The sequence below is a fragment of the Xenopus laevis genome, chromosome 2L, assembly GCF_017654675.1.
Source record: "Xenopus laevis strain J_2021 chromosome 2L, Xenopus_laevis_v10.1, whole genome shotgun sequence".
Classification (NCBI taxonomy): Eukaryota; Metazoa; Chordata; class Amphibia; order Anura; family Pipidae; genus Xenopus; species Xenopus laevis.
Genome location: NC_054373.1, coordinates 15,015,126 through 15,159,304, shown reverse-complemented (window position 1 = coordinate 15,159,304; position 144,179 = coordinate 15,015,126). Strand labels below are relative to the sequence as shown.

General features: G+C 39.8%; 2 protein-coding genes and 1 long non-coding RNA gene across 5 annotated transcripts; 1 reads left to right on the top strand and 2 right to left on the bottom strand.

Moving 5' to 3' along the window:
• Window positions 1-35,581: 35,581 nt before the first annotated feature.
• sod1.L (superoxide dismutase 1 L homeolog) lies at window positions 35,582-41,526 on the top strand. Its single transcript, NM_001372113.1, has 5 exons — window positions 35,582-35,798; window positions 39,623-39,716; window positions 39,886-39,955; window positions 40,332-40,446; window positions 41,285-41,526. The coding sequence occupies exons 1-5, from the start codon at window positions 35,730-35,732 to the stop codon at window positions 41,390-41,392; spliced, it is 456 nt and encodes a 151-aa protein (NP_001359042.1). The 5' UTR covers window positions 35,582-35,729; the 3' UTR covers window positions 41,393-41,526.
• A 6,726-nt stretch (window positions 41,527-48,252) lies between these two features.
• scaf4.L (SR-related CTD associated factor 4 L homeolog) lies at window positions 48,253-135,242 on the bottom strand. 3 transcript variants are annotated; one of them, XM_018245944.2, is made up of 20 exons: window positions 134,819-135,242; window positions 113,369-113,452; window positions 112,545-112,589; window positions 112,241-112,402; window positions 110,362-110,497; window positions 107,969-108,114; window positions 107,673-107,819; window positions 106,825-106,940; window positions 104,495-104,618; window positions 99,647-99,811; window positions 98,866-98,945; window positions 97,906-98,096; window positions 97,597-97,697; window positions 97,063-97,176; window positions 94,147-94,303; window positions 93,900-94,045; window positions 91,211-91,559; window positions 88,103-88,189; window positions 85,066-85,248; window positions 48,253-50,034 (listed from the first exon to the last, which is right to left on the bottom strand). In XM_018245944.2, the coding sequence occupies exons 1-20, from the start codon at window positions 134,846-134,848 to the stop codon at window positions 48,560-48,562; spliced, it is 4,038 nt and encodes a 1,345-aa protein (XP_018101433.1). In that variant the 5' UTR covers window positions 134,849-135,242; the 3' UTR covers window positions 48,253-48,559. The 3 variants fall into 3 exon arrangements, with proteins under 3 accessions (XP_018101433.1, XP_018101431.1, XP_018101432.1); XM_018245942.2 differs by having other exon boundaries at window positions 99,647-99,814; window positions 134,819-135,241; XM_018245943.2 differs by having other exon boundaries at window positions 91,211-91,556; window positions 99,647-99,814; window positions 134,819-135,239.
• On the bottom strand, window positions 125,809-127,060 carry LOC121399817. Its single transcript, XR_005965285.1, has 2 exons — window positions 126,796-127,060; window positions 125,809-126,673 (listed from the first exon to the last, which is right to left on the bottom strand). It is a non-coding gene; the product is annotated as an uncharacterized LOC121399817 (long non-coding RNA).
• Window positions 135,243-144,179: the final 8,937 nt, after the last annotated feature.

Below are 144,179 nucleotides of genomic sequence, written 5' to 3'. Positions count from 1 at the left end.
GACTTGCGTCTATTCCTGCGCTCCCCTGCGGCTGAACGCCAAAAAACGGAACGCAGCGGAGCGCAGGTCAGAACGCTCATGTGTAAGAGCCCTTAGTGTGTATGGATCCCATATGCACACTGCTATCTGAGAGAAAACAAAAAATTCAGAGTATCAGCTTCTTTGTCTCACTGTTGAATTTGTGCTCCAACCTTCCGTGTTCCATGTGCTCTCCGTTCCACCATAACATAATAATTAGGGACACACTTGAACTCTCCATATCCGTGATTAGCACGTGCAATCCAGGTGCACCACTCAGCAGCTGCCTTTAGTTACAGTGAATGAGGTTATTTAGCTAATGGCGGCCCCTGTAATTATCCATCAGTGTTTGGGGCAAGATGCCAGCGAGCATTACAGCAGTTTCTGCCGAGCCATTTGTTTAAGTGGGGCCGACATGTTTTAATTCCGCTGGATGGTTGTGACAAACCTCAGAGTGGCACCGCACAGACGGATCATGAGTCTCTCCTCAAAACTCAAAGCCTTGCTGTAGCCAGAGTTATATTTAGAGCAGGTAGTTGTAATGCATTTTAGCATTCGTCAGCACTTCTCAATATCTGGTTGCATGTTGGACTGGGGAGATGTAACTGTATCACAACTGAGGTTCCCATTCACTTACCACCAAGTCGGCCTTAAAAGAGACCTTTGAGACAATTTGCATTTGGTTTTTATTTTCTATAATTATGTGGTTTTTGAGTTATTTAGCTTTTGATTCAGCAGCTCTCCAGTTTGCAGTTTTAGCAATCTTGTTGCTAGGGTCCAAATTCCCCTAGCAACTCTAATGCACTGATTTGAATAAGAGACTGGAATATGAATAGGAGAGGGACTGAAGAGAAAAAGGATCCACCAAAAGTAGCAGTAATTATAAATTTGTAGCCTTACAGAGCATTTTTTTTTTAAAGGGGTCAGTGACCCCATCTTCTTCAGAAGAAGTAAAACGATCAAAAAAAGAAATAATGAAGACCAACCGAAAAGTTGCTTAGAATTGGCATTCTATAATATAATATACTAGAAGTTAACTTTAAAGGGCCATTTTACTTATCACAGACACAGCAGTGATTTGCGGGTTGAGAAAAGCTCGACCTGCACCCAACCTGAACCCATGCCCACCCACAACCTGCTCCCTCCTCCTTTTATAGACCGACACTGACCTACCCTGCCGATGACATCACAAAAGGGGCAGGCAGATGTATGCCTATAAGACCAGAACTTGGAGAGCCCAGGGATTCCGCAGGCTGGTCCGGACTGAGGATTAAAATAGGCCATGGCATTTCAGGTACACAGAGGCCCAATCAGCCCACACAGAGGCCCAAACAGCCCCCACCAGCCCACTAAATACTGACTTTCTATGACGCCTCATAGCAGCCCCTCAAGCATTTGCCAGAACCCACAGATTGCCAGTCTGGGCCTGTCCGCAGGTATCGGGCCGGCCCTCACATCACTAAGACACAGCATTAAATACAAGTTTCATCATAGCCTGTATTGAGAAATACTACATTTTGGTTGGACTGGGCCTCCTGTTATTCTGCTGGAACAGCTCCATAAGTTTGCTTATAGCTTAAGTAAGACAAACCATAAAACTTAGGCATCCCTTGTACTAAGAGCAAGAAAATAAACCTCTAACTTTACTCGCAGTCTATAAAGAGAAAATAACTGAGGCTCAAGCTAAGAGTTTTATGCCGTTAGTGGCACCGAACAGACAGAAAAAGAAACAAAGTTTCTATCTTTATTGGCTTTTGGCAGAGAGCCCAGAACAGCCACAGCAGAAGATAAGATATTTTTGTAACAATTTCTAGATAAGCAAATAAGTAATTGTAACAATATAAGATAGTTGACAGCTCTGCAGTCTGTTAGAACTTCTGGCACCCAGAGGGGCACGGGGGGACAGTCATCCTGGGACCGGCAAAATTTAAGCTTAAAGGGGGGGCCTGGCTATACTGCACTTTCGAATAAGCCAGGTCCCCTTAAGAGTATGCAAGGCAATCCCCGAAACAACGAAGAGGCGAAGACCCTGAAGCGACGAAGATACGAATGGAGCCGAAAGCCACCGATTAGACCCAAAGAAGAGGAGAAGCTGCCGAAAGTTGGCAAATAGACCGGAAGAAGAGAAGATTGAAGACGACCATTAAAGGTAAGTTCCACTGAACACCAATGTTCTTTTTTTAATTGTTATTTCTTTTTTTTAAAATCCTGGCCACCGATGGTCTTTTTTTAACTTTTATGGGGGACTCTGGCCGCCAAGTGTTTTTTTTTTACTTATAGGGAGGTCTTGACCGCCAATAATTTTTTTTTAAATTGTGGGGGGGACCTGACCACCAATGGCTTTTAATAACTTGTGTGTTAACTGTTTTTAGCGTTGATGTCTGTGTGGCCTTTTTACTTTTTAGGGGTCCCAGAAAATTTTGTTGTACGGAGCTCTGTGATTTCTGATGGCGCCCAGCTGGCACCCCAAACATATCAGTGATTGACAGTTGGTACTGATCACCCAAATACATTTTATACAGTGAGAGTCATGTGGGTACAGGCACCACAAGTACACACACACACATATATATATATATATATATATATATATATATATATATATATATTTATATATATATGTATATATATATATATATATATATATATACATATATATACACATACATATATCGAACACAACCGAAACATCGATGTAAACCAGATGTTTTAAAATGTAATTTAATAAATTTTGGAAGAAAAGACGATTGGAGTGCGTGCTATACCAGGTTTTATATATATATCTATATATCTATATATATATATATATATATATATATATATATATATATATATATATATATATATATATTTATAGGGGGGCAAATGGGGGTTGAGGCTGGGGAGGCCTATGATACCATGTAACAATAAAAATTAATTTTTTTCACTAAAAGGGAGTGCTGGTTTGGAAACTATTGGTGTATGCTAAAATTACCGTGCACCCCTCCTTATCCTATATTGCCTCGGAGTGCGGATACTCATTGGAGAATATATTTATATATATATATATAGTGTCAATTTAGACACAGTGCACACGGACAACCAAAGAGCAATGCCTGTGTGCTGGTTATATATATATATATCAATAGTAATAAGCATAAAGAAAAACCGAACCAACAGGTCTTTATACATAAATAGAAAAACTTTTATTGATCTTAAAAAATAAAAAATTTTCTATTTTGTATAAAGACCTGTTGGTGCGGTTTTTCTTTATGCTTATATATATATTTATATATATATATATATATATATATATATATATATATATATATATATATATATACACATATATACATATATATACATATATATATGCAATGAAAAATGTTCAACACTTGACCTTTGGCTGAACTTACATTCTACCATGTAGCAGGGGCAATATGCCCTCCTTACTTGGATTGCTGGGCTCCCTTGATGGACATTTTTAAGACTTTATGCCTGCACTGGATCTAAATATGACTTTGTTACTAGCTGGGAATGCAGCCAGGTTAATATTGTAATGTAACTATGAAAATATCCCTGCCCTTTGAGAAACAAAGTTTTTTTCACTTTTTTTTCTTCTCGTTTTTTGAATTTTTTGTTTTTTTGCATTTTGTTCAGTATCATCATTCTTTATTCTTTTTGCTATTTGGTTTTTTGCCCATGGTTTTCATAGTCAGGAACTATTCAGGTTCCTTAACGATATTCCAAGAACGGTCTTACTATTTTTGTATCCTACAGCGTGTAGCTAAGAGTGATAGATTGCAACATGTATAATTAAATTTAGCCACAAAGACAAGTTTATCAAAAGTCAGTTATTTTGTTACTTTATTTTTAAGTACTTAGAGACTGATACATTTTCATTAATATGTTTCCTTTTTCTTCCGTTGCCTTAGGATATCTTCTGTCTCCGCTGGGAGGTCCAGTTCAGCTATGAAGGATAACGGGCCCCACACAGGGTTTCGGATTACGTGCAGCAGTACCTACTAACATAACATATGAAGGTAAATTATTGATGCATTGTTAGAGCAGTTACACACAGCTATCAGCAGCATAGTGCCTCGTAGTGTCCCAAGATCCATATACTATTTTGTTATACCCTGGTGCCTAAAACCAATATATATTCCACTTTTACATTCTACCAAGTAGCACCCCTCAGAGGGGGGTACAGCTCGAAGTTGTTACTCGCCTTTACTCGCTGTTTGACAGTAAGTATGGCTGGGTGCACGAGCCACTATCCCAGCGGTTGGGTCAGTAGATACGGTGTTACCGTCAAGTGAGCCTGGAGTTGACGCCAGTTTGATAGGCATCTAGTGTACTGAGTGGTTTTGGTTTGTGCTAATAGGGCACTACCTATAGATCGGTCGTGAGTAGCAGGCACTAAGGAGGCTGTGTGAGTGACGAGCGGATGCGCTCGCGTTGATTGGGCCGTTCTTACGGCATTTGCTGCCACAGGAAGGGGTGTAACGAGCTCTGTAACGACATTAGCAGTAGTGGGATCTGTTCATCCATACGTATATTCCGTACCTGCGATACTGCACACATCGCATTTGCTGTTGGACTCTCCTGGCGGATTCGTGAGATCTTTCACACCGTACCCATAGTGTGAGGCTACGGGTATGTTTTTAATCTTTTTAAATGATCACTATATACTGACATGAGTCCCTGTCAGATCACCATCACTTTCACAAGTATATTGGACATTTTATTGTTGTGGGATTGGATTTCCTTCACAGTGAGATCAACACTGATGACGTCATTGTCTACACTCCCACTTTCCACGTCATTTGATCCCTTTGGTGCCCTTTTTCCAATGTTTTAGGTGTATAAATATGTGTGTTTGGTTTCTGGTTTTGTTCTTCCTGAGGACGACTCACGTTTAGGAGCCGAAACACTAAGGGGTATATTTATCAAAGAGTGAAGTTAATAGTGAAGTTCCGCCACTAGAGTGAAATGCCGCCACTCCCCATTCATTTCTATGGGATTTTTAAAGGCGTATTCATCAAAGGGTGAACTTTCACCCATTGATAAATACGCCTTTCAAAATCCCATAGAAATGAATTGAGAGCTGCAGAATTTCACTAGTGACGGAACTTCACTCTTTGATAAATTTACCCCTAAGTAATTTTTTGCTTTTCTACCCAAGACCCATGAGTGCGGACTTTTTCTTTAATTGATTATATATATATATATATATATATATATATATATATATATATATATATATATATATATATATATATATATTCCACCAGGGTGTCGGCACTCACGAAAAGGATGTTAGTATGCCTGGGTGCAGAAACAATAACTTCATCCATAACGCTCCAAAGGAATCCGCACTCACAGGTCTTATATTAAATTAAAATTATTTATTTAGAACAAATGACTAACGTTTCGGCCTCTCCGAGGCCTTTCTCAAAGTGATCATTTTACAATAAACATGCCTTATATACACACAATCTGGCGGGAAACAATAGTAGCTATGACGTCTAATGCTCGTCAAAAACAGAGCGACTCCCTTCTGATAGAAACCACAGAATCATTTGTATTTCATTATAAGATATGCATTACACTTAAATCTAACAGTATATTTTTACCTAAAAACAAGTTAAAAACAAGTTAAAATCAATATATCAAGACACTTTTTGTTTGTATCAATATTTTAACCATATAACGGCTACTTAAGCTCAAATTTGTAACTCTGTTTCTAGTGTCATTGATTTAACATACTTTGAGGATGTCAAAAAGGTCCTGACTTAAACGCTACCTGCTACAACACTTACTACTAACCTACCATACGTAATCCTCAATAATAGTTCCTCCCACTAGCTCTACTATATATTTTAAACTCCATCATTCTGGTTGTGTTAACATTAACCTCATGAGTGCTGCTCAATCTAGCTGTCCACTGAGGTGCACTACTCATATAAATCATGCTTATTATGTCCCATATGTATCCCCTCACGTGACAGTACTCAAGTGTACCCTTATATAAACACTCATATTTAGTAAAAAATAAAACATATATAAATAAATAAAAACACATCGTGTTAGCTGTCATCCCCCAAAATTAGTTACTTTGTGTCATTAATCACCTCCCCTCTCATGGCTCTAAATAACTTCCCTTGTTATCAACAGAAGGCTATTTCATTTAATAATGAACAGCACAATTCTGCGGTGTGAAAAAAAATAAAGATCCAAAAAAAGAAAAACAAAATACAAAAAACAAAACCCCACCCAGTGTTCAAGTCCGTGTAATAAAGTCAATCAGCGTTTATCCAGACCTATTTTCGGTATGTATACCAACAGCGGAGCAGTTATATACACATTGGATTTATTGAGGCTTCCACAGCATCTATAAAGGTGGTTATCAATGTCGGATCCCAACACCAAGACAACCCATTCAATGGTAACGTAGCTGCCAGTGAGTCAATGATCGCCTATGTTTGGTGCTCGTCAATTGTAGTGATTAGCGATCATAAGGTATCGCTGCACCACCAACCCACACGGCAGAGAACCCGCTTCCAATGAGTTACAGGTGGCCCCTTCTCGGCACTCACCGTGGCAGGCGTCACTTTCTCCTCAGATAGCCGGGTCGGGTAGGGCACTCACACAGCCATCATGGTGCTCAGCAGAGCAGTTCATTACAGCCCCGGTTCCAAACGCCAAATGGCCAGGGAATTTCTCTGCACGAGAACATCACTGCGTCCCGAGTTCAAATAGCCGGTAAACCACCATCGCCCTTCACTCACCGAATGCGGTATCACGCACGTCTTTGTGGCACCCACGATAACTTAACTTCAGTCGTTCAGGTGGTCCATTAGTGTAGCAGCTACTAGTGGTTGAACAAGGGTATGTCTTCAGTGCATATAAGTAAGCAGGCAAGCGTCAGTACGAGCTGTTGCTTCCATCGCTAGTAGTGGTAAAAAGCATTTAAATTAAATGTCCTTAAATAATCAAAAAACACGGGTGCCCGGCACAAATTTTGTCCAATACATTCCACCAGGGTGTCGGCACTCACGAAAAAGGATGTTAGTATGCCTGGGTGCAGAAACAATAACTTCATCCATAACGCTCCAAAGGAATCCGCACTCACAGGTCTTATATTAAATTAAAATTATTTATTTAGAACAAATGACTAACGTTTCGGCCTCTCCGAGGCCTTTCTCAAAGTGATCATTTTACAATAAACATGCCTTATATACACACAATCTGGCGGGAAACAATAGTAGCTATGACGTCTAATGCTCGTCAAAAACAGAGCGACTCCCTTCTGATAGAAACCACAGAATCATTTGTATTTCATTATAAGATATGCATTACACTTAAATCTAACAGTATATTTTTACCTAAAAACAAGTTAAAAACAAGTTGGCAGCTACGTTACCATTGAATGGGTTGTCTTGGTGTTGGGATCCGACATTGATAACCACCTTTATAGATGCTGTGGAAGCCTCAATAAATCCAATGTGTATATAACTGCTCCGCTGTTGGTATACATACCGAAAATAGGTCTGGATAAACGCTGATTGACTTTATTACACGGACTTGAACACTGGGTGGGGTTTTGTTTTTTGTATTTTGTTTTTCTTTTTTTGGATCTTTATTTTTTTTCACACCGCAGAATTGTGCTGTTCATTATTAAATGAAATAGCCTTCTGTTGATAACAAGGGAAGTTATTTAGAGCCATGAGAGGGGAGGTGATTAATGACACAAAGTAACTAATTTTGGGGGATGACAGCTAACACGATGTGTTTTTATTTATTTATATATGTTTTATTTTTTACTAAATATGAGTGTTTATATAAGGGTACACTTGAGTACTGTCACGTGAGGGGATACATATGGGACATAATAAGCATGATTTATATGAGTAGTGCACCTCAGTGGACAGCTAGATTGAGCAGCACTCATGAGGTTAATGTTAACACAACCAGAATGATGGAGTTTAAAATATATAGTAGAGCTAGTGGGAGGAACTATTATTGAGGATTACGTATGGTAGGTTAGTAGTAAGTGTTGTAGCAGGTAGCGTTTAAGTCAGGACCTTTTTGACATCCTCAAAGTATGTTAAATCAATGACACTAGAAACAGAGTTACAAATTTGAGCTTAAGTAGCCGTTATATGGTTAAAATATTGATACAAACAAAAAGTGTCTTGATATATTGATTTTAACTTGTTTTTAACTTGTTTTTAGGTAAAAATATACTGTTAGATTTAAGTGTAATGCATATCTTATAATGAAATACAAATGATTCTGTGGTTTCTATCAGAAGGGAGTCGCTCTGTTTTTGACGAGCATTAGACGTCATAGCTACTATTGTTTCCCGCCAGATTGTGTGTATATAAGGCATGTTTATTGTAAAATGATCACTTTGAGAAAGGCCTCGGAGAGGCCGAAACGTTAGTCATTTGTTCTAAATAAATAATTTTAATTTAATATAAGACCTGTGAGTGCGGATTCCTTTGGAGCGGTATATATATATATTGGTTGTTATATATATATATATATATATATTTTTTTTTTTTATATTGGTTTAATCCAATTGCACTAGTGACCTTTCCCTAGGAAGACATGCAGATATCCACAAGCCAAGTTCTTCATGGGTTTCAACGCAAGAATAATAGTAATTTGATACACAAAAGCCTGTCGAAAAGCATACTCAATCTTCCGCCACCAAAACATCATTTAGCAAAATCATTTTGGAGGCGATCGATGGTTTAGTGTTTCTAAATCCATTTATATCTCACGGACAACATGTCAGTTGAAGAAGCTATTTAAGAAGGTATTGATTGGCCCACAAGTTAGCTATGCCATTCCTGCCATCATTCACATACGGCTTGTCTCCAGTGAAGAACGGAAATAGATGCGTCTTCCAGGGAGTTCTGTTGACTCAAGTCTGTCAGTGGCAAATGCTTCTACAAGAAAGCCGCAAGCCGTAATGATTTCATGGTGACTGGCAGGCGGGCAATGTTCATCTGGCAGAAGCATTACTGAGTAAAAGACTGGGCCCCCGAATGATTTGTTATTTCTACACAACAGAGGACATTGTTGTAAACACTGTAGCTCCTGCAGAACCTCTTGGGACCCACAGCCTTTGCCTCTATGACTAATGGAACTTGATAACGTGAGACACTTTCTAACAACACAGGCTGTACATTTTAAGGGTTTCAGTCTTTGCGGGGGGCCAGGTTTTATATAACACAAAGTGTAAGAGTTATTTCTAGCCCAACAGTTTCTCAGCACTGACTTCCTTCTTGTTCAGGTCACTTGGGAGAAGATAAACATGCAGGGAAAAGCTTCCAGAGTGATATACAGGTCTGGACTGAGAAATCAAAATAGGCCCTGGTATTTCAGGAACACAGAGGCCCAAACAGCCCCCCTCCCCGACCCAGTGGTGTAACTATAGAGGAAGCAGACCCCGCAGTCACAGGGGGGCCGGGGAACAGGGGTTTGCTTCCTCTATAGCTAATTAGAAAAAATCCTCCTCGCCAGCCGATCTCTTACCGGCGAGGAAAGGGGCGCAATTTGGGGTGGGTCATGGATGGAGTCAGGGTGGGGATGTCACTAACACCCACTACCAAAAGACTATTGCTCTTTAAGACTACAATACTATTGTTATTGTTACTTTTAAAATTACTTAAGGACAAGGAAAGGCAAAAAAATCCCCAAAAAAATCCCATTTTTACTTTCTTTAAAAAAAAAAGAAACCTATCTCCAGAAACCTGACTGTATGCAGTGAAATTCTCCCTTCATTTACTGCTGTGGATAGGAATTGTCAGACGGTCCCTAACTGCTCTGCAGGGAAACAATCATATTTATGAACAGCAGGGGGAGCCTGAGGAAGCTGATACAGCGAAACGCGTTAGGCGAATCAAAGGTCCAAGGAAGGGTCACAGTACTCCACAAGGGTGGACGGACTACAACACACACCATCCAAACGGACTTATGCGATGATTTTAACATGTGAAATGTGAGTGTAATTGCTTTTTATTAAATAGTCATTTTTAAACAGTATTACACTATTTTGCGTTTTCCTACCCTTATAATCAAGCATCTGGAGGGACACGCAAGGCTGGAGAGTAATTTGTGGGGAATCCATTTTTAAGGCGCTATACACCAGGTTGTCTGTGAGTAGGCCCTCTGGCCATTTAAGGATAATTTTCATTCGGTGAATGGGAAGTAAAAGTATTTAAATTCACTAACGGAGAATCCACATAAGGTGTATTTGGGGAAGTGAAAAGTGAAGATTTCGCTAAAGTTACAAGATGGTGACCCCCTGTGGCCAACTTTGAAAGCCTAAATCATTTGTTTGATTAGGCTTGTAGTGCAGTAAGTTCATGTTTATGTTTAGTATACAAAATACACCATTTCTAGCCTTATTCTATTTTAGACTTTCCTTGTCCTTTAAGAGGATCTCACATAAAAACAATTTTAATAACCCCAGGAAGATGTTCTGTTTGGTAGTTATGGGCCTCTCTGAGATCTTTATATTCCTGGGACTCACAGTAGTTTCAGTGTATACTTTACTCCTATTCACATCACCTTCTGGCATTTAAAGACCTGCTTGTTTGCTAGGGTAACTGGGGCCCTTGCAACTAGATAGCAGCTGAAATGGCAAACTGGAGAACCGCTGAACAAAAAACAAAATACTTCCTAAAACCATGAAACGTAAAAAATGAAGACCAGTTGCAAATTGTCTCAGAATATCACTGTCTACACCATACTAAAAGTTCATTTAAACGGTGAACTAACCCTTTAACCTGTTAAATTGATGTATCTTAAAAGGTGGCTTAGAATGTTCTTTCATTATGCAATAAAATATTTAAAGGATAAATATTATTTTATTTATTAATTAGATTTTTTTTATGGAGGAACTTGATTTCCTCCTGTGGAAGCAGCCGTACATATAATGAGTACAGTGCATATTGTCAGACTCCGGCAGGCTTGTTATGCAGAATATAGCTGATAAATAAGTTTTATAAGCCAAGAGACCCAAGTAAAAGAAACTGGAATTAATTATTAGATCAATGTGGGAGCACGCTAGTATTCCAGCCGGCTGCCTCACCAAACATAATTACCATGGAGCAAATCTCTGTGGAAGCACAATCTGACTTAGCCATCAATCCCATTAAAGATACACTAACTCCTCATTTTTCTCACAGTACCAACAACACACACACATATAGACACATATCCCAGCTCAGCACCTTAAAAAACCCTAAGGGCAGAGACACACACAAAGATTCGGGGAGATTTACAAATCGTTTCATCTTCGGGCAACTAATGTCCCCGAACTGCCTTCCCGCTGGCTAGAATCTAAATTGCCTCCGGGATGGTACTCAGAGCACTTTATTTTCCGAAGTCGGCTGTAGTTGCCTCACAAGGAAACTTCGGGGAAGGCTTTTTGGGGAGATTAGTCGCCCAGAGAAAAGGCGATTTGTCGTCGGGTGACTAAATCTCCCTGAATCTTCACGTGTGTCTCTGCCCTAAATATGCTGTTTCTCCTTTGCAACAATGCTCTGCTGAGAAATTCCCCAATATTATCAGATGGTGCAATATGATTGATCAGATTGTCATATGTGTGAGACAGAATGAAAACCCCCTCGGTACTAGTGATGTGCGGGCCGGCCCGTGGGTCGGGCAGATTCGGGACTGCTTCCACGCAAAGTCTTCAGGCTGCAAAAATTTTTTTTTTTTAGTCGACATTGACTTTAAGCACCATTAAAAGGAGAGAGATCTTTGCAGTGAGATCTTGTTTACAAGCCAGTAAATGGCACAGATCAAACACACTGCCACCGGCACTTAAAGAGTTAAATAATATTAAAAACCTTTTGCAGCAATATTTGTATGACCACAGTCCCCTACATCCTCTTGAAATATATCATATGAATTAGGTGTTATGTGAGAACCTCCCAAACCCCACCGATAAAATAACAGTTTATTATGGCAGAACCCAGCTCAGCCTGTCTGATTCAATTAGCAGCTTTTTTTCGAAGGACGCAGGTGCAGGAGAGAATTCCACTTAAATGGGGGGGAAGGAACCTTCATTATCAAATATAGCCATGTCCCACTGGGCTTCACCCAACCCCCCACCCATTAAATTATTTTAGTATTGAAATAAGAAAAATAAATTAATGATATAAACATACATATAACTATATATATATATATATATATATATATATATATATATATATACCCCTATATATATATATATATATATATATATATATATATATATATATATATATATAAAACTTTGAACCTGGTTAACTACAATAATCTTGGATTTGGAATGTGGAATATGAATATGAAGCCATCTGCTGAACAGAACAGTTAATACTGAAAGTGATTAATGGCTGGTGTAATAATGTGTTGGGTTGCCCTGATTGCTTATTACAATAACAACATGTAAGCGGTGAGAATATTTCATCCTGGTGTCGGACGCCCCAAACCCCCATTGTGCTCGTTAGGAACAAGCGTGCGAGGGTGCAAGTGCTGTTAATCAGCCGGCTTTTATCTTCAGCCTCCAATAGGAGATCACTCATTTGATAACTATTGATCTATAATGACATCTAAATTGCCTGCCGTTATCTTTTTATTTTCACTGCTGTGTATATTACAGCTTATTAATTAACGCTAGAATGACAAATTGAATCCAAATTGCAATAATCAGGGGCTGTGAAAAAGAAAATAGCAGCGTCACTTTTAAAAGGACCTGGTCTTCTAGGCATAAGGGCTTAGAGGGATCACCCCAATATCTGCCACCCTATAAGCCAGTACCTAATACATTCATTATATCAGAGGGGGCCCCAAGTATCACATTTATACTGGGCCCTAGAGAATAAGTGTAGGCTTGTACCCACCTGCAAGCCATTATCATTGTGCTAACCTATAACTTGCTGGAACTACAGTATATAAATGATGATTCAAGTTTAATGGAAATTACTTAATATAGGCATTTCATACCTCCACACCTCTAGATGTTGGGCTTTGCAACTGACTACCCTAAAATGCAGACCAATGTGACAAAATGCTCTGTTATACAGATAGCTAGAATCTCAGCCATAAAGCAGGGCAGGACTGCTGCTTACAATGGGGATCAGATAAGATCTGTGCAGCCACTGGGACAGAATGCTCTGTTATACAGATAGCTAGAATCTCAGCTGCCATAAAGCAGGACAGGACTGCTGCTTATAATGGGGATCAGATAAGATCTGTGCAGCCACTGGGACAGAATGCTCTGTTATACAGATAGCTAGAATTTCACTCATAAAGCAGAACAGGACTGTTGCTTACAATGGGGATCAGATAAGATCTGTGCAGCCAGTGGGACAGAATGCTCTGTTATACAGATAATGGAAATTACTTAATATAGGCATTTCATACCTCCACACCTCTAGATGTTGGGCTTTGCAACTGACTACCCTAAAATGCAGACCAATGTGACAAAATACTCTGTTATACAGATAGCTAGAATCTCAGCCATAAAGCAGGACAGGACTGCTGCTTACAATGGGGATCAGACAGGATATGTGCAGTCACTGGGACAGAATGCTCTGTTATACAGATAGCTAGAATCTCAGCCATAAAGCAGGGCAGGACTGCTGCTTTGTGAGAGAAACTTACTTTTTTCTATAAAAGCACAAAAGTCATACCAGACACAAGCAAAAAACGACTTTTTTAGTCTCTTTAACTATGTGTTATAATATTATGCATATTTGAGGTTCTCAGACCTATCAACTACCCTGTATTTGCCAGGAGTCTTCCTGATTTAAGCCCCTTTCCCTGCATCCAAAAAACGAATTGACGTGCTCCTTTTGAATACTTGGAGTCCGCCAATATTGACATAAGAATCTTCACATGTTGTCAGCAGACCAACAGACACTTTCCTCCAGGGAAGATAATCCTTGGTCTGCGGCTGGGAATACTTGCCCAGATGTTTGGGCTTTATGATCGAATTCTGGGCATTTACAGCTGGTTTAAGGCATTGTGATATTTATGTGAACTTTGCTTGATAGATGAAGCCCAGTGGCCAATATATTAACATAACCAAATATCAAACAAAGGCAAATCAAAGCTTTGATCCAGTAACTGCACTACTATGCCATAAAGCAGGGAGCCCAGCTGGAGAGCAGAGGAAAGAGGAAGTCATTAAGGAGATGCCATTGTTCCTCTGATTTCACTCATTGCTTTTCTGCTAATAGAAACTGCTCTGCTTCTCTCTTTCTCCTGCTGTATTTGCACAAAGGGAAAGCACTTCCCACATCTGTCTCTAAAGGTGGCCATACACGGGCCGATAAAAGCTGCTTATTGGCCCGTGTATGGGGCCCCCCGATGGGCTTCACCGATCGAGATCTGGCCGAAAGGGGGGCAACCATATTCAATAAACACATACACTGTAATATAAATACACCCAGAGATACTAAGGTGGTTGTTGTGAAAATGCAGTTCAATCAGATATAGACATTGAAGCGATAAAACATTCTGTTAAATCCATCCCCACTACTTTTATATGGAAACATTTGTTTCTTCTGCTCTGGATCCATGGAAAGTGAAGGGCCGAGCTGAACCAGAACTGATGGGCTTTCAGATTTATTTTGGGGGGGTTTCATGCGTGTTTCCCAAAGTTTCCCATTCCCCATGTGACATGTATAAACCCTGCGCTGTCAGAGCTGCATTCCTGTGTGTGTCTCATGCATGTTGCTAATCAATCACCCCCCCCCCCCAGGGATATCCTTGAAGATATTTGAACTTGTAACAAGAGCCGGTGCACCTGTGCGCTGCAGTATAGAGTGACACCGAGCATGTCCAGCCAAAGCCCTGCACTTCAGCACTGACTTAAAGGGAATTCTTACTGGGTGATTTATTACTTACATCGGTTTTACAAGTAGGAACTGCCTTGAGAAAATACAGTTTGCATTGGTACCTATGACTACTGCATTGAGTTAAAGGGCAACTACACTGCTGCACACACAGCAGAGTGAGATATATTAGGCAGCACTGGTGTAACTCAAGTTACCGGACCCCACAGCAAAATCATTTTAGGGCACAATGTTCCTGAAACTATTTACCAGTCAGTGCCGCTATAACTCCTGGGTTCTCCATTACTTACAAGGTCTGTTTCCTTTATAGTTACACCCATTTCAGTTAGCGCCACATTTGGTGCCTATGTGGCCAAAACAAAGCATACTGTAATTAAAGGAGACATGTAGGATAAATGAAAAAAAACTAATTTTGTAGGCAATTATGAGTTATATATGGGGTTGCTTTTACATGGTGCTAAAAATGTATATTATATTTAATATTAGCCCCTTTATTGGAGCTCCATATAGATGTTCACTGGTTCCTGTTTCAAATGAGGAGTGGGGGTGTCCTAACAGTCCCTGCCAGAAGCACAGTAGGAAGGGAAAGGCCAATCACAGCCTTGGAGTCTCACAAGCACAGACAGGCTTCAGTTCCCTATCAGGTCCTGCTAGCTGCTGATTGGTTCCTGTCCTACACTGCAGTGAGCTGAGAGCTGCTGGTGCCCCTGCACAGCCTGGGAATTTAGGGAGCAGGAAGTGGAAGAGAAGGTCGGGATTATTAGGGTTTTTGCAGAAATATTCACTAAATCAGTCTCAAACACTACTTTTTTCTAAGAACAATTCTTCTAAATCTTAATGGTTATAATGGACTAATATATCCTTATTTTTACACAGAATGTCTCTGGCCCCCTAGTGGTGTGTTGGCTTAGAGCAGAAGATGCGGGGGCCCAGCAGGAGTATGGTGAGCGTAGGATGCTCCTGAACTACAATATGGTGCCTATCAGGGGCCGCCGTCAGAAATCCAGGAATCCCACCCCTAGGAAGCCATAGTAATTAGTCGACTACCTCTGCCATGGACCCTGCCAACTAAGTAGAATGAGGTGCCAATAAATAACTGAAAACTAAATTCTACACCTGACCACACCCATTTATGACCTGAACATGTCCATGATCCACCCAAACCAATCCCACTCCTCCATAAGCCCTGCCCCCTTTACAGCCCACAAATTCAGCCTTTATGTCTCTTGCCCCCCCCCCCCCTGTATCTAGGGTTGCTACCTGTCCGGTTTTGACTGGAAAGCCCGTTTTTTTTTAAGGACTGTCCGGATCAAAACTGTCTGCTCAGTTTTCTTAATTTGGGCAAGATTTCCTATGATTGACGTGGCCATCAGCATCATAGCTCCACCCCTGACATCATGGCTGCCTCATTACATAGAGGCTCTGCCCCCCTGCCCGGAGTTCAACGGGACAGAAGGTGGCACCCCCCTGTATCTGAGGAGACCTGATTGGTCTCTCTGTACCTAATTGGTCTTCCTCTGTATCTGATTGGTCTCCCTCTGTACCTAATTGGTCTCCCTCTGTACCTGATTGGTCTCCCCCTGTACCCGATTGGTCTCCCTCTGTACCAGATTGGTCTCCCTCTGTACCTGATTGGTCTCCCTCTGTACCTAATTGGTCTCCCTCTATACCTGATTGGTCCCCCTCTGTACCTGATTGGTCTCCATCTGTACCTGATTGGTCTCCCTCTGTACCTGATTGGTCTCCCTCTGTATCTGATTGGTCTACCTCTGTATCTGATTGGTCTTCCTCTGTACCTGATTGGTCTCCCTCTGTATCTGATTGGTCTCCCTCTGTACCTAATTGGTCTCCCTCTATACCTGATTGGTCCCCCTCTGTACCTGATTGGTCTCCCTCTGTATCTGATTGGTCTTCCTCTGTATCTGATTGGTCTTCCTCTGTACCTGATTGGTCTCCCTCTGTATCTGATTGGTCTCCCTCTGTATCTGATTGGTCTCCCTCTGTATCTGATTGGTCTTCCTCTGTATCTGATTGGTCTTCCTCTGTACCCCCCTGATGGCAGCCTTGGTGGTTATGATGATAAAGTTTCATATAGGTGGAGTCTTTCTATGCACAAAGGGGGTCTAAACACATGCATCTTCAAAAAATACCCCATGTGATTCCCTTAGCCAATAAAAGCAGCTCTGACCACTAAGCTTTGATCTATGAACCACAGGACCTGAAGATTGTCTGTGTGATTTGAAAGAAATCGATCACATGGATGTTTCCTGCATAATGGATGCAATTGTAATTCTAAGCAACCTTGCAATACTCAGTAATTAAACATTTTTCATGCTTTTAAAGTTTCTTTTTATATGTAATTACTATTGAAAGGAGTGTTTGTTTCTCCCTTTCTATTCTCTGGTTGTGACGATTGAAACACTGCAGCAGAAGTCAATATCTATTTATCAGCTGACTTTTAATCCATTGTTTCAGAAGCCACAACCAGAAGTGCGTAGAGTGCAAACAGTCAGACAGGTAGTGATTCCAATAGTTTCAATATATACAGGAGTAGGATCAACTATCCAGAAACCTCTTACCTAGAAAGCTCAAAATTACAGGAAGATCATCTCCCAGAGACTCAATTTTAATGAAATAATTCACATTCTTAAAAATGATCTCCTTTTGCAATGTATTATAAAACAGTAGCTTGTACTAGATCCCAACTAAGATATAATTAATTATATAAGTATATAATTAATCCTTATTGGAAGCAAAACCAGCCTAGTTTATTTCATGTTAAAAATATTTTCTAGTAGACAAGGTATAAATATCCAAATTACAGAAAGATCCATTATCTGGAAAACCCCAGGTCCCGAACATTGTGGATAACAGGTCCCATACCTGTAAACCCTTTAAACCATCATCCTCCCCTAGATTTTGGTGACAGCACAGCCCAAAAATGTTGCATCTTCTAGTTCTGCAACTGCCTACAGGGCTAATTTATTGGCTTGACCACACCACAACCCGAGATACCCACGGTGTGTATTTAAGGCATTAACTTGATAATTAAGCCCAAGCTCCAGGTCCTTGTTGTTGAGTTGGAAGTGTGAAGTTAGCTTGCAGCTATTGGAATGGATCTGCAGCAGACTAACTCTAACAGCAGCAGGAGCGCAGCATGGAGCAACTTTTATGCAGTCACAATATAAACAAATGAGCAGAACAATAAATGCTGGGAGGTATTTACTACGAGGCTTAAATGCAGCTTTGGGTGAATGTGTTTTATCAGTGCTGGTGTATGGGGGGGTCTGTATCTGAACTCATGTGTCAAACACATTTATACAGTGAATAAAGTACCCCCTATTATGAAATATATAGTGAATAAAGTACCCCCTCTTGTAAAATATAAGGATATTATAAGTTACAGAGGAGTTTCATGTCCATATAAAAACACGAGGCCGAGTGTTTTTATACAGGTCATGAAACTCCGAGGTGACTTCTAATATCCTCATATTTTGCAACTGGGGGTACTTTATTTATTATAATACATAGGTTTCAGTGAGTCATGTGACAGAAATAACATCAGAACTCACTGTTTATAAGGATATATTTTAACCCTTTAAGTGCCACAGAACGTAGAATCTACGTTCTGTGGATCAAAGGACCAAAGTGCCACAGATCGTAGATTCTACGTTCTGCAGCACTTCCGGGTTTGCGAGCGGAGGAGCGGCTGTTAGAGCCGCTCGCTCCACTCCTTCACGATCCCCTGCCCCTACTGTGCAATATCTTTTGTATGTTATTTCGGTGATTATATTGCAATTCTGGGTATTTTGGTGCATTTTTAGCCATTTTAGTGAATTTTTAGCCATTTTATTGCATTTTCAGCTCTGCGTATGTTGTGTTCACTTGTTTCTAGCCGTATAACCTGTTTGGCCCAGCTAAAATATTCAAACTGTGATTCTGACGGCCGTTAACACTAGTCTGGAAAAAAAAACATTGATTTTTGTGGTTTTATTGGATTTTTTTGCATTTCACTCTTTACTGCCTTATTTTGTTTTGCCTTGTAAATTTTATTTACTATATATCCATTTTGGGGTCTCTGTGCGCCACATAGTTTGGTATATCTATGCATATTGGGCATCAAAGTGTTCAGTAGACCCCTGGCGTTCATATTTAGGATGTTTTATGCTGATAAGTTACGAAATGTGTGGCATATAATGGGGTAAAATTCAAGCTTTGTGACGATTTTCCGAAATTTGATAAAAACCGTTACGTTCAGCATTGCTTTGCAGTTTGGCAGTTTGCAGTAGAAACACTTATTTACCCATATTGGATTCGTCAGAATGTGTACTTTCTGAAAATATATGGTTTTCTGGGGTCTCTGTACTGTTAGGGGGGTCTAATGTCGCATAATACACACACCGGGTGGTTATATTGCTGCAGCCAGCGTGTCAGCCGTGAAAATGTATATACACTATTGTCATTTGGGGGTCTCTGTGCGCCACAAAGTTTGGTATATCTATGCACATTGGGCATCAAACTGTTTAGTAGACCCATATGTTTATATTTAGGATGCTTTATTCTGGTAATGATACATGGACAATACGATGCTGGAAAGTTGAAGCTTTGAGGCAATTTCCAGATATTTCACCAAAACCGCCAAATTTGGGAAAGCCTTGCGACTCAGTAGTTTGGAGCAGAAAGGCATGGGTACCCATTTTAGATTCTGTAGAATGTGTACTTTCCAAAAATATATGGGGTTGGGGGGTAAACATATATTTCTGTGTTTTTACCCCACAAAAATGCAGTCAATGTGTTGATTTTTCATTAGATGAAGTTACCCACAGGAGAATTTGTATGCGCTAACTTCATTTTGGGGCCTCTAAATGCCAGATATTTTGGTAAACTTATGAACAATGGCCACCAAAATGTTCAGAGGAACCCTGGCAATCATATTTAGGGTGCTTTTTCTTAGTATGTAATGACACATGGGTGATATGGTGCTGGGAAGTTGAAGCTTTGAGGCAATTTTCAGATATTTCACCAAAACCGACAACTTTGGGAAAGCCTTGCGACTCAGTAGTTTGGAGCAATAAGGCATGGGTACCCATTTTAGATTCAGTAGAATGTGTACTTTCCAAAAATGTATGGGTTTGGGGGGTCAACATATATTTCTGTGTTTTTACCCCACAAAAATGCAGTCAATGTGTTGATTTTTCATTAGCTGAAGTTACCCACGGGACTGTTTGTATGCGCTAACTTCATTTTGGGGCCTCTAAATGCCAGATACTTTGGTAAACCTATGAACAATGGCCACCAAACTGTTCGGAGGAACCCTTGCAATCATATTTAGGGTGCTTTTTCTTGGTGCATAACGATACATGGGTGATATGGTGCTGGGAATTTGAAGGTTTGAGGCAATTTTCAGATATTTCACCAAAACCGACAATTGTGGGAAAGCCTTGCGACTCAGTAGTTTGGAGCAGAAAGGCATGGGTACCCATTTTAGATTCTGTAGAATGTGTACTTTCCAAAAATATATGGGTTTGGGGGGTAAACATATATTTCTGTGTTTTTACCCCACAAAAAATGCAGTCAATGTGTTGATTTCTCAGTAGCTGAAGTAAAGTCCTGATCAATTTGGATGTGCTAACTTCATATTGGTGTCTCTAAATGCCAGATACTTTGGTAAACCTATGCATAATGGGTATCAAACTGTTCAGTGGACCCCTGGCAATCATATTTCAGGTGCTTTTTCTTGGTACCTAATATAGTTTGGGATATGCGGAGCAGCAAAATAAAACCTTTGAAATGATTTTTCAGAATTTTGAAATTTTTTTTGAAAAACCGCTATGTTCAGACAAGCTTTTATGTTTGGTAGTTGGGAGTAGAGAGACATAGTTACCCATTTTGTAATCAGCAGAATGTGTACTTTTCAAAAATGTATGGTTTTCTGGGGTAAACCTACGGTTTCAGGATTTTTTGCCTTGGAATCTAAAGTATGCAGTTTTCTGCCTTAGTGCTTTCAAAATTCGGTAATATACTGCCGGGAGTTTTTGCTGTACAGAAATCCTAAATCTCCCTAAAACTATACATATCTGGTATTGGCACGTTCGAGAGACATAAGGCTTTCCAAATCAGTTGGATTTTCATCCGTAAAATGAAATATTTTTCTGGTATAAATTGATATACGATGAAAAATGGTAATTTTTCATTTTTTTTTGGTATTTAGCACTATAAATTTTTTTGCACAGGTGGAAATACATGAAAACTCAGGCAGATTTAGAAAGCTCAGTTTCTACCGAAAAAAACAATGTATAGTTTTCCTAGGTAAACTATAGGTTTCCCCTCAGAAAATGCCCCTAAAGTGAGAGAGCACAAAATGTTTCAAAAACGGCTGGCATTTCGCGTAACCAAAATGTGAAATTCTGCTGGCATTTAAAGGGTTAAAAGATATTCATTGCTTTTGTGTATTATTATATATATATATATATATTGATATCGGTGAGCACCTCTCACCAAAACCAGCACCAAGGGTCTTGAAGTGAAAAAACTTGTATTATAATAATAATATGTATAAATGACGTTTCACTACCCATTGGGACCTTTTCAAGGTACAAATACATCTAAAATTGCCAATTAAATAACTTCCACCCACATCACGTGACGGTATATATATATAAAATGCCTATCATTAAGAACTGATATTATCCACCCCCTCCAGTTCTTACAGCAGCAGCTGAAACCACTGTTAAGTCCCTGCACAACCTCTCGTGCCATTGTCGAACTAAGACTCTCAGCCTTCTAAGGGGCCCAGGGAGGGAGACTCTCAGCATTCATGGATTTATGGATTGGCATGTCAGCAAAGGTTTAATAGGGTCCTCTTACAGGTCCAACTTGGATGTGCTACCCAGCACCACATTTATAGTTGCCAAAGCCATAGGCACGTCCACCCACTCTTTCCTTCTACCAGGGCTGGAAGTAGGGGAGAGCAGACACATGCCTAGGGCACACATCGGTGGTGAAGGGGCCCCTCCACTCTATGCACATGCCACTGCTGCCTTTTCTAACTGCCAAGTATTGACTGTCAGATGCCCTTGCCTAGGGCACAATTCCCACTTGGTCCCACTCTGCCCTTCACTAACCAATAGTTACATCCAACATTCAGAGCGCATGTGCCAGTCATATCTCTGATCTCTGCCTTTGGAGCAAGTATCCAGTGGCAGGTTGGAGGCTTTCCAAAAATGTGAGAGGAAAATGTTTTTCCTATATAGGCCTCCCCTATAAAGCTTTTGTCCGAACATGGGCTCTGGGGAACCGATTTCAGGCCTTGGCAACGATGTTCCCTTTAATTCCATATTGGCTCTGTGCACAAATATTCTTTTTAAACTTGTGTAATCCTGGATTTCGGTGCATCCCTAATTTCTTTATCTTTTACCGTTTTTCCAACATCTAAGTTGAATGTTCCTGTCTCTGGTGTTTGAGTCTGGCCGCTCAGTAATTCAGATGCAGATTCTAAACTGTTACAATTGTGAAACATTTAGAGATTCTGCTCAGCAGGGACAAAGATAAAAAATGTATCAACTAAATGTATCGATTTAGAAGAGTTTACAGGGTCAGCTTCAGACGGTAAAAAAAGACAGTTTACACTTCAATATTAGAAAAACTGTCACTCCTAGAAAATAGAAAGTAATTGGAAAAAGTCTTTATTTCTGGTGATCTATCTGAAACCAACTGAACTGAAAAAAGTGTTGGAAGGTGAACAACTCCTTTAAAACCTCAGGTCAGAACTAATACAAAATTTTGTGTTTTCACATCAAATTCTGTGCGCTGGCCTCAAAGGGAACATTGCTGCATTTCAACTCCCTGCACCTATCCAGAGAGCCTGATTGCTTTAAAGGGGCACAGTCCTTATCTGGCTAAACTATGAGGGTGTACAGTATGTCTCATCCCCTCCTGTAGGTGAATAAGGACTGGATGTTGTAATGATTCATTTTCCTGTGATATACACAGCTCGGGGTCAGCAGGTTTAGGAGAAGCAGGGAAATCATTTCTCAGTAGGTTTCCGGGTGACCCGGCTGCTTGGTTTCCTATCCTGAGTACTGGGAGCCTGCGGCTGATGCACATTGATAAGACAACTAGGGAAATGGCAACGGCACAGGCCCCAGAGACTATTCTGCTAATAAAGCTCAGGAAACATGAAAAGATGAAAAGAGAAACAACAGACAAAGAGGAAATATGACATATTGGAGGCAGTGAGAAGGATAATGTGATGGGCCATAAATCCATCAGTAACTTTACTGCTTTTTCCATAGAGCGGCATTAGAGCAGCGCCGCCGTCTGGTTTGAATTGCTGATAAAACATTGATGGTTCGAAAGGAACTGTTTCAAAATGCTAACTATTAATGCACACTTTCCTTTAATTATGCATAAGAAACAGAATATGCCCCTTTAAGTGCCTCAAGGGTGTCTGGGTTCAAGTCTGGTGATTTCCAGTTTGGCAGGGTGGGGGCCAAACACTCAAAATCATCCTATGTGCCATTGCCCTTATACACGTCATCTCATCTCCATAGGCTTCAGTCATCAGCCTGCCTTAGAATTAGGGAAAAATGCTGCTTCATACATAAAATGTGACAAATTGCACTGATTTAACTTTGTCCCCGAAAGCAAATGAGGTCCATCTACATTCCCCTCTGTATCGCATTCAGCAAGGAGACTGCTAAGGGCTCTTACACACGGGCGGTTTTTACTACGCTCCCCTGCCTTCCACTTTCTTCTGTTCAGCCGCAGGGGAGCGCAGGAGTAGACGTAGTCAATTATTATGAAGGGGGTTGTACTCACACAAACGCATGTAAGCGCCAAATACAGGTGGGACGCAGCATGTTGCATTTCACCTGCATTCGGCGCATACATGCATCTGTGTGAGTACAGCCCCCTTCACAATAATTGACTGTGTCTACTGCTGCGCTCCCTTACGGCTGAACGGAAGAAAGCGCAACACAGGGAAGCGCAGTAAAAACCGCCCGTGTGTAGGAGCCCTAAGGGTGTACAAGTATTCTGCTTCGTTTTCATATCTCTGAGGCTCTGATCAAAACACGGGATGGGGAGTAAATGGTATGGCCCTTCTCAGGTATAAAGGGAATTAGCAGCCCAGATAGGTCAGTAGTACATTGGATATGGATATAATTCTGCTGCATGCTTGTTCCTTGTTAGTGCCTTACTGCTGCTCATTTACTTTATGTAACAGCGCCCTCTACTGGGACATAGGGAACAGGGAATGCTTAAAGCAGTGATCCCCAAACAGTAGCTCGCAAGCAACATGTTGCTCTCCAACCCCTTGGATGTTGCTCCCAGTGGCCTCAAAGCAGGAGTTTATTTTTGAATTCCAGGCTTGGAGGCAAGTTTTGGTTGTATAAAAACCAGATGCACTACCAAACTGAGCCTCAATATAGGTTGACAATCCATATAGGGGTTACCAAATGACCAATCACACCACTTATATGGCACCCCAAAAACATTTTTCATGCTAGTGTTGCTCCCCAAATCCTTTTACTTCTGAATGTTGCTCACGGGTTCAAAAGGTTGGGGATCCCTGGCTTAAAGAGATACAAAGCTCATTTACACCACCTTGTTTATAGCATTTTTCTCAGAATGCCGGCATAATAATAAGCACTAAACTGTGTTGGCTGCAACTTGTACAAAATGCACTTCCCCCTTGCATTTTTGTTGTAAGGCTCTTACACAGGAGCGTTTTTTGCTGCGATCCCCTGCGTTACGCTTTCTTCCGTTCATACATGCATACATTTTGCATGCATTGCTGTTTAGTAAGGCACTTGCATCTATACATGCGATCTGCAAACTGTGGTGAACGTTAATGCACCCCTCAGCCTGCTCAGCAGAAGATATTCAGATTTTGAACATTGGGTGCTGCCATTGGGGCTTTTACACACAGCGTTTTTTCTTTGCTGCAATCCCTGCATTTTGCTTTCTTCCGTTCAGCCGCAGGGGAGAGCAGGAGTAAATGCACTTAATTATTGTCAAGGGGGCTGTACTCACACAGACACATGTATACGCCGAACGCAGGTGAAATGCAACATACCGCGTCCCACCTGCACTTGGCACTTACATGCATCTGTGTGAGTACAGGCCCCTTGACAATAATTGAGTGCGTTTACTCCTGCGCTCCCCTGCGGCTGAACGAAAGAAAGCAAAATGCAGGGGACCGCAGCAAAAAAACGCTGTGTGTAAAAGCCCTAATGGCAGCACTCAAGGCACCCAATGTTCAAAATCTGAATATCTTCTGCTGAGCAGGCTGAGGGGTGCATTAATGTTCACCACAGTTTGTAGATCGCATGTATAGATGCAAGTGCCTTACTTAACAGCAATGCATGCAAAATGTATCATCCAAAATTTACAAGGTTACTGGCTTTATTCTACTACATCATAGGGCTCATTTACTATGGGCAAGTTGCAAAGTACAAAAAACAGCCAGTACATAGGAATATTGTTTTAGGTTTCTGGAATGAGCAGAATTATATTCATGAAGGCGGGGAGACATTTAAGCATCATCCCTTCTGCCCCCTACCTGGCCTGGGTTGTTCACCTTTACATTAACTTTTAGTATGATGTAGAGAGTGATATTCTGAGACAATTTGCATTTTTTATTATTTGTGGGGTTTGTTGGGTTATTTAGCTTGTTATTCAGCAGCTCTTCAGTTTGTAATTTCATCAATCTGGTTACTAGGGACCATTTTACCCATGGTTACTAGGATCCATGCATACAGCCATACATTGATTTGAATAAGAGACTAGAATATAAATAGGAGAGGCCCCGTATAGAAAGATGAGGAATAAAAAGTAGCAATAACAATACATTTGTAGCCTTACAGAGCATTTGTTTTTTAGATGAGGTCAGTGACCCACATTTGAAAGCTGGAAAGAGTCAGAAGAAGAAGGCAAATAATAAAAAAACTATTGCTTAGAATTACTTAAAGGCGAACCACCCCTTTAAATTTCCCCAGCTTCTACCCATAATCACCCACTGCCCACCATGAAATGCTTTCTATTGACATTAGGAGAAAGTCTGGGGGTGCCTTGGATTATGAAGGTGACGGGGTGCATCTGGGCAATAATGGTGAGACATGAACAACCTGCACTTGATTCCAAGGGGATCAAATAATTCAAAAACTATTACATTATAAATAATGAAGACCAATTGAAAAATTGCTTAGAATTAGCCATTCTATAACATACTAAAAGTTAACTTAAAGGTAATAAGAAAACATAATTCTAAGCAACTTTGCAATATACATTCATTACAATATTTCTCTGTTTTTTGGAGTTATTTGCATATGTAATGCAATTAAAGGAGAAGTAAGCCATAAAAGTGAATAGACCTAAAAATGCCATATTTTATAAACTGAACTTATTGCACCAGCCTAAAGTTTCAGCTTGTCAATAGCAGCAATGATCCAGGACTTCAAACTTGTCACAGGGGGTCACCATCTTGGAAAGTGTCTGTGACACTCACATGCTCAGTGGGCTCTGATTGGCTGTTGAGAAGCTAAGCTTAGGGCTCGTCACTAATTATCCAGCAGAAAATGAGGTTGGTCTGTAATATAAACTGATGCTACAGGGCTAATTATTAAATTCTGATGCTAATTGCACTGGTTTCTGTGCTGCCATGTAGTAATTATCTGTATTAATTACGAATCAGTCTTATATTGTGACATTTCTATTCTATGTGTACTGTATATTGTGAGTGGGTCCCTAAGCTCAGTAAGTGACAGCAGCACAGAGCATGTGCAGTGAATCAGCAGAAAAGAAGATGGGGAGCTACTGGGGCATCTTTGGAGACACAGATCTTTATTGCTAAAGGGCTGTCGTTGCCTTGGGCTGGTACAGAAGCACAAAACATAATGTACAACATTTCTAGCTACTTCTTTAGTTTAACTTTCCTTGTCTTTTAAAAGCAGTATTTGTCCCTTTCTATTCTCTGTCCTGATGGTTCAGACTTTTGATACAATGTAAGACAAGGCAGCTAATTAAGGGGAAAAGAGGGGCCTGGACTGAGGGGTCTGCTTCCTCTATAGCATACTAGAAACCCCTTCCCCAGCCACTGTCTTACCTGCAGCAGGGAAGCAGAACGCATCAGCACGAGGCGGATAGTGGGCGGGATCTGGGTAGGGAGCAGGTGGGGAAGTGGGCGGGGTCTGAGCAGGGAGCAGGAGGAGTCTGTGCAGGGAGTGGGTGGGAAGTGGCTAAAAATGCTAAATGGGAGGGAGGATGGGGGGATCAGAGTGCACTGGGACCCTCTGAAGATTTTTTTGCAGGGGGCCTGGCGCACTCTACACACTGTTAAAGCCTGCGGCAAAGTACAAAATAAGTGAAAATTCCATTTTATTCCATTTGTAGCAAAACACTTGCATCCATTTGTAGGGACCCTGAGATTTGGGTTAAATTATGCAGGCAGTTCCCCTTTAGTATTTGGACACCTAAGGGTCCTTTAGTTAACTTAGGCAGCTATGTCCCTGGCTGGGTCCACACTAGTTCATGGGGATTGTCCACTAGACGGCACTGTTTGATAATATAAAGGGGTTTAGCACCATGCGGTCTGGGTCTGTACTGGGACTTTGCCTCACTGAGAGGTACTACAGGTCCAGGTCTGCCGGTAAAGTTAGTGAAGCGTGAGATAGGGATAGTAATACAGTAATAGTCACTCTAGGAGTGAGAGTCAGCACAGGGTAGCTAGAGAGCAGATGTGGCTCCACCGAGGAGAAGTAGTGGGGTTAGGAACCCGTGGTATGTGAACCACTAGAGCAGGGACTACAGTGGGTAAGTTGAGGACCAGATAGGGTACCAAGACCCCAGGCTGAATAAAGTGGGTGAGGTGAGGACCAAATCCGGTGCCAAGATACAAGACCCCAGGCTGAGAAACCTATGCCTTAGTGCTTCACCAGAGGGATAGTGCCAGTGAGAGTGGTAACTATTCCCCAAGTCTATTGTTGCTGATTTATATTGCATTCTACTCCTGTTGTATCTTGTACCCCCTGGAGGGAATATTGCTGTTTGAAGCTATTCTATGATTGCTGTGAACATCAAAGTGCTTGTGAACTACTACCTAGCCACTGTTCTCTGTAAATAAACCAGTTATAGTTTACTGCAAAGAAACTGTCTGGCTGAATATCCTGCTGCATTTATCCACACCAGGTACCGGGAGTTGCAGGGAGTTGCACGGGTACACTGGGGGTCTGGTCACACTACAAGCAATTTTAGCCTGGTCACACATCGCCTTAATACACAGCAAAAGTACACTCAAGGGTGCGCTACACAGTATTAAATGGCATTGTTGTACATGTGACTTTTTTCAATTTAGTGCAGTTCCATGCATGGGGGTATTGTCTAACTCTCTTCCCTAGACAGGTGCCTTCCCTCAGGACTCCAGTGCAGCTGCGCAGGATACACAGATGTTATTGCCGCCCATCATTCTGCATCATTAATAAATCCAGCACACGGGTGAGACATGGACGTCATGCAGTTTGTGTGTTATTATTATAATGGGGGCCTGCAACCCTCCTGATGTTACAATTGTACTTGCTATGATCCCCTTGTAACCAAGTGCAGGTTGTTCATGTCTCACAATTATTGCCCAGATGCACCCGTCACCTTCATAATCCAAGGCACCCCCAGACTTTCTACTAATGTCAATAGAAAGCATTTCATAGTGGGTGATTTTGGAAGCTGGAGTCGTTTAAAGGGGTGGTTCATGTTTTTTTAACTTTTAGTAGGTTATGGAATGGCTAATACCAAACAACTTTTCAATTGGTCTTCATTTTTTCTTTGTTACAGTTTTTTAATGATTTGCCTTCCTCCTCTGACTTCTTCCAGCTTTCAAATGGGGGTCACTGACCCCATCTAAAAAAATAAATGCTCTGCAAGACTACACATTTATTGTTATTGCTTCTTTTTATTACTCATCTTTCTATTCAGACCTCTCCTATTCATATTCCAGTCTCTTATTCAAATCAATGCATGGTTGCTAGTAGGCTTGCACCAAATCCACTATTTTGGATTTGACCGAACCCTTTGTGAAAGATTCGGCCGAATACCGAACCGAATCTGAATTTGCATATGCAAATTAGTGGTGGGAAGGGGAAAACATTTTTTACTTCCTTGTTTTGTGACAAAAACAAGGAAGCAATTTCCCTCCTCGCGCCCCTAATTTGCATATGCAAATTCGGATTCAGTTCGGCCAGGCACATGGATTCGGCCAAATCCGAATCCTGCTGGAAAAGGCTGAATCCCAAACCGAATCCTGGATTCGGTGCATCCCTAGTTGCTAGGGTAATTTGGATCCTGCCCATCAGATGGCTGAAATTGCAAACTGGAGAGCTGCTGAATAAGAAAAACGAAATAACTAAAAAAACAATATAATAAAAAATCAATAGAAAACCAATTGCAAATTGTCTCAGAATATCACTTTCTACGTCCTAATAAAAGTTAACTGGAAGGTGAACAATCCCTTTAAGTTAACTTTAAGGGGCCGATTCACTAAGCTCGAGTGAAGGATTCGAATGAAAAAAATTCGAATTTCGAAGTATTTTTTTGGTACTTCGACCATCGAAATTGGTTAAATTCGTTCGAATACGAACGAAATCGAACGAAAAATCGTTCGACTATTCGACCATTCGATAGTCGAAGTACTTTCCCTTTAAAAAAAACTTCGACCCCCTACTTCGGCAGATAAAACCTACCGAAGTCAATGTTAGCCTATGGGGAAGGTCCCCATAGGTTTGCTAACCTTTTTTTGATCGAAGGATTTTCCTTCGATCGTTGGATTAAAATCCTTCGAATCGTTCGATTCGAAGGATTTAATCGTTCGATCGAACGAAAAATCCTTCGATCGAACGAACTTTTAGCGCTAAATCCTTCGACTTCGATATTCGAAGTCGAAGGATTTCAATTCGAGGGTCGAATTTCTAAGTATTTATTACTTCGAAATTCGACCCTTAGTGAATCTGCCCCCAAGTATGTTGTAGAATGGTCAGTTCTAAGCAACTTTTCAATTGGTTGTCATTAAATGATTTGCCTTGTTCTGCCAACTCTTTCCAGCTTTCAAATGGGGGTCACTGACCCCATATAAAAACAAATGCTCTGTAAGGCTACGCTTGCCCCGAGGAGATAACATAGCCCTGATGCGAGTCCATCTAATTCTTACTTCAGCCACCAGGTGGCTCTGTGTGTCTTTGGTGGTATATAGTACAATATAGTGATTTATATGTATAAACACTTGTGAGTGCATGGGCTACAGCTGGAGGGGAAATTGTATTGTAAGTTCCACTGGGGCAAAGAGAAGACCTTTAAAGGGATACTGTCATGGGAAAACACAATTTTCAAAATGAATCAGTTAATAGTGCTGCTCCAGCAGAATTCTGCACTGAAATCCATTTCTCAAAAGAGCAAACAGATTTTTTTATATTCAATTTTGAAATCTGACATGGGGCTAGACATTTTGTCAATTTCCCAGCTGCCCCCAGTCATGTGACTTGTGCTCTGATAAACTTCAATCACTCTTTACTGCTGTAATGCAAGTTGGAGTGATATCACCCCCTCTCTTTTCCCCCCCAGCAGCCAAACAAAAGAACAATGGGAAGGTTACAAGATAACAGCTCCCTAACACAAGATAACAGCTGCCTGGTAGATCTAAGAACAACACTCAATAGTAAAATCCAGGTCCCACTGAGACTCCTTTAGTTACATTGAGAAGGAAAAACAGCAGCCTGCCAGAAAGCATTTCTCTCCTAAAGTGCAGGCACAAGTCACATGACCAGGGGCAGCTGGGCAGACAGGATCCCTTTTTACATTCGGCAAAACCAACACCCACACTCTCCATCGTAACCATTATTGCCCTCAACAGAATCCTTTCCTTGCCTATAGAAAAAACATCATCATAACTGATTTACCCCCCACACTGGGGCACATTCTCCCAAAGTCTGTAATACATTTCTGCCCATTTCTGCACAGTGAAAACTTAAAGGAGTGCTTCACTTTTATTTTAACTTTTAGTATGTTAAAGAGCTGCCAAAGCTGCCAAAACTTTTCAATTGCTCTTCAGTATTCATTTTTTTTTATAGTTTTTTAATTATTCGCCTTCCTCCTGTGACTCCTTCCGGATTTCCAATGGGGGTCACTGACCCCATCTAAAAAAAAAATGAATGCTCTGTAAGGCTACACATTTAGGGGCAGATATATCAAGGGTCGAATTTCAAAGTAATGGGATATTTTTCTGAACTCCCACAACTTCAAAATTCGAATTAAAAAAGACCAAACTAAATTTATTAAAAATTTCGACGTTTCTGCGGGTGAATAGGCTGTATTCGTTCAAAATTGAAGTAACATCGTATTCGATCGAATTTGATTCGAATCGTAGAAATTTTCAAAGTCCACTAATTGACTCCAAATAGGTTCTAGGAGGTCCCCCATAGGCTAAAACAGCAATTCGGCAGGTTCTAGATGGTGAATGGTCGAAGTCAAAGTTTTAAAGAGACAGTACGTTATACATTTCAAATTTTGGAATTTTTTTTGAAATTTGAATCGAATTTAGACTATTCCCTAGTTGAAGTACACAAAAAATAGCTCGAAATTCAAATTTTCACTTCGACCCTTGATAAATCTGCCCCTTATTGTTATTGCTACTTTTTATTGCCCATCTTTCTATTCAGGCCTCTACTATTCATATTTCAGTCTCTGGATACACTGAATCCACTATTTTGCATTCGGCCGAACCCCAGAATCCTTTACGAAAGATTCTGCCGAATACCGAACCAGATACAAATCCTAATTTGCATATGTAAATTAAGGGTGGGAATGGGAAAACATTTTTTCGTTGTTTTGTGACACAGTCACGTGATTTCCCTCCCCGCCCCTAATTTGCATATGCCGGATTCGGTTCGACCAGACAGAAGGATTTGGCCGAATCGAAATCCTGCTGAAAAAGGCTGAATCCTGGATTCGGTGCATCCCTACATATCAGTGCATGGTTGCTAGGGTAATTTAGAGGTCAAAGTAGAATATGTATGCACTCCCTGGCCTTTCCGTATTCAATAATCTGGTGCTCAGTCCTCTAGGGAGACGGCACTCCCCTGGGTTCACAGGAAACGAAAAATTGAGGAAACGGCACACAGAATTGAATGCAAAAGGGGATATACCCCTATGGATATATTGTGTCAAACAGCACAACGTTTCGGGGGCAGGCCCCTTCGTCAGGTGATATGGCAAGCTAATACAAACAGTCCGTAAATAGCCTATCAGCCCTCCCACCAACAGAAAAAAAACTTCAAAAAACTTTACTCAAAAAAACATTTTTTTTGTTCTTACAAAAAAGAAAAAATGTTTTGCTCAAAAAACATTATTTGAAACAATTGTCCATTTAGAACCATAAATCCAATCCAAATAATAATCCAAAAATGGTAAATTAATAAAAGGGCAAAACGAAATTCAAAAAAGTGAAACGAACAAATCAAGGTATAAGGCACACAAAGAGATTATCCTTTCCCTACTGGAGTATTACCTTTCCCTTGGAGAATAATCCTGCACAGAAGTTTATCTGAAAGGTAAAGAGATACAAAGTCAGTTATCAATCTCCTGCCAAACTGAAACATTTATAACCAACATAGCGGTTTGTTACATAAGTTTAAGGTGATGAAACTGGAGCATTCTAAACAAACATAGTGGAATGTTGCAAAATGAAAAAGTAGCGGAAATGGTTGTCAAAGTTATAAGTAGCAGGATAAATTGAACTCTTCAGTTAGTCCCCTTGGCATTTGTGTTTGTTACAAAGACTAGGTGGGTGAAAGCTGGTGGGGTTAAGTAAATTGTTGCGATCTGTGGTTTTAGTGTATAGAGAGGTAACAAATCCTGTGTCACTATATTGTATATTCACATCCAGAAAGTGAATCATAGAGTGGTGTGATTCTAACGTAAATTTTATGGATGAATGTACGTTGTTGAGATAATAACTGCCATGATTGAAGGGATAATAACTGATGATATTTATGAATTGCTATTGAGCAAGGAAGCTAAAATTCCGTACATTTATTTTCTTCCCAAAATTCATAAATCCCTTACAGACCCCCCGGGACGTCCTATTGTATCTAATGTAGGCTCATTATTACAACCATTAGCGATTTTTGTTGATGTGGCCCTGCAGGATATTCTCCCCACCTTGAAACCCTGTTTTAGGGATACCACTGATTTCCTTACAAGGCTTAGTTCAATCCCCTCTCCACCTCCAAAGGGTATTCTATGTTCTCTTGATGTACGTGACCTCTATACCTCAATACCACACGAGGAAAGTGTTAAATGTGTACGTACTTACCTTGGACGTACATCTCTACCCACATATAAAATTAATTTTTTATGCACTTTGTTAGAATTTGTTCTTACTAAAAATGTCTTCTCTTTTGAAAAAAGGTACTATTTACAAATACAAGGCTGTGCCATGGGGGCAAACATGGCACCGGCATACGCCAACATTTTTATGGACTATTTCGAACAAACATTTGTATTTTGTAACACGGAATTCTCTTGCCATATTCATTCCTACATAAGATTTGTCAACGACACATTTTTTATTTGGACTGGCACACAGATTTAACTTGATAATTTTTTTAATTATCTCAACAACGTACATTCATCCATAAAATTTACGTTAGAATCACACCACTCTATGATTCACTTTCTGGATGTGAATATACAATATAGTGACACAGGATTTGTTACCTCTCTATACACTAAAACCACAGATCGCAACAATTTACTTAACCCCACCAGCTTTCACCCACCTAGTCTTTTTAAGGGTTTACCAAGAAGCCAAATGCTACGTGTAAGGAGAATCACTTCGACTGACGCACTATATGCGCAAGAGTCCACAGTAATGGCCAATAAATTCCTTAAAAAAGGTTATGATCAATCAGGAATGGAAAAAATCAAAAATGAAATAGGTGTAATACCGAGGGAAGAGTTATTAAAACAAACGAAAAAATCTAATAATAAGTCTGACCGGGTACCATTTGTTTCTACTTATGACACCAATTCTGTAGCCATTAAAAATATCATCCTCAAAAATTGGATGATCTTAAAAAATGACCCCAAATTTGGTAAATTATTCTCTGTTCCTCCAATTTTTTCCTACAGGAGGGGGAGAAACATAGGGGACATGGTTAAGAATAAAAAAACCTTGACTCGTTCTGACAAGATACCCCCTGGTACCTACCCGTGTCATAACTGTGGGCATTGTAACAGCATAATAAGGGGTGACTGTGTTACACACCCTTGTAAAGGCACACAACATCGTACAATGGGATTCCACACTTGTAATTCCTTGAATGTCATTTATTATATTAAATGTCCATGTGGATTAGCATATATTGGCCAAACAAGCAGACCAATTAAAATACGACTCAATGAGCACAAATCAGCTATACGAAACTTTCAACCTGCAATAGAGGATAAAAATAAATTGACTAAATACACTAAACACGAAACTACACTGGCTAAGCATTTTTTTTTGAAAAACAACATGGAGTTTCACAACTACGTTGGCAGATCTTGGAAGAGGTGGAGGTGAGCAGTGGGCAAAATTTAAAACAAAAGCTGTTACAACGTGAAAGTTATTGGATTTGGTTGTTACAAACACAAATGCCAAGGGGACTAAATGAAGAGTTCAATTTATCCTGCTACTTATAACTTTGACAACCATTTCCGCTACTTTTTCATTTTGCAACATTCCACTATGTTTGTTTAGAATGCTCCAGTTTCATCACCGAAAACTTATGTAACAAACCGCTATGTTGGTTATAAATGTTTCAGTTTGGCAGGAGATTGATAACTGACTTTGTATCTCTTTACCTTTCAGATAAACTTCTGTGCAGGATTATTCTCCAAGGGAAAGGTAATACTCCAGTAGGGAAAGTATAATCTCTTTGTGTGCCTTATACCTTGATTTGTTCGTTTCACTTTTTTGAATTTCGTTTTGCCCCTTTATTAATTTACCATTTTTGGATTATTATTTGGATTCGAGTTATGGTTCTAAATGGACAATTGTTTCAAATAATGTAAGAACAAAAAAAATGTTTTTTTGAGTAAAGTTTTTTAAAGTTTTTTTTCTGTTGGTGGGAGGGCTGATTTAAAGGGCTATTTAAGGGCTTAGCTTGCCATATCACCTGACGAAGGGGCCTGTCCCCGAAACGTTGTGCTGTTTGACACAATAAATCCATAGGGGTATATCCCCTTTTGCATTCAATTCTGTGTGCCGTTTCCTCAATTTTTCGTTTAGGGTAATTTGGACCCTAGCAACCAGATTGCTGAAATTGCAAACTTGAGAGCTGCTGAATAAATAACAAATAATAAAAATCAAATGCAAAGTGTGCACTATGTCATACTAGCAGTTAATTTAAAGGTGAACAACCCCTTTAACCCTCCATTTTTGTAGGGATGAAGAACCTGGCCCAAAAGCAGTGCATTCTGGGAGATTCGCCCTCACCATGGGGGAAAGGACAACATACACATATTATAGAGAGATGGATGAATGAATACATACGGGAACGTTCATGAGAATTACATTTAAAAAAAAAAAAACAGTTTTGGGTGGAGTTTCGCTTTAAGATCTTCTGTACACGCTCCGGGCAGAGGAGCGAGCCAGCGGGTCACGTGGTCCTGAACGCACGCTCATTCGTCAGCTGTGAGGGCGGTGTCCTAAAAGCGCTGCTTTAATTGGCTGGAGGAATCACATGGGGACAGTTGTGTCACGCATTATCTCGCAAACTGTGCGGCTGCTGCTCTAGAACTCTCCAGTGTCTGTCTGTCAGTAGTTGTGCTGCAACCATGGTGAAGGCAGTGTGTGTGCTGGCGGGAAGCGGCGATGTGAAGGGAGTGGTGCACTTCGAGCAACAGGCGAGTATTGTAGCGGGGGCGCTCGTACTGCCGTGCCCTTTCCTTGTGGGCCTGTCATGTCCATTGAGCTGCTTGTTACGCAGCCTGCTCCTCGGCGTCGTGCCTGCAACGCTAACCAGTGTCCCAACAAGCTGTGCACGGTTTGACTGACAGAGCAGTGCATTCTGGGAGGAGGAGGGAGACTAGACTGACCGTGCATTCTGGGAGGAGGAGGCAGACTAGACTGGCAGTGCATTCTGGGAGGAGGAGGCAGACTAGACTGGCAGTGCATTCTGGGAGGAGGAGGCAGACTAGACTGGCAGTGCATTCTGGGTGGAGGCAGTGGAAGGGGTTATTTCTGTATTACCTGTATTTGTTTATTATAACACGACTGATCCAGACAATTAATCCAATTGATCCAAAAGTGTTAACAAATCATTTGTATATTTTGAAATTTAAACTGTAGCCCCTGTAGTGCAGTCAGTGAGGGGCCCCTCCATGTTGTCCTTTTATATTCACTTTATATCAACTGCTGTCAGTATAGGAGTAAGGGAGCCGCACACTCGAGGGCCCAGGCTTCTGCCACTGCCCATAGTAACCAGTTTAGCTCCAGTGTCGGTTGCTATTGGGGTTGCCACCTTTTCTGGGGAAAATACCGGCCTTCCTATATATTTTATCTTTTTCCCCTGTTAATAACATTGGGATCCACCGTCATTTTTACCGGCCAGGTGGCAACCCTAGTTGCTATGAGCACACGGGGTATTTATAGGCAGAACAAGGAACCCCAGGAGAATCATTAGGTTTCCTTTTGTTCAGTGCCCCACTGAGTATAAACTCCAGAGCAGGTGGTTGTGGGAGTTGTAGTTCTGTGTTGACTGTAGCCTGTCATTATGAATCGTCCCTTCCCCCAGGACTGGAGCCTTTCCTGTATGTACCGTATATACTCGAGTATAAGTCGAGTTTTTCAGCCCCCAAGATATGCTGAAAAACTCTACCTCGGCTTATACTCAGGTCAAGCGCCAAAACGGTCGCTGGCGTCCAAGAATATTCGCCAGCGTCCAAGAATGGTCGCCGGCATCCAAAAACGAGACGCCGGCACCTCCAATGGGAGCAGAGACCCTTAATTTTTTGATTGAAACTTACCAGAAGTTGCTGCATTTCTCACCCTAGGCTTATACTCGAGTCAATAAGCTTTCCCAGTTTTTGGATGTAGAATTAGGTACCTTGGCTTATACTCGGGACGGCTTATACTTGAGTATATACGGTAGTATATCCAGCACCAGTCTCCTACTCGCTCCTAGTGCAGAGCTTCATGTGTATAAGAGCTTTGCGTATTAGAAATTCATATATAAGACATAGGAAAGGGTTCAACTTTCTCATGCTGCAAAGAATGCTTGGGAGTTGTAGTTCAGTTATACCGAGTTACAGGTTGTTGCTGGACTTTGACACACTTTCTGGCCTTGGATTCCTGCCCTTTGTGCCACAGAGCCCGTGTTGTGGTTGTTGAGTCACGTGTCGCCCTTTCATCCCAGAGTTTGTTGAGATGAAGCCTCTGCTGTGTGACAGGTAAGTGCCGGCCTATTCCTGTGGCTTCATCGCTGCATCTGTGCGCTGCTCCCGGGAAGCCACATCAGCCGTCTGTCCTGCTGTGAGGGACGGGGTCACTGTACTTCATGTGACTTATACAGGGCGGCAAAGCTACTCCTGATCATCTCCACTTATTAACCTGATGTGGTTCCACATTGCGACTGTGCAGTTAATGTCGCTTCCCAGGCAGGAGCGCAGATCCCTGATGCACCACAAAACCTCCCTGTTTATTGCACACAGCACAAGCTTGCAATTAGGCACAGTCTGTGAATGACTACAGGAGCTTATGTCTCTGCAGTGGGCTCTTTACACCAGCAAGGGGCAAATGAACTCCTCTAGATGCTGTTAAACTACAACTCCCTGTGTCTGGGCTCCTTTAAGAAGCAGATGCCAGTGCAGCAGAATCTCAGCCTGATAATCAGGCAGTTGCTGTGTAAGTGTGACTCAGCACTTTTGGGTTGAAAAGACAGTTTTTGTTTTGCAACGACAAATATTTGCTCCTACGTCTCATTGGCCAGAGAAGTGACGGCTGTAGCTTTCAACACAGGGAGGTTGAACTACAACTCTCAGTATCCCACAGGTCTATTGTCTGTTGATATCTGCTTGTGGGGGGGGGGGGAGCCTGAAAATTAACCCAAGCAAGGGAATATTCTCTGTGGCACTGATTAGTTTCTAATGCTGTAAATGGTTTTATATTAACCCATTGAGTGCTGACACCTTTTGCTGTGTGGGTGGCCAGTAAACCCAGGTTGTGGCACCGATAAAAAGGCCACTGAGAATCTATAATACAATGGTACCTTTCCTCTGCTTTCAATCCTTAGGCACTAAAAAAATATTAAAGGGGTTGTTCACTTTTGAATGAACTGTTAGTATGATGTAGAGAGTGATATTCTGAGACAATTTGCAATTGGTTTTCATTTTTTATTATTTGTGGTTTTTGAGTTATTTAGCTTTTTATTCAGCAGCTCTCCAGTTTGCAATATGGCGGCTAGGGTCCAAATTACCCTAGCAACCATGCATTGATTTGAATAAGAGACTGGAATATGAATAGGAAAGGGACTGAATAGAAAGAGGAGTAATAAAAAGTAGCAATAACAATAAATGTGTAGCCTTACAGAGCATTTTTTTTTTCTAGAAAAGGTCAGCGACACCCATTTCAAAGTTGCTTCAAAAGAAAAAGGACTAACTATAAAACTCTAAAAAAAAAAAATTAAAAGATAATGATCAATTGAAAAGTTGCTTATAATTGGCCATTCTATAACGCAATAAATGTTAACTTAAAGGTGAACCACCCCTTTAAAAGGGAAGTAGTGTAAAAGAGAATAAGGCTAGAAATACTGTATTTTGTATACTAAATATAAACATGAACTTACTGCACCACAAGCCTAATCAAACAAATGATTTATGCTTTCAAAGTTGGCCACAGGGGGTCACCATCTTGTAACTTTGTTATACATCTTTGCAAGACCAAGACTGTGCACATGCTCAGTGTGGTCTGGGCTGCTTAGGGATCGTCATAAATGATCAAAACAGCTGCCAGAAGCCGATACAGCAAGACTGATTAATAATCAGAATATACAGACTGCACTGGGTCCTGTGTTGTCATGTAATCTAATGTGGATTTTATAGTTTTTGTATTGTTTAATACAAACTTTCTCTAACTCTGCAGAACCAGTGGCTGCAGCAAAATAATCCTCCAAATAGAATCCCAGTTTATCTGTTTAAATCTGGCTCCATGATCTTTGTCCCTGCAGCTGGAGTTGGAAACAGTAAAGGGAATTTAAATGCAAAAATAAAATCCAATACAAATCTCTACACAGTCGCCGACTGCTCTACAGGGAAACAAACAAAGCTGCTTGAGTTCTGCATGGCTGGGAAGTAAGGGGGGGCTCCCCCTGCTGTACATAAGTATGATTGTTTCCCTGCAGAGCAGTTAGGGACCGTCTGACAATTTACTATCCACAGCAGTAAATGAAGGGAGAATTTCACTGCATACAGTCGGGTTTCTTATAAAAACGGTACACATTTAATTAAAGTACATTGGAGATAGGATTCTTTTTCATTAAAGAAAGTAAAAATCGGAATTTATTTATTTTTTTTTCGCACCATTTAGTAGTTGAAAAGTCACATGACTGTAAGGGTACGGATAAAGTTCGGCTGAATCAAAATGCTGTTAAAAGTGCTGAGATTGGACAAAAGTGTAGAAATGTACAGTTAAATCCCCAGTGTCCCTTAATAAAGTCCCTGTGTCTGTACAGGATGAAGGAGCAGTGAGTGTGGAAGGGAAGATCGAGGGACTGACTGACGGACTGCACGGCTTCCATATTCATGTGTTTGGGGACAACACTAATGGTAAGTATAATGGGACTCGTGGGCTCTGACATGTACAACCCTGTGATTGGAGGAGGTCACGTTACCTATAGGGTCTTGTGCAACTACACAAAGATACTGTATTTAGCCAGTCATTTCAGTGTAATGATACTTTATTAGTTTTATTGTGACATCTCTCTGCTTATTCCAGGCTGCATGAGCGCTGGATCTCATTTCAACCCCGAGAACAAGAATCACGGAGCCCCGGGAGATACAGACAGGTGATTGTCTCTATGTCCTTCCTGTACACTAACCTCTCCTCAAACTTCTGCATAACGAAAAGCTAAATTACTGACAAACCACAAATAATTAAAAATTAAAATCAATTGCAAATAGAATCAGAATATCTGTCCCTTTAAGCAGCCCATGTACATATTGTTTATCTGTCCGTCATTCAGTCCCCAATGAGGGAGGCCCCAGCTCTTATGAAAAGTTATGATCAAGTCAAGGGTAGAAAACCACAATGTGTGTGTTCTGATTGGCTGCCATGTAAGGTCTGTACCAAGTCACTCTCTGATTCGTCACTTATTCAATCCACAGAGATGTAGTTCTCATGCGGATCAATGTCTGTCTGTAACGGCTCTACTTTCCCCGCAGGCACGTGGGAGACCTGGGCAATGTGACGGCTGAAGGTGGAGTCGCTCAGTTCAAAATCACAGATTCTCTGATCTCCCTGAAAGGCCCAAACTCCATCATTGGCCGCACTGCTGTGGTAAGAACATTATTCCCTGGCCAACATGAGCCTAAACCTGCATCTGGCTCACTAATAGAGATTTAATGTGGGATGTACCATGTACTGCAAGATCTTTCTGTTTAGTGACGGCACCAAATAAGCAGATCTACCCCTCCCCCACCCAATTAAGCTTCCAATACCTCTGATCAAATTTGGATTTGATTCAACAAATCCGTCATAAATGGGGCAGACCCATAAAAGAGGGGGATACATAAATGGGGCTGACACCTAAATGGACACATAAATGGGGCAGACATATAAATGGACCCATAATTGGGGCAGATATGTATCTGGCTAAAGGTGGCCATACATGGGCCGATAAAAGCTGCCGACAGACCGAGTCAGCAGCTTATTGGCCCGTGTATGGGGCCCCCCGACGGGCTTCTCCGATCGAGACGAAAAAATCCCGTCTGATCGCAGCTGCATCTGTTCATTGATGCGTCCCGAGATCCGACCGCCCGTTACTATTCGTTAGGATCCAATCGTTGGGCCCATGATCGGATCAGCCCAATATTGCCCACCTCAAGGTGGGCATATCAGGGGAGAGATCCAAACGAGCGGATCTCTCCGTGTATGGCCCCCTTAATTCTTAACTAGATATCAGGAGGGCCCCATACAGTTTCCTGCTGAGTCCGAGTGAACCCAAATGCAGACACTGTTGCGCTTTCCTATTGTCCTTGACCTGGAGCTGAGCTAATTCACCTGGCATGGGAAGGGTTAAAGGCTATTAATATACAGAGGGGGGAGGGGTATATAATATGGGTTACATCTCCATTGATTTGGTTCTTGATTTACATCTTCTCTTTCCCCAAATCAGGTCCATGAGAAGGCAGACGACTTGGGCAAAGGTGGAAATGATGAGAGTCTGAAAACGGGCAATGCTGGGGGTCGTCTGGCTTGTGGTGTGATCGGTTATAGTCCGTGATCGACTCCCCCGAAGCATTTAGTCTCCTCGTTGTGTCTCATCGGCACTCGTTCTCCTTCTCTCCGCACTCAGTTACCGCTCTCCATTCTTCTTGTGTTTATCTGATTGAATAAAGGACACACCTTTGTCATCAATCCAACTTGTTCCTGAATTTTATATAAACTTATTAGAACTGATTCCTCTGTGTGATGTTCAGTCTGATGACTTGATTATTATTATTATTGTTATTACAGTGGAACACGAGTTACTTATCTAGTAAATAAGGGTGATGTGAATTTATTATTCCCTCAGACTGACATTTGCTCCCCGCCGAAATAAACTCGAATGTCAGGAAGGCTGCAAACATCACCAAATTGATCCCAGGACGTCTCCCATTGACTTAAACAGTAATTCGGCAGGTTTTAGGTGGCTAATTGTCGAATTTGAGTTCTTCAAGGGCCAGAATATGATAAATCTCAAAATTCGAATTAAAACTCGAATACAGTTTGAATAATTCAGAGTTTGAAGTTTGAGAGTTTTGAGCAATAAAAATTCGAATTTTCACTTTAACCCTTAAAGGAGAACTAAACCCTAAAAATTAACATGGTTAAAAATGCTTGTCAATAGCGGCAATGATCCAGGACTTCAAACTTGTCACAGGGGGTCACCATCTTGGAAAGTGTCTGTGACACTCACATGCTCAGTGGGCTCTGATTGGCTGTTGAGAAGCTAAGCTTAGGGCTCGTCACTAATTATCCAGCAGAAAATGAGCTTCCCTGGCTGTAATATAAGCTGATGCTACAGGTTTGCTGATTATTAAATTCTGATGCTATTTGCACTGGTTTCTGTGCTGCCATGTAGTAATTATCTGTATTAATTACTAATCAGCCTTATATTGTGACATTTCTATTCTATGTGTACTGTATATTGTGAGTGGGTCCCTAAGCTCAGTAAGTGACAGCAGCACAGAACATGTGCAGTGAATCAGCAGAAAAGAAGATGGGGAGCTACTGGGGCATCTTTGGAGACACAGATCTTTACTGCTAAAGGGCTGTGGTTGCCTTGGGCTGGTACAGAAGCTCAAAACATAATGTACAGCATTTCTACCTACTTCTTTGGTTAAGTTTTAGTTCTCCTTTAATAAATCTGCCCCTCAGTGAATGAGACACATCCGTCAGATGAATGTGTGGAGATGTCCTGGTGTATAGATGGAGGCACATCATTCTAGGCTTGTGTTTCCCCCTCTTTGCAGTCCACAGCTTGGTGGCTTAGTGCTTCTCTCCCCCCACACTTTACAAGTAACACTCCAATGAGTATTGGCATGTGGCTCCTCTAAATCCAAAGCAACAAAACCTCTGACTAATCCTCACAAACTGAACTTTAATACAGTTGGAGCTTTTCTGGTAACACAAGCCCAGGTGTTGGCTGCAGATACACAACTAAACTATTTCACTGTGAGGCTGATGCTCAAGCTCTGGCGGCTACAAGTAACTGCTCTTTACAAATATAAAAGGAAACCCTTGTACAAAATAAACTGCAGCTGAAGTTCCTTTTTGTTCATCTTTAAAGGGCATGTAAAATCCCATTTTTACTTTCTTTAATGAAAAAGAAACCTATCTCCAATATACTTTAATTAAACAATGTGTAGTGTTTTTATAAGAAACCTGACTGTATGCAGTGAAATTCTCCCTTCATTTACTGCTGTGGATAGGAATTGTCAGACGGTCCCTAACTGCTCTGCAGGGAAACAATCATACTTATGAACAGCAGGGGGAGCCCCCGCCTTATTTCCCAGCCATGCAGAACTCAAGCAGCTTTGTTTGTTTCCCTGTAGAGCAGTCGGCGACTGTGTAGAAATTTGTTTTGGATTTTATTTTTGCCTTTACATCCCCTTTACTGTTTCCAACTCCAGCTGCAGGGACAAAGATCATGGAGCCAGATTTAAACAGATAAACTGGGATTCTATTTGGAAGATTATTTTGCTGCAGCCACTGGTTCTGCAGAGTTGGAGAAAGTTTGTATTAAACAATACAAAAACTATAAAATCCACATTAGATTACATGACAACACAGGAGCTAGTGCAGTCTGTATATTCTGATTATTAATCAGTCTTGCTGTATCGGCTTCTGTCAGATATTGTTTGACTTGTGCTGTTTTGATAATTTATGACGATCCCTAAGCAGCCCAGACCACACTGAGCATGTTAAAGCAGCAAAGGGAGGAGCAACATCTTACTAATGCCCTTGGGTTGGGAATGTGATGTTGGACAGGTGTCTGGATACTTATGAGCATATGGTGTCATTACAGATACTACATAATCCTCTTGAGGATCATCCCTACAACTGCCATATTGCTGTTATTTAGCATTGAGAAACTACTGTGCAATTTGGGAGCATACAAGAGTTGTACTCCAGATTACACTGCTTTGTCAGGTTTATGTCCCCTTTAAGCAATTATGGAAATGCCACGTACCCAAAATACCCCAGTTCTCATGCATTCTAGATAAGATTCCAAACTTGAGTAATTGCACAACATGCACTTTTAGCCTGGTCAGAGTAGCCTTTATCTCACTGTAGGTTTGACCTATGGAATAAAATAGGCCCCATATGAAGTTGGCAGTGTCCTACTGGGACACCAGGGACCCACTCTCAGTAATATTATTCTTCCTCTCCTCTTTTTTCATAGTCTCTTTTCTTTACATACTATAATCTATTATTCCATCTATTTAGCCTCTTTGTTCTCATAGAAATAGGGAACGGCCATGAAATAGGCCAAATGTTTAGCAGCATGAGGGAGTTTTCCTGGTATCCCTGTTGGCCAGTCCGACAGTGCCAGTTGGGATGAGTACTTATTTGTGCCCTGGGTACCCCTGGAACTATAGCAGGGTGACTGTTACCCCAATGTTTCTATATATCTGTAACCTTGTTATGGGCTAAGGGGGCCCAGCCTGAAGGCCAGTTAGGGGGAGATTTGGGGTGAGTGTTTATTTATACCCTGGGTACCCCTGGAACTATAGCAGGGGGAATGTTACCCCAATGTTTCTATATATCTGTAACCTTGTCATGAGCTAAGGGGTCCAGTCTGAAGGCCAGTTAGAGTGAGATTTGGGGTGAGTGCTTATTTGTGCCCTGGGTACCCCTGGAATTATAGCAGGGTGACTGTTACCCCAATGTTTCTATATATCTGTAACCTTGTCATGAGCTAAGGGGTCCAGTCTGAAGGCCAGTTAGAGTGAGATTTGGGGTGAGTGCTTATTTGTACCCTGGGTACCCCTGGAACTATAGCAGGGTGACTGTTACCCCAATGTTTCTATATATCTGTAACTTTGTTATGAGCTAAGGGGGCCCAGCCTGAGGGTCAGTTAGGGGGAGATTTGGGGTGAGTGCTTATTTGTACCCTGGGTACCCCTGGAACTATAGCAGGGTGACTGTTACCCCAATGTTTCTATAAATCTGTATCTTGTTATGAGCTAAGGGGGCCCAGTCCGAAGACAGGTCAAAACAAGAAACAATACAACAGTTCAGGATCAACAATAGGCAGGAAAATAACCAAGTTTACTTCCGTTGGCATCTATGTAAGGGGACAGTTTTGGCGCCAAACGTCAGGGCACAACGTGATGACGCTGTGCATCAAACGTAGTGCGTCTGCACCTGACGTGGCATGCATGTTGTCCGAAGAAACGGACAAGCGAATGGGCGTGAAGACGTGAACACAGGCAGCAAACGCCGAGAATGCACAGTAGTCTGCACACCCCTGCGTCTGTGCACAGGCGAAGACGCTGACACGTCCAATGGCACCTTACACCTGGGTACCTGTCCGTGGAGGGTGCGTTCATTTCTTAAGACTGGGCACCTGTGGAACGATAGTAGGATGACCACTACAAAGATGTTGGGGTGCTGAGTCTTCATGAATTCATGGAATCTAAAAAAAATGTATCTAGTGGCAGAACTGGTTCATGGAAGTGTTTTTTTCTCCTGCTGCATTTTTGAGTCATTTTGTATCTTTTGTCAGCCCTTTGTCTGTACAGACCCGAAGAAGCATTTACCTTTGTGTTAGAAACAAATTACTACATCAGTCCCCTGGAGTTTGGGGCAACTGAATCCGAAGAATTAATTGAACCATCACTATGATGGGCTTAGTATCAGAAGACAATGTGAATAGAGAAGAATTTATAAAGTATCCCCCAGGGAGCACTTTTCATCAAGGTTGTCTTGAAGAATCTGATCTTGTAGGACGTTCCATGTGACCTACATTTAATTTTTCTACCTTACCTGTGTCATCCATACAGCAAGAGCAGAGAACTCTTTTTTAACCTTGGCTCCCAAGATGTTGGTGGACTACAACTCAGAGAAGACTTCAACATATCATCAAAGGCTAAAGTATGCTGGGGGATAAAGTTCTGATCACCAAACATCAATGACTACTCTCTTATGTAGAATGGAAGCAAATCCCACTGACAATGGTCCATCATCTAGTGAAGGTTCTGTGTGTAGATGAACCGCACCCTTTCCACGATGCTTCCTGCCCTGGTGGTGCAGATTTCTCTAGACGATCGGCACTCGTCAGTACAATGTAGAAGATTTAAGAGAATAGCACAACACCATGTATGTTGCAGGTGGGGAGCTTACCCCTTTTATTTAAAGTGACCACCTTTAAATCCTGACGAAGGGAGGGTTAATCCCCCCAAAACGTTGATGCACAGGTGGTCACTTTAATTAAAAGGGGTAAGCTCCCCACCTGCAACATACATGGTGTTGTGCTATTCTCTTAAATCTTCTCCATCATCTAGTGAAGCCTTCCCAGAAGATTACAGATTTATAGCAGCAAAGAAAGGACCAACTTCATATCAATCCCCTTGGATTTGGAATGAGACGTTGGACAGGCAGGTGTCCACATACTTGTGCCTATATAATGTCAACACATACATAACAACATACAAACATACATGCACACACCTCATACCACGAAGCTCTCCTATTCTTGGGGCAACGCGGTTTCAGCAACAATGTGAAATGTTTTTGGATATGTTATCTACTATTCACCAAAACATTGAGTCCATGAATGGTGCACAATATTTCCAGTTCCTAAAATGACTACACACAAAATGGCACGTCCTTCATTTTTTATATTTTTATTCTTTTATCTTTGGGTTGTTTTTTTTGAAATAGGAATCATTTTGGTAAAGCTAAAAATGTAACATCTTCTGCTTCTCCCAAACACAAGAGTATAAAATCACAAACGAATCATGAATACCAAGGGTAATACTGCTTTACCTCATTGCAGGCGTGCCTTTATCAAATAAAAATCAAACTCACAATTTATTAAGGTGCGTACTTTGGTTGAAAATTGTTAGTCATTTGGTCACAGTTGGGGAGACTCTTAATAATCAATGTTCCAACCCCTTCCAAAATCCAGTGGACCTTACTTTTCCCTACTGATATTTAAAAATATCTCTTCTATTTAAAAACAAGGTTTCTGTTGACAGTGTTTAACCACTACAACATCAGACGTGAACTAAAGGTCCACTTATTCCTAGTAAGGAAGGGGGCCTTCAGCATTGCTCCTCATACATTATTGTCCTGTTCTTAAGTATCCGGCTAAACCTACAAGTCCAATGGAGCTCTTCATGCCATCGTCCTATCAACTTTTAGGCTTAAGAATTTAATACAAAATGATGACACCAAATAGTGAAAATTCTCAGCACAATGACACTTGGAATACAAATGAACACACTGGCAGATGAATAAAGACTGTAGACTTTCAAGGGAGCAATCTACACTTATGTTCAAAGAGCAGGGTTTGGGCTTCTATGTCCATGTGCAGGTTCCCAGGCGTTTAATCGGCAGAAGGAGCACGTCCACTGGAATCTGAACGGACCTTGCCTTCGAATACGTATGTTTTGTGTCTGCAATCAATGCCCGAAAAACTGGACGCTGGATATGACATGGCGGCCACCAACCCTGCTGCTCTACTTTGTTCTCCTTGTTCTAGACAATGAAACTGAAGACACATCTTAAGAACTTGACCACCTCTTTGGTTCCTATGACCAACTGGAGTAGGATAAGTTGTTTAATTATATTCTCCCTTCCAGTTAAACTATCAATAAGATCAACTTAAGAGTTTACAAAAAAATTAAGGTGGAAAAAACTTTTTTTTAAATAGGCGAAAATAAAAGCCATGTTTCACTGGTGTTTTTGGCTCCTTTTAGCCCATCTCACCCTAACCAGGTTTGGTTCTTATCATTGGTGACATATTGTCCCTTTCTCTCTGTATTCTGAGAGATGAGAGAATAAATCTGGCTAGAAAAAAAGAATATTGGTGAAACTAAAGGGATATGGTAGATTTATCAAGCGTTGAATTTTCAAATTCAAGAGTGTCAAAATTCACAGATTCGTATTTTAATTCCCCTATTTGAATGTAAATTCGAACGTGAGATTTATCACACTCGACCATGGAAACGGTTCTAATTCAAACCATCATCACCTAAAACCTGCCGAGTTCATGTACAAGTCAATGGCAGAGGTCTGTTGAGCCATTTTGAGACGTTAATAGCCTTTCTGACATTCAAGTTTTTTTTTTCGATAGAAAAACTCGATTTGTATGAATCGAATACGATTCGAATTTTCTAGTAGGAACCATTCGTTTGAATATTAGACATTCAAATCGAATAGTGGGTATATTCTAATTAAAAAAATTCACATGAATTCAAAATTAGACCTTTGATAAATGGGCCTCTTAATGAAGCCCGTTTCACTATAAAACCATTTGTACACTAAAAGTAGGGAGGGGGGTAATATGTACTGTAAAATTTAGACCTGACTACCTGACTAGCATCCTGTTGGGTTTTTTTTCACGCAGGAGTGGAAGGATCTCACACAAAATTTGTTACGAAAATAGAGTTTATTAAAAACACAAACCTATTTTTCTGAGGACCTTAATGTTTTGGGGATTTTTTTTCCTCAAAAAAACAAAAAGAATTCTGCCTTGTAAACGTGAGTGTGCATTTAGAAGGTTACAGAAGACAAGTAATCTTTGCAATTAGATGGAACCATTTCAAACAGAAGGAAACCCAGATAATTTGCAATTACCCAAAAATCAGCAAGGGAGGGGGGTTGAAGAGAAGCAAATATTTTACAGCATAATTTACACTTCCCAAGCTCTCAGCACAGTAATGTTTCTTAGAACTATTTAAGGCTTTGCTGGATTTGATCCAACATCCCTTTCTGCTTCTTCAGATGATTTAGCCGTTTGAGGCTGTTCTTCAGTGGGGGTTTTCGCAACAGGTTCTGCTTTACTCTCGTTCCTTTCAGTAACTGTTTCTGCATTTCGCATTCTACTACTTAAAGGTTTGTGGTCTTCATCAAGCTCTGCATCAGATTTTCTATTTTCGAGGAACTCTCCCCTTCCTCTAGGGTGACTCCTCTCTCTCTCATGTCCCATTGACCATCTATTTCTTTCCTCAGAGTCTCTTTGTCTTTCACGGCTAGGACTTCCTCTACCCCAGCTGCTCCGCCCACGATTAGGTGGTCGCTCATGATCAGGGTCATCAAAGCGCCTACCAAATCGTTCTCTGTCATCTTCATTTCGACTTCCAAATGAACGCCTTCCAAACCTTTCTGCTTCTCTGCCAGGAGGAAAGCCTTGCCTTTCACCTCTGAATTGTCTACCATCCCGCTCTTCAGGTCCTCCATGACCTTCTGGTCCTCTCTGTCTGGGAAAGTGGCCTTGTGGACGTAAAGGGCCCCTCATCCCATGAGGTGGCATACCAAAACCACCCTGCCCTGGAGGAGGGCCTCTGTTCATCATATGAGGGGGGGCAGGCCTTTGAGACATTGGAAAGCGTTGCATGTTTGAAGATGGAACTCCAGGAGGCCTCTGCAGTGGTATTAAACCAGGTCTTGCACCTAAAAGACCAGTAGAAGGAGGGCCAGGGTGTGGACTGGAACTGGGTCCTTGTGAGGGGCCATGAAGAGGTCCTTGAGGTGGGCCATGATGGGGTCCCTGGGGAGGGCCATGATGAGGCCCCTGGGGAGGGCCATGATGGGGTACCTGGGGAGGACCATGATGGGGTCCCTGGGGAGGGCCATGATGGGGCCCTTGTGGGGGGCCATGATGGGGTCCTTGATAATGACCTTGCAGGGGTCCATGGAAAGGACCCTGTGGAGGTCCATGATAAGGACCCTGTGGTGGGCCATGAAATGGACCTTCTGGTGGTCCATGATAAGGCCCCTCTGGTGGTCCATGATAAAGCCCCTCTGGTGGTCCATGGAACTGGCTTTCTGGTGGCCCATGATTAGGACCTTCTTGAGGACCATGATGGGAACCTTCTGGCAGACCGTGATGTGCACCCTCTGGTGGGCCTGAACGGGGACCTTCTTGTGGGCCTAGATGAGGACCTTCTGATGGGTTATGATGAGGACCCTCAGGTGGGCCATGATGGGAGATTTCTGAAGGACCATGATGAGGATTTTCTGGTAGAGTGTAATGATGACCTTCTGGAGGGCTGTGATCAGTACCATCTGGCAGGCCTTGGTGGGAACCTTCATGGGCACCTTCAGTTGTGCCATGACGGGGACCCTGTGGTTGGCCTGTAAAAGGTCCTTGTGGTGGACCTGGATGGGCACCCTGTGCTTGTCCTTGTTCTGGGCCCTCTTGGGGATCACCTGAAAGGAAGAGAAAATCGACAATATAAATATACATATAATTTAAGTTTGTATTCTATAATGTTTAAAAACAAAGCTGATTTTGGCTCTTGGCGACTGCATGTGTGAAGCAATACCATATGAAAACAATTAGGCTTCAGATTACGACGGCTGCATGATTACTTATACCCTTTTTATAAACCATCAACCAAGTGACCGTTATAAGGCTGTTTATAGAATCAAAATCCCAGAAACAACTGTTACACCTCTCATTTCTGTTCGATAACTGACACAGGTGTATCAGGCACCCCAATCTTATTTATTGCAGGTGCAGTGTCACCGCTGTAGTTCTGCATAAACAAATAAAAAGGAAGGAAACAGACAGCAATGAGGACGTTTAACACTAGAGTCCAAGTCTACAGGGCTTGTTCATGCAAAGATCAGGTAATGGTTCTTCAGCTACTCTGGGAAGACGGACACAATACAAATGATGATCATAGCAGAACTGTGGACATTCCGACTCATTATGATTGGCTGCACGAGCAACACATCTATATTCCCAACAGCTCAGAGAAGTTTAAAAGGAATTAGTTAAAATTTTAATATTTATGCAAATTATTAGTATAAAATATACATTGAAAAGAAATATATTAATTTTTTCACACGGAAATGTATGCATAGGCAACAAATTCCTAGAGGTTTCCTGTAATGGATTTCACGCACCTAGAAACTTTTCCCTACAATCTCCGTTTATTTTCTGTTTCAGAAAAAAATCAGGCTTCTAGTTTTATTCCAAACACCGAACCCGAAAAGTAGTGATGCATCAATCCACAATTTCAGAATGAAGCAAAACACCGAACCCAATGCAAAAGGTTTGGCTGAATTCCAAACAAATCTGAACCCTACTCTGCAAATACCAAATGGCATTTTGCCAAATTCTGCAGAAAAAAAACAAAATACCCCAAAAAAATAACAGGCTTGGATTTGGCCAAATCCAAGATTTGGTGCATTCCTCTACAATCACAAATAATGACATTTCTCAAATTACAATTTAAGGCTTAATGGATTTATAATTTAAGATGCACCACAAGCCTAATGAAACAAAGGTTTTATGCTTTCAAAGTTGGCCACAGGGGGTCACCATCTTGTAACTTTGTTAAACATCTTTGCAAGACCAAGACTGTGCACATGCTCAGTGTGGTCTGGGCTGCTTAGGGATCATCATAAATTCTCAAAACAGGGAAACAAACAAAGCTGCTTGAGTTCTGCATAGCTGGGAAGTAAGGCGGGGGCTCCCCCTGCTGTTCATAAGTATGGTTGTTTCCCTGCAGAGCAGTTAGGGGCCGTCTGACAATTCCTATCCACAGCAGTAAATGAAGGGAGAATTTCACTGCATACAGTCAGGTTCCTTATAAAAAGGGTACACATTTTTTTAATCAAAGTATATTGGAAATAGGTTTCATTTTCATTAAAGAAAGTAAAAAGGGGATTTTATTTTTTTTGCCTTTACATGCCCTTTAAGTTAATATCACATGTAATAACTACAATTATCTTTACAATCTTGTGATTATCCATTTCCTTCCTGGAAGCAAACCAATCGTTCCAGCAGTCCGTTCCTGCTTTATGGCAATGCCAGTTGTGCTGCAACAAGGTTCTACAGCTGAAACATGTGGCACCTAGAAATGATCCTCTAAGACCTAAGTCATTGGAATCAGGAAATCCTGGACTTTCGAATGCAAAGTGATGAGAGATTTTACGCGTTTCGTGCCTGATTACCTTTGGCTACTGCTTTACTGCTGGATGACCTCTTACTACATCTGAATGCTTTGTATTTTCCCAAAAATTTGGCAAACCCTTGGAGTGAGGATTACCCTGGTAAGAGAACATCTATCAAAAAAAATTATGTTTTTTTGATTTTGTACCACTATTCATTTTCTTAATTTTTTATTTTTGACTTCTGTCAAAAAAATGGAGCCATACACCAATACTTATATGGCTTTATGATGAGAGATCTACCAAATATTCTATGGACCAAGGTACCAATATCATGATCTCTGATACAAGCATTCTAAATCCACTTGACTTATAATGAAGACAACCCCATTGATATTCCTGTTGCAGGGCATTCCCCAGTAGGGATGCACCGAATCCACTATTTTGGATTCGGCCGAACCCCTGAATCCTAAACAAAAGATTCGGCCGAATACCGAGCCAAATCCTAATTTGCATATTCAAATTAGGGGTTGGAAGGGGAAAAAATTGTTACTTCCTTGTTTTGTGACAAAAAGTGACGTGATTTTCCTCGGTGCCCCTAATTTGCATATGTAAATTAGGATTCAGATTTGGCTGAATCTGAAACCTGCTAAATCCTAGCCGAATCCCAAACCGAATCCTGGATTCGGTGCATCCCTATTCCCCATCCTCTCTGTGAAAGATTAAGTTAAAATACACCTCTTATATAAACAGAGTTTGGTATTTTGCTTTCATTTTACTTTACCAGCAGGGTATCCTATTGCAAGAAGTGGGCCAGAAATTGTGACCTTAAAGGGGAACTATCGAGAAATAAAAATTAATTAGAATATTTTTGAAAAATTTCCACGACACAAAGCTTGTATTAAATATAATAATTTTTGCTATATTTCCCCTTTAACAAGGCACCCAGGACTTATTATTTCCTCTTAGTCGGAGCTTAGTGATAATTTGTGTCACAATAATCACAAACTTCTGTATGATATAAAGAATATATGTTGAAAAAAGCAACCATTTACACCTTGGCGTTCCATGACTGGTATGACTCAGTCTTAAGCCTTGTGCTTTTAGTCATGGGACACCTTGGTGACTTATCACAGCCTTATAATTTCCAATACATTATTCCATATATTATTATACCACTTTCCTGTCTAGTTTATGTTTAAGGCATAAGCACCAGCATCAAGCCCTGTGCTGATTGTATTGGTTCCAGTGCTTGGTTCACAATTCGGTCAAATCAGAAACCTTTTAAAAGTGCTGGGATCTGGCTGATCTCTGACCCTAATCCTGGAAACTCGTCTGCTGAACTGAATCAGAGGCCTTAAAGTCACATGACTTTACATCTCTGGACAATCAAGTGTGGCAAACGTTTATTTTGTTTTAATTTTGAATATGGAAATGAAGTTTTAATTTGATTCGGTATTCGGTTAAATCCAATATACACGGGTACACCACTTGGCATTTTTGCAGCACATAAATGTTTAATCACAATAATTTCTATATATATTGACCAACATTTAATAATTTCAGTGATAATTCTCCATATTACCCACCTGCCAGGAGATGTGGACCTGTAACAACCCTACAGACTTATGAACAAGGCCTCAATCATGGTGCTCATGCCGCCTGGTTTGCCAACTGATCAGTGTGCCTGTAAATGTTGGAAGTGCCCCCTCCCCAATGACATTGTACTGGAATCAAGTTGTGATAGAGGAAATGTTCCAAGTCCATTGGCTAACACTGGCACATTTATCACTGTAAGGGCAATGATATATGTGTAGTTACATACACTGAAGCACATGGAAAAGTGTTTGTGTTACATACATGTAAGATCTCCATTGATGACTTTCAGTTCTACAGTTCTTCATACTCAACCAACATCACATTGCTTTATAGTAATCCCTGGATCACTCACAAGGCCTTTATATGTCTTACCTTCAAAGATCTTCCCTCAACCTTGATCTCTTGATAGGATTCTGGATGTTTCATCTCAAGCAAATTCCCTATTCAACCTCCTCCTACTGCTCTTCCCCTTCTGATTACTCCAAACCTATCCGACCCTCTCCAGTCTGGCCAATCTTTGTGCCTATGAATCCTCCAATGAAGCTCTGCAGGAACTTGGTGCAACCCAGGGGCGTAACTATAGAGGAAGCAGACCCTGCGGTTGCAGGGGGACCCAGGAGTATAGGGGGCCCAGTGAGACCCTATTTAATTAGCAATTTTAATATATCTTGGTGATATAGGCCAACTTGTAAATATTTTGGGGTCCTCAATTGAATTTTGCATACAGTGTTGGACTGGGGGGCCCGGGGCCTCCCACCACCCCCCTGGGCCCCCCACCCCAGATGCAAAGTATAATCTGGTCCCCCAGATTATACTGTACTACAGTTGTACTACAGTTGTACTACAGTTTTTATCAACCCTTTCATCTTTTTCCATGTAAACTGAGCTTGTCATGGCAGGGCCCTCACTCCTACTGACCTTAACACCGTGGGCATCAGCACCATGACCTGAATTTGCCAATAACTTACCTGATCCGGTCATCAATAAGACTTTATTATTTCTTCAAGAACATTCCCAAGCAAAGTGCTCAAAGGAAGTTTATTCAGACCCATAATATATTTCCAGAACTTAAATTTACTAATGCAGGCTCTACTTTTAGTTATGCTGTCCCATTATGATCTCCATCCATAATATCACTGTTCCATGAAAAATGTACTTATAAATTCTCTTTTAAATCCATATATTTATTTCTATATTTAAAAAACAACTATTTCTTATGTAACCTTAACAGAATAAATTTCTGAATGAAAGAATAAAACAGGAGGGTGATTTAGACAAGCTGTTTGTTGAGTCTTGAGATCTACTGATCACCAACTAAAGGTCTACTGGTAGATCCAGATCTAGCTTTTACACCCCGGAATTAAAATCTGTATAAATGAGCCAAACCTGCCCTACAGCCTTATAGTTGTGTAAAGTCTAATGAGCTGGATATAATACTTAGCCACGCCCATAATCTATGTGTAGGAGGGGCGGTGCTACAATAGTGCTGGTGGGGCTTAAGATACAACATGCACCTTGTTATAATTACAGTGATAAGACACACCCACCTCTCCTCACTGATTCAGATTATGATGAGACCAATAATATCAAAATTAAATATTCCCTAATGCTTTAACATATAATTCACTTATTCTGCATTATTTTTAGAATGTAAGAAACGTAGTCCTATATGATTAGCAGTCGGCTCATGATTAAGCCACTCCTCTTCACTTCCGGCCATTCTTCTGGCCAAGTAGACGCAGATCATACATGGTCAGTGGAGTATGGCCGCCTTACGGCTTTACTGCACACAATGGACTGGGTGGGGCTTTGTTAAGACAATAGAAAAGATGGCTGCATTGCAATGGAAAAAATGTATTTCAAAGTAAACATATTTAGGGCACTGGCACATCCGCAGTGTTTTGCCACCAAACATTGCCTGGAACTGGTCATCTACTCATCCAGTTTTTTGCCCACCTGCTGCAGCGCTATTAAATGACCGAAAGTATTGAATCAACCAATGTCAATTAAAATGACTACTCTTCAATGGATACTGCTGCTTCTTTAATGGCCTTGATATTGGCCAATATGGGTGTAGGAAGGGTTGTGGCTATTTCGGCCAAGTCAGGTGCATCACAGCAACATAAAAACAGATTTGTGCATGAGAGTTTGGTCTGTGCCCAAGTTCTGAAATCAAGCTGTTCCGCAGGCCACACTTTTTTTAATGTAATACCTAATTTCCCTTTACCAATGTCAAACTTATGTCTGCATTCCGATGTTGTTGAAATCATTTTTTGCTGGCCTACACATACAAGAGAAATGCTCGGGGCTTAGGTTGTGCCATAAAGCGTTTCTATGTGGTCATAGCTGTAGTTTGCTCTATTAACGGAATAGACAGAGACTGAAGGTATATTCTACTGCTCTGCAACAGGTATTGTTCCGCTGAGAATTGTTTCATTTCACTCCCTAACTGTGGAGCGAACCTTCTTCACATTCCCAGATAATGGGTTTATTATGAATACTCAGAGACGGGTAAAAACCCAGAGCTACACAGGGTTATGTATGGAAGACATGGATAGAAGCTGCTTCACTGCTCCTTCTTCTTTGGCTTTCACTTCTCCTGGTCACAAGCAAGAAACCAACTCTCATTGTGCCTAGTTAAATGATCAGCATAACAATTACAAACCTGCCAAGACTCATGTTGAACTGGGTTCTGCATTGACATATATACAAGAGCTAAAGCATATTAGGGATGCAACAAATCCGTACATTTTGCCATGTATTCACTTCTTTTAAATATGAGCTCATAGGGGGGCAGAAGATGAACCTAAAGAGGAACATATGTGTATACTGACCATGTAGATATAGATTCCCTATAAATAAGCCCCCACCACAATTAGATTGTAAAATAATAATACAGCCTTGATGTCCTTATCAACAAAAAATAAAACAAACTAGAATTCCACAAGTAGGATCTGCTATAGGTGAGGACTTAAATATATAAATATTGGTACAGAGCTCATGTGAAATCACAACAGATTCATCCAAATATCAAACTGGTCCTAATAATTCACCTAAAACTAAATCATGGGAAAAATGTCACAATATACAATGTTACCCAAGTATATTTGGATCTATTAATCTCTAGATTGCTTTACTTTTCTGAAATGCCCCTTTGCAATCAATATCTGCCATTAGAGTTCCTTGTAGCAAATAAGACAGATGCAAGCAGTGTATAAAAATACCAAAAAATGAAAGTGATTGAAAGGAATGACAATATAATGCAGGGTTGCTCTGCACTTGTAAAACTGGTGTCTTATCTTCAGAAACACTAAGGGGCTGATTCACTAAGGGTCGAATATCGAGGGTTAATTAACCCTCGATATTCGACTAGGAATTAAAATCCTTCGACTTCGAAGGATTTAGCGCAGATAGTTTGATCGAACGATCAAAGGATAATGCCTCCGATCGAACGATTAAATCCTTCGAAACGAACGATTCGAAGGATTTAAATCCAACGATCGAAGGAATATCCTTCGATCAAAAAAAGTTAGCCAAGCCTATGGGGACCTTCCCCATAGGCTAACATTGACTTCGGTAGCTTTTAGATGGCGAAGTAGGGGGTCGAAGTTTTTTTTAAAGAGACAGTACTTCGACTATCGAATGGTCGAACGATTTTTACTTGGAATCCTTCGATTCGAAGTCGTAGTCGAAGTAGCCCGTTCGATGGTCGAAGTAGCCAAAAACAAACTTCGAAATTCGAAGTATTTTAACTTCGAATCCTTCACTCGAAGTTAGTGAATCGGCCCCCTAACAGTCAACTGTTGTGAAACACAGTGCTACTTGTTATGAAACGCTGGCTTTGCTGCTGCAAAAAAACAAACAAACAATTGAACAGCCAAAAAACAAGTGTTTTAATGGAATGACATTATAGTGTACAGTTGCCCTGCACTGGTAAAACTGGTTTGTTTGCTTTAGAAACTCTACTATAGTTTATATAAAGAAGCTGCTGTGTAGTCATGGTGGCAGCCATTTAAAGCTGGAAAAGAGAAAAGCCACAGAATATACAGCAAAGAACAGATACAGTCATATGGAAAAAGTTTGGGAACCCCTCTTTATTCTTTGGAGTTTTGTTTATCATTGGCTGAGCTTTCAAAGTAGCTTTTTTTTGCAGCAGCAAGGCCAGAGCTTTCATAACAAAGTAGCACTGTGTTTCCCAACAGTTGATTGTTAGACTGAGAGTGACTGCCCCGAGCAACTGCCAGTGCAAGTTCTGGCAGTTTACTGTAGATCAGCACCACAGTGAGGCTCCAGCTCATTAGCAACAAGTCCTTACCCTGGAGTTCACATGTGAAACATGTCTAATGGGACTGTGTATGGCCAGTATTTGTTTCAGTGATACAAAATATACACAGCATATTGCTTGATCTGAACAAGACACTACTGTTCTACTAATTTAATCCTCACAATTCCATACATTTTACTATTCCTCTACAGTTACTAGACAATGTTGTGATTTTAGCCCAGGGACAATCTTACAGTCTGACTAGATAATTACTGCCCAGTAAGTGTGAAAAAAAGTTCTGAAATCAAGCTGGCCACACTTTTTTTTTATGTAATACGTAATTTCCCTTTACCAATGTCAAACTTATGTCTGCATTCCGATGTTGTTGGAATAATTTTTTGCTGGCCTACACCTTCAAGAGAAATGCTCGGGGCTTAGGTTGTGCCATAAAGCGTTTCTATGTAGTTTGCTCTAATAACAGAATAGACAGAGACTGAAGGTATATTCTACTGCTCTGCAACTGGTATTGTTCCGCTGAGAATTGTTTCATTTCACTCCGTAACTGTGGAGCGAACCTTCTTCACATTCCCAGATAATGGGTTTATTATGAATAATCAGAGACGGGTAAAAACCCAGAGCTACACAGGGTTATGTATGGAAGACATGGATAGAAGCTGCTTCACTGCTCCTTCTTCTTTGGCTTTCATTTCTCCCGGTCACAAGCAAGAAACCAACTCTCATTGCGGCAAATTCACTAAAGCGCGAAGTGGCTAACGCTAGCGCAAATTCGCCAGCGTGACGTCATTTCGTTACTTCGCCGATTTACTAACGGGTGATGGTGTAAATTCGCTAGTGAAGTGGACCTACTCTAGCGCTACTTCACACCCTTACGCCAGGCGAAGTTGCGCTATGGCGAAGGGACGTAACTACGCTAATTCACTAACTTGCGGATTTTCATGAACGTTAACTTGCGCCAGACTTGCCTTCGCCAACTGAGACCTGGCGAAGTGCAATAGAGTAGATAGGAATTGCTTCAAAAAAAGTTGAAATTTTTTCTAAGTCCCAAAAAACGCTGGCGTCTTTTCCTTTTTTAAGGGTGATAGGCTGAAAAAGATCGTACATTTTTTTGGTGGTACCCTCCTTCCCCCCTACATTTCCTAACATATGGCACCTAAACTATACAGTGGGCTCATGTGTAGGGCAATAAAACAACTCTAATTTATTTTATGAAGCTTTCCCAGACTTGTGTAGTGTAATGTATTTGCTGCTACATATACGTCCATTGAACTGTAACTTGGCGCCGTATGCAAATTAGGCATCGCTAGCGTAACTTCGCTTTGCTTGACGAATTAACGCTAGCGCAAATTCGCTACTGTTCGCCTCCCTGATCGCAACTTCGGATTTTAGTGAATTAGCGGTGCCCTGGAGAAGTGCGGCGAAGGCGTCGCTAGTGCATTTTCGCTGCTTAGTGAATTTGCACCATTGTGCGTATTTAAATGATCAGCATAACAATTACAAACCTGCCAAGACTCATGTTGAACTGGGTTCTGCATAGACATATATACAAGAGCTAAAGCATATTAGGGATGCAACAAATCCGTACATTTTGCCATGTATTCACTTCTTTTAAATATGAGCTCATAGGGGGGCAGAAGATGAACCTAAAGAGGAACATATGTGTATACTGACCATGAAGATATAGATTCCCTATAAATAAGCCCCCACCACAATTAGATTGTAAAATAATAATACAGCCTTCATCTCCTTATCCACAAAAAATAAAGCAAACTAGAATTCCACAAGCAGGATCTGCTATAGGTGAGGACTTAAATATATAAATTAAAAAAGAAAGAAAAAAGTACCCCACTTGCTTCAAGTCTCTATTTAGTTTACAGCTGCCTAATTATTATAATCTCAATTGCGTGCCAAATTACTAATTACTTTGTATAATCGTATGAATTCAAGAAAGTGCTTGTGCTATAATTTAACCGGTTAAAATCCCAATTGATTATAATTTAATTAAATAAATGTGATACAATTCATTCTGTTATATATAAAGGGGTTAAAAAACCCTTAGCTATAATCAATTCTATTTCACAATAGTTTATATCCTTTTGCAACAAGGTGTATTAGTCTAAAAGTTAATAATAACCCCCTCCAATCACTTTGAGTTAAAAAAAACTTTAAAGTGCAAGTGCTGAAACAACTAATGAAGACTGGTAATCAACATAAATTCATCCGGACTTAACAATAATTCATAGAATTTAAAGTGCTTTGCAATAAATTATAATTGAGGTAATTAATTAAATAGAGACCGCAATAAATAGGATAAATATTAAAAAAACACACAATGCTCTGGTTCAGGAATTAAGTCAGAAATGGAAAAGAAGAGGAGGTGGAGTTGTCCCAAATCTACTACCTAGTTTTTTTCTATCCCTGGGACACCACAAAGACAAAGAAGGCAGAGTACCCGGGACTGTGGACTCGATTATTAATCTAGTCCTAGACTTGAAAAGAGCTATATAGGCCTAAAAAACCACAAACCCACGGGCTCTTGTGAGCTTTAGTATCAGAGAGAATAGCGAAGAACCGAGCACTGGTTGAGGTTTAAAACCCCCCCACCCCTTCCACTACTTTGAAAACCCAATTGACTTTAAATCTTAAAAAGTTAAGGTTAAAAGGACTCAGAAACTGGTAAAACTGGTGTCTTGGCTTCAGAAACACTAAGGGGCCGATTCATCAAGAGTCGAATATCGAGGGTTAATTAACCCTCGATATTCGACTAGGAACTAAAATCCTTCGACTTCGAATATCGAAGTCGAAGGATTTAGCGCAAATGCTGCGATCATACGATCGAAGGATTATTCCTTCGATCGAACGATTAAATCCTTCGAATCGAACGATTCGAAGGATTTAAATCCAACGATCGAAGAAATATCCTTCGATCAAAAAAACTTAGGCAAGCCTATGGGGACCTTCCCCATAGGCTAACATTGACTTCGGGAGCTTTTATCTGCCGAAGTAGGGGGTCGAAGTTTTTTTTAAAGAGACAGTACTTCGACTATCGAATGGTCGAATAGTCAAACGATTTTTAGTTCGAATCCTTCGATTCGTAGTCGTAGTCGAAGGTCGAAGTAGCCCATTCGATGGTCGAAGTAGCCCAAAAAATGCTTCGAAATTCGAAGTTTTTTTACTTCGAATCCTTCACTCGAATTTAGTGAATCGGCCCCTATGAGTCAACTGTTATGAAACACAGTGCTACTTGTTATGAAACGCTGGCTTTGCTGCTGCAAAAAAACAAACAATTGAACAGCCAAAAAACAAGTGTTTTAATGGAATGACATTATAGTGTACAGTTGCCCTGCACTGGTAAAACTGGTTTGTTTGCTTTAGAAACTCTACTATAGTTTAGATAAAGAAGCTGCTGTGTAGTCATGGTGGCAGCCATTTAAAGCTGAAAAAGAGAAAAGGCACAGAATAAACAGCAAAGAACAGATACAGTCATATGGAAAAAGTTTGGGAACCCCTCTTTATTCTTTGGAGTTTTGTTTATCATTGGCTGAGCTTTCAAAGTAGCTTTTTTTTGCAGCAGCAAGGCCAGAGCTTTCATAACAAAGTAGCACTGTGTTTCCCAACAGTTGATTGTTAGACTGAGAGTGACTGCCCCGAGCAACTGCCAGTGCAAGTTCTGGCAGTTTACTGTAGATCAGCACCACAGTGAGGCTCCAGCTCATTAGCAACAAGTCCTTACCCTGGAGTTCACATGTGAAACATGTCTAATGGGACTGTGTATGGCCAGCATTTGTTTCAGTGATACAAAATATACACAGCATATTGCTTGATCTGAACAAGACACTACTGTTCTTCTAATTTAATCCTCACAATTCCATACATTTTACTATTCCTCTACAGTTACTATACAATGTTGTTATTTTAGCCCAGGGACAATCTTACAGTCTGACTAGATAATTACTGCCCAGTAAGTATGAAAAAAAGGTTAATAAGCATATGGCCAATTTTACGGTCTGTCTTAATACCTTGTGTTATTGGTAAGAACGTGAACTATCACAATATTAATTTCTTCTCGGTAATGGTGTTTTATAGAGCTGAACACGATTGAGTCATTGTGTCATTTCCAGTTCATCCGTGAATCTATCAGGTATTTAATCCTAGGGCTACTGTAATAACTGTTAGGGTGGTGGCACATGGGGAGATTTCGACGCCTGCGATAAATTGACTACCGTATATACTCGAGTATAAGCCGAGTTTTTCAGCCACCAAAATATGCTGAAAAACTCTACCTCGGCTTATACTCGGGTCAAGCGCAAAAACTGTCGCCGGCGTCCAAGAATAGTCGTCGGCGTCCAAGAATAGTCTCCAAGAATATTCGCCAGCGTCCAAGAATGGTCGCCGGCATCCAAAAACGAGATGCCAGCACCTCCAATGGGAGCAGAAACCCTCAATTTTTTGATTGAAACCTACCAAAAGCTGCTGCAATTCTCACCCTAGGCTTATACTCGAGTCAATAAGCTTTCCCAGTTTTTGGAGGTAAAATTGGGTACCTCGGCTTATACTTGGGACGGCTTATACTCGAGTATATACGGTAATTGCCTTCCCACCAGCAAAAATTTGGTTTGGTTTTCCGAAGTCGCCTGAGGTTTCCTTGTCAGGCAACTTCGGAAAACATAAGAGATATTTTGGGGAGAATCTCCCAGTGTCCCAGTATTTGACGACACTTTTCTCTCTTGGGTGTGTACAGCTTCTCAGTAAATGTTCCACTTTACCAGTCTATCATGTGGGGCTCAAAAAACACAAAGGGAAGAGTTTATGAAAAATATGGGCTGCAAGGAAATCTGTAAATCTGCGTTAATCACACGCAACAAAACATCTCTAATTTCCTTTCCACAAGCAATAAGGTCAATCACTGGTGGGGAAAAACTTAGACACTTTGCTTCGCTTTCCGAATTAGCTCAACGTTGTCTCACAAGGAAACTTCAGGCTACTTCACAATTTGTATTTTTTCTGACCAATGATTACATTACTCCTGATGGAAAAGAAACAAAGGACACTCTGTTGCCAACATTAGTGCAGACTTTCCTGTAGGCAACACAACATTCCATTAACCTACAGCTCTACAGAACTGAATGTTTTGTCCACAAGTGACACAATTTTTTTTGATTTATCACAAATTTGCACTTGCAGATCAGGAAGATAAGAAAAAGCAGGTCTGGAGATATCTCCTCTTCAGGCAACTGGACTGCAGTGGTTACAGCTCCATGGAGGACCAAGACCACCCAAAGGTACAAGGCTGCAGGCCAAGAAAACTGAGGCATATTGCAATTTTTTGCACATAATGCATCATTTTCCAGAATTCCAGCATTTCAATGACATGCTGCAGTGTATGAATTACCAAACTCAAAGCTAATTTATGCTTATATTGGCAAATCATGCAAAAGTTGCATGTTGGCAGTGCCAATCTGTGTGTCAATGCTGTGGTGGTGCAAGTGGTATTAGAGTGAGTTTTATTAAGGACAAGCTGTGTATGTAGCTCCTAGTAAGCCTCCGCAATACAGATATTAATGATAGATCTCCCTAAATCAGTAAAGCAGATCAATTAAAACATCATTTTAGACTATGTGGAGGGGGCGTGGAAAAGGAACAAAGGAGGCCATTTCTTTAGGCTGTTCTGCTCTGCCTAGTGATGTCATTCCTTTAAAGGAGAACTAAACCCCCCTTGTAATAAAAGCTCCCATTAACTTTCTGTCATTACCCCCTTCCTCTCTATATTGTGTCTTAGTAAAAAACAAGCCCCTGAAAAAAAAAACTCGACTAAACTTGATTAGAGTTTTTTCTCTGAAAAAACTTGAATGTCATGAAGGCTACTAACCTTGCAGCAGATTGCCTCAAGAGACTTCGAAAGGTGGCCATACACAGGACGGGAAAAGCAACCGACAAAGTCAGCAGCTTATTGGCCAGGGTATGGGGCCCTCCGACAGGCTTCCGCAATCGATATCTGGCCGAAAAGAGGGCAGCTTAAACTTCTTGTGAGATCAGCTAATTGATGTGGTGCTCAATTGTACCATCTGATTCCTTGCCTTGTGATCCGATCATCTCGGTATCACCCACTCAAGATGGGCATATTGCAGTTTGATCTGCTTGTTTGGCAACCTCTACAAATGAGCGGATCTGCCAATATGTGGCCACCTTAACACATACCAATAAAATTATACTAAACCAATTTGTAAGACTATGGTGGAGCAAGAATCTCTATGTACCAAGGATATAAGTCAGTTAGTCAATCAGGAAGGTCTGAAAAGTGAAGAGGAGCAGTACCTTCTTTTCAGTTCCTGCTTCACCCAACGAGCAGACCAATAGAAATATGGCCGATAACATATGCTGCCCTTTATAGGTATCTATCTATGCGGCAGGATCCCACGAGGAGCTGCCTTTTTTGTTTTTCTAGTAGCCTACAGAGCAGTGCATGTTTTTGGGTGAAAATACAGACTGATTGAACAAGTGCTTTCAGACTATTTTTAAGTTTTGTACCAAATCCTTTGGGGTACCAGAAAAAAAATGTTAGGGGTATATTTATCAAAGGTCGAGTGTTTTTTTACCTCATATTTACTTGAAAATTGAATGGTATCTTATTTAAGAAAAAAACTAGAATATGTGAGTTTGAGTCCCGGTGAATAAAAACCACGAATCATTCCAGTTTTCCGGCAAAACCCTCTCGAACATCAAACAGGCTGTTAACATCCTTAAATGGTTCAAGGGAGCTCTGGCATTGACTCTTTCATGACCTTGACAGGTTTTAGATGGTGTATTTTCGGATTCAAGCTATTTCCATGGTTGGGTATAATAAATCTCGAATATTTGTTTTTTTTTTAAACAAGTTTTTTTTAACCCAATAAATGACCAAAAAAGACAACTTGAAAACTCTAATTTTCATGGAGAAAACAACTCGAACCTTACTAAATCTGTCCCAAGAGTTAACACAATCCATTATTCAGTTCATTCTAAGGGCTGAATTTGCATTGAAAATTCTTTCCAATTCTTTCTAAAATTCAATGAAACCAACAGTGGTTGACTATATGACAGGTATTTGAGGCAGAGGGGGGAAAAATGTAAGAAATCATCTCTATACTAATTGTAAACATATAGTGTAATAGAAAAGGGCATACACAACAATATAGGTTATGACATAAATCTAGCTTTATCCAAGTAAATTATGGCTGCTAATACCTCTATAAATTCAAGATTGGAGAAAAATAGAATATAAAAGCTGTTTCTACACAGTAGTAGTATGTAAACGCACAAACTTCTCGTTTAGGTCAGTCTCAGAGTAACATGAATATGTGATCCAAGGCGGATGGGACAATTACCAGGATTAACATGGAGCAGACTCAAAATGCTGACTCAATGATGATACAGAGGGGCAAATTCACTAACCTCCGGAAATTCGCCAGTGACGGCTTCGCTCACATTGCCAGGCGAAAATTCGCCAGGACAATGTTAATTCGCTAAAATGCGAAGTTGCATCCAGGGCGCCGAAGTTTCACTAGCGTTAATTCAGCATGCGAAGTTACACTAGCGTTGGCTAATTTGCATACGTCGGGAAGTTAAGTTTCAATGGACGAATATGTTGCAGCAAATAAATTACACTACACAAGCCCAGGGAACCTTAATAAAATAATGTTGTTGTATTGCCCTACACATGAGCCCAGTGTATAGTTTATGTGCCATATGTAGGGGGCAAGTTTTTTTTGAGGAACTCTTATCTACTCTCTATTGCACTGGTCCGAGGTGGCGAAGGCAAGTCTGGTGCAAGAGGTAACGTTCATTAAAATCCGCATCTTAGTGAATTTGCGTAGTTATATCCATTCGCCAGAGCGAAAATTCGCCTGGGGTTAGAGTGCGAAGAATCGCTAAAGTCTATCTCCTTCGTTAGTGAATTTACGCCAGCGCTCAATAGTAAATCGGCAAAGTCTCAAAATGACGTCACACTGATAAATTTTCACCAGTGTTAGTCACTTCACCCTTTAGTAAATCTGCCCCAGAGACTATGGTTACAAGAATGAAGAAGAAAACTAAGGGACCATTAGCATTCTGCAATTTAGGGAATGGCAACATCAGGTTATCTGAGAATATGGGCAATTTCAACCAAACGCTCATAGAACTATTTTAAAACCAAGCCAATCTTCTGAATGAAATTGGCTTCTAATTCAAATAGATTCTAAATGGGCATGTTTTAAAAATAGCTGGGTTGGGTATTCTAGAAATGTGGCCAACCTCTAATGGCAGACATACGCTCAGATTCGGGGAGATAAATCTCCTCTTCAGGGCGACTAATGTCCTCAAACTGCCTCCCGTTGTCTAGACTGTAAATCGCCGGGGGGATGGCAATCAGTGCGCTTCGTTTTCCGAAGTTGCCTCACAAGGAAACTTCGGGCGACTTCGGAAGACAAAGCGCTCCGAGTGCCATCCTGCTGGCGATTCACAGTCTAGCCGGAGGGAGACAGTTGGAGGAGATTAGTCGCCCTGAAGAGGAGATTTATCGCCGGGCGACTAAATTTCCCTGAATCTGAGCGTGTGTCTCTGCCCTAAATGAAAGGATGAATGTTTTGATTTGGCAAAACATTCAAACTGATGAAAGCTCTAGCTAACTGGCTCAAGTCAATGTGTCACACCTCCCCAGGTGTGGCCAACATTATCTGCCCAATTATATTAGTGCAGCTCAAGATTCAGCTCACAGAAATAACCAGTAAAAGCACTCACATAAAAGTTGACATTGACTGGCACAACAAGCAACATTTGTTGACCTCTAATCTTCATTTCTTTACCACTCTCTCTGTAGCAGTGAATCGTATATACACAATACTAACTTGTAACAAAAAGTGCAAGCATATGTATGTATGTGCATTTACATGACATCAGAACTAAATCTCTACAAAAACTTAGGCTACTAATTTCACCCTGGGGGGGTCATTCATCAATACTTGGAAAATCTGCACCTGGGCAGTAACCAATGCCAACCAAATTATTGCTTTATCAAAAACTAATGTAAAAAGAAAACATCACTGATTGATTTTGATTTCTATGCGTTACTGACCCAAATTTGCTCAGTGTTGATAAATGCAATGTCGTGGTCTTCTATACCAGCAGAAGGTTACTACAGACCTTTAGGAGAAGTTCTGTGCCTCTGAAGATTTCCAAATAGCTCCCCATCTTCCCTGCTAATTTGCAGCACATGCTCTGGGCTACTGTTATTTACAGCTCTATCTATATAATGTCTTCAGAATTTAAAATGACCCTAGGCTTAGATGCTCAACAGCAGCCCAGAGCACACTGAGCATGTGCAGAGTCACTGACACTAAAAAGTGGGCTTCTGTATCAGACTTCCTACCTTCAGCTTAAAGGAACAGTTCAGTGTGAAAATAAAACCTTTGTAAATAGATAGGCTGTGCAAAATAAAAAATGTTTCTAATATAGTTAGTTAGGCAAAAATGTAATGTATAAAGGCTGGAGTGACTGGATGTGTAGCATAATAGCCAGAACACTACTTCCTGCTTTTCAGATCTGTAACTGAGTTAGTCAGCGACTTTAAAGGGGGCCACATGGTACATATCTATTTAGTGAGTTTGCAATTGATCCTTAGCATTCAGCTCAGTTTTAAAAGCAACAGATATGACCCATGTCCCCCCCCCTTAAGTCTCTGAAGTCAGTGTAAACCAAGAGAGCTGAAAAGCAGGAAGTAGTGTTCTGGCTATTATGTTAGACATCCAGTCACTCCAGCCTTTATACATTACATTTTTGCCTAAATAACTATAATAGAAACATTTTTTATTTTGCACAGCCTATTTACCCAGTTTTTATTTTTACACTGAACAATTCCTTTAAAGCTCCTTGCCCTGGGCGTGAGCATGCTCAGTTTGCTCATCTTCTACCCACCCCCTGCTGTCATTTGAGCCCAGAGCTATAAGTGAGCAGGGAGAGACTCAGGCAGGAAGTGATGTCACACCAAGACAATATGGCAGCTGCTATCCTAAACAAACAGAGACAGTCTAGAACTGTTTACTCGGGTATGGTAAAACATTCTACAGAATAAATATCAGATTCTAGCTTGCACTATTTCAGCTAATCTATTGGCAATAAAATGCCTCAGTAGCTTTCCTTCTCCTTTAATAGAGCTAAACAGGATTTTTTTTTACAAACCTCAATTTTATGTTCTGGGGACCAAGAAAAAGCTGAGCAAAATCCTGGATGGTACTTGCTTTGGCGCATGAATAAAAAAAATTCCAGGGACATAAAATTGAGGTTTGATCGTATAAACATGGCCTCTGGTAAATTGTTTTAATGAGATCATTTTTGTTTCACAGAAAGTAAAATGTAAGTCATATCTGCAATAGATTACAGTTAACTTTTTAAGAAGGAAACCAGGGCTACCCAACTAGACACAAGGGCTGCTTTAAATTGATTATGCCCCCAGCCTGTCCAAGGAAATAAAGCATTAAACATAATATTTGTCCAACAAGCTTATGCCCATAAGTCATGAATGTCTACGCCATCCCCATGTGTATTGATAAGAGGTAATGTTTCATGAGAGCCTGATTCATGGCATTTTAACTCTTATCTTTGTATACTCAATAGACATTATTGAAAGAATGAAGGTGTCCATAGAATTATTTTAAATTGAATTACGGCAGCCTACACTTTAATGTGTGTATGTATAAGTAAATCATTCCCATACATAAAATCCTAAGATTGGTTGGGAAAACTCATGCTATACAGTGTATGAACAATAAATCAAACCATGAAGCAACCAGCAAAATACAATTTTTCTTGCTTATAGCAAAGAGGAAACGAGTGGAACAGAGGAATCCTTCCAGATTTTCATCCTTCTCTCTGGTAGTAAAACTTGAATACAGGTTACAGTGAGATGAGGAAGACTCTCCTATTTGCTTGTAACCATCAGAATGATGACTTTACTGAAATCCTATATTTTGCACGAAGACAGGAATTCTGGATTTCACATTTCACCAACACAAGAACTCTTCAGTACAGTCACATTTACCTTACCTTTTCATTTTACAATAGGATTGAGCTTAGGAATTATCTGGTAAGAAATGCACCTAAAGTTGATTACACTAACCTCTGGTGAGTGTGAATAGAGGTATATATTAAGAGTTTCAGCTCACTGCCTGTGAGATGAATATGGTGCAAGACCAGGACGGCTTTATATCATACATATACACTATATGGACAAAAGTATGTAGCCATCCCCTCTATTTACTGGCTGTTTGCTATCATTTCAGACATTTAAAATTCCGCACTTCCTACTTTGTGGCAATAGTTCACGGAAGGCTTTTTCCTGATTCAGCACAATAATGCCCCCATGCAAAAAGCCAGGTCCAGACAGAATGGTTTTGCAGAGGTGGAAGAGCGTGATTGGCCGATACACAGTCCTGAACTCAATCCAACTGACCGCCGGTGAGATACAAGTACCGATATCTAACTGTAGTGTATAATTCAAATTCCATCCAATGATGTTATAACATCTAGCGGACAACCTTCTGATAAGATTAGGAGACTCTTTAACAGCAAAGAGGACCAATTTAAAGGTAAAATTCTTGGTTCTGGACTGAGATGTTGGACAAGCAGGTGTCCACATACTTTTGCCATATATAGTAATGTAAAGAGTTGGATTAGGCAAAACGTGCATTACCAGCCTGTTTCTGAATGTAATCTCTAAAGATAAATCTTTTTTCTTAGGTTCTGGGCAACCAGTTTTGAAAATGTATTCATTTGTAAAAAATGATGAGTGAAAACACCAATAAGCTAACAAACTAAAAGTCTAAGAACTTGTTTGTAGAATGTGTGTGCGCCTCTGCACTTGAAGGCTACCAATACCTTAATTCGGATTAACATTTAGCCGTGTTGGGTTTGCTTCATACCCCTTAGAATCAATACAGTACCTGGGTCTTCCAGTCATTGATCTTGAATGTACAACTGCTGGTCTTGTGGGCTTGGTTACAAAAAGCGGCTAGATTGAACTGGAGCAGACAGATGTATGTTCCTTTCTTGTTGTGGTACAACAATTTTAAAAAATATTTCATAATGACAGACTACTGTGATATATATATATATAATGTAAGAATCCCTGTAAAGGTTTAAACAGAGATTTAACAGCCCACACTGCTTCTACATAGGTGCTTCCAAACATCTACTGTTAGAATAAAGATGGGCAGTATAGCGATATGATTCTATCTTTTGGCCATTTTTGGATTATAAATGGTCTTTCCAGGTAGATGGGTGCTTCCACCCAATGAGATTGTAAGAGTCATATCCACTTTGAGATGTTATATCAGCACAGAACACTTGGGAAACAACTGCTTGGCTACCTAAGAAATGGACTGAGGCATCAAGTGATTAAGACCAATGACTTCAAGCCTCAATTAATTGTAGAGACATTAACCTAAAAAATGTTTAATGCATGGGAGGCTAATTACTACTGTACCAGGCCAGAATAAATGACAGAAGATTAGTTAATAAGTGCAGAAGCACTTGCTTGGGAGCATAAAAATAGATCAGAGGCATTAATTAAGGTATTTTTGCATTAATATCAATCTAAAGTAGGACCATTTTAAGACCCCATTTCCATCTCCTGAGTGTACACAGTGCCTTTGGTTTCTCTTATGTTTGTTAGTGAAGGTTGAGAGTGGAAGCAGAGTGCACAAGTGATTTATATCAAGGTCACACAAGTAACTGTGTGTCAAATAAGAATCATACTTTCTACAATCGCATTGAAGCCAATATTACAAATAAAATATCTTTCTCAACAAGCTAATGTGGCAGCTGCTATCCTAAACAATCAGAGAGTGTCTACAGCCGTTTGCCATTCTAAGGAATAAAAATGGTGTTCTAGCTATCACCGTTGTGGCTAATCTATTGGGAATAAACTGCCTTGGTAGCTTTCCTTCTCCTTTAAGGGAGGCAAATCGATATACGTCTCATTATTTTAAAATATAATTATTATGGGAATAATTATTAGGGATGTAACAAATCCATATGTTTTGGATTTGGCCAATTGGCAAATCTTCTAAGAAGTTTCAGCCAAATAGCAAATTGAATCAAAACCCTATTTAGCATATTCAATTTTTTTTTAAAAATATACTGTATCATGTTAAAAACAAAAAACATTCAGTTGTGCAGAGTTGTAAATTCACACAATTTCAAAGGCACAGATTCAGTTAGGTAAACACTCTACAGAAAATCCTGAGATTTGGCCTAAAATGATGTGTACGTTTTGTGCAAGGAGTGTGCTGAAGAGTGAGAAATGTTTAAAGAATTAAAATATTGTTCTTGCTGAAACAGACTGCTTGCTTTATGGCTGAAATTAAAGTTAGAAGGGAGCATTTGATCATGGATACTTAGTGAAAGCATTGGATTAGAGCATTACAGAACCGTTTTTTTAGAAAATAAACAGAGAAAAATGCCACAGCAGCTTTCATTTTGCACAAAACTGAACATCAAGTTATAACTTGGAGAACCAACATAATGTAAATGGAGATGTTAAAATTTACGACAGATATAATTATCCTTTTGGGGTGGGGAGGGGGAATACATTACTAAACTAAATATAATCTAAATGCCTATATGAAATGAATTCCATAATTGTACTACAGGTATGTTCTCTGGAAACAAGTTATCCAGAAAGCTCCAAATTATGAAACAGCCGTCCCTCAGACTCCATTTTATTCAAATAATGGAAATGTTTAAAAATAATTACCTTTTTCTCTGTAATAATAAAACAGTAGCTTGTACTTGATCCCAACTAAGATATAATTAATCCTCATTGGAGGCAAAACCAGCCTATTGGGGTTGTTTAATGTTTTTTTTTTAGCAAAATTAAGGTATGAAGATCCAAATTACGGAAACATCTGTTATACGGAAAACTCCAGATCCCTGCATTCTGGATAACAGGTCCCATACCTGTATTTGTTTTCATACGTGGCCCAGGGATTATTTATATCCAAAGGATAGCAAAAGGCATATAGAAGACCACATCATGCCCTTAACTAGTACAGCTAATTTACATCGAATTTATTTATGTCCCATTAGGTTTGACAGTGATGAGTATTAGATTTGTGGTTGGAGAGCCCGTGGCTTTCTGTGGAAAGCATTTTCTGTGACACCTCTAGTTCCGGTTTCACAAAAGGGGCATCTTATTGCTTCAAATTGCCACTGACCAGTAACCCATAGCAAACAGAAAAATAAAGTAAACCTTTAAAATAAGTGGATGTAAAATTGACGAGGGGGCTATTCTAAGCACTTTTGTAAACTACATTCATTATTTATTTTTCTTAATTTCAAGATATTAAGGGATATATGTGCTGTTAATATGAATGTATTTTGTTACAACAGCGCCACCTGCTGGTCAGTTTCTGACCAGTCTGACCACCAAGTAGTCAAGGAAGTTGTCATGTGAAAGAAAGAGGCTGCTCTGATGTTCTTTTGCTTAGGAAAACAATTAAAAACCTTACCTAAGCAGAAGAACATCAGAGCAGCCTCTTTCTTACTCCTGACAACTTCCTTGACTACTTGGTGGTCAGACTGGTGGGAAAAAGACCAGCAGGTGGTGCTGTTGAAACATAATTAATGTTAACAGTATATATATCCCTTAATATCCTAGGATAACGAAATAATGAATGTACATTGCAAATTTTCTTAGAATAGCACCCTCATCAATTTTACATTAACTTATTGTAAAGGTATACTTATACTTTAAATAATTTTTTTTTTATTTAACCTCTTTTTTTTACCGTGATGTGATTTTCCAAGTGCCTAACTCCATTTATGTTTTGCTATATACGGGTTTTCGCTTCCTTTGTGGAGGGTCTAGTGTACATGGGCCACATTACTCAGTGCTCACACTTTTACTTGATATATTATGTTTTATGTATAATTGTGCTTTTCAAGTGGGTCTTCATGAACACCCTAAATATTGTGTAGTACAGGAGTACCCATACTTTACTAATGCGACATCTACTTTTAGTGTTGTCCCATTATGATTTACATCCATAAAAACATTGTTATCATTCTGTTCCATGAAAGATTTTACTTAAATATTGATTTATGAGAAAATGTATATAGTTATATTTAACAAACAACTATTCCTTATGTAACCATAACATAATAAATATCTGAATGAAAAAAATGAAACAGTAGGGTGATATAGACAAGCTGTTTGTTGACAGTGTCTTGAGATCTACTGAACACCAGCTAAAGGTCTATTGGAAGATCCGGATCTACCTTGTGGGCACTCCTGGTGCAGTGCAATTCTACAATAGAATACAGTGAAACCTCAATTTTACAGCCCCTGATTTTAAGTTTTCCCCAACTTTAGTTTTTTGTGGTCCCACCTATACATATTTTGCATAATAAATTTGCCTGATTTCACATTTTCCTGAAATTTATACAATTTTTTCTGGTCCCATGAAAAATATAAAATGGGAGTTCTACTGTATAGTTATTAAAACAAGGTGCACATCTGTTTATATGGCAACTGTTGGGTCGGAAAGCTGATTCTACATCTTATAGTTGTCCAAAAATAAATAAATAAAAATCTATTGTATGGATGTTAAAATAATGAAAACAAGCATCTGGTTGCTGAGGGTTACAGGACCAGTGTAAATGGTTACACATGTTACAATCCCAAAGCAGTATGTTTCTATAGACGTACGCATCAATTTTACACTGAAGCAAACTATAGACTAATTAAGGAGCTTCATACAAATTACATGCCCTTTAAAAGTGTCATAAAAAGTTTATAAAGGCAAAAAAATAAAAAAAATACAATTTACTTTCTTTAACGAAAAAGAAACCTATCTCCAATATACTTTAATTAAAAAAATGTGTACTGTTTTTATAAGAAACCTGACTGTATGCAGTGAAATTCTCCCTTCATTTACCGCTGTGGTTAGGAATTGTCAGACGGTCCCTAACTGCTCTTCAGGGAAACAATCATACTTATGAACAGCAGGGGGAGCCCCCGCCTTACTTCCCAGCCATGCAGAACTCAAGCAGCTTTGTTTTTTTCCCTGTAGAGCAGTCGGCGACTCTGTAGAGATTTGTATTGGATTTTATTTTTGCCTTTACATCCCCTTTACTGTTTCCAACTCCAGCTGCAGGGATAAAGATCATGGAGCCAGATTTAAACAGATAAACTGGGATTCTATTTGGAGGATTATTTTGCTGCAGCCACTGGGAGAGTTGGAGAAAGTTTGTATTAAACAATACGAAGACTATAAAACCCACATTAGATTACATGACAACACAGGGCCCAGTGCAGTCTGTATTCTGATTATTAATCAGTGTTGCTGTATCGGCTTCTGGCAGATATTTGACTTGAGCTGTTTTGATAATTAATGATGATCCCTAAGCAGCCCAGACCACACTGAGCATGTGCACAGTCTTGGCCTTGCAAAGATGTGACAAGATGGTGACCCCCTGTGGCCGACTTTGAAAATATAAATCATTTGTTTGATTAGACTTGTGGTGCAGTAAGTTCATGTTTATGTTTAGTATACAAAATACAGCATTTCTAGCCTTATTCTATTTTACACTTTACTTCCTCTTTAATGTTAATGACCTGCAAAAAATTACAAAAGTCCCCTTACAAAAAAAATTAAGTTTTCCTAACATATATTCATTACAGGAAAAAAAAAATCAAATTACCGTTACTAAAGGTCATCTTCTGTCTCCATTCATGATCTTCCACTTGAATATTTATCAAAGAGTATTCTTCAACACTTAAAATGCAGACATTCGTCCTTTGAAATCCCTAGCTCTTTGGAAGTAATATCAGCACTTCTATCAAGCAGGTTGACTTTTCTCACGGCAAGATATGTGTATAAATGTGTAAAGGCGACCCAGCATTGAAGAAAGGTGTTTAGGTTTTATGAGAAATCACCTAAAATTGTGTGTGTTGACACAAATACATACCAACTTTTTAATGCCCCTAATTCAATAATACTCCTTATTTGAATCGAAAAGTAGAAGGCATACTTCCCAGAATTCATTTGAAATTCTTTCTGCTAAAGGTTACACTGTTAAATTTGGACCTGAATGGTCATTGTTTTCAAAATGTTTTTTTTAATTTATTTTCTGGGTCAGTGGTGTGCTACGTTAAAGACATTGTGTAAAACAATTTAGAAAATACAACCTGGGACCCAGTTACTGACTTGCCATTGAAAGGAATGTAATTATCTGCGGCGAGTAGAGGGCAATCCGGCAGATAAACCCACTCTCCATTACCATAATCCTTAAAGTGTTTGAAATACATATGAACACATGCATTCTGCACACTACTGCAAGATTAATTGATAAATAATTCAACAGTATTAATAATAACTAATTGGATAGCAAATTAAGATGCACCTATAAACTAAACATTTACATCAACAACCAGGCGTACAACATAAGCCTTACAAAGCAGACTTATCTCTACAGTTTTCATACCACCTGAAAATCCCTGGATTAACATAAGATTTTCATGGAACCTTTAAATAAATTCCAAATATTCTACTTCCTCATCTTTCATATGGTTATTTCTTGACCCATCTTTCTCAATTCAGAATGACTTGTAAAAAGATCTGGAATAAATACCTTGGAATGATGATCCAATCAACAATCTGTTTATCAATCATGAAGTTAGGTGTTGATTGTATTAGCATGATTGGAGCTTTAAGTCATTCTGAATTGAGAAAGTCAGTCAAATGACTGGTGGAACGTCTTCAATGAAAACACAAAGTCCAGTTGATTAGACTTATTTCTACATATAAACTGTAAAAATATTATTCAAAAAATTATCTGTAAATTTCTATGGAAAGGGTCAGCTATTAAAGGCAGAAATAATACATCTCTACAGTGGACAAGTTAATAGGTTACAAATGTTCTTTTCACAATTTGATTGTATGCCACAGTTGAAACTGAGGATTTCATAGGAGTAAATATTATAACATGCTGCTGAATGGCTTTAAAAGTGTTACATGGTCCTGTGATAACCAAGAACATGTTCTCAGTTTCTCAACCAAGAACATGCCAGTGTCACTTTAAGTAGCCATCACAAGAGCAGCAATTTTAATGATTTTAAAAACAAACAGAACTGTATTCACCCATCAAATGTTTGCGTTATTCCATATGAAGGACTCATTAAAGTGGAACTATCGTGAAAATTTAAATTTAACATAAGCTTTGGCATACTGAAACTTTCTAAATGCAAGCAATTAAATATTCTGTACTGTTTCAGAAATAATCATATTCGCTATCACTCTATCGGCATCTGTTTCTCTTAACTCTGTGAATTGGCTCATGTGACCTAACAAGTATAGTTTGTTGGTATGTATGCACTGTGAAAGTACAATCTCAGGGGGCGGCCCTTATTTTTTAAAATGGCAATATTCTATTTATGATTACGCAATAGCACATACTACTAGAAAAGTATATTATTATGAAAATGGTTTATTTACATGAAGCAGGGCTTTACATATGAGCTGTCTTTTTATAGAGATTTACGTTGTTCGGGGGTATAGTTTTCCTTTAACAGTTAGATCCAATATATCTCATAGAGCAGCTCCTTTTGCCTAGAAGATGTATTAGATCTCGCTCTATTAAAATATCCAGAAATCCTGTCTCTCTACATGCAGAATTTGAGCAAAAGGCAGTTATTTTGTTTGTACTGGAATCAGTTATTTGAGTGAGCTCTGCTAGGAAAGGAAGCCCCTGCTATATTTGATCCGACTGTCAATGAATATCTGACACCCAAATGCTGCATGAAGAGAATGAAGAGAAAGGAGGGATAGTGAACATATACTTGATTATTTCAGAAACAATGCAGGATATTTGATTTTATTTACAAAGTTTCTTATTTCTGTATGTTTCTGAAAACCTACTGATAAGTGTAGGTGTGTAGTTATATGTGTGTTATCACTAATGTGAAATACAAAGACTCACCTGGTGGTGATGATGCAGAAGTACAGTTACATAGGTGCAAATTAAAATGTTTGCTTTACGATCATAAAAGTCTAATAAAACACACAATTCTTCTCTTGTAATAACCAATTCCATAAGACACAATCTGTGAGATTCCTACTGCTAAATGCTTTTGTCATGTGGTGCTTATCTGTACTTATGCCTCACACCTATCGAGGAACAGAAATATTGTCAACAAAAACCATAATACAAACCTCCGAAATCTAACACTTATCCTCATAGATGCTGCTGCAATGCCCCTACATTTCAGGCAAGAAAATAATACTTTTAACATGAAGGCAATTAGCAAAACATTCTAAAATGTGTATAATCAAATTTAACCTTTGACTACACTGTTTTTGGGGTAAAAAAAAAAAAATACCAAGATTGAATGTATTAGAATGTACCACTCTGCTTATGAGATATTCAGGAGACAATCAAAGGCATGCTACATTTGTAAGAGAGTATCTTAGACACAAAAAAATGCTATTTCTGTTGAACTATAAAAGAAGGTAATCATTATTCTCTTATGATATTTTCCCAAAGCTATGTAGGTTTTATTTTAAAAATCTAGGGGGGGTGGTGGAAGCACTCTTAAGGCTAATACAAAATATATTTAAGTATAAAATATATTTAAGCTTTTAAATATGGGCGTTGGTTTGAGCAATCTCTCTCTCTCTTAAAAGCCCTTGCTGGCGGGGGAGGATTCAGCCTTCAGATTGAAACCAATGCACAACACACATTGTGTACAGGTAATGCTATTATGCAGAGAAGTATCTTTTTATATTGTGACCTGAGTTAAGTAAGTTAGGGACCACCATATGGGGTTTACCTTGACGTGGTATGGTGGCTTTTCAACTTTATGATCATAACTTTGTAACTAAAAACCCCTGTTTTGTAAACACATGCACTTGCATTTATACTGAATTACTTATGAGACAGGGGCCCAGGGAAGTGCATTGTAAGTAGCACTTCCACTCTACTTAAATATATTTTGTATTAGCCTTAAGAGTGCTTCCACCCCCCCCCCTAGATTTTTGTAGGTTTTATTTTAATTTTCTATTCCATGGTGAAGCTTATAATGATCTCTCTATATACTGCCTTTTTTATAGGATATATTTTCGTTTCATTTGTGTCCACCGTTAGAAAGAAAACTGGGGACATGTTGGCCTTTTGCCATGATTATATGGAAAAACGTGAATCATTCCCTTGGCCTTAGAAAGAGATATGGAAGCTAACCCTTAACTATCGATATGAAAAAAGGACTTCTTACTTGCTAAGATCTCTTCCTAGAAGAATACAAAACTAGTAATATATTTCATCCTGAAACTTCCATTCTCATATTGCGGTGCTTCCCAAAGCCTGCAGTGTCATGTGTAAGATTGATTAGTAAGTAAACAGCAATCCACTGTTTAGCAGTAACCATGCCCAAGATTGAATATGGTTTTGTATTAACAGAATAGAACCCATACATTACTCTGTTTTGGAAACCAGTTTGCATCTGCAAAGACAAATTAAAGTAAATCTGATATGTTTCAGTGTATGAAAGTCAGTTTAACTCAACTGGTCTCTAGAATGTACTTTGCTTAACAACGTTAACAATGTTTTATAGATCCATGTTATTTTAGACATTTACAATTTACATTTTTTTATATTAAACTTCATATTTATATCAACTGCATTTTAAAGCAGGTAAGAATCCATAATTAAAGCCATTCACTATTCTCAAATTATATGGCTGTGAAAGTCTATTAAGACTCGTAAACTGGATCATGTAATGTTATTTATGTAACAAATATTTGGAGTCCAAATATACTTCCAATTTACGAGAAGATGTTTAAAAACATTGTGCGACTGTTTTAGCTTTATTGCTTCACGTTATTTATTGGAAAGCAATTTGAAACCCATACTGTGCTAACGACCATCAAATCCAAATCCCAGATTTAGTGCATCCCACTAGGTACAGTAACACCACAAAAATAAGTGTGTTTAAGTGTTTTAAAAATTAATGAAAATATAATGTACTGTTGCCCGGCACTGGTACAATGGATGTGCTTGCTTCAGAAACACTACTATAGTTCATATGAACAAGCTGCTGTGTAGCCATGGGGGCAGCCATTCAAGCACAGAATACACAGTAGATAACAGATAAGTACTACTATAGTTTATATAAACAAGCTGTTGTGTAGCCATGGGGGCAGCCATTCAAGCACAGGATACACAGTAGATAACAGATTAGTACTACTATAGTTTATATAAACAAGCTGTTGCGTAGTCATGGGGGCAGCCATTCAAGCACAGGATACACAGTAGATAACAGATTAGTACTACTATAGTTTATATAAACAAGCTGTTGCGTAGTCATGGGGGCAGCCATTCAAGCACAGGATACACAGTAGATAACAGATTAGTACTACTATAGTTTATATAAACAAGCTGTTGCGTAGTCATGGGGGCAGCAATTCATAACTGAACAGGGAGAAAAGGCTCAGGATACATATCAGAAAACAGATAAGCTCTGTAATATACAATGGGATACTATATAGTATATCTTATCTGCTGTGTGTCCTGTGTTTTGAATGGCTACCCCCATGGCTACAGAGCAGTTGATAATAGATAAACTATAGTAGAATTACTGAGGCAAGCACAAGGCAGGGCAAAAGTAAGTTATATTTTGATTACTTAAAGGAACAGTAACATCTACAAATCATAATGTTTTAAAAGTGTTGTGGGGGGAAGAAAAGTCATGAGCTTCTAAAATGTCAAATGCCAAATATGTACTCAGGTGATTGCTCTGAATGGTCAACTCATGAGACTGATCTGGTCACCTTCAAGCTTTGCTTTCTAATCAGAGCAATTTGACAAATTATTGGCTGTGTGTTATCAGATTAAATGTGGCAATAGAGAACACACACACATATCAGTGCAAATATATCTAATATTGTTAGAAGATTATGTGTGGAGCGTGGTTGGGAAGCAAGGTGGCCAACCTATTAGAAAATCCAACTATAATCCCCCTTATTTTATGTAAAAACAATTCCATGATTAAACAAAGTGATAGAGGTACAAACTCAAGGTAACAGAGGATCTTTGGTCTCCTGGTTTCCTCCAGCTAGATAATCACTGCACACTGCAAATATTTTGAACCAGACTTTATTTAAAATAATCACAATACATGGTAAAATGATACAGTCTTTCGTTGAACATATTCCTGTTGCGTGGTTCCAAGGGAAATAAAACCAAATAAAGTTGTGCAATGTGGAAGAAAATTATAATCAGGAGAGGTTACAATATGTGCAGGTTACTTTCAATGAAGTGAATGTGTGTATGAAAACTACAGAAACATCTCCGAGCCATCACAATAAAGAAAATGCCCTAAGATTTTGCCAATCTTTTATATATAAAAAGTGTTCTAGTTTCTTTAATTCGTTATATCAAAATATATGTACGGAGATGTCTGCCCACCTCTTAAATTACATATAAAATATTTTACGTTTTCTCCACTGTGTTCCTAACGTGCATTTTCCGTATATTTTAGAACAAACATCTGTTTGGGGATGTCTCTACCCACCTCTCACATTATTCAGGCCAATATTAAGATTGAATGGGTATGATTAGCAAACGATTATAACTGTCTGCAAATAGTAAGAGACAGTAGTGAATGACTGGCATACGTGTATGCGAATAAATAGATTTATGTGCGTGTGCATTCTCACATAAGCTTACCTTTTTCGCTGATAATTTACATAATCTGGTATCCCCTCCAGTGGCAAGAGCACACTACTGGGCATCCTCTTCAAAAGCACCAAATTATTACAGGCTGCAATGTATTCTCTTCTGTAATGTTTAACGCAAGCTTTGTGTTTCATGGGCATCTAACAGATAAACCGAGCTTGCAAAATCCTTTACAACTTAAACCAAATCAAGAGTATGCCTAAATCTTTATTATCTAGTATCTATGATCTGTGTGTCTGGCGAAACATCTTCGTGGAGTAAGATAGGTGAGATTAAAGGGGAACTCCACAAAAACATAAGCTTTTTTTGAAAAGTAAACAATTTCAAGCAACTTTGCAATATACATCAATTTAAAAATATGCAGACTTTTCATGATTTTAAAATGTTTCTTACAGTTTCCTAAGCCTATCTCCCTGCTCATCTGTCTGACTACTTTACTGAGTTAGCTGACTATTGTTACTTTGTATCAACAGCCATCTGCATCTGCCTGCATCCTCCAAACCCCTCAATTTCCTGCACAGATTTCAATAAGGAAAGGAACATCAAAGTGCAATGCATTGGGTTATGTAGTTCCTGCATGCTGTCTAAACTGTGGAGAAGTTGCTACAATTTGTAACAGTGTTTAGTCCCTTTTTCACTGCCAGGATTTTAAATGACGCAGAAATAGGAGAACTGTTAAACAGCTGGATTTCAGCATAGAAAATGGCATTTATTCATACTTTATGAAGAAACAGGTAACTGTGATGGGTATATTATGGGTTTCTGTGTTATGTGGGCCTCTATCAAATTTTGGTTTGGAAGCCTGAGTTCCCCTTTAATGTGCACCTGAAGTGCAGCTATATATAGTATAGTGATGTAACATATGCAGTGCAATAAAATAAGCCTTTCAGGAATGAATGACTCGGTAATATGCTTCTGATAATTCACTTATTGACTATGTAGTTTTTCTTCAGTCCAATTCAGGACCAAAATCTTCAGAATATAGTGAGGTGAAAAAAAGAAGTCTTGCCATATGCGCATTACAGTAAAACAAGTTAAAATAAAATAAATAAATAAGCAATGAATATTTTAAAACCATTCCTGATTTTCTAAAATCCCACAGTGCATGTAGTTTGTGTTATAAATGATGCGATTTTCTCTAGGAAAAGCTTGACGATCAAAAAAAATCTAATGTGCATTTGCTTTACAATACAGGTATGGGATCAGTTATCCAGAAAGCTCTAAATTAAGGGAAGGCCATCTCCCATAGACTCCAATACAATCAAATGACAAATTATTAAAAAAAAAAAAAAAAAAAAAAAGGATTTCCTTTTTCTCCAATAAAACCATACAGGTATGGGATCCGTTATCCGGAAACCAGTTATGCAGAAGGCTCCGAATTACGGAAAGGCTGTCTCCCATAGACACCATTAAAATTAAATAATCCAAATATTTAAAAACGATTTCCTTTTTCTCCAATAAAACCATACAGGTATGGGATCCATTATCTGGAAACCCGTTATGTAGAAAGCGCCGAATTACAGAAAGGCCGTATATCATAGACTCCATTATAATTAAATAATCCAAATATTTAAAAATGATTTCCCTTTTCTCTGTAATAATAAAGCAGCACCTTGTACTTGATCCAAAGATATAGTTAATCCTTAGTGGAGGGAAAACCAGCTTATTGGGTTTATTGAATATTTACACGATTTTCTAGTAGACTTAAGGCATGAAGATCAAAATTAACGAAAGATCCGTTATCCGGAAGACCCCAGTTCCTGAGCATTCTGGATACTTGTACCTTGTACTTTATGCCAACTAAGAAACAATTCATCCTTCGTGGAGTTAAAACAATCCTATTGGGTATATTTAATATTTAAAATTTCTAAGAGACAAGGTATGGAGATCCAAATTACGGAGAGACCCCTCGTCCGGAAAACCTCAGGTCCTGTACATTCTGGATAACAGGTCCCATGCCTGTACTGTTAACTGGAATCTATAACCTTAGAAATTCATGTGTGCCTTTTACCTTTACCTCATTTACAGATATATATGTGTGGCCTCTGCGAATGTCTAAAATCTTAAAGGAAAACGACACCCCCAAAATGAATACTTAAACAACAGATATCGGCATCTCTATTGGCATCTGTTTCTCTTAATTCTCTCTTCATGCAGTTGGGTGACAGATAGTCATTAAAGGAAAACTATACCTCCCAAAATGAATACTTAAAGGACAAGGAAAGGAATTGTCAGATGGTCCCTAACTGCTCTGCAGGAAAACAATCATACTTATGAACAGCAGGGGGAGCCCCCACCTTACTTACCAGCCACGCAGAATTCAAGCAGCTTTGTTTATGACGATCCCTAAGCAGCACAGACCATACTGAGCATGTGCAGAGTCAGGGTCAGGCATTGATGTTTAACAAAGTTAGAAGATGGTGGCCCCCTGTGGCCAACTTTGAAAGCATAAATCATTTGTTTGATTAGGCTTGTGGTGCAGTAAGTTCATGTTTATATTTAGTATACAAAATACAGCATTTCTAGCCTTATTCTATTTAAGACTTTCCTTGTCCTTTAAGCAACAGTTTATATCATATTAAGTGACATATTAAAGAATCTTATCAAACTGGAATATATATTTAAGTAAATATTGCCCTTTTACATCTCTTGCCTTGAGCCACCATTTTGAGATGGTCTGTGTGCTGCCTCAGAGATCACCTGACCAGAAATACTGCAGCTCTAACTGTAACAGGAACAAGTGAGGAAGCAAAAGACAGAACTCTGTCTGTTAATTGGCTCATGTGACCTAACATGTATAGTTTGCATGGTTATGTTTGTGTGCACCGTGAATCATACGATCCCAGGGGGCGGCCCTTATTTTTTAAAATGGCAATTTTCTATTTATGATTACCCAATGGCACATACTACTAGAAAAGTGTATCATTATGAAAATGGTTTATTTACATGAGCTGTTTTATGCACTATCTTTTTATAGCGACCTACATTGTTTGGGGGGGGGGTATAGTTTTCCTTTACGTCCTTAAACTTCACCCAATGCTAAAGTACTGTAGTTTAAACTAGGAAGCCAAGAGTTGATTGAGGATTCGTCAAGTAAATGCGAAAGATAACATCAGTGCAGTGAGTCAAATGATATCCAGAAGTAAATGTGTTATAGGAATCAGAACAAATCCGATTCATTCATCTTGCCAAAAATATATCATGTTTGCTACGTTCTGCTTTACTATTGGCATAAGCCGCCACAGGGAGCGACTGCAGCTTCATCTGGTCTTAACTGCACAACAGAAAGTGGACCATAGCATATATAAATTAGGAGTATAATCTGCATTAAGACTAAGTACAAGTACTTCAGATGATAAAAACAGCTCTGCATAAAACAAAGAACACAGATTCTAAAAGACCTAGTCCACCTGCTAAGCGAAAGAGTTCAAAACAAAACAGTACATGTTTAAATAACTAGAAATACGAATACAAACAGCATCAGGTGCATCATATACAAAAAGTAAAACTCCCCAAAATCGTACAACAAAGGAACAGCTTAAAGTCAGTACAAGACTCAGAAAGAACGTTCAAACCAATGTTAAAACATAAGGCACTAAAGAGTTGTTAAATACTGTAAATGCCATAAACCGGAACAATCCATTAAACAGTCGTAATTAGGAATAAGAATATGCATCTTACAAACGAGCCTGTGATTTATGGCACCGAAATGCCAGAGGCCTTTAAGGTTACGGGTGCCATGAAACTTTGTTAAAGGGGTGGTTCACCTTTAAAGGACCGGTAACAGCAAAAATTTTCTAAAAAAAATTCGTTGGTATGCTACGAAAAAAGACGCCAACACATTTTAAACTTTAAAATCGTTTAAGTCTTTATAAAGAAATAACTGATCGAAACTACTTGCGCTCCTCTTCAGAAACGGCAACAATCCATCGTGCGGCGCTCAATTTCTGCTCCCTGGCTATCTCCTATAAGGAAGGCAGGGAGGAGAAATGGAGCATCACACGATGGATCACCTTTTCTGAAGAGGATCGCAAGCGGAGTTTCGGCAAGTTATTTCTTAATAAAGACTTAGCGACTTTTAAAGTTTTATATGTGTTGGAGTCTTTTTTTTGTAGCACACTAACGAATTTTAAAAGAATGTTTTTGCCGTTACTGGTCCTTTAAGTTAACTTTTAGTATGGTCAATTCTAAGCAACTTTTTAATTGGTCTTAGGTTTTTTTTTTTAATTATTTGCCTTCTTCTGACTATCCAGATTTTAAATGGGTCACTAGCCCCATCTAAAAAACAAATGTAACGCTACAAATGTATTATTATTGCTACTTTACTACTCATCTTTCTATTCAGGCCTCTATTATATTGGAGTCTCTTATTCAAATTAATGCATGGTTGCTAGGGTAATAAGGGCCCTAGCAACCAGATTGCTGAAAATGCAAACTGGAGAGCCACCAAATAAACAGGTAAATAAAAATGAAAAATAATAAAAATGAAAACCAATTGCAAATGATATCAGAATATCACTCTACATCATACTAAGTTAACGCAAAGGTGAACAACCCCTTTAAATTGTAGTTGAAGCAATAAGACTTTACACTAGATATAAAAGTCCACAGCCCCGATGACATCATGGTTCAGCTCAACAGCACCAAGAGATCTCGTCTACACTAGAAATCCTTTGATAAATGCTCTTATAAGAGAAAAACAGAATGCTTACCGTGAAGTGGGTTCAAGGGCCCTGGAGCATTATTTGGCCCTCCTGATGGGGTAGACTTATATCCATTGCCATTATCAGCATTCTCAACCTCCTCCTCCTTAGTTTCCCTTACAGGTACCATTGGTTTGGGATTTGCACGAGACACATCTTTTGAAGAGTCATTAGATGAAGTATCTGCTGTAGCTAAGAAAACAGGGGTTATTCAACTTATCCCAACGGCGAGTGTAGCCGGTCAGCTTAAGATCTACACAAATCAACACAGGATTTTCTGCCAAGTGACCTTTGTTGCAGAACACAAATTGTATGTTATTTACCTTTCCACTGTAACACTTAAAGGAGAACTAAAGCCTAACAAAAGAAATGGTGTACAATATGTTTTGAGCTTCTGTAGCAGCCCAAGGCAACCACAACCCTTTAGCAGTAAAGATCTGTGTCTCCAAAGATGCCCCAGTAGCTCCCCATCTTCTTTTCTGCTGATTCACTGCACATGCTCTGTGCTGCTGTCACTTACTGAGCTTAGGGATCCACTCACAATATACAGTACACATAGAATAGAAATGTCACAATATAAGGCTGATTAGTAATTAATACACATAATTACTACATGGCAGCACAGAAACCAGTGCAATTAGCATCAGAATTTAATAATCAGCAAACCTGTAGCATCAGCTTATATTACAGGGGAAGCTCATTTTCTGCTGGATAATTAGTGACGAGCCCTAAGCTTAGCTTCTCAACAGCTGCTCAGAGCCCACTGAGCATGTGAGTGTCACAGACACTTTCCAAGATGGTGACCCCCTGTGACAAGTTTGAAGTCCTGGATCATTGCTGCTATCGACAAGCAGCACTTTAGGCTGGTGCAATAAGTTCAGTATATAAAATATGGCATTTTTAGCCATATTCATTTTTACACTATAAGATTCACTTGTTTGGCGAGGTTGCCAAATGAGCGGATCTTTCCCTATTATGCGCAAGGCAGGGTAATATCAGGCTAATCCAATCTGCCCTAGGGGCAAAAGATCAGATTGCAAAAGGCGCCGATGGGACAAAGAGCGCATCAACAAGTCAATGTTGTCCTGCCAATCGACATCTGCCCGATTTTTGGCCAGATATCGACCAGGGAAGCCTGTCGGAGTGTTGCGCACGTGGGCAGATAATTTGCCAAATCAGTCTAAAGGACCGATAGCGACATCTAAATCTGCCTGAATGCATTTTTGAAAAACTAACATTTTTTTTATATGTTGTAATTATTCAATGCAATTGGTGTATAATACACATTTTATGGTGTTAAGAGTCTCATAAACACAATACTGGAAAAGAAAAATGAAAGCATACGATTTCTGAGGCCAGTACAATGGAAAGGCAATTAAAATACAAGTTCATCTGCAGTTACATTACTACTTCTACAACTTAATTTTGTATTGAACGTTCCCTTTTTTACCTCAACAGAACCCAAAGCCTTAAGAGGAACTCAACATGAGCCAAATGGACAGGCCAAAAACAAACTTAAGTCCCATTCCAACTTCCATGGTTCATACGGGTATATCACGGACTGAGAAGTCTCTGTATTCAACAGAATGGTCCCTCAGATGCAACATTTGGGTCATAAGGGTCATAATTATCAAAGAGTGACTTTGGAGTTATTTGGAATCTGCCTGTGTGAAGTTTCCACCACTCTACATTTATTCTAAGGAGTTTCTAAAGGTTTAAAGATGAAATCTTAAAGGAGAACTCAACCCATAAAAAAAAAAAACCTCCCCCCTACCCTGGGTAGACCCCCCCCCGGCAAATGACCCTAATTTTTTACTCCCCCCTCCGAGCAGATTCTGGCCTCTGAGTTCACGGCAGTCATCTTCTTTCTTCGGTCTTTTTCGTGACTTTCGGCGCATGCGCAGTTGTTTGGGCCCGGAAATGTACTCCAACTGCCATGCGCCGAAAATGCTGTCAATACACAAAGATTACAGGAGAAGAAGAAGATGGCAGCCGTGAACACAGAGGCCAAAATCTGCATGGAGGTGTGAGTAAAAAATTAGGGCATTTGCCCAGGGGGCAGGTAGTCTGGGTGCAAGGAGGGAGGGTCTACCCAGGGGGGGAAGGTTTTTTTTTTATTAAGGGTTGAATTCTCCTTTAAGGTTGCCATACACTAAGATTCGACCCACTTGGCTAGCAAGCGACTGGCCCACCTTGGGTGTGTGTTATCGTGGTAATGCAAAGGGCCAAATGATCGAAGGGGATATGAAATGTTGGAGTGAGGACCAAATCGATGAGGATGTGGTCCTCTATTAAACAGAAAAATCAAGCCTTCTGAATCGAGATCTGGCCAACCCATACCGCAACCCGTACCTGCAATTTGACCTGCATGTTCCCACTACCTGACACACAATAGGCCACCTAACCTTTGGACCCGGGAGACCTGCGAAAGTGCCATCACTCAGGTGCCCACCCCTCCCCCAAAAAATTGAAAAACTGGAAGAACAACAAGGGTGGGAGGGATCAAGCCCGCACCTTTGTCGGGTACCCAGCTGGGTTACCCGAGGACTGCCAACACGGCCAAGAAATCAGGGACCTTTGGCCCGAAACCAGACTACTTTGACGATATTCTGCGGGTTCTCGAAGCAGGACTTTAGTTGGAGGGTCCCATATATGTGCAGATAAGCTGCCAAATTGGTCTATAGGACCCAAGCTTAGATCTGCCCTGTATAGCCACCTTTACTTTACAAGTTAATAAATAGGACTTCTACTGCGCGATTTCATTTCATTTTTACTCTGGCGGACAGTGGAGACCTAATTTCACTGATAAATCTACCTCTTTGCTAGGCGTTCGATAAGGAGCAGCTTATTATACAGAGGACTTCGAAGTGAAGGTGCTATGAGTAATTTCGCTGACAAACCTATACATAAATAAGAATAAACCTAATTATGAACTTGGTGAAGAAAAGACTTTTCAAACCCATCTCTTTGAATCGAAGCCACTAAGATGCCAATATATGAAAAATGTATTTAAGGACACCAGCAATACTGCTCTTCAGGCACTTACAAGTCGGGATGTTTATTCCAGGTGTAGGAAGAGGAATAGAAACAGGCGGGGTCATAGGTGGGGGAAGTCCAGGAGGAGGCAGAAAGCCTACAGAACAGAAACAAAGTTAGTACAATGATCATCCCACTACTGAACTTTACATTGCTTTATATATTATGCATCAGAGCGTACGTTTTAAAGACTAGTGAAAAAACATGTAACTTAAGTCCCAATGAAACCTGTGCAATAATACATCCACAGTCCAAAACGGGCGATAGGAGGTTATAGAAAGAAGGCTGGAACTTAGTTTGGTTTCTTTATACAGTGGAGACGCAACTGGGAACTTTAAAAAACATGTTGAGTTTTAATAAATTCAATGCCTCATCTAACAATAAAAACATATGACCATAGAACACTACATAATGTTGTAAACGAGTAAATGTGCTCTAAATCCAAACTGAGGCCTACATCTAAAATGCCTCCCATCCCTTAAAGGACATGTAAAGTATATATTTTCCTACTATGTATATAAGTTGGCCACATCTGCCCTACATACATTCCCTCTGTTTGCAAGCGGCACTACATTTCCTCAAAAGAAATAGCAGCTTTCACCCAGGGGCCATTTTCCCTCTGACACATCAGTGCATTTATATCTGCAAACAGCACATATGAAATATAAAGTTCATACAATTAAATATATGATGACAAGTCCTGCTTGGATTGAGCACTGTAATGGTTACTCTGAGCTCAGGAGAGGGGGTAAGATCTAAATAATAGGAGCAGACAACTAGAGCAGAGTTTCTATGGGGAGGGTGTGTTTATTAATGAGCATGCTCATTAGCCAAAAGTCATATTAAATTCCAGAGGGAATAGGCTTAGAGGAGCAGAAGGAATCCTAAGTGATTAAGGGGATGCTACAGCATTACTGTTAACCTTTGAACAAGTGGCAGTTATCTAAAGATTTCAAAAAGGCTCTTTAGGGATTACATTTTTGTGTGCGGGGTTTACATGTCCTTTAAAAGACCCAGGCATAGCAACTGGTGAACTAGAGAGGGGGTAAAATATCCCTGAAAACAGCAGCGACTTGTGCAAAAGATAAACTGCAGCAAAAAGCATAGCAGGTGATGTTATGGACAGGTTACTGGGAAATTTGTAGTGAAATCGGGACAGGGAAGACTAACAAACCAGTGAGTAGGAGTGAAGGAGGGCCAGATACTTTCCTCGCAAGAACAGATATAAAAAGCTGTAGTAGCCAAGTAAATATTGACAAATTAAATATTTTTGACTGTGGACTGTGTGTGCATTAGGCTTCTGTTTCAAGGATATGCCGACTTAGGGCATATGATACATCCAACATTACATTTTATATTAGCCTTGAGTTTCAACTGCAACCTTGTGCTTGATGATAACTAAGCTAACATACAACATCTATATTGATGGAAAAAATCATCATGGGTACCTTTTTAAAGGGATACTGTCAAGGGAAAAACTTGTTCTTTTGGAAATGCATCAGTTAAAAGTGCTGCTCCAGCAGACTTCTGCACTGAAATCAGTTTTTTCACCCCACAAAAAAGTAGACGGATATTTTTATATTTAATTTTGAAATCTGACATGGGGCTAGACATGTTGATAGTTTCCCAGGTGCCTTCAGTCATGTGACTTGCGCTCTGATAAACTTTAGTCACTCTTTACTGCTGCACTGCAAGTTGGAGTGATATCACCGTCTCTCCCCCCCCCCATCAGCCCATCTGCAGATCAATGGGAAGGTAACAATAGAACAGCTCCCTGACAAAAGATAACAGCTTCCTGGTAGATATGAGAATAGCACTTTAATAGTAAAAATCCCACTGCGACTCCTTCAGTTACATTGAGTTGGGTAAACAGCCTGTCTGAAAGCAGTTCCATCATGAAGTGCTGGCTCTTTCTGAAAGCACGGGATCAAGAAAAATTACCTAAGATGGCTGCCTACACACCAATATTACAACTTAAAAAAATACACTTGTTGGTTTAGGAAATTTTTTTATACAGTAGAGTGAATTATTTGCAGTGTAAACATGTAAACCATAGTATGTAAACCATAAAAATCACGACACTCTTTAAAGGAACAATAACATCTAATTTTTTTAATGCTAAAATACCCCCAAAACAGCTTTAGAAATAGGTACGGCTTACATCCCCTTGGATTTTTTCAAATCTTCAGCTTGAATCTGACTTTAAAAGTGCTCCATAGGAGAAAGGCAAAAAGGTGACGGCAGCTTCAATTTCTCTGTCCGCTGATACGGAAGGCCGCTTCCTACCGATAACCTAAAGCACCTAAGCATTACCCCAAAAGCTGTCTGAACGAATAGAAACAAATTTAAGCTGCAGACACTGGAATAAAGCTTAGATGCTTTAGGTTATCAGTAGGAAGCTGACTTCTGGTTCAGCACAGAGGAAGTACCATCGCCTTTTCGCATTTCTCCTATGGGGCAATTTGCATGTCAAATTCAAGCTGAAGATTTGAAAAAAGCCAAGGGGAAGTAAGCTATCATTATAGCTATTTTTTTAGGGGGGGCGGTATGTATTACAACATTTGGTGTTACTGGTCCTTTAATATTTGGATTTTAGTAGTTTTAAGGCATGGTGCCCGTATCCCAAGCAATCCATATATGGATTCCATACCTGTATATAAGAGCATTTTATCCATATCATATAAACACATAGGCTGTATGTGTATGGAAATTTTACGATATTGTGGATACCATAATAAGATCTACGATGAACTATGGGTCATAAAATATTTTAGGAATTCATATCAAGCCTGTGGGTTTCCAGTTATACAGAGATGTTTCAGCTTATGATTTATATTCTACATACAGGTATGGGATCAGTTATCGAGAAAGCTGCATAACTGATACCAGTTATCCAGAAAGCTGCAAATTACGGGAAGGCCAACTCCCATAGAATCAATTTTTACACAAATAATTTGAGTTTTTAAAAATGTTTTTCTGTTTAATAATAAAATAACTTGTAATTAATCCCAACTAAGATGTAATTAATTCTTATTGGAGGCAAAGCAATCCTATTGGGTTAATTCATACTGTTAAAAAGTACATTGATCTAAATCAAGGAAATGTTATAAAGGCATACCTGGAGGCATATGCATTGGATTAAATCCTGGTCTCATAAATAGTGGAGGCGGAACTCCAGGTGCAAATCCAGGGGGAGGAATACCAATAGGAAAGCCAGGATGTTGAAGCGGTCCCATTCCTGGAATAGGCTGATGGGGAGGCATGCCTTGATGCAGTGGCATGCCCTGAGGGAGTGGCAATCCTTGTGGAGGAAGCCCTTGCGGGAGTGGCATTCCCTGTAATGGAGGAACACCTTGCAAGGGAGGTAATCCCTGGGGAGGGGGCAATCCTTGTACTGCTGGTACCCCTGGAGTTGGAATGGATGGAACTGGCTGATGGGCTGACATTGGTTGAAGGGGTGGCACCTGCTTACAAAGAAAACCGTATTTATATGTTTGATGGATTCTTAAAGGGGAACTATAGTGAAAATGAACATTTACTATAAGCTTCAGCATACCGAAATAAGAAATTTTGTAAATAAAACCAATTAAATATTCTGCATTGTTTCTGAAATAATCAAATTTATCTTCACTATTCCTCTCTCAACATCTGTTTCTCTTCATTCTGTCTTCATGCAGCAGTTGTGAGTCAGAAAGTCTTTGACAGTTAGATCCGAGAGAAGATGAACTTGATTATTTCAGAAAAGGCACTGAATTTTTAATTGATTGTATTTAAAAAGTTTCTTATTGCAGTATGATGAAACATTCAATTTTCATTTTCTCGATAGTTCCCCTTTAAAAGGTACAAAACAGTATATATTAACAATAACATCTGGTTCACATTGGAAACAAATTTTTAGAAAATATTAATTCATATTAAAACCGCTCAAAGCAAAATCAGCATTGTGGCAGGGAGAAAAACTATACGGCAGCTCAGTGGTTACAATATCAATTTTGCACTGCAAGGTTTTATGTTCTTGTCATGTTTGTGTGTGCTTCCACTGAGTAAGGTTAACTTTCCCCTGATCAAGTTGACCCTACAGTGTATGTGAATGTGATAATGACCTTAGCTTTAAGGCATCATTAAAGCAGAGACGGATGTGAATGATGATCTCGGTGTAAAGCACTGCCATAAATCTATCTGCAAAACCAATTTTAGAAATTTTGACTGTGCAGTAATTCAGCAACACATCTAATCCTTACTTTGATATTTTAAAATTGTATAAGACTAATCAGAACTAAATGCTGCATATGTGAGCATAACTCCAGGGCTGCACTCAAATCATGGAGCCCCAGCCACTCCTCAGTGCCCCCCAAACAAATCTTAATGAATATAACTGACCCTGTGACCCTCAAATACAAACCTGTGATGCCACAGAAAGAGCCCACTCTTACCAACAGTATATATCAGAAACTACAGAACTCTTGCCAACGCTTATTATGGGGAACAAAATAAACATACAACCTGTACATTTATACATGTATTTAGAATCATTATATAAAAACCCTGAAAAGTTAAATAAAAGTAGCTATACTGTTAGGCCCATAAACCTTTGAACAGAGACAACTTTTTTCTAATTTTGGTTCTGTACATTACCACATTGAATTTTAAATAAAAACTCAGATGCAGTTGAACTGCAGACTTTTTGTTCACAGCAAAATCTTCCACATACAGACCCCCTCCCCCTCAAATCAACTCCAGGGCTTTTATCTGCTTCATTGATAATGACATAACGAAGGAATTGCCCACACCTGCCCATGAAATAGCCTTTGAGTCAACTGTCCAATTACTTTTGAGTCCCTAAAATGAAGCGATTGTGTTACAAAAAGGCTTTAGTTCCTCACATTTTTATGCAATCGCTTTGTTCAACCCACTGAATTAAAGCTGAAAGTCTGCAGTTCAACTGCATCTGAGTTTTTTCATTTAAAATTCATTGTGGTAATGTACAGAACCAAAATTAGAAAAAAAGTTGTTTCAGTCCAAAGATTTATGGACCTAACTGTACCTGGGTCCATCATAAATATGAGGCCTGTCCAACTGGTGAATGTGGTGTCCCCAAAGGATTTTTATGTCCCCAGTCTATTCAAAGGCTTCGCTGTAGGAATGAACATTATAATTTAAAAGGATACTGTCATGGGGAAAAAAAGTTTTTTTTTTTTTTTCAAAACAGTTAATACTGCTTGCTTCTCTGGCAGAATTCTGCACTGAAATCAGTTTCTCAAAAGAGCAAACAGATTTTTTTATATTTAATTTTTAAATTTGACATGGGGCTTGACATATTGTCTGTTTCCCAGCTGCCCCCAGTCATGTGACTTGTGCTCTGATAAACTTCAGTCACTCCTTACTGCAAGTTGGAGTGATATCACCCCAACCTGCTCAACCAAGGAAATGACTGAAACACATGGTACAGGGGCGTAACTATAGAGGAAGCAGACCCTGCAGCTGCAGGGGGGGGGCCCAGGAGGTATAGGGGCCCCACGAGGCCCTAATTCATATACAATTTCAATAAATATTGGAGAAACAAGTCAACCTCTAAACATTTTGGGGGCCTGAAAAATAATTTGCTGTGGGGCCCAGTAATATCTAGTTACGCCACTAACATGGTACATAGATAGCCATCAATATCATCTAGCCAGCAAATGTTAAAACCATAAAAAATTAAGTGTATGAACACCAAAAGTCTGGTTCTTCATATATATATATGACATTTACAAAAACATACACAAGAACTGCAAATGATGTGCATGTATTACTCCAACTTATCTTACCATTGCAGGGATGGGTGCACGTACAGAAATGGATAATAGTGGCAGAACTTGAGGTGCAGTAGAAGCCTCCCCCAATCCTTTAGCCTCAGTTGCACCATTTTGAGATACATCCTTTGGCTCTGGTTTCTTTGCTAGTGCTTTCCATTCTGTAACAAAAAAAAAATGCTGCTTGAAGTTTCTGATGATCTGGTGAAATAGTGGGAGGGGAAAAAAGCTCAAGGGTAAGCATCCATTGTATCAGAATTACCTGGACATAGTGTGTCATTATCTAACATTCCTCCTTCACAGAAATGTTCAAGCTGCCCGGGTTTGACTTTATTCCACGGTATGTATGTAACTCCTATCTCCACATCCCAGTACTGCTTGTATTCGGATTTAATTCCTTTGTTCAAAGCCCATGCAATCTGTAAGAGAATGCAACATTTGTAAAAGCTTATATAAGCACAAACGGACCATGAAAGAAATTTAAATTTTCAGCATGCCCCTTTTTTCAGCATTAGTTCAATGGTTATTGCTTGTGCTCAACAAACTTTTTGCCTCTTGTTTCAATCAGGAAATATGTACGGTCACATTCTACTTCCTGTTTGTATGAGCACAACCATTGACCAGTCCACCGAGTTCTCTGTATATTGAGCTGCTGCTAATCTGTCTGGGAGGCTGCATCTGTGGGAAGGGTTGGTTTATACAGAGGTCCTGCTAATTTGCTTTGCTTGTGCTCATATGAATCAAAGTACAATGTGACTTTACTTTCCATTTCAAAATTTAAATTTTAGTGCAAGAAACAAAAACATACATAGTTACAAATTCAAACAGACAAAAAGTATGTTTAGAACAACCCTAGTCATCCAATTAATGTTAGTCGCATCCTCTTTAAAGCATCAGCGTTTTAAGGACAAGGAAAGTAAAACTAAAGTAGTAGCTAGAAATGTTGTACATAATGTTTTGTGCTTCTGTACCAGCCCAAGGCAACCACAGCCCTTTAGCAGTAAAGATCTGTGTCTCCACAGATGCCCCAGTAGCTCCCCATCTTTTCTGACGATTCACTGCACATGCTCTGTGCTGCTGTCACTTACTGAGCTTAGGGAGCCACTCACAATATACAGTACACATAGAATAGAAATGTCACAATATAAGGCTGATTAGTAATTAATACAGATAATTACTACATGGCAGCACAGAAACCAGTGCAATTAGCATCAGAATTTAATAATCAGCCCTGTAGCATCAGCTTATATTACAGGGGAAGCTCATTTTCTGCTGGATAATTAGTGACGAGCCCTAAGCTTAGCTTCTCAACAGCCAATCAGAGCCCATTAAGCATGTGAGTGTCACAGACACTTTCCAAGATGGTGACCCCCTGTGACAAGTTTGAAGTCCTGGATCATTGCTGCTATTGACAAGCTGAAACTTTAGGTTGGTGCAATAAGTTTAGTATATAAAACATTGCATTCAGTAAGGAAACGGCTGCTCGATGTATGTTTTTTTTACCCTGCATTACTGTGCTGTCTCCTGCCTACAAGTAAATATTGCCTGTAATATGCAGCAAGCAGTCAGACCTAGGTCTCACTTCTATATTCAAGGAGACACCATATGCTTCAAAACACAAATAAACATTTCTTTGGACTTGAGTGCGATTCTGAGCACTTCTGTAATTTACATTCATTTTGTAGTGGTTTCTGAGACATAACTATTTCAAAATCAAGCACATATAATCAATCTGGCCAGTACAAGCTAAACACGTTTAATCAAACTACATATATGTTTTTTGGAAAAACTGCAGGTTTTAAAAAAATCCCTTACTTTGTCAAATGGGTTCTTTCACTGAGGGAGGCCATATTGAGACTATAACAGAGACTATAATATGCAAATTTCAGGAGCATGCTCTGATTGTAACACTGCTTGGGTATTCTACCCAGAATGCCTTGTTTAAGTAAACTCCTCCACTAGAGGTATCAGGAGATTTCCCTATCTTGTCCCCTGCTGGTGATATTATTATGCAAATGAAGGGCACACACTAACTTCCAGCAGGTGGCAGCACTACTGAACAGCAGCTAACACACGGGTTTGGCTGATTTGAAAATAGCTTAGAAGGGTTGATAAGCAAGCAAGGAATTTCAACTGAGCATGTGCGAGATTTCAGAGCTACAGTTGGCTGGGAAGATATAGGTAGGAGGAGCAAGTGAAATCCAAGATGGCTGCCTCAGCTAGAACTGCAGTGGCGATAGGGAAGATCTTGCAGAAGGAATAGTGAGCTGATCATTTACATTATACAAACAATTCTAACTGTTTTAAAAATCGAATTTCTTGAACTTTCACATAGTGTATTTACTTAGTAAATGATTTTGGTCACGATTGGTGCACTTTAAACTATTTTAAAACCAGCCCAGTGCTGTCACAGACCGTTATAAATGAAGATCTGGGTCTCCAAAATGACCCCAGTAAATCCCCATTTTATAATTTACAGCACATGTTTTGGGTTGCTGGCTGTTGCCTGAGTTTAGGGATTACTCACAATATATAGAAGTCTGATTTATTCACATTACATGATAGAAAACAGTGCATTGCAGCATTAAAGGGGTTGTTCACCTTTAAAATGAACTTTTAGTATGATGTAGAGAGGGATATTCTAAGACAATTTGCAATTGGTTTTCATTTTTTATTACTTGTGGTTTTTTAGTTTAGTTTTTTTATTCAGCAGCTCTCCAGTCTACAATTTCAGCAGTCTGGTTTCTATTGTCCAATTTACCCTAGCAACCATGCATTGATTTGAATAAGAGGATGGAATATGAATAGGAGAGGCCTGAATAGAAAGAGGAGAAATCAAAAGTAGCAATAACAATACATTTGTAGCTTTACAGAGCATTTGTTTTTAAGATGCCTTACAGGCAACACCTGAATGAAATAGGGTCTTTCACCATTGGAAATTGGCCCACACACACTTTTGTCTTCTTGTAAAGGGGTGTAAAACTGTAGGAAGACTATAAGAAGCAATAAGTCACCAACAAACAATGGAAATTCATGCAAGACTGAAACTGCATCAAAATCTTCATGCAGTTGGACGGGGCTTTCATCTCTTAATATTCAATTGCACGAGAGTAAAAGAAAATGAAGGAGTTGTGGACTTAGTGCTGCACAGTCTGTAGATGAGTGGAAAGTGACTTACCTTTATGGCCTTCTGGTTTACTTTGACATTTCCTCTGCTCAGTTTCATCAAGGCACGATATGCGTCTTGGCGGTGGAGCATAACAATATATGCACAGCCTCGTGGTGGAATCATCTAAACAGCAAACAGTGATTTATTGAAGGATGACGTTAAATAGGTCTAGTAATTTGAGATTAAAAAGAGCAACAAAATAGACGGGCACAAGAAAAAGCAAAAACAGGGACCTTACTCAAATTGCATAGAATCCAGTAGGGCTTGTTTGGATATACTTTTGGATGGTTTTTTGAACAAGGATTATTAGGATTTTACTTATTTCTTGCAGTAAAACAAGGCACAATCTGCAACTTCAAGGGATAGTTCACATTTAAATTAACTTAGTATGATGTAAATGGAGATATTCCGGGAAAATCAGCAATTATTTGTTTTTATAATTATTTATTTATCTTTTTGTTTAGCAGTTCTTCTGTGATCTCCATCTAAAAGGCAGGTGTGAAATGTAAGAGTTGAAGATTAAGCAAATTTAACGTAACTTACATTTATTGATTCAATTGGTCCAAACTCTTCCAAAAAGCTTCCAACATCTTGTTGTGTTGTTTTTTTGTCCAGCTGTCCTATCCAGAGTGTAGTACTACAAACTAAAGAATAAATATGTTTTAGCCAAACTATAATAATGTCAGACATGCTGATCTGCCTGCATTTTGCATTTGCAAAACATTTATTGGGAATTACCCATTATAATGGCGCACAGATGCCACTAACTTAACACAGGAGCCCTAAAAACAAGCAAAAGCATTGAGACTTCTGTTTTCACTAGCCAAACCAAACCTACAAAAACGAACTTACTGCTAACAGTCTCTGATTTAATAGGAGGAAGTCCTTTTTGCCTTCGCTCTTTTTCCTTCTCTCTGTCCCGTCTTTCTTGAGAACGAGATTTTGGTGAGTGACGACGTCTATCACGAGAGCGGGAACGTGAGCGCCGATGACGAGAGCGACGTGAACGAGAACCAGAACGAGAACGGCGTCTCTTCGGTGACCTAACAAAATAATAAACTTAGACCAAATCCAAATATTGCAGTACTACACGCAGCACGGGTACGAGACCTGTTATCCGGAATAATGGATCTTTCTGCAATATGGATTTTCATACCTTAAATCTACTAAAAAATTAAACATTAAATAAACCCAATAGGCTAGTTTTGCTTACAATAAATACTAATTATATCTTGGATCAAGTACAAGGTATTGTTTTATTATTACTGAAACAAAGGAAGGTATTTTTAAAAATTTGGATTATATGGATAAAATGGTGTCTATGGGAGAGAGCCATCCTGTAATTTGGAGCTTTGTGGATAAAGGTTTTCTGGATAACGGATCACATACCTGTACTACAAATATTTTCACATGGATTTTTAAGCATTTTCCAAAAAGTGGGTCTGCAATAAACTTTAAACCGAGAGCACAAATATAGGATAGATTATCCAGATCATTTGGGGCCTTGTGTTATCTGGATAAAAGACCTTTGGATAACCATAGTCTATTAAAATTAATTTAAACATATACATTCAATAGTATTGTTTTGCCATCAATATGGGTTCATGCAACTTAGTTATCATTAAGTACACAGTAGAGGTTTATTACTACAGAGAAAAAAAAACAGTTTTTAAACAATAAATTATCTTAAAATGGGATCTATGGGAAATGCCCTATCTGTAATTTGGAGCTTACTAGATAACAGTTTTCCCATTCCTGTACTTCTTTTAATTTACTCTTTCAAAAACCAAATATATTTACAGTTTACAATACCTAGATACAGAGTTGCTTTGTTCATTCATATGACGCTTGTTTTCTTGAATATTTGGCAGTTCGACTTCCATTGGCATTTCCTAAAAAAAAGAAAAAAAACAATGGGGGAGGGAAGTCTACATGACAGTTGAAGACGCACTCAAAAACTGAAGTTCTTACACCACTGCTAACTTGGCTGAAACAGGTCTGAGATAGGACAAAAGCAAGGTTAAAACTCGTAAACTGCAATATACTGACGAGCGATCCTAGTTTTGTTTGAAGAGGAGAAAAACTAGCAGCATCTTTGTCAGGTGATCCCTGTGGAGTCCAAAAGAGGGCAACCATTTGGGAGCATTAACCCTGCTAAAGCAAGCTGCACGTAAAAGAAGTCCCAGTTTAGAAAAAAAAAATGCATTGTAAAATGTTCTTAATGAATTCGATGAAAGTGAATGTGGTACATGATAGTCCAGGGATGACCGATGTAGTAGTTGTGCTTAAACTTGTTGCAATATAGGGACAATAATACTTGTTTTGTTTAAAGGGTAAGGGCATTGTTTTTTTGCACAAAATGTTATAACATCTGTAGCGGCTTGTTGTATGATGTATTTTGTGGTCACACCATCATTGCAAAACAGCTTTAATATATTAATGGCAATAATGTCATCCTTACATAACTTACACATAAAGAAATATGTAAATACAAAGTTTAGCAGATGCAGTTAAAGAACAGACTTTTTAATAAATAGTTTTTAACCATTTCCTGTAATAGAATCAAACAGCTAATGTAGAATTAAATTATTACCTGTTGATGTCCTTTCTGCACATGCATTTCATTCGGCTGCATTTGAAAGGTGTTTCGAAAACCCTGGGCAGGAGGCTCAGACACCATAGGTGGTACCATAGGTGTAAAGGGCTGAGAAGGAACCATACCAAATCCAAGCATTTGGCCATTGGGAGGAAGCGGAGTCTGCTTTTAAAAAAATCGTAGAAAATTTGAGAAAATGAAAAAGCCAAGCTTTATCTACAAACTACATTTCAGAAAATATTTATAGATTGTAAACTCTTAAGAGGGACCCTTTTTGACCTTTATATTGGTTATTATCTGTATTTTTGTACATAATTGGTATGCGCAATGTATAAACCCGTTTACTGTATTCTGCTGCAGCGTATGTTGGAGCTTTATAAATAGGTAATTGGATTTTGCAGTTTCTATATAATGAATAATGTCTTCAGAATGCTACTTTTATATATAAACACTATTTAAATGGCTTTGGAGGGTAGGTCAGAAATATGCAAGATCTAAGGCAGGGATCCCGAACCTTTAGAACCCGTGAGCAACATTCAGAAGTAAAAGGAGTTGGGGAGCAATGAATGCAAGCAAGAAAAATGTTCCTGGGTGCCAAATAAGGGCTGTGATTGGCCGTTTAGCAGCCTCTATGTGGATTTTGTTTGGCAGTGCTCCTGGTTTTTATACAACCAAAACTTGCCTCCAAGCCTGGAATTCAAAAATAAGCACCTGCTTTGAGGCCACTGGGAGAAACATCCAAGGGATTGGAGATTAACATGTTGCTCATGAGCTACTGTTTGGGGATCACTGATCTAAGGCTGGGGCCAGATGATGCATACGATTTCAGATTCTCCGCTGCCCTGCCACTCCCCATGTCTTCTGAACTGCGGGTAGATTTCCTAATGCAAAATGTCATGTTTCAGCAGCAAAATCCACTGTGTATGCATGCCTACACCCGAGCAGAGATAATGCTTCAGGCCTGCATTTCAATGTGCACAACAGACAGTTCTGGGCTTTTAGGGTAAGGGCACACGCTAAGATTCGGGGAGATTTAGTCGCCCGGCAGAATTTTATTCTTTGAATGTATTTTTTTTTAGCAATATTGGTGTGCAGGCAGCCATCTCAGCGCATTCCGTCTGATCCTGAGCATTCACAAACAGTCAGGACTGCACAATGCAACTGCTTTTAAATAGGCTGTTTCTTCTATTCAATGTTACCTCCCAAGTAAAAAAAAATAAATAAATAAAAAAAGCTTTCTCCTGCTTGGATGCTATTCTCATATCAACTACTAGGTGGAGCTTTGAAGCATTTATAGCCAGAAACTATTCCAGATTACCTTTTGATTTATACAATACTGAAACCTTCTGCATCCTTCATATAACCTGCTTTTTGGAGGAGGTCTGGGGTGTAAGAAATCATTTATTTAATTTTCTGACTATATAATGTATACAGACTATATAATGTATTGAGACTAAAGTTTCCACTGACTCTCACTGTTTATAATGTACTTTGGGCATCCTAACCCTCTGCCTCACATTGTATAATGCATTTAGGGTCTGGGAGACATTGGGGCAGATTTACTAAAGGGCAAATTTTCATAGCCATCTTACGTGAGCGAAACTTCGTTAGGACTCTTACGCTTCGGTCAATTTGAATAGGGCGGGTACATATAGGTCGTATAGACATCTATTAGAGATGGCACAGATGCTTGAAGTGGCCACTTATTAAACATGTCAAAGGAAGCTAAATAAAGACAAAAAGAGATCCTCTAATGCCCTAGACATGAGCCCACCCTAAAAGAAATGGTCTCTTTCGCTAGTGAATTGTCCTTTACCCCTGTTAGTAAATTGGCAATGTGCCTGCTGATCACATTTCTGGCGAATTTTCGCTAGCGGCGGCCACTTCGCCTTTAGTAAATTTGCCCCGTTGTTCTTGGAAGTCAATGTACAATGTGCTACAGTGTATTTAATCTGGCAAGGAAACATCTGAAACAATCCATGCCACTTCCTACTGTAAACTGAAGCTGTTTGACACAGTAAGTACAGCCAGTTCCCATCACCAAATACACGCATTAGAACATTTAAATAACCACCTGTACTAGCAGTGCTAGCTTTTAGAGCTGTGGCACACCACATAGAAGTTTAAAGGAGAAGGAAACCCTAAAAATGAAAAGGACTAAAAAAGCCATGTTTTATATACTGGACTTATTGCACAAGCCTAAAGTTTCAGCTAGTCAATAGCAGCAATGATCCAGGACTTCAAACTTGTCACAGGGGGTCACCATCTTGGAAAGTGTCTATGACACTCACATGCTCAGTGGGCTCTGAGCAGCTGTTATTAAATTCTGATGCTAATTGCACTGGTTTCTGTGCTGCCATGTAGTAATTATCTGTATTAATTACTAACCAGACGTATATTGTGACATTTCTATTCTATGTGTACTGTATATTGTGAGTGGGTCCCTAAGCTCAGTAAGTGACAGCAGCACAGAGCATGTGCAGTGAATCAGCAGAAAAGAAGATGGGCAGCTACTGGGGCATCTTTGGAGACACAGATCTTTACTGCTTAAGGACTGTGGTTGCCTGGGGTTGGTACAGAAGCACAAAATATAATGTACAACATTTCTACCTACTTCTTTAGTTTAACTTTCCTTGTCCTTTAAATGCCACATTACAACTCCTGAGATTAAAGGGGTTGTTCACCTTCAATGTACAAATCTTATAAAACCACTAACAATGTTCTCAATGTGTTAGAAAAACCATTTTCCATAACAAAAAGAAAAAATGCCAATGTAAAAGCTAATTTTTATACCTATTAACTCAGCCCTTCTCCTGTCTCTCAGACCAGTTTTCTGAAGTGATGGGAGTGGCCTATTTTGAACCTGACACACCAAGAACTTCCTATATGATGACATCATGCCCAGGCTTTGCCCTTACTTGTTTCCTATTGGATGTTGATACTGCCCTCCTCCTAGTAATTTATTGGGTGCTTGTGAACTGTAACCAGTCACATAATTTGAATGATCATTGGTTGATTACTCAGTTGTAATGGCAGAGGTTAACAGACGCAGCATATAAACAAACCTGCTTTGTAACAAACAATCACACAGCCATGCAGACAAATACTGCAGAAAAGGAAGGCGCAACATTGTTCTCCCAATTCTGGCCCTCTCCTTCTGCCTAGACTAAAACTGAATGTAGTGCCAAAGGGGTGCAAACTTTTCTGGGAATAAATACTGGCGTTTCTATATTTTATCTTTTAATACCTTTGGCATTAAGCATAATGTCAGTTATTTACAAAATTGCGACAAAACCACCACTGACTTGCTTAGAAACGTATGTAACTTACACATCTAGCAGGGACAGTAGGGTTGCCACCTCACCCTTTTAAAACCAAACACATATGAAATCCACAGCCTGCATGGTTAATTATCAACTCATTTAGATGCTGCAGACTGAACTGATTTCTGTGCAGCCATGTATCATGCATCTAAATGAATTGCCAATTAGCCATGCAGGCTGAGGATTTCATGTGTTTGGTTTTAAAAGGGTGAGGTGGCAGCCCTAAGTGACAGGCAGAGCAGTGTTGTGGGCAGGTAGGTTTTTTCCAGGGGGGCGGTAATTTACCTAGGAAAACGATACCTTTTTTAAGTGTTCCACTTCTGGAACAAGATTTAGAGCTCTAAATACCAAAAAATGAAAAAGTTCTATTTTTCATGATATAGGGATCTATACCAGAAAAATATTTCACTTCATGCACAAAAATTCAACTCATTTGGAAAGCCTTAAGCTCATACAAATAGTCCTGGAAGTCACGTCAGCTGCTGAATAATGATTTTTTATGAGGTAAATACACAAAATAATACATGGACCCCCCCCCCCCAAAATAATATATTTCTGGAAAGTACAAGTGTCATCTCCCATAGTATCCATTATAATGCAATCATTCAAATTTATAAAAATGATTTCCCTTTTCTCTGTAATAATAAAACAGTTGCTTGTACTTGATCCCAACTGAGATATAATTAATCCTTATTGGAAGCAAAACCAGCCTATTGGGTTTATTTAATGATTACATGATTTTCTAGTAGACTTAAGGTATGAAGATCCAAATTATGGAAAGATCCATTATCCGTAAAACTCCAGGTCGATCCCCCCCCATCTTCACAGTTGAAGTCTCTGCAGTACACAGCCCACACTCCCCCTCCCTCTCACAAACTTGTAACAGTTTCTCTTCAGTACCTGAATGCTGCTCAAATTCCCCAGCACAGCCCAGCACAGGAAGCAGTGGCAGATTGACAGCAGACATAGCCAATAGGAGTTAAGTTAGCTGCCAGTACAATGTGTGATGTCATATAAGGAAGAGGAAGTGAACACTGTAGTGTTTTTGGGGGTCAGTGACCCCCTCCCAGCACAGGGTCTGTGTGGAACTGAAGGATTAGTACAGGGACACTTCTGAGGTGAATATCTCTTGAACTGTACTTTTTCTGTTAACTATTTCTATGGAAAAGTTTGTTCTATTCATGTGAACTGTTAGATTTGTCAATTTGTTACAAAGGTGAACAACCCCTTTAACTAAAATTAAATTTTAAGCACCTTGAGTGAGGTACACTGAGAAGTGAAATAATTTTCGTAGTGTTACTCGAGTAGTCCGTTTAACCAGCATGAAAAAACTCCTGGAAATACCCTCCCCTTGACATGTGCACATAGCTATTACAAAGTTGTTTACATGCAAAATGATTTCAGTAAATGCATCCATCACAAAGAACTCTAGCATTCCTGCATGATAAATACGGTTACAAATGCACTGAGAGGTAAAGAACAGTTTAGAACTGAATACTTTCAAATATTGCTGGCAATGTACCTGCTGAGGTAGTTGTTCCTGCTGCATACCCATCATCATGGGCTGAAACTGATCCATGTTTGGCACCTGACCAGGCAACTGACTAGGATAAGCTGCAGGCTGCATGTTGTCTGCTGGGAATGTGCTATAGAGAAACAAATATTATAGCTTAGCTGTGAACACATTTAAGATAAAAACAATAATTTTTCAGAAAAAGTATTTTCATTTAAATCTCATTGGACACTAGGGGAAGTAAAATAAAAGTGGTTAAAAATCCATGCACTAGGAGGAAACATTTTCAATTTCCCATTTTAATTTTTTCCACAGAGACAGCAGAGTTTATTTAACACTAGGATGAAAAAAAGAAATGAAAATACACCAATTCCAAATAAGAATTTTGAGAGAAAAATCTGAAAATAAAATAAGCAGCTGTTAAAAGCACAAGGCTACAGTATAAGCACTTCCTAGGGTAGAGAGTGGAACACAAGGAGTGAGAGGAGAGAGGCATGTCTACTGGTCACAAATTATTTAACATTTAGGGGACATTCATCATTTATTGTTTTTAGATTCCAAGATACATGTGTTAATATGAATGAATCTTTTTACAACAGCGCCACCTGCTGGTCATTTTCCCACCAGCCTGACCACCATGTAGTCAAGGAAGTTGTCAGGAGAAAGAAAGAGGCTGCTCTGATGTTATTTTGGTTAGGAAAATGAAGAGAGGCAGATGCTGAGAGAGGGATTGTGAAGAGTAACTTGAATACTTCAGAAACGGTTTCAAATTTTTAATTGACTATTTCGAAAAACTTCTTATTTCAGCATGATGACGCTTATATGAAATTTGCATTTTCGCAATAGTTCCCCTTTAATTTTGACACTACTGTTAAGAATAGAGAATACAACAGGGCTAATTTTTTCAGAGCACAAGACCAGACTGTAGGAAAAATATGTTTTTAGCAACTTGGACAACATAGAATGAGATAAAAGACACCTTTACCCATACTGTTTTACACTCCCCTTGTCATTTAATAGGAGAAAAAAGACTTAATACACCAGTCTCTGCGATGCTCCCTTCTGTTCTGGATTGAGCACATATGCAATAGAGCACTGGGCAATAATTGTGTGGACCAGAAGCAATATGGTGGTGTGGTGCTAACTACATCAGTATCCTGGGCAGGTGCAGTTTTCAGTACAAAAAAAAAAAAAAAGGAGCACTGGTGTGGGGTCTAAGATTAGTGATTCTAATTAGGGATGCACCGAATCCAGGATTCGGTTCGGGATTTGGCCAGGATTCACCTTTTTCCGATGGATTCAGATTCGGCTGAATCCTTCTGCCCGGCCAAACCGAATCCTAATTTGCATAAGCAAATCGTGTGACTTTTTGTCACAAAACAAGGAATTAAAAATCTTTTCATCTTCTCACCCCTTATTTGCATATGCAAATTCCAATTCGGCCGAATCTTTCGCGAAGGATTCAGAGTTTGACCAAATCCAAAAGTGGATTTGGTGCATCCCTAATTATAATCACTTAGGGATGCTTAAAGGGATACTGTCATGGGAATTTTTTTTTTTTCAAAATGAATCAGTTAATAGTGCTGCTCCAGCAGAATTCTGCACTGTGATCCAATCTCTCCAAAGAAGAAAGATTTTTCTTTATATTCAATTTTGAAATCTGACATATTGTCAATTTCCCAGCTGCCCCAAGTCACGTGACTTGTGCTCTGATAAACTTCAATCACTCTTTACTGCTGTACTGCAAGTTGGAGTGAAATCGCCCCCCTTCCTTTTCCCCCTCAGCAGCCAAACAAAAGAACAATGGGAAGGTAACCAGATAACAGCTCCCTAACACAAGATAATAGCTGCCTGGTAGATCTAAGAACAACACTCAATAGTAAAAACCATGTCCCACATTCAGTTACATTGAGAAGGAAAAGCAGCAGCCTGCCAGAAAGCATTTCTCTCCTAAAGTGCAGGCACAAGTCACGTGACCAGGGGCAGCTGGGAAATTGACAAAATGTCTAGCCCAATGTCACATTTCAAAATTAAATATAAAAAAAAATCTGTTTGCTCTTTTGATAAAAGGATTTCAGTGCAGAATTCTGCTGGAGTAGCACTATTAACTGATGCGTTTTGAAAAAAACATGTTTTCCCATGACAGGATCCCTTTAATAAAAAAATGACATTGTGCAGTGATTAGGCCTTTCCTTGTCATTTAACTTGTGAAAGTACACTTTTCTAAAATTAAACCAGTACAAGTGAAATTGAAATGGGTAAAGTATTAAATTACACGTTAACACATTAATAACATCATGTGCATCAAAATAATAATACATAAGCAAAAAACTACTCACAAAGGTTGCAGTGGTGGCTGAGAGTGCTGTGGTGCCGACAAAAGAGGGCTTGAAGCCTCTTTCTTTGACTCCTCGGCTGCATCAGGTTCATCATCATAATCAAATCTGTCAAGCAACTGAAAAGGGTAAAGAAAACACTAAGTCTCCAAGCTGATAATGGAACATTTGCCTCATCTGGCCCTTGTTTTCTTGTTACTATTTTAATATGCAAAAAAAGTATCAGTCATTGGAGATTTGTCTACGATTTTATATTTACAGGTATGGGATCTGTTATCCGGAAAACCCATTAACCAGAAACCTCCGAATTACGGAAAGGTTGTTTCCCATAGACTCCATTTTATCCAAAATCCAGTTTTTTTAAAAAAGGATATCCTTTTTCTCTGTAATAATAAAACAGTACCTGAACTTGATTCAACCTATGATTTGATTAATCCATATTGGAAGCAAAACCAGCCTATTGGGTTTTTGTTTACATGATTTTCTAGTAGACTTATGGCACGACTATCCAAATTACAGAACGATCCGTTATCTGGAAAACCCCAGGTCCCGACCATTCTGTAAAGCAGATCCCATACCTGTATATACGATTTTAGATCTCCAGAAGTAGGCAGAGAAAAAGTATTTAGTTACTGTAGTTGGAATAGTTGTATCTATACTACAGAGCATTTCGTGCTGTCTAAGGAGCCTATCAAGTTAACTTGACAAATCCCCATAAATACATTGGCCCAATACTTTGCAGCCCCTTGATTATGAAAAACGGTTTCCACATCAATTCACAATTGTCATCATTTAACAAGTTGTTGTAGGTGCACTAGCTGATTTTAAACAGTCATTTACAGTCTAATCACCTTGTCAAACGCAGTTTTTCTCTCTGGCTGATGTGCAGGGGCATTTAGCTGAGATGTTATGGCCTGAACCTGAGCAAATACATTTTCATCAATCACTGGAGACTGTGGTTTTGGAGGTTGTTGAAAAGTCTGAAGAATCTGCTGGAGCTGAAAAATACAGCATTTATAGTGTTTTAGGTGATATTCTCGGATTACAATATGAACGGTCACACGTCAATAACACAAATATACATATAAAAAGAAATGGAAAGGAAAACATTTTTTTTGCTCCATGTTTTTGCAATATTGCCACTCACTTGTTGTCCTTGGCTACTCTGAAACAATTGTGCTACAGCTGCAAAAGCATCAGGAGTAGGTAACTGAGGAACAGGTGCAGCAGGAGATGGTTCTTGAAGTTCATCAGGCAGTTCTGACGGGATCATAACAGAGGGTGGTGAAGAGCCTACAGAAAAGCAAAGATAGTCAAATAAGAGCATTCCTTAAAGGAGACATTTTGTGTAAAAAATAACATACCAGTGCATTTTACTCATTTAGATATAGAAGAATTGTGCTTAAAAAAGTAGTTTCAGGCTGATTTATTGAATATTTCTGCAAAAACCATTAATAACCCCTCCCTTCCACTTTCTGATCCCTGAATTCACAGGCTGTGCAGGGGCACTGGTGGCTCTCAGCTCACTGCACTGTAGGACAGGAACCAATCAGCAGCTAGCAGGACCGGACAGGGAACTGAAGCCTGTCTTTGCTTGTGTGACTGCAGGGCTGTGATTGGCTGTCCCCTCCTACTGTGCTTCTGGCAGGGACTGTTAGGACACACCCACTCATCATTTGAAACACGGACAGGGACCAGTGAACATGTATAGCGAGCTCCAATAAAGGGGCGATTTCTAAAGATAATTTTTAGCACCATGTAAAGGCAACACCATATATTAATCATAATTGCCTACAAAATTAAAGTTTAGTAGCTCAGTGTGTCTTCACCCATAGGGTAGGACTACACAGACATTTTCGGCGCGATCTGACACGCTTCGACAAAAAGGCATGCGATGGAAATGAGGTAAGAGCTAGAAAAGTCGGATGAAGTTGCCTCGTTGATCCGTGTCACGTCGGATAAATGCTGAGACTTCACCCGACATTTCTATCCCCCACCTTATTCCTGTTGCATGCGTTTTGTCGTAGCGTGCGCAGTAGTCCTACCCTTAGGGGAGAAAGGGAAGCAGTATTGCATTATAACAGGTACTGAGTTGTAGGATGCAACTTTGCTATTTCATAGGCAAACTAAGCAACAGGAAGCTGAGCTGGGGGAATATGTTACAGACTATATCAAGACTGAGATTTGTATACAATGCTGTTTAGAGATGTTCCTTCTCCTTTATAAGGACACAAAAATTCAATGAACAGCTTCTTAGAAATCTTTAAACACCTGCCACTCTGGTTGTTCAAAGGTTAGGAATAAGGTTGCAGCACCCACTTAATAACTTAGGATTCCTTCTCCTCTTCTAACCAACTCGGACCCTCCCTCAGGAATTACCCTGGTCTGTTTCTAAACTAAGGCAGAGAACCTTCTTAGCTCAGATTACACAACATGCAAACTACAGTCTACCCACCAATGAAGAGATGGCATTGGCATGTTTTCCTAACCTCCTCTCCTGAGCTCAGCTTAACCAATACAATCCATGCAAGACTTTTTAATCAAAACAAGTTCTGCCGGTGTAAGCCTGCATTCTTCATTGCATGAAATGTACACTAAATATAGGTCTTTGCAAACATGTTTAGATCATGTAAAATTCACTGATGTGTCAGAGGGAAAATGGCTGCTAGTTGAAAGCTGCTACAGGTAAGGGACCTGTTTTCCAGAAAGCTCGGGGCCTGGGGCTTTCCGAAAAACGGATCTTTCCGTAATTTGAATCTTCATACCTCAAGTCTACTAGAAAATCATGTAAACATTAAATAAAACCAATAGGCTGGTTATGCTTCCAGTAAGGATTAGATCTTAGTTTGGATAAAGTACAAGCTAATATTTTGTTATTACAGAAAAAAAGGGAATGTATTTAAAATTTGGAAGGGATAAAATGTTGTCTATGGGAGACAGCCTTTCCGTAATTCAGAGTTTTCGGGATAACGGGTTTCCGGATAACGGATCCCATACCTGTACTTGTAAGTTAACTGTGGTGGTGCTTGCAAATGGTCGGTATATATGCAGTACAAATGATGTGGTTTGGGCGTGGGAAGATATGCCCAACTAATATATATGGTAGGAAAATATAAGCTTTACATGTCTTTAATCTTTCTAATGCACATTTGCTGATGTAAAAAGGGTAGTTCACCTTTAAGCTTTTAGTATGCTTTGCAACAGATTCATATATTCTAGTTTTTCTATAATTTGCCTTCCCCTTCTGTCTGTTTTGCAAACAGCTTCACTGACCCCCAGTTGTCAAAAAATCTTTTGCTTTGTGAGGCTTCAATTTTAGTTACTCCTTTTCTTTCTATTCAGAGCTCTCCTCTTCCAGTTTACTACATCATTGCATGGTTGCTCAAATAAAAATAAAGACAGACTGCAAATGGTCTCTGAATATTACAGTCTGTGTCATACTTAAAGTAAATTAAAGGTGAACTAGCATTTTAAATCGATGTCCGGCCTGCCACAAACATTCTGTTGGACTGATTAACGCTGCATCTACATATGTTTTACCTTCTTCCATCATAGAGTTGTCAGTCATTACATCCACCGCTGCCGCACCTGCTGCCATATCCAGTAAGGGCTGGATGATCTCAATTCTAAAAACTCCATTCTTTTGCCACAGGTTTAATACTCTGACAATCTTACTCTACAGAAAAAATGTAAATTATGAATACATTATGTAAAGGAGTAAGAAAGTCAAAATCACTTAGGGTTGCCTTTTTAACATGCTTATTCAGCCAAGCTTTTGCAAAAATGTTGCGCAAACACTATCTGAATAGTGAATTCTAGTAGATAGAATTCGATGATTTTCTCTCTGCTTTCCATAGTGCGTGGTACAATGATTCTCTGGAAATCAGAGGGACCACAAGTCCTAGTATCTATCCCATCACAATGCAACAAGGTGAGGGAGGAGTTGAATTGCACTGTGAGTTTTAATGGGGGTTGGGAAACAGGTCCCAGCGAACACACAGACAAATGATCATGGTTCCCTACCTACCTGCAGAATCAGGTAAACCTGTGTTTATATATGCACCTTTTTTTTACATAAGCCCACCTGAACAGCTCATATTTTCCAATTATCGGCTGATCGTGAGCACAGTTTTAAAATGGCAATTTACACCTGTTAACTATTGAGCGAAAATTTTCCCTAAGTTTTGCAGCAAAAACTAAGCCCATAGACTCCAATGGGTGAAAAAAAATTGTTGCCCATACATAAATGCATTTTGCAAATTTTTGGCGAGACAAAACGGGTCAGATTTGCCCATCACTACAGTTAACAGAATATCAATGCATTCTGGCGAAATGGGCATGTGAGTGTGTGTGCTCTTGGACAGGCTGATCCAGTGTCCGTTCATACTTACGATGGGGTGGACAGGAGCAGATCAGCGTTTCTCTTTTGGTATGTCTATGCCAGATTGTGACACTGCCTAACTGCTGCTCCTGGAAATGGTGATATATAGATACAGATAATCTAGATCAGGGGTGCCCAGGACGTTGACCACGGTCTACCAGTAAATCCCGTCACGTTCCTGGTAGACCGTGACCTGGGGCCAGGCGTCGGAGCGAGAGAGGGCTGGCTGGGAAGGACACAGGAGGGAGGGCTGCGAGCAGAGGGGAAGAACTCGGGTGGGAGGGCGTCCTGTGAGCATAGGGGAAGGACTTGGACAGGCTGCGAAGAACTCAGGAGGGAGGGTGTTCTGCGACCAGAGGGGAAGGACTCGGGAGGGTATGCGGGCTGCGAGCAAAGAGGGGGGGGAAGGACTCGGCAGGGAGGGGTCGGGCTACAAACAGAGAGGAAGGACTCGGCAGGGAAGGACTTGACTCTGCAAAGAAGGACTCGGCAGGGAGGGGGGCGGCTACGAACAGAGGGGGAGGACTCGGACGGGCTGCGAGCACAGACACCGAGGAGAAGGGAGGGCTGAGAGCAGCAAGCACAGAGGGAAAGGGAGGGTGGGCACAGAGCAGGGAGGGCTGAGAGCAGCAAGCTCTGAAGGGAAAGGGAGTGCATTCAAACTTTCATAACCTGCACAATTTTGTAAAATTAACATGGTAATTGGGGGTGTGACCACAAAAATGGGCGTGGTCCAAAAAAGTTCCCTCACGTTATCAAGGATGATCTGATGGGGGCCAGGTGTTGACAGTAGATCCCAGTGTAACAAAGTCTGGACACCCCTGATCTAGATTATTTTTAATAAAGCCAGTGGTGGAATTAATTTGGTCAATATTAATTCATGTTATCTTTCAAAGAGTGTATTCAAACAAATATTAGTGTTAAGACTTAAGCTATTTTTGGCAATTAACACTCATGCAGTCATTTAGAACCAATAAAGAACAGATGGTGAAGTGGTATGTAAATTCATATAAAATTCTTTTTAACACCATAAATTACCTTATCTTCTGAAGGACATGTATACAAACAGTGGAAAGTTGCTGTTAAATTCTTTGTGAATCTCGGTCCAAAAACATCCTTGTCAATTCCAAACTGATGGCGAGACTGACGAACAATGGAATCAATGACATAAAGCCCAGGGACCTTGTATTCAGGTCTACACTATTATGGGGGGAAAAAAATGCCTTAGACTATACTTCAGAAAAAGTTAATACAATTTTTAGCCTCAAAATAGAACATACCATTATATTGGTTGAAAACGTTATTTTAATCTTAAAGAAACTAGTAAAACATGGAAATTTACCTTTTTGATGAACTTTTCCACAATCTGAACTACATGTTTATAGAGCTGAAAAACAAGGTAAAAAATTTGAGTTAATTCCTTTTGTGCCAACCCTCTCCAGATTTCAAAAAGACAGGTCTGCTAAGTTCATCTTACCTTAAAGGAGAAGGAAAGGTTAAAACTAAGTAAGCCTTATCAGAAAGGTCCATCTAAATATACCAGTAAACCCCCAAAGTAATGTTGCTCTGAGTCCCCTGTCAAAAGAAACACTGCATTTCTTTCCTTCTATTGTGTACACATGGGCTTCTGTATCAGACTTCCTGCCTTCAACTTAAACCTCATTGCCCTGGGCAAGAGCATGCTCAGTTTGCTCCTCTTCCCCACCTCCCTCCCTTCTCTACTGTAATCTGAGCCCAGAGCAGGGAGAGACTCAGGCAGGAAGTGATGTCACACCATGTTAATACTGTAGCTCCTATTCTAAACAAACAGAGAGTTTCTAGAGCTTATTACTCAGGTATGGTAAAACATTCTACAGAATAAATATAGCATTCTAGCTTGCACTATTGCAGCTAATCTATTGGCAATAAAATGCCTCCGTAGCTTTCCTTCTCCTTTAATAGCTACAATATATGTATTTGAACAAATTTAGCCACATTTTATATACAAGTAAAATATAATTTTTTTATATAAATATAAAAAAATTTAAGCATAGCAAGGACTTTTGGAAATTATATACAATGGTTTAACAATATGGACAATAATGGAATATATATTTGTATATTTTGTTTTAGCAGACACCTAAAAATATCATACAGTCAAATATAAATTAGATTTTATAATTGTACCTTTATTGCTTTAATAGCAGATTTAGTAATTAGAATCATCTTTGCACGAGAGATCGGAGGTTTCATATCCATGAGTGCGAACAGCTGGAAACAAAAAAGTAATTATTTTACTTCATAAAATAGGCGAGCAGCTGGAGGGCATTACAGTGTTTAGTTAGTGAAAATGAAGAACTTGCATTTAACAGTTGAGCATTTCTTTGGTAGAATTCCCTTGAATTTGGAGTAGTGTGCATTTAACCCTGTAGTTTTTTCAGATGTGATGGGTTAAAGTTCCTTTATGCACTGTATTTTGTAAGGTCTGCTTGGACATTTATCCTAGATGTCAACAACTGGCCTACAAAATGCCACCTTAAAGGAGAACTAAACCCTAAAAATGAATAGGACTAAAAATGCCATATTTTATATACGGAACTTATTGCACCAGCCTAAAGTTTCAGCTTGTCAATAGCAGCAATGATCCAGGTCTTCAAACTTGTCACAGGGGGTCACCATCTTGGAAAGTGTCTGTGACACTCACATGCTCAGTGGGCTCTGAGCAGCTGTTGAGAAGCTAAGCTTAGGGCTCGTCACTAATTGTCCAGCGGAAAATGAGGTCGGTCTGTAATATAAGCTGATGCTACAGGGGTGATTATTAAATTCTGATGCTAGTTGCACTGGTTTCTCTGCTGCCATGTAGTAATTATCTGTATTAATTACTAATCAGCCTCATATTGTGACATTTCTATTCTATGTGTACTGTATATAGTGAGTGGGTCCCTAAGCTCAGTAAGTGACAGCAGCACCGACCAGGTGCAGTGAATCAGCAGAAAAGAAGATGGGGAGCTACTGGGGCATCTAATAGGGCTGTCGTTGCCTTGGGCTAGTACAGAAGCCCAAAACATCATGTACATCATCTGTAGCTACTTCTTTAGTTAATCTTTAGTTCTTCTTTAAAGTGGCCATACACATAGCAGATATGGCACACACAGATAAAACAAGCAGATATTTTGGCCAAGTCACCAGATGCTCCTTGCCTGATTTAGCGATGTGCCAATATTATTGTGCAGCCTGGTATTTACAAAATGGCAAACAGATTCTAATAAGGGAAGACATTGTTTTAAGCCCATTCATGTGACAATGTGCTACTAAAGTGAGTAAAAATCAAAAGCCGGCGTCAGCTGGGCACCTTTGGGGAAATGTAAAATTTAAAAGCATTTTACTAACTTGCCACATTAAGAATTGTGAAACCAATGACACTCACTAGTGAACATACTGCTATAAATAGGAATTTACAGCTGCTGTATCTGCCTTGCAAAACAAACATTCACAATGCATTTTAAGTGTGCTGTGCTCAGAAAAGGTATATAGCCGTTGTATAATTAGCCCCACTTTATTACAGGTTTAAGGGTATTGTCTTATGGAATCTAGAGGACACCAAACCAGGTAACCTTGCCTTTCAAGTGCCCCACCAAAGCATTACAGAACTAGCTTTTATTCTAAATAAATATGTCTTTAAATGTAAAATAAATGTATAATCGGACGCTGCTGGCATTAAAATGAAAGGCCTACCGACCCACATTTTATGTTTTATTTTATTAATTTCTAAATTGTGCTGGTCAGTAATCCAGTTACTTAAATGTGACCTGTCATCAGGACACAAAAAGGTGTATAATAAAAGTCCTTCACAACTTAAACATGAAACCCAATTTTTTTTTTTTTTTTTTTTTTTTTAAATGAAAACATCCATACTGGTTATAAATTAATTTTCGAGCCATATACTATACCTAAGGTTTGTAAGTAGGCAATCCAGCCAAATGGTGGTGGAAAAATTGGAGAAACTTTGCGTGTCACCAATAACAGTGGAAATTTAAAGGGGAAATACACCAAAAAAAAAAAAACCCTGGACACTGGGTGTTGGTGTGATATTGAAACATATTGCGCTATTTTTTTCTGTTTCTTTCTTTGTTGCCGTAGACGCTGATCTGCATATACATTTTTGGATACTTTTTTTGCGCAGCTGAGAGACTGTGGGAAGATAGCCAATTGAAAGTGATTTTAAAGGACTTTTTTCATTTTTCTTAATTATTCTCTGTTAATTGTATCCCATGCATGTGCACCAGGTACCCTATTCTGGCACATACACAAGATTTTAGGGTGATACAAAGCTTGTTTTAAGATCTATTTATGTCATATCAGACAGTTCTGTTGTGATGCAGGAATCACTACAGAACTGGCACAAGCAGGCAAAAGTTGTCCTCAAGTATCAGTGACCAAATCATATTGTGGCTCCTACTCTGGGAACTGAACACATGATGTACAGCCAAGTATAAATGAAGTCATGAGAGTGTATTGCCTGCCAGGAGACATATAATAAATCTTCTTCTGCAGTGGTCGCACAAAGCTTCGCCCCTGACACTTGGCCGCCCCATAGATGTCTGAAATACTCCTGTATGTTCAATTTGTAAACAGAGAAACCATTCCCTGTTTAGTAACATCTCCCTTGCAGCTTTCATCTCCTATTGGGGAGAAATGAAAGGCAAATCACACCTTTTCACACATTTCCTTGGGTCCTCTTCCACAGGGCATATTTGTTTAATTTGCCAATTGTAACCCAATCTATCATAAAAATTGGCTATGAAAGCTTTTCTACCCGATACTCATTTTACAGTCTCAGGTTATTTTCTGTAAAAGCAGTCCTGTAGAGCTTTATGGCGGGAATGCTGACTATACATTAAAGGAATTGTTCATTGTAAAAATAAAAACTGTGTAAATAGACAGGCTGTGCAAAATAACAATGTTTTTAATATAGTCAGCCAAACATGTAATGTATAAAGGCTGGATGACTTGATGTGTAACATAATAGCCAGAAAACTACTTCCTGTTTTTCAGCTCTCTTGGTTTCCACAGATTGGTTACCAGGCAGTAACCAATCAGTGACTTGAGGGGGCCACATGGGTCATAACTGTTGCTTTTGAATCTAAGCCGAATGCGGAGGATCAATTGCAAACTCACTGGACAGTTAGGTCCCATATGGCCCCCCTTAAAGTAGTGTTCTGTTAGAAATTCAGTCACTCCAGTCTTTATACATTACATTTTTGGCTAACTAACTATATTAGAAACATTTTATTTTGCACAGCCTATGTACCCAGTTTTTATTTTTACACCGACCTGTTTCTTTAAGGATATGGGCAACAGTCTTAGTATAACATGATACACAGGATTAATTACACTTTATCTAAAATGCTCATATACAGCAGTCCTGGCAGGAAGGGAGGCCCTGTACACATGGAGCAATTAATAGTCAACTTGCTCAGCTCTAAAGCTGGCCATAGATGTAAAGATTTTTTAAAAGATCTTTTCGTTATCGTTAGACCAAGCTTATCTTGAAACGATCATTTAAAGGAGAAGGAAAGGCAAAAATTAATACCCATTTCCCTGTAATCTACTCCCCAAGACCTACCAAATCGCTATGTTTGTAACTCACATATATTAATCCTATCGTGTATAATCCATCTGCTTCTTCTGCTTGCATAATCAGACACACAGGAGCCATATTGGTAAGGTAGCGTAGGCTTCCTAGTCTTCTTCACCTTACTGCGCATGCACGCATTTCACTCCCTTCCCGTGCTGCTTCTGTTACACAGCAGCCAGTTGTTCCCGGCCCCTTCAGCCTGCTCTCCAGACGGCTTTTAACTCTTTCCCCCCAACCCCTCCTTCTCCAGAATACTAGCTGTTTGTGTCTAATCACACAGAACGGCATCTTGCAGCTTGTTGAAACTCTCTGGCCCCCACCTTCTTCAATCGAGCAGCCGCTTCCCCTTCCTAGGAGTGTTGTTTTGTCCCGGTCCCTTCTGCTCCTCCAGCACAGCCCCTCCCATGAGCGTGCCAGTACACACATGCGGCAGCAGGCTAGAAACTTTGCAGGGATGCTCAAAATAAAAGGAATTTTGCAAATAAAATTTGGCGCTTGGCAAGGGAGAGGGCTGATTTAGCAAAGTAAAATCTAGGAAACCAAGATATAAATCCCAGTGATAGACCCCATACAAATGCATATGCAAATGACAGCTCCCCAGTACATGCGCATAACAACTGAATTATGCCCAATGCGCTTCAAGGCTGCCTCGGGCAGCAGGGAGCAAGAGCCTGAAAAAAAAGTGACGTCACCCAACTCACAGCCTGCAGTGTTCAAACAACTTAGCTGCTTCTACATGAGACCACAGAGGAATCTTTAAAAACGGTCAGTGATTTCTATGTCCACAAGACTTCGTTTAGAAGGCTATTTCTGTTTTGACTTTCCTTCTCCTTTAAATGTATGATTTGTCCATCGACTAAAAAGACCATTTCAAGCGATGATGTCTAGTTAAAGGCAGGAAAACCGAGGGGAGCTGCCTGCTTGGCCCTGCAAAGAATTGGACAATAGATAGATTTGACTGTGACCGATGAAAATTTTCTAACCTGGCCAATCAATTTTCTGACCGATGTCGGACAAAAAATTGTTAGATGCACAATTGTTCGATTTCCACTAACATCACTATTATTTGACGGATTGGTTGGATTGCGGTGAAATCAGTCGTTCATCAAAGAAAAATCTTTGCGTCTATAGGGACCTTAAGGCTCATGGCACACAGTAAGACGGAAAGGAATTTGGCCAGATATCGATGAGCCATGCTTTAAAAATCCCGTTGGATAGAGGACTGCATTGGCTTGTTGATGCGGTCCTCAATCCGACTGCCCGTAACCTCAATGTTATGATCTGATCATTGGGTCCTAGGGTGGGCATATCAGGGAGAGATCTGCTCGTTTGGCGAAGTCACAGATCTCTACATGTATGGCCATCTTTAGAGTGGACTATATACATCATTATTGTTAATTAATTATATGACTTATCCAATTACTGGAACCAGAAAATCGTTCAGAGCAAGATAATTTGATGCACCAAACCTGTATGATAAGCTGATCGTTAACATTGTTGTAGAAGCTACTAACATAAAGCTGTAGTTGCATTTGCATCACCCTATTAATCTATGTCTGCGCATGAGTGAAGGGTAACCAGGCTACTCTAAAAATTACCAGTTCGGGGTATGTGCCAGACTATGTACTCTGCAGAACCTATGGTCTTGGTTTCAGTGCACTACTGAGGGAATGGGAAACTGCTATAGAACTAATCGGCAATATTTTAGAATAGCTGAAAGTGATATAAGATAACTGATGGAAATTAGGATGAATAAAGAGCACTTCATTACTTAGGGGCCTATTTATCATGCTGTGTAAAGATTGGAGAACATCACCAGTGTTGTTGCCTACAGCAACCAATCAGATATTTGCCATTGATTTCTGTTGAAATTGAATTGCTGATTGGTTGCTTTGGGCTAGAGTCCTGCGCAGAACCAATTTCTTAGACCCGACCCGGCAGCCCGCGACCCGAACCGCAACGCGCATATTTACCCACTTTGATCAGATATCCGACCCGGACTCGCAACTGCATTATCAGCAACCCGACCCGCAACTCACCGACCACCATCAAAAGTGGGCATGGACAGAAACATGCTTTGTAAAACTTTAACAGGAGTAATATAGACAATATTACATAAGAAATTTAGATGAGATCCGCAACTCAAAGCTGAAAATCCTCCCCTTATTCCGCAGGCTTTTTTTGCGGGTACCCGACCTGCTGCAGGACTCTACTTTGGGCAACATCACTGGGAATGCTTAACTCCACTTTTTACACAGCATGATAAATAAGCTGGCCATAGACGCAAAGATAAAGTCGTACAAAATCTTCCTTTAGTATGGTTTTTGGACCATGTGTGGATTGTCCTGAACTTTTTTCGCGACATGGCTATTGGTCGTTAAGTCAACCAGACAGCTTAGAAGATTTGACGGCTAACGAGAACATCTTTGCATGCATTGCCTATCTAATGGTATCAGTGGAGGACTGTCACTACTATTTATCGGACATAACTTTCGTACGATTGCTGCCTGTCAATTTATGACCAGAGCATTATCTGATTTGTTCTTTTTACTACTTTATTTAATCTGAATGGCTAGTCATAGGTCGGAGATTGCCACGGACGATTGTTTGTTGGACATAAGGATATATCTGCACTTCTATGGCCAGCTTTAGTGTAGGTAGGCATTTTATATTCAACACAATGGGGGTCATTTATCAACACTGGGCAGATTTGCCCATGGGCAATAACCCATAGCAACCAATCAAATTGCTGCATTCATTGTTCTATTTGCAGCGGGCTTTAAAAAACGAATCACTGATTAGTTGCTATATGTAACTGCCCATGGGCAAATATATTCAGTGTTGATAATTGTGTTGATAAATTGTCATTTAAAAGGGCAGTTTTTTAAATATATGCACGGTTTTATGTGATATATTTTTACAGAACTGCAGTTATCCTTTAAAATGCTTTTTTTTTCTATCACCTTACTGGCACCCCAATGTCAAATCAAGTTAATTTACAAGATTTTGCTTGGTAAAGATAAGGAACAATTTTAGAATGAATATGATGGAGGAGTTTCTGGAGTCCATGAATGGTTGCAGAATCTGCTGCAATCAATCATGGATTGCAGAATGCTGGTGCCATAGCTTTCATTCCCAGGTTCTATGCCCACCATGGTTGTGAATTGCCAGCACCTAAAAGCATTCATCAGGATGCCTATAAACATCAGCATATACACAGCTGGAGAACACAAATGAGCAATAAGCATATGCTTTAACATACTGGATAGTGTCACATGTTATGAAATCCTTTTATCTTTTCTGTAAATGGTGTTATTTTCTGCCACAGAGGAGATTCAGGTTTCTATATAGTATATGGGCTGTGGAATCCCTGAAGTTCTGACCAAAAATGAGAAGGAACCACTGTGGCCAAACATCTTTCCCTCGCTGTCGAGGCTACACATTGACAAAAACGAGAAAAAACTAAAAAGAATAAGCCAACGGCAGATGCTGGTAATGACAGATGGGCACATTTCAGATTGCTTACTTTGGCATAGCCAAACAGTGCCCATCTGCTAGAGGCCTCACCAAGCAGCAGTGCAGAAATATCTCAATGGACTTTTCAGATAAAACTGATCCTACTTCGTCTCGTGGGACACTTGCTCTGACTCAATAATATACATTTAGAATGAATGCATCTCACAAGACAAAAGCGATTTAATAGAAAGGAAACATTCAAAAGTAGCAGGGGATTATTTTGAGTAAAGTGTGATTTTTTTGTAATGCTTAGTACAAAACTTTAAAAGTTGATGTTCAACTATCAGCAGATACCCACCGTGACTGCTAACCAACAACAACAATTAAAGTTATGTTTACTTTACACCATACAAATTTAGAATTTTAAAAATGAAGACTTAGTAAGGGGTTGTTCACCTTCCAAACACTTTTTTCAGTTCAATTGTTTTCAGATTGTTCCCCAGAAATAAGACTTTTTTCAATTGCTTTACATTTTATTTTTTTACCATTTTTCCAAAATCTAAGTTTAATGTTACCGTCTTTGGTGTTTCAGTCTGTCAGCTCAGTAATTCAGGTGGACTCTAAAACAGTTAAAATTTTGCAACATTTAGTTGATACATTTCTTAGCGGCATCTGTGGACTATTAGCAACTATTGTATCAATTCTCACAGCTGCCTTTAAAGTGCAAGTAAAGTCTAAAAGAGAAAGGCTATAAATGGTGTATTTTGTATACTAAAAATAAACTTGAACTTACTGTACCACAAGCCTAATCAAACAAATAATTTATGCTTTCAAAGTTGGCCACAGGGGGCTGTCATCTTGTAACTTTGTTACACATCTTTGCAAGACCAAGACTGTGCACATGCTCAGTGTGGTCTGGGCAGCTTAGGGATCATCATAAATTATCAAAACAGGGAAACAAACAAAGCTGCTTGAGTTCTGCATGGCTAGGAAATAAGGTGGAGAAAGTAAAAAAGGGATTTTATTTTTTTGCCTTTATATGCCCTTTAATGAAACTCTGGGACTTTGCTCAGCAGGGTCAAAGATAAGAAATGTATAAATTTAGAACAGTTTAAAGGGTCAGCGACCACCCCTCCCAGAGGAGCTTTAGAAAGGTGAAAAATTAGACTTATACTTCAATATTAGAAAAACTGTTTTTATTAAAGTCTGAATGCTAAAAACTGTTTTGTTACTATAAAAATCTGAATTTTCAGTGAAAAAAAAAGTCAGTCTGCAAAAAGTCAGAATCCAAAAATCCACCATCTCAGACTTTTCCAAGGTTGTATATAAGTCAATGGAAGAGGTCCCTATACTATTTTCTGGGGTCTCCTCTGGAATTAGCCCGAAAAGCTAACTATTTCGGGCAAAAATCAGAAAAATTGTATGATTTAAGGAAAAACCTCTGGAAAAATGGTACAATTCCGGTTTTCGCTCGATTTTATCGAGTACCCCCCCCCCCAGTGCGGTGAAACCATGCATTTTTAATAATAAACAAGGTTAAATCATGGTTTCTAGTTTGGTCCGACTTTTATTTTAATCAGAAATGTTTAGATTTTGATAAATAATCCCCTTAGATGATAACTATTTCAGCAGCATCTCTGAAGTATTAGCAACTATTGTATCAATTCTAACAGCTGCCTATAATGAAACTCAGGGATTCTGCTCGGCAGGAACAAACATAGGAAATTAATCAACTTAATGTATCTATAATTTAAAACTGTTTACATGGTCAGCGACCCCCCCCCCCGAAACTGCTTTAGAAGGTTAAAAATCAGATATACACTTCAATATTAGAAAAACTGTCACACGTAGAAAATTGTAAGTAATTGGAAAAAGTCTTTATTTCTGGCAAACTCTGAAACCAACTGAACTGAAAAAAGTATTGGAAGGTGAACAACCCCTTTAAAGGGACACAGTCATGGGAAAACATGTTTTTTTTTTCAAAACGCATCAGTTAATAGTGCTGCTCCAGCAGAATTCTGCAGTGAAATCAATTTTACAAAAGAGCAAACAGATTGTTATATTCAGTTTTGAAATCTGACATGGGGTTAGACATATTGTCAGTTTCTCAGCTGCCCCCAATCATGTGACTTGTGCTCTGATAAACTTCAGTCACTATTTACTGTTGTACTGCAAGCTGGAGTAATATTGCCCCCCCCCCCAGCAGTCTAACAACAGAACAATGGGAAGGTAACAGATTGCAGCTACCTAACACAAGATAACAGCTGCCTGGTAGATCTAAGAACAGCACTCAATAGTAAAAGCCAAGTCCCCCTGAGACTGATTCAGTTACATTGAGTAGGAGAAATAGCCTGCCAGAAAGTAGTTCCATCCTAAAGTGCAGGCACAAGTCACATGACTGGGGCAGCTGGGAAACGGACAATATTTCTAGCCCCAGGTCAGATTTCAAAATTGAATATTAAAAAAAATCTGTTTGCTCTTTTGAGAAATGGATTTCAGTGCAGAATTCTGCTGGAGCAGCACTATTAACTAATGCATTTAGGGGAAAAAAACAACAGTATCCCATTAAGTGAGAATTTATTTTTATTTCCTGGACTTTTAAACAAGCCACAATATCCGGTTTCATTAAAAAAAAATATAGAAGCCTTATAAATCCTTTAGCAAGTTGTGGACCGGGAATCTGGACATTCTGGATAACAGCACTCAAAAATTGTACATTTCCCTTTCTTCAGCTCTCACAGCCAGTTCAGGAAAATAAATGTATTGTATTTCAGGTCATGTTTTTTGTTACAAAGTACAGCGGTTTGTTCAGTTAAATTCTGCCACAATTTTACATTTCATCACACAACTAAGAGGTTATAAAACACTGTAATATAAGATTCTTGTATGTGGGTATTTGTTTAAGCAAGTAATTGCGGGTAAAGTTGCTGTACCATGTTACCTAATAAAAATGTTACAGGGCAACCCTTTTGAAATAAAAAAAAATAACAAAAGTGATATAAAGGTGATACCTTTATTGGCTAATATAATCATAGCAAGCTTTCAGAACATTTTAGTTCCTTTTTCAAGCGGATTACCCCCTTGAAATTACCTGATTTAAGCAAGTACACACACGTGTGCGTTGAAATCTTCTTCCTGCATGCGATTCTAATTGGATCTTCCAAGACAGATATTTTTTGCAAATCTCTCTCTCTCTATACACACACACACACGTAGATAGGACTCGCACACCAGTGTTATTTTATTCTTAGATGCATCTTAGAATAAAATAACACTGTTTTATTCACAAAAATGGTGTGCGAGTCCTTCTATCTACTTGTATGAAGAAAATTGATCTACGCACCCGAAGTGATCTTAAATCTGGTAAGAGTGCATACACACAAAGACTTTTTAGACAGATTTTCCACAGGGCACCTAAACTCTGCTCAGACAAGTTGATAACTGTGACCAGCTGTTGGAAAGACCCAGGAGGTCTGCCAGCCTGTACAGACTTTAATACATATGCAGTAGGATCCTCATAAGATACATGTAAGTGCTATATACCAAAAATCAAAGATGATCACATGTTAAGAAGCTGTTGAGTTCAACAACAGGGCCCTTACAAGATAAGCAAAAGGACGATGGTGCCACTCCCTTGATGCTCAGTCACATCTCCACAATAATAGGAACTAAACACCATTGTTATGTGGGTGCTGAACCATTCAGCCATTATCATATCAACATTTTGGAAAAACTTCAAAGTCCCTTTGTACGGTTAACCCCCATCACAAAGGTGTACAGATCCTATTTTTATTATTTATTGAAAAAAACACAAAACGTTCTGCATATTGATAGCGCCACCCATCACATTTCGATACATACAATACCTGGAGGTACAGTGGGCTGCCAGGATTGAAGGAACAATATGCAGCCATCCATATTTGGGGCCGGCTATATTGTATCCATAAGTTGACAAAAAAAAAAGTGACAGACTGAACTGTGGTGCAGTTTTATGGTTACAGTTGTAAACACCAAAATGCCAGCAATGCATAGCAGTAACTATCAAGAGAGGAGCATACATTTATTTTTTAGCAACCTAAAAAAACAAAACCACAAATCAGGAATTAATTAGCTTAAAAAAAATCTTTAAACCAACAATGTTAATAGCATTGTTCACCTTCCAATACTTTTTTTCAGTTCAGCTAGTTTCAGATAGTTTACCAGAAGGAGGTCTTCCAATTACTTTCTTTTTTTAATGCGTGACTGTTTTTCTAATGCTGAAGTTTAGTATGTAATTTTCACCTTCTAAAGCAACTCTCGGGAAGGGTGGGGGTCACCGACCCTGTAAACTGTTGTAAATTGATACATTTCTTATATTTGTCCCTGCTGAGCAAAACCCTTGAGTTTCATTACAGGCGGCTGTTACAATTGATACAATAGTTACCAATACTCAAAAGATGCTGCTGAGAAATGTATCAACTAAATGTTGCAAAATTGTAACAGTTCAGAATCTGCACCTGAATTACTGAGTTGCCAGACTCAAACACCAGAGAAAGGGACATTAAACTTTAAATTTGGATTTTGGAAAAACAGTAAAAAAAAAAAAAAAAGGAGTGTAATTAAAAAGTTTATTTCTGGTGAACAATCTGAAAAAAATTTTGGAATGTGAACAAACCCTTTAACTATAAAGTTGTTCAAGAGCCCTTGACACACAGACATCCTCTCTCATTTGAGATAAGGACCTCTCCATGGTGCAAAGATGTAAGCAAAGAATTATATATTACCATCCTGATCTAAACATTCACATTTAGATTAAAGGATTCCTTCAACTGTTGATTCCCTGTATGTTACGCCAAACAGAGGAGATATATGTACATCCTGGACCTCGATGTTGCTAGACTACAGTTCCCATAACTCTCCCAAAAATATCTGAAGATCCAAACCTCCAGCTGGTGAATTATAAACTCAGTTCAGCAACAGCTGGACAACAGCAGTTTGGGCAACACTGACACGTATACTGAGAATACCCAGCAACCAGCGATCCATTAAATCCATTATTTTTTTTATATACCTAATCACCTAACCCTAATTAGCACAATGTAATCCTAAACAATTTTCCAAAATGTTCATTGGTTTAAAGTTATTGATAATGTACAACTGCAATTAGCATCTGGCTGTTTATATTCTCTGCACTGCTGGTTCTTGAAACTGTATCAGAATTCAGACAGGAGCAAGCTTTTGCTACATTGTTTCAGAAGTCAGAACCAGAGGAAAGGGATAAACACTGCTCTCAATAACAATTACATTAGCAAACTGCAAGTAGCATCTGTCTGGCTATTTCCATTCTCTGCACTGCTGGTTCTTGAAACGATATACAAAGAAAAAAGAAAATGAAAGAACCGGCCCACATAATTGCACCTTCCCATGCATAAACTCCGAATTAGATTAGAAGTGTAAAAATTAAAACATAACCTTTAATCAGCATTTAAAATAAATGTCCAAACAGTAAAATTAAAAAAGCAGTTAGAAGCAGGGAGCTGATTGACTGGGTAAAAGGAGGGTTATTATGAGTGGTTAACCAATAATGATTGGTTAATCCCAGTGGGTATTGGGTATCTTTCCTGCAACCACCATGCGATAATCACTTTAAGAGTACCCTTTATAGCACCAACCCCTTCATCCATTTAGAGCTCCCTCCCATAATGAGAAAATTTGGCCATATAAAGGAGATAAATAACAAAAGCCTACGGCCTGGAGTTATATGCGAGAAAGGAGAGTATAAACCAAATTAACAAATGGCTACCTAACCGTACTGGTAAATACCAGGGGTAGTATCGGTTGGAATTCAAAGTGCTTCGGGCACTTAATTCAAGCGATTACCTTAAGATTCTAACCCACGGGTCATTCCACCAATTCCAACCCATTCACCCTCATAATACACCACCCGATCTGTAGTACCCTTTAGTTGTAATGCAATGTGCCTCAGGCACTTAATTCCAGCAATTAGCTAAGGTTCTTAACCTGTTTGGACATTTATTTGAAATGCTGATTAAAGGTTATGTTTTAATTTTAACACTTCTAATCTAATTCGGAGTTTATGTATGGGAAGGTGCAATTGCGTGGGCCATTTTCTTTGTATATAGATATTATCTGACCCTGCTCACCATACACTGTGTTTGATGGTTGGCGCTCCCCAACACCATACTTTTTCATTCTTGAAACGATATCAGAATTCAGACACATGGAAGGTTTTGCTACATTGTTTCAGAAGTCGGAACCAGAGGAAAGGGATAAACCCTGCTCCCAATGGCTGTTTATACTCTCTGCACTGCTGGTTCTTGAAACGATATCAGAATTCAGACAGGATGAAGGTTTTGCTACATTGTTTCAGAAGTCGGAACCAGAGGAAAGGGATAAACCTGCTCCCAATGGCTGTTTATACTCTCTGCACTGCTGGTTCTTGAAACGATATCAGAATTCAGACAGGATGAAGGTTTTGCTACATTGTTTCAGAAGTCGGAACCAGAGGAAAGGGATAAACACTGCTCTCAATAACAATTACATTAGCAAACTGCAAGTAGCATCTGTCTGGCTATTTCCATTCTCTGCACTGCTGGTTCTTGAAACGATATACAAAGAAAAAAGAAAATGAAAGAACCGGCCCACATAATTGCACCTTCCCATGCATAAACTCCGAATTAGATTAGAAGTGTAAAAATTAAAACATAACCTTTAATCAGCATTTAAAATAAATGTCCAAACAGTAAAATTAAAAAAGCAGTTAGAAGCAGGGAGCTGATTGACTGGGTAAAAGGAGGGTTTTATGAGTGGTTAACCAATAATGATTGGTTAATCCCAGTGGGTATTGGGTATCTTTCCTGCAACCACCATGCGATAATCACTTTAAGAGTACCCTTTATAGCACCAACCCCTTCATCCATTTAGAGCTCCCTCCCATAATGAGAAAATTTGCCATATAAAGGAGATAAATAACAAAAGCCTACGGCCTGGAGTTATATGCGAGAAAGGAGAGTATAAACCAAATTAACAAATGGCTACCTAACCGTACTGGTAAATACCAGGGGTAGTATCGGTTGGAATTCAAAGTGCTTCGGGCACTTAATTCAAGCGATTACCTTAAGATTCTAACCCACGGGTCATTCCACCAATTCCAACCCATTCACCCTCATAATACACCACCCGATCTGTAGTACCCTTTAGTTGTAATGCAATGTGCCTCAGGCACTTAATTCAGCAATTAGCTAAGGTTCTTAACCTGTTTGGACATTTATTTGAAATGCTGATTAAAGGTTATGTTTTAATTTTAACACTTCTAATCTAATTCGGAGTTTATGTATGGGAAGGTGCAATTGCGTGGGCCATTTTCTTTGTATATAGATATTATCTGACCCTGCTCACCATACACTGTGTTTGATGGTTGGCGCTCCCCAACACCATACTTTTTCATTCTTGAAACGATATCAGAATTCAGACACATGGAAGGTTTTGCTACATTGTTTCAGAAGTCGGAACCAGAGGAAAGGATAAACCCTGCTCCCAATGGCTGTTTATACTCTCTGCACTGCTGGTTCTTGAAACGATATCAGAATTCAGACAGGATGAAGGTTTTGCTACATTGTTTCAGAAGTCGGAACCAGAGGAAAGGGATAAACCCTGCTCCCAATGGCTGTTTATACTCTCTGCACTGCTGGTTCTTGAAACGATATCAGAATTCAGACAGGATGAAGGTTTTGCTACATTGTTTCAGAAGTCGGAACCAGAGGAAAGGGATAAACACTGCTCTCAATAACAATTACATTAGCAAACTGCAAGTAGCATCTGTCTGGCTATTTCCATTCTCTGCACTGCTGGTTCTTGAAACGATATACAAAGAAAAAAGAAAATGAAAGAACCGGCCCACATAATTGCACCTTCCCATGCATAAACTCCGAATTAGATTAGAAGTGTAAAAATTAAAACATAACCTTTAATCAGCATTTAAAATAAATGTCCAAACAGTAAAATTAAAAAAAGCAGTTAGAAGCAGGGAGCTGATTGACTGGGTAAAAGGAGGGTTATTATGAGTGGTTAACCAATAATGATTGGTTAATCCCAGTGGGTATTGGGTATCTTTCCTGCAACCACCATGCGATAATCACTTTAAGAGTACCCTTTATAGCACCAACCCCTTCATCCATTTAGAGCTCCCTCCCATAATGAGAAAATTTGGCCATATAAAGGAGATAAATAACAAAAGCCTACGGCCTGGAGTTATATGCGAGAAAGGAGAGTATAAACCAAATTAACAAATGGCTACCTAACCGTACTGGTAAATACCAGGGGTAGTATCGGTTGGAATTCAAAGTGCTTCGGCACTTAATTCAAGCGATTACCTTAAGATTCTAACCCACGGGTCATTCCACCAATTCCAACCCATTCACCCTCATAATACACCACCCGATCTGTAGTACCCTTTAGTTGTAATGCAATGTGCCTCAGGCACTTAATTCCAGCAATTAGCTAAGGTTCTTAACCTGTTTGGACATTTATTTGAAATGCTGATTAAAGGTTATGTTTTAATTTTAACACTTCTAATCTAATTCGGAGTTTATGTATGGGAAGGTGCAATTGCGTGGGCCATTTTCTTTGTATATAGATATTATCTGACCCTGCTCACCATACACTGTGTTTGATGGTTGGCGCTCCCCAACACCATACTTTTTCATTCTTGAAACGATATCAGAATTCAGACAGGATGAAGGTTTTGCTACATTGTTTCAGAAGTCGGAACCAGAGGAAAGGGATAAACCCTGCTCCCAATGGCTGTTTATACTCTCTGCACTGCTGGTTCTTGAAACGATATCAGAATTCAGACAGGATGAAGGTTTTGCTACATTGTTTCAGAAGTCGGAACCAGAGGAAAGGGATAAACCCTGCTCCCAATGGCTGTTTATACTCTCTGCACTGCTGGTTCTTGAAACGATATCAGAATTCAGACAGGATGAAGGTTTTGCTACATTGTTCAGAAGTCGGAACCAGAGGAAAGGGATAAACACTGCTCTCAATAACAATTACATTAGCAAACTGCAAGTAGCATCTGTCTGGCTATTTCCATTCTCTGCACTGCTGGTTCTTGAAACGATATACAAAGAAAAAAGAAAATGAAAGAACCGGCCCACATAATTGCACCTTCCCATGCATAAACTCCGAATTAGATTAGAAGTGTAAAAATTAAAACATAACCTTTAATCAGCATTTAAAATAAATGTCCAAACAGTAAAATTAAAAAAGCAGTTAGAAGCAGGGAGCTGATTGACTGGGTAAAAGGAGGGTTATTATGAGTGGTTAACCAATAATGATTGGTTAATCCCAGTGGGTATTGGGTATCTTTCCTGCAACCACCATGCGATAATCACTTTAAGAGTACCCTTTATAGCACCAACCCCTTCATCCATTTAGAGCTCCCTCCCATAATGAGAAAATTTGGCCATATAAAGGAGATAAATAACAAAAGCCTACGGCCTGGAGTTATATGCGAGAAAGGAGAGTATAAACCAAATTAACAAATGGCTACCTAACCGTACTGGTAAATACCAGGGGTAGTATCGGTTGGAATTCAAAGTGCTTCGGGCACTTAATTCAAGCGATTACCTTAAGATTCTAACCCACGGGTCATTCCACCAATTCCAACCCATTCACCCTCATAATACACCACCCGATCTGTAGTACCCTTTAGTTGTAATGCAATGTGCCTCAGGCACTTAATTCCAGCAATTAGCTAAGGTTCTTAACCTGTTTGGACATTTATTTGAAATGCTGATTAAAGGTTATGTTTTAATTTTAACACTTCTAATCTAATTCGGAGTTTATGTATGGGAAGGTGCAATTGCGTGGGCCATTTTCTTTGTATATAGATATTATCTGACCCTGCTCACCATACACTGTGTTTGATGGTTGGCGCTCCCCAACACCATACTTTTTCATTCTTGAAACGATATCAGAATTCAGACAGGATGAAGGTTTTGCTACATTGTTTCAGAAGTCGGAACCAGAGGAAAGGGATAAACCCTGCTCCCAATGGCTGTTTATACTCTCTGCACTGCTGGTTCTTGAAACGATATCAGAATTCAGACAGGATGAAGGTTTTGCTACATTGTTTCAGAAGTCGGAACCAGAGGAAAGGGATAAACCCTGCTCCCAATGGCTGTTTATACTCTCTGCACTGCTGGTTCTTGAAACGATATCAGAATTCAGACAGGATGAAGGTTTTGCTACATTGTTTCAGAAGTCGGAACCAGAGGAAAGGGATAAACACTGCTCTCAATAACAATTACATTAGCAAACTGCAAGTAGCATCTGTCTGGCTATTTCCATTCTCTGCACTGCTGGTTCTTGAAACGATATACAAAGAAAAAAGAAAATGAAAGAACCGGCCCACATAATTGCACCTTCCCATGCATAAACTCCGAATTAGATTAGAAGTGTAAAAATTAAAACATAACCTTTAATCAGCATTTAAAATAAATGTCCAAACAGTAAAATTAAAAAAGCAGTTAGAAGCAGGGAGCTGATTGACTGGGTAAAAGGAGGGTTATTATGAGTGGTTAACCAATAATGATTGGTTAATCCCAGTGGTATTGGGTATCTTTCCTGCAACCACCATGCGATAATCACTTTAAGAGTACCCTTTATAGCACCAACCCCTTCATCCATTTAGAGCTCCCTCCCATAATGAGAAAATTTGGCCATATAAAGGAGATAAATAACAAAAGCCTACGGCCTGGAGTTATATGCGAGAAAGGAGAGTATAAACCAAATTAACAAATGGCTACCTAACCGTACTGGTAAATACCAGGGTAGTATCGTTGGAATTCAAAGTGCTTCGGGCACTTAATTCAAGCGATTACCTTAAGATTCTAACCCACGGGTCATTCCACCAATTCCAACCCATTCACCCTCATAATACACCACCCGATCTGTAGTACCCTTTAGTTGTAATGCAATGTGCCTCAGGCACTTAATTCCAGCAATTAGCTAAGGTTCTTAACCTGTTTGGACATTTATTTGAAATGCTGATTAAAGGTTATGTTTTAATTTTAACACTTCTAATCTAATTCGGAGTTTATGTATGGGAAGGTGCAATTGCGTGGGCCATTTTCTTTGTATATAGATATTATCTGACCCTGCTCACCATACACTGTGTTTGATGGTTGGCGCTCCCCAACACCATACTTTTTCATTCTTGAAACGATATCAGAATTCAGACACATGGAAGGTTTTGCTACATTGTTTCAGAAGTCGGAACCAGAGGAAAGGGATAAACCCTGCTCCCAATGGCTGTTTATACTCTCTGCACTGCTGGTTCTTGAAACGATATCAGAATTCAGACAGGATGAAGGTTTTGCTACATTGTTTCAGAAGTCGGAACCAGAGGAAAGGGATAAACCCTGCTCCCAATGGCTGTTTATACTCTCTGCACTGCTGGTTCTTGAAACGATATCAGAATTCAGACAGGATGAAGGTTTTGCTACATTGTTTCAGAAGTCGGAACCAGAGGAAAGGGATAAACACTGCTCTCAATAACAATTACATTAGCAAACTGCAAGTAGCATCTGTCTGGCTATTTCCATTCTCTGCACTGCTGGTTCTTGAAACGATATACAAAGAAAAAAGAAAATGAAAGAACCGGCCCACATAATTGCACCTTCCCATGCATAAACTCCGAATTAGATTAGAAGTGTAAAAATTAAAACATAACCTTTAATCAGCATTTAAAATAAATGTCCAAACAGTAAAATTAAAAAAGCAGTTAGAAGCAGGGAGCTGATTGACTGGGTAAAAGGAGGGTTATTATGAGTGGTTAACCAATAATGATTGGTTAATCCCAGTGGTATTGGTATCTTTCCTGCAACCACCATGCGATAATCACTTTAAGAGTACCCTTTATAGCACCAACCCCTTCATCCATTTAGAGCTCCCTCCCATAATGAGAAAATTTGGCCATATAAAGGAGATAAATAACAAAAGCCTACGGCCTGGAGTTATATGCGAGAAAGGAGAGTATAAACCAAATTAACAAATGGCTACCTAACCGTACTGGTAAATACCAGGGGTAGTATCGGTTGGAATTCAAAGTGCTTCGGGCACTTAATTCAAGCGATTACCTTAAGATTCTAACCCACGGGTCATTCCACCAATTCCAACCCATTCACCCTCATAATACACCACCCGATCTGTAGTACCCTTTAGTTGTAATGCAATGTGCCTCAGGCACTTAATTCCAGCAATTAGCTAAGGTTCTTAACCTGTTTGGACATTTATTTGAAATGCTGATTAAAGGTTATGTTTTAATTTTAACACTTCTAATCTAATTCGGAGTTTATGTATGGGAAGGTGCAATTGCGTGGGCCATTTTCTTTGTATATAGATATTATCTGACCCTGCTCACCATACACTGTGTTTGATGGTTGGCGCTCCCCAACACCATACTTTTTCATTCTTGAAACGATATCAGAATTCAGACAGGATGAAGGTTTTGCTACATTGTTTCAGAAGTCGGAACCAGAGGAAAGGGATAAACCCTGCTCCCAATGGCTGTTTATACTCTCTGCACTGCTGGTTCTTGAAACGATATCAGAATTCAGACAGGATGAAGGTTTTGCTACATTGTTTCAGAAGTCGGAACCAGAGGAAAGGGATAAACCCTGCTCCCAATGGCTGTTTATACTCTCTGCACTGCTGGTTCTTGAAACGATATCAGAATTCAGACAGGATGAAGGTTTTGCTACATTGTTTCAGAAGTCGGAACCAGAGGAAAGGGATAAACACTGCTCTCAATAACAATTACATTAGCAAACTGCAAGTAGCATCTGTCTGGCTATTTCCATTCTCTGCACTGCTGGTTCTTGAAACGATATACAAAGAAAAAAGAAAATGAAAGAACCGGCCCACATAATTGCACCTTCCATGCATAAACTCCGAATTAGATTAGAAGTGTAAAAATTAAAACATAACCTTTAATCAGCATTTAAAATAAATGTCCAAACAGTAAAATTAAAAAAGCAGTTAGAAGCAGGGAGCTGATTGACTGGGTAAAAGGAGGGTTATTATGAGTGGTTAACCAATAATGATTGGTTAATCCCAGTGGGTATTGGGTATCTTTCCTGCAACCACCATGCGATAATCACTTTAAGAGTACCCTTTATAGCACCAACCCCTTCATCCATTTAGAGCTCCCTCCATAATGAGAAAATTTGGCCATATAAAGGAGATAAATAACAAAAGCCTACGGCCTGGAGTTATATGCGAGAAAGGAGAGTATAAACCAAATTAACAAATGGCTACCTAACCGTACTGGTAAATACCAGGGGTAGTATCGGTTGGAATTCAAAGTGCTTCGGGCACTTAATTCAAGCGATTACCTTAAGATTCTAACCCACGGGTCATTCCACCAATTCCAACCCATTCACCCTCATAATACACCACCCGATCTGTAGTACCCTTTAGTTGTAATGCAATGTGCCTCAGGCACTTAATTCCAGCAATTAGCTAAGGTTCTTAACCTGTTTGGACATTTATTTGAAATGCTGATTAAAGGTTATGTTTTAATTTTAACACTTCTAATCTAATTCGGAGTTTATGTATGGGAAGGTGCAATTGCGTGGGCCATTTTCTTTGTATATAGATATTATCTGACCCTGCTCACCATACACTGTGTTTGATGGTTGGCGCTCCCCAACACCATACTTTTTCATTCTTGAAACGATATCAGAATTCAGACAGGATGAAGGTTTTGCTACATTGTTTCAGAAGTCGGAACCAGAGGAAAGGGATAAACCCTGCTCCCAATGGCTGTTTATACTCTCTGCACTGCTGGTTCTTGAAACGATATCAGAATTCAGACAGGATGAAGGTTTTGCTACATTGTTTCAGAAGTCGGAACCAGAGGAAAGGGATAAACACTGCTCTCAATAACAATTACATTAGCAAACTGCAAGTAGCATCTGTCTGGCTGTTTACATTCTCTGCACTGCTGGTTCTTGAAACAATATCAGAATTCATACACATGGAAGGTTTTGCTACATTGTTTCAGAAGTCGGAACCAGAGGAAAGGGATAAACACTGCTCCCAATAGCAATTACATTAGGAAACGCCAAGGAGAGTCCGTGCATACTGGAAATCAATTTAGAATTAAATATTTACATCATATTAAAAAAAAAATTCAGTTTTTGGGAGAAATAACCATTAGGCTCAAACTGCTAAACAAAAACGGAGATTTGGTGTCACCCAACGTGGCTGAATAGGAACTTTCACTTTTATATAGACTTCTCCCCATGGGGCCCCAAGGCAACGCCTTCCCAGCCCAACTCTACAACAGACCCTGGGGGGGCACGAAGTGCCACAGCCGTCGGTAAGTGACCACTGTCGAGTACTGGAGGCCGTAATGGTGCAAATCCCTATAGGCCTCACATGGCTGCCCGCGCGGGGCACCTTGGGATATATCACTATACGATCAGGCCTTGCCCTGCCTCAATTGTCCCTCCTCCGCCCCCCTGGTACCTCACCTCCTGGTTAAAGGCGTTAACGGCGTCCATGGTTCGGTGCTGAGTAGGCAGAGAGGGCGGGGAGAAGACTGCGTGTCTGTGAGGCAAAATGTGGCGATTATTCCGTGACGAACTTAACACCACTTCGGCTCTCTTTTCTGCTCCAACATGTCCCACCGGAACGACCAATCTCCCCGCTACCGTAGCGAAGCTGCACCTCCGCCTTAATCGGTACGAAGCGGAGTGGGGGAAACAGACGGGTCTTGGAAGCCCTTTCTCGCCGGAACAAGATGGCGGACGCCGCGCGAAGGACGCTGGGAAATATTTACACCGCCTCTTCGAATTCGCAACGCCTTCCAGTGACTTTAGGGACGTCCCGTTCGACTGAAAAACTGGGCATGCGCACTGTTAACCTGGAAATACGGGCGGGAACTGGCTCTTGGCCCCTATTGGTCCAGCTAGACCGAATTGAGATGATAGTGAGATGATGGTGCTTGTTATTGACAGGGTGGTACATGGTTACCTGTGACGTTAGAGTCATTTGAGTAATTTGTTTTCAACTAGTGCCTAAGCTGCAATTGGTCTATATTGGACCCCCGTCTGCTTCCTCCCTAGAAATCACCCTTATAACTGCGCCTATTACACTTATTCATGGTTTTCTGCTGCAAGGCCCCGCCCCTTTTGCAGTTTACTATTATTAACATGTATTTATATAGCGCCAACATATTGCGTAGCACTGTAAAGTAAATGTGATTATACAACTAAATCACATGAATTCTATACATAGAACATGTGGAGTTACATACATCACAATCAATACAGGTACAAAAGGTGAGGAAAGCCCTATGCAAAAGAGCTTACACTCTAAAGGGAAGGGAGTAATACACAAGGTGTGGGAGTGGGCAAAATTGAATTAAGTGGTGAGAAATGTGGTGCTGTATGTGGTGTTGCGTTTGGTAGTTAAGCAGAGTGAGGGTAGGCTTCTCGAAAGAAGTGCGTTTTAAGAGATTTCTTGAAAGCAGAAAGGTTGGGAGAAAGTCGGACAGACCGTGGGAGAGAGTTCCAGAGGAGGGGTGCAGCCCTTGCAAAGTCTTGAATGCGAGCATGTGAGGAGGTAATGAGAGAAGAGTTGAGTAGCAGGTCAGTAGAGGAGCGTAGTAAGCGGTTGGGTGAGTATATGGAGATGAGTTCAGAAATGTAGGGTGGGGCAGAGTTATGAATGTCAGGGTCATTAATTTGAATTTTATTCTGAAAGGTAGCGGAAGCCAGTGCAGGGATTGACAGAATGGCGAGGCAGAGGAGGAGCGGTTGCTGAGGTGTATGAGCCTCGCAGCAGTGTTCATTATGGACTGGAGAGGTGACAGTCTCTGGAGGGGGAGGCCAATTAAAAGAGAGTGTGACATGCCACTGGCCTGCACATGCACTTTTATGGGGGAATTAGCATTTGGTAGGCAGGTAAGCGTAGGATTTTTGAGCTTCGAGACAGGGACACCAAGGCTTCAGACAAAAACACAGGTTTATTATGCACTGGGCATTCCCAACGAAAAGGCAACAGAAAAAATGTTCAGGTTACAGTTCAACAACTTCACTGTAGAACATGCAGGGTACAGTTCAGCAAATACATTCCAGGGTTTTCCCCCTCTGGTCGCTCACCATCAAGGGAAACTCTCACCCTCTTGCACTTTGAAGTATTTGGGCTTCACACTCAGCCCTGCCGGCTTACCCTCCTGGGACTCAGACTCACCAGCCTCTGCCAGTCCTTTTCTCTTTCTTTCCCCACAAGGGATTTAGGCTCCAACCTCTGGAAATCTTGCTGGCAGCAAAACTCCTTCTGCCCAGCTCTGTCTCTCACAGCACCTCACTTCCCTCCACTCTAGGAGGTGTTTGGAGAGCCCTGAACTGTGCTCACACAGCCCTTTTACATTGCCAGGTAGCTCCTCTCTCAGCTGCCACTTAAAGGAAAACTATACCCCCCAAACAATGTAGGTCTCTGGGTATTTCTGGTCAGGTGATCTCTGAGACAGCACAGAGACCATCACAAAATGGTGGCTCAAGGCAAGAGATGTAAAAGGGCAATATTTACTTAAATATATATTCCAGTTTGGTAAGATTCTTTAATATGCCACTTAATATGATATGAACTATCTGTTGCTTAAGTGTTCATTTTGGGGGTATAGTTTTACTTTAATTACCTGGCTGAGAGAGGAATATTAACCCTACCTGAGCCAAATATTCCTTTGCAGCACATACAATACAGTTTAAATGCACTCTTTTATGTGCCTTTTGCTCTAAGACAGTGGTGTTTCCCAAACACCCTGTCACAAGAGTTACAGTAGTCTAGACGTGATATGACGAGAGAGTGAATAAGAATTTTTGCAGCATCTTGGGTGATAAATGATCGTATTTTGCATATGTTCCTTAGATGGAAGTGACATGATTTAATAAGTGACTGGATATGAGGAGTGAATGACAGGGCAGAATCTAGGATAACCCCAAGGCACCGGGCCTGGGGAGAGGGGGTGATAGTGGAATTGTTAGCTATGATGGATACTTCCAGGATGTTACTGTTATTACAGATGTTATGGTAATTAGATCATCCAGTTTAAGATTTCAAAAAAGGTGCGAGGACCTCCAATAGTAAAGCAATCAGTTAAAAAATTTTAAAAATTTTATTAGGACATTAAAAAACCTAACGCGTTTCATGCCTGTTGGGGCACTTACTCATAGTCTATGAGTAAGTGCCCCAACAGGCACGAAACACGTTAGGTTTTTTCATACCCCCAACTGTCCCGTTTTTCGCGGGACAGTCCCGCTTTTATCCGCCTGCCCTGCTGTCACGTAATGTGGCCTAAATGTCCCGCTACACTGTGGGGCTCTGTCGCTCTTCCTGGTGCTTTTTTACCGAAGTCTCGCGGGAAGAGACTTTGTCGTGATCCACACATACAAGGCAGACTTACACTCTCATGGTCCCAGTGCACGTTTGTTCGCTTCTCGTCCGGGGCCAGATTTCTGTCCCTTCCCATCAGCTCATCCAAGAGCTGTGCTGCCGAAAGCATCGTGACTGCTTCCCGTTCGCCTCGCCACACTAAACCTTGTTACCCCAAAGCTTGCGAGGGGGGAAAAAAACAAAATGACCGCCGCAACAAACTTTTGCCCCACAATGCACCCGGGCACCTTCTAGTCAGAGGGCATACACGCCTTCAATGTAGGCGACGCCGACCAAAAGCTAGAGATAGGACAAGCCCTCTCATTGTTTCTTGAGGGATTGGCGCATAGGTTTTGTTGTCAGTGGCGGGAATGGTGCCTGTAAGGCAAAGGTTTAGGTTGTGATGTAATGGCATCTCCAGACTAATACTGTGTGCTTCATGCATTTCTTCATGTATTACTTAACCAAAAAGCTTACCACACAAGTGGCTGGTATAGAGAGTGTGTGTGTGTGTGTGTGTGTGTGAGAGAGACTTACTGTGTCTGTGTGAGTTACTGTGTGTGAGTGATTGGTACATTTGCTGTTGTGTGTGCGTGATGCCAGCTGTGCCCACACTCATGCCCCTTATCCCCACTCTATTCACACAGTGCCGAGGCAATAAACTCACTCTATTTTACCATTAGTCTACACTGACATCAAAGTTCCAGGCACAGATTCTTTCCCCTCCTCTCTCCCCACTAGCCCTGGACTAAGGCTGTAGCTCTCTGGGTGTTGGTGCTGGGAGATGTAGTTCAATAACCTGTGGAGGGAAACCAGTTGCACTACGACTTCTACATCCCCCTTAGTAGGGACTGCCATACAGCTCTCCCTGCCCATTTAAAGTGATACGGCTTATTTACAATTTGTAAAATGAACATGGTAATTAGGGGTGTGGCCACAAAAATGGGCGTGACCAAACTATTTTTGTCCCTCTTTTGATTTCCAAAATGTTGGGAGGTATGTTTTTTATGTCCTAATAAAAAATTTTCAATTTTTTAACTGATTGCTTTACTATTGGAGGTCCTCACCCCTTTTTTGAGATGTTGTTCTGGACTTGCACCCTGGGACTGGGGTGAAATGTGAGTAAATCCTCTTAGATTTATTTAATATTTGAATTTGATTATTTTTTTTTTGATTCATTAGTTATTTTTGAGTAGTACCGTATATACTTTTCTGTCACTATACAGATCATCCAGTTTGTTTACTCTGGACCTCATCCTTCCACAGGGCCGATGACAAGACTCCCACCCCCCTCCGTGTTTTGCATAGGGAAAGTTATTGATAAATCAATCCAATGCATCCTTAAGTATTGGAATTATTTGATTTGATGCTATTTTTCACTGATGTTTTTAGAGCATTCTAAAGGGCAAAGAATAGTCCCTGTGTATTCTAAACTGTCAATCAATCGGTGCATTTCTGTCTTATGGAAATGTTTGCCAGTGTTCTGTTAAAGGAAAACTATTCCCCCAGAACAAGTCCGGACTGAGAATTAAGATAGGCCCTGGCATTTCAGGTACACAGAGGCCCAATCAGCCCCCACCAGCCCACTAAATAGTGACTTTCTATGGCAGCCCCTCTGGCATTTGGCAGAACCCACAGATTGCCAGTCCTGGCCTGCCCCCAAAATAATGTTATTTCTCCATAAAAATATATTGCATAAAACACCCTGCTTCATATCAATAAACCATTTTCATAAAAATAAACTTTTTTTAGTAGTATGTGCCATTGGGTAATCTTAAAGTGATACTGACACGTTCCTATAAAAATAGGAACAGTAAATAGAAGCTGCATGTGAACTATAAGCAGCTGAAAGCTCCCCAAAGCCACCCCCAGCCTGGCGAACTTCCCCAGTGTTTTTTGAACCAATATGGGTGTGGTTGGGCAGCATGCCGCCCCCTAAAATCCTGCCACCCTAGGCCCGGGCCTAGGTGGCCTTTCCACAGATCCAGCCAATAATGACAGTTTGTTAATGTGTCATTAATTTGACAGCAATATAACAAATCCATGCAACCTTATGTGAATTTGTTGTGCTTACAAACATTTTTTTACAATTTAGTGAGTGACACGTTAATAACTTTGTACTTACCAACACTTTTGTGAATTCCCTTTTCAGACTTTACTTTTTTCAATACATTCATTTTCTACCAACTGTGCCCATTCAGCCAAAATGAACAGCAGGTGGCCATGGCCTGTTTTTAATCACAGTCAAGGGCATGAAGTCGGTTCAGATTAACTGGGCTGATTTATATGCATAATATACATAACAGGTATAGGACCGGTTATCCAGGATGTTTGGGACTTGAGGTTTTCTGGATAAGGAATCTTTCCATTATTTGGATCTTCATACTTTAAGTCTACTAGAAAATCATGTAAACATGGAATAAACCCAATAGGCTGGTTTTGCTCCCAAAAAGGATTAATTATATCTTAGTTGGGATCAAGTACAATGTACTGTTTTATTATTACAGAGAAAGATAAAAAAAAATTAAACATTTTTAAAAATGTGGACTATTTGGATAAAATGGAGATGGTCTTTCAGTAATTCGGAGCATTCTGGATAATGGTTTTCGGGATAACATATCCCATACCTGTACTAGTCTTTGTCTTACCATCCTTGGCCCTTTGCTTCATCTGTCTCTCTAGCACAGGGGTCCACAATCTTTCTGCACCCTGAGCCACATTCAAATGTTAAAAAGAGTTGGGGAGCAACACAAGCAGTGAAAAAAGTCCCATGGGATGCCAAATAAGGGATGTGATTGGCTATTTGGTAGCCCCTATGTGGACAGGCAGGGACAGGAGTCTCTGTTTGGCAGTACAGGTGTGGGACCTGTTATCCAGAATCTGGGGTAATGGATCTTTCTGTAATTTGGATCTTCATACCTTAAGTCTTCTAGAAAATCATGTAAACATTAAATAAACCCAATAGACTGGTTTTGCTTCCAATAAGGATTAATTAGATCTTAGTTGGGATCAAGTACAAGCTACTGTTTTATTATTACAGAGAAAAAGGAAATTATAATCATTTGGATAAAATGAAGTCAATTGGAGACAACCGTTCCATAATTCTGAGCTTTCTGTATAATGGATTTCTGGATAACGTACATCTGGTTTTTATACAACCGTTGCCTCCAAGCCAGGAATTCAAAATAAGCACCTGCTTTGAGCAACATCCAAGGGGTTGGTTAACAACATGCCCAAGAGCCACTGGTTGGGGATCACTGCTCTAGACCATGTAACACATTTCACCATTAATGAATGCTAAAATGAATACCAGTAGGTGGCACTGTAACATCAAAATGCAAAAAAAAGATTATTAGCAATAATCTTAGCCGACCTGAGTGTTGCCTTGGTGATGCAAAAGAGATCGGTATAAATACAGTGTACCACTTAGGATTCATGCAGAAATCTGTAGCAATCATCTTTGTTATATGCTTCAAAAATGGCTTATAACTACTGGGTTTCATGTAAAATCATATTTTACCCATGCAGTGCTGCCTTCAGCATCCCCCAGCTGGGGCCTCTCTGATACACTGAACCATATAAAATATAGATTTTGCCTGTATAAAGCAATGCATGCATTTAGTTAAAATGGTTCAGGCATACTAGATGTCAGCACAGAGCTATGAAAGATGCTTTGTATACTATTCACAGGCAGAACCTTGTAACTCTAATAGATATTTTATAACTAATCATACCCACCAATTGCAGGGCAGGCGATGAGGAAGGAAAAATGGGGAAAGGGCACAGCTGAATGGGACACAATTAATTATGTTCCTAAAGGGGATGTTCACCTACCAGCACTTTTTACAGTTCAATTGGTTTCAGATAGTTCACCAGAAATTAAGATTTTTTCCAATTACTTTCTTTTTTCTATGTGTGACTGTTTTTCTAATATTGAAGTGTAAATCTAATTTTTCACCTTTCTAAAGCAGCTCTGGGAGGGAGGGGGTCGCCGACCCTGTAAACTGTTCTAAATGGATACATTTTGTTGATACATTTCTTATCTTTGTCCCTGCTGAGCAGAATCCCTGAGTTTCATTACAGGCAGCTGTAACACTGTAAGACCACACTGATGTCTGTGTGGTCTTTTAACTGTTGTGTGGAGTGGGCGGGGTCTGGGTGGGGCTTGGGGTCTGGGGTGGGCGGGGCCCAGGGGCCCCCCGATAATTTTGTTGTACGGGGCCCCGTGATTTCTAATGTTTCCCAGCATCCCCCATCAACCACCACAGGGCTTCTGGCATGTTCTGTTTATTTAACCCCCGAGAATCACAGAAACGTAACTTTTCTTCACCCCATTTCAAAGAATGAGTTTCTGGTTGCCATTGTAAACCTATCTATTATTTCTACAGGCACTATTGAGAGAGATGACACTAGACACAAGGCCGTACAAAGCAGGAAAGAAGTGTTCATCGGCTCACTTACTGTTACAGCGGCAACTTATGTAATTGGAATGTTTGCCCGGCAACCAGTTTCCACGGTAACAATCTGCATACAATATAATGTAAAAAAAAACAGAAAAATCTTGTATTCGTATAAAATCAGACTGGTGTCCTGTTTATGCAGATATAATGAGTTAACCCCCTCCTTGCACCTAATAATTTAGTTTTTACAAAAAACTGTGGGGCCCTGAATGTGGCCCTTCAACAAACACTGTTGCAATGAAGACACTGCCGCAGTTTACAGGGAGCAGATTAGAATCTTCCCTCATGCCTTTCCCTGCACAGTCACTGATTGCTTTTATCCGGGTTGCCCTGGTACAATTTGTTTGCTTGCAGTCAGAGGGTATGTTGTTGTGCTGTGCTCGTACCATTGTGTATTGCCCTCAGCCTGTACAGAACATTTCCTTCCTTGATTGGTGCCAAGGACCTACCTGCCCTTTTCTGCACAGACAGCGCTTACGTTAGAACAGCCCATAGCCTCCCACCATTCATAAGGTCAATGCAGGTTTTTCCTGGATCTGGAGCTATATTCTATCATGCTTTTTTCTTTCTGTATGTCACACTGATACACAGCATCTTTAGTATCATGAAATTTTCCAGCTAATTTGCTGTACTCTCATGCAATACTAGGGAAAGAGCAATTGCTGAATAGGCTTGTGGCAAAAGAAGACGTTTTTCATTTGGGTGAAAAGAGGCTGAAAACACCTTCCTCCAACCTCCTATTCACTGCGAGTGTCAGTGCACCCACGTAATCAATAGGAGACGTCAGGAAGAGAATTCAGGCACTTTTGGAAAGTGACCCTTATGCCATCAGCTTATTAGAGCCATATGCTGAATTCTATTTGAACCAGTTTAAAAGTATGTGCAAAGTGCATAGCCATATTTAGTTTTTGTTGACCAGAATCAAAAGCCTCTCCAACTAATGTCAGTAATGTATGCTCCAAGGGCAGGAACACTTGACATAGATTCAAGTTCCAAATACCTCTATGCAAAATAACAACTAAACACCCAGGGGTACCCAACTTTATTTTTACCCAAGAGCCACATTCAAATGTAAAAAATAGTTGGAGAGCAACTTAAACATGCAAAAGTTACTTGGAGGCCAAATAAGGGCTGTGATTGGCTTTAGGTAGCCTCGATGTGGATGGGCAGCCTCCAGGAGGTTCTGTTTGACAGTAAAAGTGTTTTTTATGCAACTAAAACTTGCCTCCAAACCATGAGAGACAAAAAGTGGCATTGGTACTCCTGTCAAGAACAGTCTGTTGGGTTAAAGTAATTATTTTATCCAGACATAGTTTGTCATCTGATCAAATACACTAATCCAGGATTTGGTATCACATACCTAAAGGAGAATTAAACGCTAAAAATTGATTTGGCTAAAATGTTTTATAAACTGAACTTATTGCACAAGCCTAAAGTTTCAGCTTGTCAATAGCAGCAATGATCCAGGACTTCAAACTTGTCACAGGGGGTCACCATCTTGGAAAGTGTCTGTGACACTCACATGCTCAGTGGGCTCTGAGCAGCTGTTGAGAAGCTAAGCTTAGGGCTCGTCACTAATTATCCAGCAGAAAATGAGGTTGGTCTGTAATATAAGCTGATGCTACAGGGCTAATTAAATTCTGATGCTTGTTACACTGGTTTCTGTGCTGCCATGTTGTAACTATCTGTATTATTTATTAATCAGCCTTATATTGGGACATTTCTATTCTATGTGTACTGTATATTGTGAGTGGGTCCCTAAGCTCAGTAAGTGACAGCAGCACAGAGCATGTGCAGTGAATCAGCAGAAAAGAAGATGGGGAGCTACTGGGGCATCTTTGGAGACACAGATCTTTACTGCCAGGGCCGGCCTTAGGCCTATTGGACCAATTGGGCCCAATAGGGCCCCGCACCTGTGGGGGCCCCGCACCACAGGGCAGCACAGATAATATTTCCCTCAGCACATGATGCTGCCTGGCCTGGAAAGTGTCTGTGA

Coding starts and splice junctions, on each gene's coding strand:
- sod1.L (NM_001372113.1), top strand. CDS start 35,730: ATGGTGAAGGCAGTGTGTGTGCTGGCGGGAAGCGGCGATGTGAAGGGA. Junction 39,717..39,885: donor GTTTGGGGACAACACTAATG/GTAAGTATAATG, acceptor TGCTTATTCCAG/GCTGCATGAGCGCTGGATCT. Junction 40,447..41,284: donor TCATTGGCCGCACTGCTGTG/GTAAGAACATTA, acceptor TCCCCAAATCAG/GTCCATGAGAAGGCAGACGA.
- scaf4.L (XM_018245942.2), bottom strand. CDS start 134,848: ATGGACGCCGTTAACGCCTTTAACCAGGAG. Junction 113,453..134,818: donor TTAACGCCTTTAACCAGGAG/GTGAGGTACCAG, acceptor TTTTGTTTCCAG/CTGTTCGCACTCATGGATAT. Junction 106,941..107,672: donor GAAAAACTGCGTTTGACAAG/GTGATTAGACTG, acceptor TACCCTTTTCAG/TTGCTTGACAGATTTGATTA.